Source organism: Betta splendens, chromosome 6, assembly GCF_900634795.4.
Source record: "Betta splendens chromosome 6, fBetSpl5.4, whole genome shotgun sequence".
Taxonomy (NCBI): Eukaryota; Metazoa; Chordata; class Actinopteri; order Anabantiformes; family Osphronemidae; genus Betta; species Betta splendens.
In genome coordinates, this window is record NC_040886.2 from 16,034,613 (window position 1) to 16,173,344 (window position 138,732).

Sequence of the window (138,732 nt, forward strand, 5' to 3'; positions counted from 1 at the left end):
CGGACGCCTTGGGCTCTTGAGTAATTAAGCAGCCGGCTCTTATAGGAGCTCCCACAGGAGCCGGCTCCTTCCACCCCCTCGCTCTGTCCCAGCCTTCTCTTATCCTGGGGCTACGTGGACGGTGATGCGGATGTCTCCCTTCACGCTGGACTGAACCAACTTATTGTCGTCTCTCTCCATTCGCGGCCTGTGTGTCCGGTTCATGGGAATGTGTTGTGTCTCCGGTAGCCGGAGCAGACGGTCTGAATCGTTTCCGTGATGTTTCACTCACAAACTGAACTGCACAAACTTTCAGAGAGTTTATTTATCCAGGGAGATGAAGAGATATTAGAAGACAAAATGTCTTTGTTTCAGTTAAAAGGTAGAGCTTTGTAACTGTAAAAGCATCATTGTTACACATCACGTTCACGTTGTAACAGAAAACCTCTGCAGAGGTCACCTAAAATCCACCCCTCCGCGTTATGTAAGTCTCGATGTGGGTTTGTTGTTCTTCTGTTGCTTTGAGGCCGATGGTCAAACAGCGCCTCAGTAAACAGTATGCAGGCTTATAAAGTCTGTGATGGGTACACATCAGTTATGCAACCTGGACTCTGTGAGGTGAGATCATGACCATGTCAGTGCAGCTGTTTTATATGAAGTCCTCACCGGGCTGACGCAGACGCACCGCAGTGACCCAAATACCTCTTACACCAGAAACTACCAAACAAAACTACCGGCTGGCTTCACGAAAAGCTAAGCTAATTAGCTATGCAATGCAAAATAAAAACAGCTAATTAAAACAGAGTTTCAGAAAGAATCACTATGGTCAAATGACATGGTAAAAAAACTGTACCTCCTTTTTGACGGGTGATTTCATGGTTGTGTTTCATGGCATCAGTTCATTACTGACGACGTTACAGCTGCTGTGCATGTTTTAACACTGTATTGTGCTTCTAAATCTGTGGCAATGGGCTTTTAAACCACGAGCAGTCCTTCAACAAACACCAGCGCCAAACTGAGCGACGCTTGAACAAACGCCTGTAACCAAGCATGAAAATGAGTGAACGAGTTTAGGATCATAAAACAAGGCTCAGTCAGGGTGGACACACTGCAAACGCAGCCCAACAGCTTCTAAAGTAAAAAAGTTTGAAGTGACGTCTTAATGAAGCTCCTGACCTGGATCCAGCTGCGTATCCGTTTCACTCGCCTTCAGCGAAACAGCACGGAGATAATCATGAAGTGAGGACAGCTGCAGCAGATGCCCTGTCGAGCATCAACATCTGCCGGAGGCATCGGCTGAAACTTTAGTCTCAGACATATGTTTACATCACATTGTCCAAATGCCTTTCAGCCGCTATATTTAGGGGTTCGCGAATAAAAATACCTGTGATCCCATGTGAGTTGTCAAGCAACGCTCAAATAGACACCGACTGAAACCAGGCTCAGCAACTAATGCCAGATGACTGAGGTAAAACTTAGACTTAGCTCTTAGCATGTAGCACAGTCCTGTTTGTGGCTGCAGGCGGCTTCACCCGTGTCTGTGTGAAATGATTTGTGGTCAGGCCTACGCTTTTTAATACGTTTGAGATGTCGACGTGTGGGCTGCAAGAAACAAAAAGGCCTGTCTCTGTGGAGGAGCAACATAAGACAGAAGAGTTAGCGTTCAAGTTTCACATCTGGATCGAGTCCAACCCCCTGCAGTGGGATGGAGCTTTAAAGGATGACATCTGCATCACAGGCCTTTTATATAGAACCTAGTGTGCGTGCGCCACTGGTGCAAACGTGCCTCCGACACAAACGGCTGAACGAGGAAAGTTATGTGGACGGTGACGGATGTGAGTGGAAACTCTGAAGGCATGTGGACGCGCTTCTCGGCGCACGCGGTGGCGTGTGTGCTCCCCGCAGTCGCCGTTTAGGGTTTATGGGAAAACTGGAGGCATCGACGCAATTTAGCATTCATCAGCAGAGCGGACGGCAATGTTCTCAGCGCTGCTTCTTAGAACACACGATGATCCAGTAAGTCCAGCCCCCTGGGGGGAACGAGGCCTCGCTGTGATCTCACGCGTTAATGTGGTGAGGAGGCAACGGACTGGAGGAGAACTACAGCCTGTCTACAGCCGATTTCTCCTTTATTTAGAGATCCCCCCTCTCTCTCTCTCTCTCTTTGCTGCATTTGTTTGTCTTTCAGAGTTACTGGTTACCAGTAAGCACGTTTCTCGGCCGGTCTCGATGGGAGAGGATTCGCTTCTCAAACGGTCTCGCTCCATAAGCCGATGTAATTAATGCCCTGGAACAGACTTTGGATGCAGCTTTATTAAACATCTCTGCATTTGTTTACATTCTCAGCGTCGTCATCCTGAGAAGACAGATGGCTCCCAGCCTCCCACGCAGTAATGCTACATGCTATTCACATGCACACAGGGTGTAGACTGGGTGATGGATGATCCGCAGATCGGCTTTTAATTAAGCCGTCGCGCTGAGGCTTTTATACGAGGCGTTCAAAACAAATCGAGCACCAGAAAAATGTCGCTAAGCGGCCGAGTTCGTCTTGAACGATGATCTCGAAGCCGTCTCTGAAACAGCGAGTCCAGAAGAAGCCAGTCGGCCACAGTCATTTTGGCAGAGACGGCTTCCAGGCTGAAGTCTTTACTTTGGAAAAAAAAAAAAAAAAGAAAATCACATTTTTTAAGTGAAAGTGTTTTGTTTAGTTTTACAAAGGGACATAATAATTCAGACATTAACAGTATCAGCAAACCGTCAACATCAGCAGGAGGTTTCCCTGTTGTTTCCAATAATCGCATCATGACTCTTGTGTTTATTCCTAATCGATCTCTGCTCATCTTCCACCTGTGAGCACAGAATCTCCTGTTCCCAGCTCCTCACACACAACTGTGTCCTGTAGACAAAGCAGTGCATTGTGGGATAACGAGACTCGGGCCACGCTCACATCAACAACTCTGACCTCTTGCTTGTGTGAGTTCTGTGGTAACGATGGCACGCGATTTGCTCCTCGCCGCTCCCGGGGGAGCGCTCTAATATAAAAGAGTTTATATTTGTCTGAATAGTGTCACAGCCAAGTGGGAACTGATGAAGACTCTGCTTCACACATCCGGGGTGGATTAGGCACCAGGTCGCTCCATTGCGGAGTATTCGTATTCGTATTTGCGGCAGATCAACGTGATCAGGGGAGTTGGAAAAATGTCTCTCGCCGCATTCGTTCCTGCCAGAACGCAGCTTGTAAACCAAGGCAGCCACTCGGCCCCTTGACATCGTGTGCCTGCAGATTCCCAAAAGATGATAATGAAAAGCGTACGACGTGCACGTCCTGCTGAAAGACAGGCCGTTCTGTGAGGCCGTGCACAGACTCGATGTGGTGGGATCAGTCACGAGGCACCAAGGCCGTAAAAGGAAAATCAATCTGGTCTAATGATTTTTATAAGAAGCTGCTTTTTTTCCAATATTCCTATGAAAAAACAGCTTTAGGTACAACCTGAGATTCTGCGACATTTCCTCAGCTCCTGTTAAAGCAGCATTTTATTAGGTTCTAATGAAAGCAAGATGGAACCTGAATATTTGAGATTCCGTGCAGTGGTGCACAGACTGATGCTGCCGATGCTGTGTGCGTCTGACATAACAAGGGGCTGCGAGTGGTTCAGAGCCAGTATCTGTAGAACTCAATCCTAGCAGCTCATTAAGGCGTCCTTCACGAGCACAATGAGACGGTCCATGAATCCAAGCAGACATTTAAGTAGCTCAGGCTGCTTTTTGCTACGTGTAATTATGTAAAGATGAACCGTGATGTCAATCAGTTCATTTGATTCTTCTATGCCTCATAACTATCTCACTGTTACTAAATGGAGATTTATATAAACATATATATAACTCATACTACACATTCTATACTATCATGCTGTGCTGAGAAGCATGTGACCCTCCACATGTTCATCTGTCCCTGCTGTCGACTGAAACATCTGGATCTGTGATGTCAAAAGTGTCTGCTGATAGGTTTCACTCTTTAAACAGAGCCTGAGTAGGTCTGTAGTTGATCAGAGCTCAGAGCAGGTCAGTGTGTGTGTGTGTGTGTGTGTGTGTGTGTGTGTGTGTGTGTGTGTGTGTGTGTGTGTGTGTGTGTGTGGTGTGTGTGGTGTGTGTGTGTGTGTGTGTGTGAGGGGTGCACTGTCCATTAGCACAAACCGCTGGCTGACTCAAGACGCGACTGCACCATGGTCTGTACAAAACAGCAGCTGCTTTTTATAACCTGCCATCGTCACCGACACTCGTCATCAGGAACTCAGAAGGGGAAGTGTTGCCTGACTTCAGCCGCGCTTGGCCCCGATCCCCTCCTCTGACTATCATAGCGACACAGGCAGCTCCATTCAGCAGAGATAAAATGGAGTGGCTCCGTCTCCTGTCACATGTGGCAGGTCGTGTTTTCCCAGGAGGCCACTTATCGCTGCCCTCACGCTCCAGACCCGAACAGCAGGCGGAGCAGAGGCTGAAATAAAGCAAACAATGCTTGCCTCACTGCCGTTAACATGGGCTTTTTAATCATTCCTCACTCATATTTGTTTTGTAGGACTGTAAGTATTTCATTATTGGACTCCTACCAGATTAAAATCGACTTGTGTAAAAAACACCATGTCAAATCTAATAATCTAATCTATTTTCCTAAAGCATCAACATTCATGCTTTTGTGGCTATTACCCAGAGTAGACAGACATATTATTTTGTTTCAGTGCCTGAACTACATGAATGTTGTGCACATGTCTGCAGCTGTGAGGACCGATGTGCTCCCTGGAACACAAGGGGAGGTGTTCTGTTCGTCTGAGCAGTAATGACTGGTGAAACGAACCCCATTGGCTCAGGGCAGAGATTTAAAATCTATTTCCTGGCATTTCTATTGCCTTCACACATGGTTTATTCACAAATTAATGTAATTTTAGCTTAATTAGATTTTCAATTTGCTCTTCTGGTCTTTGAAAATGTTGTTTACTTTCATTCATACAAAATCATGCACGAGTCTTGATCCATATCTGTCACTTCTAATTTACAAAAATATATGTACTGTCTAATGTCTTTGCAATAATTACTTAGAAACTGAAGGTAGAAAAGCCAGCGAGAAGACAAGTAAGAGAGGTTCACCCTCCTTCACAGCATCTTTACCTGGGGTCAGTTTCATCTGTAAACTAATTAACATAATTAATAATTAAACACTGTTATAAGAGACGCGCATTAAAAGAAGCTAGATTCAACATGTTTAGTATTTAGAGGGAAGGAGTTCATCAGCCACTAATCATTGAGCTTTACAGAAAAATCAGTCTCATAAGGATTTAACTGCTTCGGTGGGAGACTCGCTAACCTCTCTTCCTCTGCCTTCAAACCCACAGACAACTGAAGTTTTCTGCATTTCCCTTGTGAAAGAGGAACTTATGAGAGCAAATGTCAGTTGAAATAAAGAGTGTGAACCCGGCTTCACTCAGCTGAAGGGTAATTGTGGTCCTGTTTATATTCCCATAGTGACTTTTTACTGTTTGTTAGGATTTGTTTTGCTCAGGCAACAGTGTCAAGTCTGGGTCTCATATCCTGAACCTTCTTACTGCGTGTCGTAAAGGACATCAAATATTGATCCTACTGTTGTGGTTCATGGCGACGTTCACGTCTCAAACAAGTCTGAGTAAAGCTCTGATAAAGGGAAAGGTCAACAGAATGTATCAGGAAAGCATTCGTTATCGGGTGTAGATGTTTTCACAAGCTGAAATGTTTTAAGCCAGTCAGGTCGACAGATGACAGGCAACATGCAGCATTTCCTGCAAATGCCTGAAAAAGTAACAGTAACTAAAGCTTTGGACATTCAAGATTCCAGATTCAAGACTGATTTATTGTTGTACCAATCAATGTATACTGTATATAATACACAGGCTGAAATGAAATTCAGTTATGAGGCGGGGACACAGTCCGATCATCAGTCAGATATTCAGTACCTGAGTCTGAAAGGGCACAAACCATAGCATTACATCTCAGTACAAGTTACAAGTGAACAAAGTTTGAACCCGAGCGAAGCAAAACAAGCTTTCTTCAGTTTTTACATCATTGGATTGTTGAATAGAAAAAGATTTGTTTGTGCACATATTAATAATAATACTTTTTTGTGGGAAAAACTAAAAATAATATCAGCATACTATTAGTCCATTTGCTTTGTTTCCAAAATTAAATAGGTTTTTTAAAGCATTAAACAATTAGAGACTAATGTTTAACATTTTTATTAGTTTTTCTGTAACCGCTCAAAATCTGGCACAGGTGCAGTTAACAGTTTATTACAGTACATCACTTATATTGTCCTTTGCTAAGCTGTTGGGAGACGTACTGGCAGAAGCAGATCCCTCCCTTCAGGTGACCAGTGGCGCTCGGTGGGGGAAAAGGAAAGTGCCTTTTAGCAAGGCAGCAGGCGTAACCTGACGAGAAGAACAGCAGAGCTCTTTGAAACATGTCCTCAGCCACAAGCTGTTCACAAAAGGTCTCTGCAAACTCCTGTTTGCAGCCATTTAAGGAAACATAGACCAGGTGGATCTTTGAGTTGGACAAACAGCCCATTAGGACCTTCTCCTCTGAGAGGATCACGTTTGCCCGACATACAGCTTTCTGCATCGCCCTCATGATGTACTTTTTATCATCCTTGATCCAGAGACTAATGTGAACAATCAGCCCTAGTGGAACACAGGTGAAACTAAAAACGCCAAACCACTGAATAACTGTAGTTACAGAGTAATAGTTTTCATAGGAAACTGAAGTGAAAATAAAAAAACCCACCAAGAGAATGACAAATATCACCCCAGCCATGATGATCAACACTCTGAGCCAGAGGGGGCGCAGATAGACTTCATACTGAGAGACACTGTTGATTATTCTCACAGCCTCCCTGTACTTCTCTTGGTCCTGAATGACCAGACGCAGTTGGTCCGGCACCTCCATGTCACTGAACTGTCCTGAGTCCCACTTACTGAGTTCCTCATCATTGACAGCGGTCAGCGGCTGCAGGGCCTTGCCGTTGTAGATGGAAGGAGGCTGGAAGGGCACCACCGTGGATCCTTGCAGCTGCACGTTGGGGGCACAGAGCACTTTGAGAAGCTTGTTGCTGAAGTCAGGGTCGCTGGCCTCCAGGTAGGTGAGGTGGCAGAGATGGAGAGGAACTGCGACTCCAGGATGCAGCAGCACTGGGACCATGGGCTTCCGCTCCAGACAGTCTCTGAACAGAGACATGTTGGCCTCCAGGAGACACCAGCGACTCCTCACGAACTCTGGGCTGAGGACCAGCAGCACCTTCTGGCTCTGCTGGATGCAGTCAGACATGTTCTCCAACACGGAACGACCCGGAGTGAAGTCACGCTCGTGGTAGCAGACCTGCAGGCCACAGGCCTCCAGCTGGTGGATGAGGGAGTGGGTCCACTGGTAGTCTGTGCTGCTGTAGCTAATGAAGACATGGTAACACTCAGCACCTCTCAGTGTGGGAGGAACATGAGGGGAAGGAGGCATCAAAGCAGTAGGTGATTGACCGTCCACCAGCAGAGGAGTCACTGGCTCCTCCATCCATGGAAAACTAAAGCAGGAAGAGGAATAAGTTGTGTCTGAGTGTAGTAAAAAGCTTTAGTGGTCACTGCGGTGCTATTGAATAAAAACCATCAAGCTAGAGTACGGTTTGAGTAAAACTTTAGGAAGGAATTGAAGGCATGGGAGGATTCTGTTGTTGGTTCCTGAACTCAGTCTTTTGTTTAGAATGTAAATGTTACACCATGTTTAGCTTAAATGTTCATCCTCATTGGCTGCTGCATTCACGGTGAAAGTGAAACCAACTCTAAAGCAGACATCGAATGCTGATTGTAAAAATCATTCTTACTGTATACAGTATATAGTCAGATAAGATAAAGCACAAAGATACAGAGACTATCAAAGCTCCCTAACAAGGCAGGACTAATAATACGCTTTCACTGTACACCTCCAACCCTTTGTTCCTCAAAAACCCAAACACGCTTCTTGTTACGAGACCAGACTAACATCGCACTAAACGACAACAAAAGGTTTTTAGCCCTGAAAACTCCTACCTGTGTATGATTCAGCAGTGATGAGGGCTCATAGAAAGACAAGCAGGATGTTTAGGCAAACTACAAGCACTCGCTGCAGGTTGGTTAAAGTTTGTGCGGTAACATTCCCTTTAACATTAACCACCATCTCACTGAACTGGTTTTACTGGTTTTGAGAGCAAATTACAGACGGAACCCCTGTTTTGTTGTATTACACTTCAGTAAGTACACGTGTACGCGCTAATGCAAAACAACCTGCAAAACAACAATCATCCTGACCCAACAGGTTGCTCTGGTCTAAGCATGGTCACATTGTGTCCTCTAACTCTAACTTTACTTGTGGTGGATGACGGGAACTGGGAACTTTCTTACACTGATCAAAAACATGCAGTGTTGGTTCGTAGGACAGTCTAGACACACAGCGTATTAAAAAACGTTGATTCACACTCTCCAATGTCTTTAGGCCCTATAAGTCCCCTAATAAAGATCAGTAAGCAAGGTCTGTCTGTATGAACGACCTAGGGGCATTGTAATATCTCTGAGATATTGAAAACCAAAGAGAATTTCATTCATCAAAGGCACCGAGCTATTTCAGTTGACATTAAAGAACAATTTAGAGGATAGGAAAACAAACAGAGCCATCTCTCCACTGTCTTTTGTTTGGAAATCAGGTTTCCCCAAAGCATCACAGCAAGACAAACACAAAATATGAGCGTTCCTTCCTCGGGGCTCGGAGGAATATCTTATTTTCCCGTTGAAGTTCGCAGTCTGCTGACCGTGCACTTCTACCCTGTCATGGACAGAGGTGCTTCAGGGCCAGTGTCCTGACAGCGTGTTACAGCTGCGGTAGAACAGCGTCTGCTGATCCCCCACTGCACCATGAAGCCGACAGGTTGATGAAGCCTCAACACCGTTCACTCAGCTCCACTGAGGCTCCACTGGCTGCTTAATTATCTGTGGGCGAGGACACGAATTATCACTAGGGGACTTTTCATTACGTTACTCTATGTAGTAGTTGCCCTATGTTTAGTTTATTGATATTTTCACTGTAGCATAAAAAAATCTGCAGTAGCCTAAATGATCAAGTGCATTTTCCTCAGCGTAGCCTTTGTTCCACAATTTGTGCTTAAAATTAAAGCTCAGATTGTTTGAGTGTTGTGATTTTTTCTGCCTTGAGGGTGAGCTTTGATGAAAAAAGTGAATGCTCCTTAGAGGATCTCACCATGGATTCAATTCATAACTGTCTTTCCTAAATTACATCTTGTCCACAGAGAAGTGAAGAATGAAGATGAAGAAATACCAAGTGTCATCTACTTTATATTTGGACTAAACTGAACCTGGCGCAGACACAGTCAATGCGGCAAGTTTCAATCTGCAAACACATAAATCTTCACGCTGAATTGACCACTAGTCATAATGTCCTTTAATCAGTTTGGCTGCGAGAAGGTCTGTTGTGACGATTGGAGGACTGGGAGGCTGGAAGATGGACGAGGCAGTGGAATAATATCTGTGAGTCTCTGTTTACGTCCTAGTTTAAGTCATAACATATTAGAGCTGAAGGTGTTTGACTCAGCGTCATTGCTCGCTTCTGTTGCCATTCATGGCCAACGCTGCCTCCTCCCCCTGCGTCTGTGTTTGCCGGTTAATCTTATCTTCATACCTTGGCAGATATCGGTGACCTGGAGCGTTTTTATGACTGTTTGCATTGATGGCTGTTACGTGGATTTGCAAACATAGCAGCGCTCTGTTTGTATGTTTGTGATTGTTTCCAAATGGAGCAAAGTCTTTCATGCCTCTTGTGTTTTATGCTGTGTTGCATAAGTCAGTGGGTCTGTGAAGCATACACACTCCAGGTCGCGATGTCTCGACAAGAACACGATGAATTACCATCACATTTGGATCAGGACATATTGTTACCACAGACTTAACCAGATTTTATCGCTTTAGCTTCAGCTGAAGGCGACTCAGCGACCGGAGGACACTGAGAGTTTGAATGTATGTTCACATTTGTTCACAGGCGTATTTCCTGTACAAATAAAAGCAATCTGGTGATGAGGGAGAGGAGATGGCTCTATTTTAAAAATAGGTCAGACAGGTGAAGCAGGACAATCAGGTCTCCAAACACACTGTAAGACGAGCCTCTGTTTTATAGCACAGTGCTTGTTCCGTGTACTCACAAATTCAATGTAAGATTGATTCAGTGATGGAAGTGACAGCAGTGAGAAATGATTCAGGTCATTTTGAATAAACGTCACGCCACAAAAAAGCACCACGGTTTATATTTTGAAATCTGACTCAAGTTCCATCACTTCCCAGTCAGATTTCACAAACGTCTCTGTGGAACCACAAAGTAGTAAAGTGTGTAAAATCACTGTACGTTCCCAACTGAAGTATTATTAGCTGTCCTGTCTTGGCTCTTTAATATGAGAAAGTCACAAAGCACAGACACTGTTGAATTAAATGACTAAAGTGCTTCTCCCGAGGTTCCCTTCATTACTTTACTTCAAAGTATTTTAGGAGTTTTTCCTTGGGGAAAGGTCAGGAAGCCACATTGTTGTGCGCCCACCAAGCCCCCATGAGACGCTGCAAATGAAAGTTTGTATAATTAGACTTGACTGCTGCTTGAAATGAGTCCCTACAATTCTTTATGATAAAATTCATTTTCTTATTATTTATATCTATCATTCACATTATTTAGGATATTTACCCATGGCACGTTTAGATTGTGACCTGCACTTGAACCCACCAACACAATGAAATAGAGTGAAACAAGATCATGTGTAAAAATTCTGTGAATTATTAGGATTGCAGAATAGGATTGATTGAAAAACAGCGAATCTGTATAATTATGTCTGAATCGATCATTTTTTGATCTCCTGCTCGTGTGTTTCATTGCACTAAATCTTTTTTGTCTGAAGGCCTCAATTGTCTTAACTGAAGCGCAATCAAGCACTTGCTTCATATTAAAAAAACAACAGAATTTCCAGCTATGTAAATTCAAGCAGTAGGAACTCGATTTCATGAACTGCAGCATGTGTGCATTCGAATATTTTATGAGTTGAAGGGTGATTTGACACAAGAATGCGAACGATAGGAATGTAGATGCTGTGCAGGTCTCCAAGGACCTTAAAAGCTTTATGTTGGAATGCTGAAAGCAGCCGACGACGATTTGTTAGTAAAGCCTTCACAAGTGAGGGTGACGCTTTGATTATACACATTCTGTGAGACTTACATAAGCACACTTTCCTTTACTGTACATTCGCATCTCCTGTATCATAAAGTACTGCACATGGCTGCGTCACCTACTGTAACATAACGGGTGTTATGAACACAGTTCTGCATCCAACCCACATGGTCTAGATTATCTTGCAAATGTAAAATATGCCAAGCATTAGCATTGACCTCATGACTCACCACAAGCAACCCCCCCCCCCCCCCTTTGGAAGTGCCGTTGCAAAGAGTAGGAAGAGCAGGACTGGAGCAGCGCTGATGGATGAAGTACAACATCTGCATCATTAGGGAGAACTGGATTTATTTTTGCCTGAGAAACTCGCTCCCTGTGATTCAAGGAGCATGCAGCGCCAACAGGAACATTTTGTTTTTGCTCTAAAATATTCTGTAAGAGCTGGATCCACCTGGTTATATGTAAAAAAATAAACTCACTCCGTCATCATGACAGCTTGAGTTTTAGTTTTAATATTATTTACCTGTGTATAAAACAACCTGAGCTGCTTTTTATCTCGAGGATTCTAACATTAATTTTTTTGCCAAGTTTATACTGTTTAATCTGTTGAAATTCAAACAGCGTCTCTGCTGCTGTAAATTCTCAATTACACAATTCCTTCAGTCCATAGTGTGTTTTATAAAGCCACAAAAATAATAAGAGGTTTAAATAAATATAATAATGTATATTCTCAGCAGAAAAAGTTATTGAAGTCATCAAAATAAAAACATCATGTGACCTTTTTACTTGCGTTTCTGCTAAATGGTTCCTATCGCATAGTGAGCATTAGTCATCAAGGCTTAACAACACTGCAGAGAGGCTCTGACGTCCCATAAGGATGGTCAACCTTTATCAAAGTGTAATAAGGCTTAATTATGTCTTTGTTTACTGGCTGCATCTTGTGCAGCATCTGGGTAGTATCTGGTTTGTGCAGCTTTCATTCATTCGTCCCCTGCCATGTTTCTGTTCTTATTAAAAAATGTAACGCTGTGATAAAAGCTCAGAGCAACAACCCAGAGGAGGAGAAAACAAAGCCAGCGGCTCGTTTTTCCATGACTCACTGCTGCTGCCGTAATTGATCCAATCACTTTTCACAGGCCTGTGGAGGATAAAGGGATTCTGTGGTGGTTTAAAGGTGATGCCTCCACGTTTCTTGCCACATGCTTTTGTTACACAGGAAGGAAATCCACACATCAGCATGTCTGTCCATGAGCAGAGGAATAGAGGAACAGACTCAGTTAGTTGACCTTAGCTAAACCTTTGCCCTCGGGTTCATCCTACAGCTACAGCTGGAACTCATTTAGGGTTATATAACTGTCCTTATCTAAAATTCCCCTTAGTAAAACTCAGGAGCCCAGAGTCTGTTGGTCAAACAGGCACATACTGTAACTGATAACTCCAACGCCCAGGGTTTGATTGGCAGCCTGCAGGTTGTCTGTCATCTTCACACTGCCATTTATCAAAAGCATCATGTCTTCCACCCAAAAGTAAATCCTCAGAAAAGACATTACATAATCCATAACATTTACTGACCTTTTCATTGCAACAATATCAACAGGGGTCGGGTTCAGCTTGTTTTTGACTCGTACAGTTACGAGTTCTCAGTTTCTGCTGAAGCAATTATTGCACCACGAGCGAATGGCAAACAACACCATAAAAGCTTCAGTGTGTCATGGTCTGATCTTTGGAGACGGGGATGATTCATCACAGCTTCCAACTTACAAGGTTAAAAATCGTTCTAGAGCATATGTTTGAATTCATGTTGAATTTCACGCAAATAAATCGTTAGAAAATGACTTTGGGCAGTTTTGGCAAACTCCTGTCAAGATAAATGATAATTCAGGCTTCGTTTGACTGATTTACCGTGTTTTCACGGAACCTTCAGCAGATGAAACGGGAGCAGCTTGAAAACTGCAGATAGAGGAGAGGCTCCATCGAAACTCTGACGTTTCAGGGCCAGTTTTGAGTTTCAGCATCAATCTTTCCGGTTGAAAGCGCACACATGCAGTCACGCTGTCAAATTCTGAACAGAACTGATTATTTTACGACACCAGCAGAGTAAATGTGAATTTGTTTAAACGATGAGCGAGAGGTCAAGGTGTTGTAGGAGTGATCCACAGTAATAACTGAGCTGTCTCTTTAGTTTCACGCACTGTGCTGCATGTAGTAATAAATTGCAGTTATGTCGCGTTGTCTCCCACATTGTGCCTCAATACGTGACCTGCAGCCCACCTGCTGTCTGACGAAAGGCCGGGTGAGGCGGAACGACGCCTCTGATCATGAAATGGACCCCAAAGTGGCACCGTGTCCTTTTCACCCATCATCCTTCCAAGTCCCAACCTGCGCAGATTAAACATCATTCCAGATAAACTGTCTGGTTCTGTTCAGCGTAACAGGTGAGCACCGAAAGCAGTTCGTCTTTCCAGCTCATCTCATTTGAAAGACTATGACTCTCATGGCCTGGCTGGGTCCACAGCACAGTGCCCATTTAGCTTCATCTGTATGATAATGTTAATGTTGGTTTGGGCAAATGCATTAGAGGAGGTCGCATCAGAGACATTAATATGCTTCTAGTGGGATTTTAGCTCATGCCTCATGCCTCTCTTTTCCTCCTTTGCACAGCTGAGCCCCACAGCACTTGGAAAATGTATTATATCGTGAGTTTGATGAGTGAATCCTGGATCCTGGCTTGGTATTGCTCAACTTGGTTTCGAACATAAAACAGGCAGAGGATGTGCGAGCGAGGCCAAGCAGAAAGGTCAATGCAGGACACCGATCATAAATTGGTTTTGTTGGAGGTAATGACGTGTGACGCGCGACGCCAGTTAAACTGAGCCCATCGATTTTGAACACGCTGACCGGCCTTCGCCCACGGGCAGAACGATGACGGCGGAATGAAACGTGCTTCATTTGAAATCATGTTCCTGTGCTAATGTTTACGTTCTTGTGGTGGTTGACTGGTACCAAAGAACGGGAGGCTCTCATCCACAGCCGCGATGAAACAACCTCCTCGCCAAGACCGTGGTATCGTTTGCAGATCGACAGCGTTTACCAGCGTTTTGCAAGAAAGAGATTGATCACATATTGTTTTTGTGCTGCTGCCAAGCAAGAAGTGATCATTTGAAAACCCTCGTCACATATTTCATAAATATCTGCAAAGATACTGAGGTGATTGCGGAGCTGGAATGTGACAAAGTACTCTTCATTTTAACATTTTTATATTAATAATATTACTTTGTGATCATTAAAACAGTGGGAACAGGTGAAAAAGGGCAGATTAAGTCGACTATAGTTTGTATGTGCGCAGTTTATATGTACTGCAATTACTTTAGCTGGCATCAATAAATAACCTCAGTGAGTCTGGCATTCACATTTCACCAGCTGTTAGAGCAGCTGTAGGGAGATGATAAATGTCAGTATCTGAAAGCTCCACTGACATCAATAATCAGCAGCTACAGTCAAGTGCTCCGAGGTGAAATGATTATTGATTGATGCATTGATTCATTTGTTTGTGGTCACTGAACCCTCCTGAACTGTGCGTGTACCCGCTCATGTTTAGCTTGAACTGCAGGGGCTGCAGCACATGTCTGATCTGAGAATTCAATAGCCAAACAGTGAGTAAGCCTGAGTGTGTCTAACTGCACGCCTTCAACCATCAATACGCAGCTTTGGCATTTGGTGTCATTTTTACCTTTAAATTGATATTTTAACATTAGTATCTCTTGGTAAAAGGACAACCTGCTCAATATGATGTATTGACATCCTGCTCCTAAAGTGCTCATGGTTGAAATGAACATTGACCACTGTATTGACTCAACCTGCTTGTGGTCACTGGGGCTTTAGCTCTATACCTGCTTAAGTTTTACTTGGGATGTGGAGGAAGCTCTGTGTCTGACCTTTACTCCGTTTGTAGTGTCAAATCTCACTGGGAGAGGTCACATTATTTACATTTACATCCAAGAGGCAGGAGAAGAGAGGATGGGAGACGAAGGGAAAGCCCAGACAATAACAGGGGAAAAAAGATGGCAGCAGCTGTAGCAGCATGGTGGCAGTCTGGGAGTAGGAAAGATCACACACAAACACACGTACTTAAGCATTCATCAATGTCGTGTTGTTCTCAGTTCCACGTTTGTGCCAGCAACACTTTCCCAGCAGCCGAACTTCAGGCAGACGGACTCTCACCCGTCAGCTCACAGCAGGCTTCTGCTGGGACCTGCTCCACGGCTGAGTAGCACAGTTTGTGCCTTTATAAATCCTTTCTACTGACTCTAATTTCAACAAGCCCAGAGGTGAGACTGATGCCAACATGAAAGGCTTGCAATTTACTGCCCTGAAGAGGTTTAATCGTGCGTGCGACAGTTTTAAGAGACATTTTATGTTTTGTCTTGGTTTCAGCGGGACCTAAATCAGAATTAGATCATCCTGTGCACTGAAAAGAAAACATATAAAGGTGATTAACAGTAACAAACAAACAACTTTCCTGCCCTGTTTGATTAGATTTTCTTTTGAAATAAGGACATTTTTCATGTATTCAAGCTGTGATCCATACGTCCTGTAAAGTATGTACTGTATGTGACAGGTGATTTACACAAGGATTACTGTGTCTCTCGGTTGAGCTGAGCTAAGATATACCTTAGCAGCCGGGCAATTAAACAGCTATAGATGATGGCTGGATGGATGGAGTCACTGATCACAAGCTCTATCTTTTCACCGAACAATAGCACCCATCTGCTAAAACTGAACGGGAGCAAATCACTGCAGCCAGGCTGCAAAACGGCCTCCCAGAAGAACGGAGGCTAACCATTCAAATGTGTGTGGTTTTGGAAGGTGTCACACGCGGGTATAGCGTTCAAATTTCCACATGGTTTTGTGCCACGCAAGTGACGTGTGTATGTGGGACACAGGACATATCCATCAATTTTCCCCATTTAAATCCAAAGTAGGAAAATGTGTTTTCATCACCTCAAATGAGCTGAAAATCTCCTTCTGACAGTTGCCCCTTTGTGTGTGTATTTAAGCTTTTCACCGTTTCTCTGCCTCCTAGCAGTCGGCACAGCGGTAAAAAGGTGAAAGTGTGGCTGTAAAAAAAGTTTATGAACTGCCCGTAGAAAATATAAGACGTGAGCACTATTTGAAAACACAGTGTGACCACTGCGGTGGTCATGCTCCCTGTGCACCTTCAGGTAAATCACACTTGATGACAGCCCAGGCAATAATATTAATCTAGAAGAGGGAATGTGCTGGTGAGAAGCGTGCGCTTGGTCCCTCGGGAGTCTGGGGTTTATTGATTTGTTTGGATGAGTCACTACTCTCACACAGAGTTGTGAAGTTCTCTCCTAAAGACAAAGGCGAGAAAAGGGAACGCTTCTAGTATTAAATTCTGATGATTCCCTGCTGGCGCAATGCTGACCACAAAGACACCCATTACACATGATGGACTGGTGGAAATGTGCTAAGAGATGCAGTAGCTCTGAAGATAATCAGATAATCATACAGTACAGTATGTGCGACCCCAACTTTCCTAAATGCTAAACGACTGTATTTCTCTCATGACCTCATGGAATTGTATTTAGACTTGCTCTCACGGAAGGTAAAAACGCTTTACTTACTTACTTAATAACTGCACATTTGACAATACTGTGACAAAGGACAGACATTTAGTGTTTTCATTTTACAGACAGAGGTTTTTGTTCATTAGAAGCAGTTGGTCTCACAGCAGGAGGTCGTGTGATGCTCATTTCATGATGGATGGTTTTGGTTTGGACTTGTCTGGAGCAATGACCATGACCAGTGCAGGTGTTGGAAAAGTAGACCCATTTTAATAATTACAGTGTTAAAAAGCTTCCATTTCAATTGCCTCATCGAAGATAGTCTACACCAGATTTCACCATATGATTTGATTTTACAGAGCAAATTGACTCCAATGAGAGAATCTGTGGACGAACACTGACCTCGCTGAGCCAGGACTCTCGCTATGAATGACTCCCTGTGCGCTCTGTTCAACAGGAGGAAACAGTTGAACTTCATCAGATGTATTTATTTAAAGGGCACACGAAGTGAGCTTTGCTTGCCAGGAATTAATATTGCTTCTATGTTTGTTTCAAAGAGTCAATGAGTCACATGAGGATTGTTTTGAAATGTCTTGCAATGTTCAGGCGTTATTACACTCACTCACAATAACGTTTTTTATTTTTTGTTGGCATCTCAGTACAAAACAGCTGAAATGAACAACAACAACACCAAAGTAGGATTTGCAGCCACTGAGTTTTTTTCTGGGTTGTTTGTTTAATTCTCAAGGAGAAAAGCACAAATACAAGCAACAATTTAAAAAGAACACTTAACTTAAAACTAAAAACTTTGCAGTCAGTACATTGTCACTATGTGTGTATATTTGTGTATGTCCAGCAGGTCCACGTCTTTCATCCGTTATGTGAATTTCTCCAGGCCAATAGTTTAGATTGACGTCTGCTCTTTGGCTCAGTAAAATATCAGCGTCTCTGTCAGTTCATTTCTCTGTTTACTTCCTTTATCACGGGAAGAACCACCATCAAACAAGACTCCTTTGAATTAAAGCGCGTTTGCTCACCGTTATTGTTCGTACATGAGCTGTTTTCTCCCTGTTCTGGCTTTCCTCATATTCTTTTGCTTCACTACCATAAAAGCTGCCCTTCTAATTTGCGTTTGTAAAGATTCTAAGCACATACTGTACAAGGTGATTATGGGAACATATTTGCTCATTGCTTCTTATCACAAGGAGAGATTTCCAGAGTATTGTGTCGCACAATCCTACTGTTCAATAATAAACTTCTACTGTAAAAAGCTCAGCCTCCACAGTTACACATCACAGGGCTCTGTAACATATAACACATATAATGGTGCTGACAGAAATAGACTAAAGTCTGGTTCATTCTGTCCATTGTTGTCTGACTACTCAACCCTGTTGCTCTGCCTTTACTGACTTTTCTCAAGGTTGGCATTGACTCATTAAACTTCCTTGACTTCATTTAAACTTTACCACAGTTTCACTGAAAAACTCTGTCCCCACACACTCTCTCCCACCTCTTTCATCCCCAGCTGATGTGACTTGGTATTGATGTCCCTGACTTCAAGCCATGATTCCCAGCCGAACACTCGATGAGAAACAGGCAAATCCTTTCCAGATGTTCCAACCTACAGCCTTCATTTATCAGCCAAGGAAGCCAAAAGACAATCATTTCCGTTCCTTCTGTAGCAGCTTGACTGAGCCTGGTGTCCATGACTGGAGGTGAAAATATGAAGCTACACAATATTTGCTAACTCTTTAAATGAAACACTCAATGGCCAGAGAGTTGTGCACCCAGTGAAGGAATTCATCAGATCGGATTGAACCTTCTCTTTGCACAGTCCTCTCAGTCCATGGGAATACTGGGCCCTGGTTCAGTTCCCAGCTTTTAAATTATTTGTCAGAAGTCACCCAGTGCCTCTAAGGAAATGTTAGGCATGTATTTAGCAGTTACAGAAACATGTAAAAAATGTTCTTACATTTAACTCATTTAGTGAAATATCTCCCAACCTTTTTGCACACACATGCAGTTCCCAAAGTCAACACCACTGATAAGGGCCCTTCCAGTATTTGTATTCCTCTTCCACTTGTCCAAAATACTGTAAACCTGATAAAAACTGCCATACATCACTTTCATTGTGAGTAGATAAGCACAGCACAGCCTCACAAAGCCATTAGGGCTCACAAAGCCGCATTGCAAATTGCATTATAGTCAATAATAATCTAAATAATTATCACAAAGATGGGGGAGATCAGTATGTTTATGGTTGTTCATCTGTTGTCCTGTGGTGGATTTTTTAATAATAAATTAGATTTAGGCAACATGCTTTCAAATAGGCTAAACCATTGTTTGTACTCAATTACTGATCTTAAATAACTTAATATGGCATCATTATTGCAATATAAGTTGAAATAACTTCATTGTTTATTATAATTGTTGTGAATGTACAATGACATGATGGGAATGTTAATAACACAGAGGCACTAAATAGGGCATCCAGACAGCCAGGAGGCACATGTAAGTGAGCGTGGTGAACTTGGCCCCTTGGGTCTGATTATAGAGGATGAGCTCCCTTTACAAACACAGGAACACAACAGGTTCAAAGTTGTTGTTAGTCAAGAAGTTCGCTTTATATTCATGAACTTTGGAAAACATTAAAAGTGGTTGGGTGCCATGAATTTGAACCTATTTTTTTATAATACTAGTTTGGAATTTCAGTGTGAACAATAATAGTACTGTTGTGTTGTGTGTTCATCTAGCAATATGATGAAATATGCAGAATGTACAAAAGATTGAAAACAACTGTGTCTGTGCGTGCGTGCGTGCGTGCGTGCGTGCGTGCGTGCGTGCGTGCGTGCGTGCGTGCGTGCGTGTGTGTGTGTGTGTCTCTGGTCTTTATCCACCTGTCATGCAGAGACATGGCTGTGTTAATAGAATAAAGTGGTTTGATCAGCTGTGCACCAGTGTTGATGAGCTCCTACTGTATGTATCACTCTTATGCAATTTGGCAAGCCAATGGAAAGCATTATTAGACCATTTGAAGTTTTAATTTAAACATCTATTCTAACGTAGCAGCACAGCCACATTAGTACTGAACTACATATCCTTTCACAGCTGACACTGTGTTTACTGGTTTATTAGACTCAGACAAATAACTAACCTCTTACACTGTCTGCGCTACACTATTTATATGTAAATGTGAGTAATGTCTTATCAACAAATTATGCAACCACAATAAAGATCAAATTTCACATAGACCACAACTACAAACTATTAAAATGACAAGTTAATGTGTGATGAATGAAATAAACATTAATCACTGATATCACTGTTACATAAGTAGCTGAAGTAATCACAATTAAATGTAAAGGCATCATCTGTTCATAATAAATTTAAAAATATTCTATGGTGTATCCTGCAGCACATGTATAACTTCGCTTTTCTTAGATTAATATAGTCACTGGTGCTTGGCATTAACATATGTCCTGCCAAATGTAAAACTATAGCTACTATTTTCTCTGTAACAGTTGAGGAGAAGCAGACATTAAGCACAAGAGATGCTGTGGTGGGCAGAAAAACAAATTTATATGTAATTCGATCCTTTAAGTTTGACGTGGACGTGTTTTAATCAGGCCATTTTTTTAACTAAGCAGAGTGATGGTGCTAGAAAACAGACTTTTTGCACAAATTTTTTAAACAAATCCTAATCCTAAAAACTTGAACCAGCACTTTCCTGACACAGGCTTGACAACATGAGTCATTGCATTCATTTGTTGCAATCACAAAATCTGTTTATTTTGATGTTTTCCTTTCAGTTTCTGAAGTTAACTTAAACTGTGGTACTAGTGGTGTAGTAATCACCGCAAATTATTATGGACTGCTTTAATCATTCACTTTGGAAAACCTAGTGGCTTTGAAAATGTAAATATTATATTTATTATTTACTATTTTGAATAATATTTTGGTGTTAAGTTATGTTGTACAATGTTAAATTATTTTTAACCTTTACATTTTACCTCATATTCTGAAGAAACTATATATATCTAACTTTTTTGGAAACCGTGCAAACATATGATTTTAAGAAAAATGTCTCCATCATGTGGATACATTTTACTATTACACCACGAAGCATCGCTTCCCAAAAATGGAAACTTAAGGAGACCCTCTGTGTGTTGTAAACCAACCTCGCCTAAACAACGAGGCCGCCTATTGGTCAGTGGAACTCAGAACTAATTTCTGATTGGTTGATGTGAAGCCAGCACGTTTGAGCATACGCTTGTTAGGTTTAGCTTTGCTGTAGTCGCTCCGACAATCAACAGGTTAGCGTTTAGTTAACCTAGGTCAGTATACGGTCTGTAGTTAGTTTAATGCATGTATGAAATTTTGTTGCATACTTCTCTGTAATTGTTCTGTTAAAGTCACTGGCCACTTCTTACTTTGACTTACATGTTTGTGCTAACCTAGCACAGACGGGGTAGGATTAGGACCTACGCTCGTTTCGCCAAGGGGCTGTATCACTCTGGAACTGCAACGAAGCAACTATCTTTAACGGGGAAGACTTTGGCTAATTAGCTAAACACAGGCCGTTGACCGTGCAGCAACGGTCCCCGCTGCGCTCGCTCGGCTGCAAATCCTGTTTAAATGTGGCGGTTTGCATCGTTGCCGAAGTGACGACGTGGGAGGCGCAGTACGGAGCCAACTGAAGCTAGATAATGTTGCTAGGTAACAAGTAATCCTGAATATAAGCTTTTTATTTAGCAAAACCATTTTAATAATTCTAACACTAACGCCAGGTATAATGTATGCTGCATAACATCACAGACTGCACTAGCGATTCTGTACGTTACTAACTGCCTCAGGTGCTTTCGTTAGCGTACAATTTGTAACGTATGTTACCATGGTAACAAACCACACGATATGACACCAAGAGGACTGTATCTACATAAACAACGCGGACTAACGGTAGCACATCTGGACATGATGGTCATTGCGCAATAACTGAACCAAATTTGTCGTAATAATGAGAAGGTCTGACTTTGGTATTAATTAACGCCGTGGAAGACGTCTTAATGTAAGGTATGGATAATTAAATGAGAGTAATGTTACACCTAGCTTAGCATGACCAGTGACAGCTGTGTATTTACTGTCATTTAATGCTAGGTTGAAACGATGAGCTTAATTTAGCTGGTTAAGTAGCAATGCCAGTTACATTAATGTAAGTGTGCTACAATGTGTACTACAATAGTCCTCTCTTACAGCTATGTGAGCAACCTTGTTTGTAGCCGTTAGCTAGATATTTATTTAGCTAGATATTTATTTAGCTAACCCTAACGCCAGGTCTCACACTGAACACTGCACTGCTTTTAGTTTGGTTCTAATCCTCTTTGCACGCTTTATCTTTAGGAATGGGAGAGCACCCTGTTGTGATCCGCCAGTACCGATTGAGCTGCAGGCAGTGACAGCGCGAAATCAATGTTGTACTGTTGGGTACAATGAAGAAAATATTCAGCTTTGCTAAGAAGAAGAAACACCCGTCCAGTACTCCTGACAGTGGGAGCGTACTGTCTGTTGGCTATGAGTTGAAAGACAAGGATCTGGGGAAGGTTCACAAGGCTGCCTCAGGAGGGGATCTGTCAAAGCTGAAGCAGCTTGCTAAAAAAAATGACATCAATCAACTTGACAAGGAGAACAGGTAACGGCATTAAAACACTTGTTGCTGCTTTTACAGTAAAATGTATTATAGTCTGTTGGATTAATTGCTATGCAATATACCTTATGGAATAGTCATGCAGTCTGAGAGTAGTTAAATGGCTTTTTCTGATATCAGTCTTTCACTATTGTATCCATGTGTGTATGGGTTAGTGTTAGTTATATGTAAAAGAGTGTCTAGCCCAGTTAGTTTATACAGGCAGATGCAGCTGTGCAAATGAATTAGTCTTGAAAAAATTTCCAGGGACCTAATGAAAATGACACCGTTATTGCTGCTTCTGTTACACCACAGACTTTAGTTACCATTTTCAATGAATATATGTAGGAACCTGCACAAGACAGCTGTGTAAGTGGAGAAGCTAAATTTGCAGACTGCAGATAATAGAAAAGTAATGCTTAGAAAAGTAATGCAGTTTGAATTAGTTAGATGTTGATTATTAATTAAACACTTTAATAAGATAATTTCGCATTCTGAACACATTTTTGTAATAACACATTAGTTGGATCTTATATTACATATTACTATCACATCTATAATTAGAAAACACAAGGTCTGAGTAAGATATAGGTACAAACAGACTTGTCTTGGTCAGTAGAAATCTTTTGCAATTAAGGATCCTTCTTTGTACTTTTACAGAACTGCTCTTCACATTGCCTGTGCTAGTGGACATGTTGAGGTGGTCCAATTCCTGGTTGAGAGCAAAGCCAAGCTTAACCTATGTGACAATCAAAATAGATCTGCCTTAATGAAGGTAATCCCAGGCGATAAAACATTTTTGTCTCCTATTTTTCCATATATTTTTTCAAGTCTTGTTAAAGTCCTTGTTTTTGCATTAATGTAAATTTCCCATTATACCAGGCAGTGCAGGGCCAACATGAGCGCTGTGTGAGTATACTGCTGGAGAATCATGCTGATCCTAATCTTGTGGACATCAATGGCAATACAGCACTGCATTTAACAGCAAACATCCCATCCATCTCCACTGCTGTCCTTCTGTTGGAGCATGAGGCTGACATCAATGCACAAAATAAGGTGTTGTTCCTATTCAGAACTGAGTTCTCATTAATATATTGATCTACGCAATTTTATTTTCATTAAAGTCAAAATATTTTGACTTGAATATATTTGCCTTTTAAGGTTCTCAAGGTCACAAATGATGACCTTCCATGCAGGATAAGTGACCTGTCCATTCAGTGCAGTTGACTGTGATCTCATTATTAGGAGGGATTCACACCATTGACTGTGTCAGTCCGTGAGGATCATATTGAGATGGCTGAGTTTCTCCTCAAAGAGGGTGCTGATGTTAATGTATTGGACCAAGATCAGAGGTAAGTGCTAAGTATTGATGTTTGTGTTACATATTTACTAATCATAATGTTGGTGAATTTATTATGGATCATACTATTACTGATTTTACTTTTAGGTCCCCATTAATGATAGCTGCTGGCAATGGACAAATTGGTATGCTACGGTTGCTCCTGCAGTTCAATGCAGATATTACACTTAAAGATACCAAAGGATGGTCAGCTGATGACTATGCAGTAATGAATGGACATCATCCGTAAGCTAGACTTCTTTCTGTACTTATCTGCAACATATGTGTTTATGTAACAAAAACACACTTAGCCATTTACATTAAAAGTCAATTAATTTTACAGTTCTTTTTACTCCAGAAAGTGGAAGCACATTATGATTTCCCATGTTTTGAAATTTTAAGTTTCTTTTGCTCTTTTGTAGTTGCTCCCTCCTGATCATTGAACACGGTACCCAGAGAAACAATGGATCGTCACTCTCACATCAAGGCCTGAGCAAAACAATGAAATCATCATTGTTGGGCAGCCCTTCCAGAGATGTTGAAGGAGGTTTCTCTGTTGGGGGCCCAGCCATTGACAAAGACGGTTAGAGAAAAAAGATTTTATCACCTATTAGTGAATGAATGTAGTGCGAGAACATAATTATTCTTGCCTTATTTATATATTTTTTGACTTATATATTGATTATTTCATTTATTCCTCATGCAATACCTCCTGACTGGATCTAGAGCATGGAGCAAATGAAGCAGGGCGAGGTATTACCTTGCTGTTGGCAATATTTGTCAAAGGGTGGCCTGTTTTTGTTAGTAGATAACATGAATAGTTACTTATGTGGGCTTGCCACGTACACTTGTTTACTGTAAGAGTAAATTCTCATCCTACTTAAATTCTTTTTTGTTTTTCAAAAATTTGATGTCATCAGGGTCTTTTATTGGATAGATTTAATATTAAAATGTGAAATGTACATCAAAATAACTAATAAGGTTATTAGTCATGGTTTCACTTCTTTTCTTGCAGATTATAAAGACACTTCTCAGTCAGAGTCACTTAGTCGGTGAGCATGGTTTTCGTGTTATCTTTGCAGGTTACAATGTGAGTTGACTTCTGAGCTCAAACCATTTTCCTACTTCCCCAGAGTTTCAAAAAGTGGTGCAGATGAATGGCCTTCAACAGACGACGATGATGATGAATCTGGTTTAATAGAAAAGGTTTGTTCTACTTTTTCTTTTTCTCAAATGTATTTTCAAATGTATCTTTACATTTTTTTATCTGAGCTAAATTTTATTTTGCTGTTTTTTTAGACGGTACATAAGGTAAACCTCAGAAAAATGATTGCTTCAAAAAAGGGAGAAGGTAATGGGAATATTTTGGTCTTCTTCACATGTTCCTGTTCTGAGTGTGTAATTTCTCAATCCTGCCTGCCCTGTAGCTTCTCTGCAGCCTGACAGATCTTTGAGCAGTACAGAGTCTTTGCCAGAGACTGAGAATAGAGCCCAGAGAACCCCATCCCTCCCCAAGGTGTTACCATCCAACAGAGGTCTGCAGCAACCCGTAGATCCTTCTCCTCTTTCCTTAATTTCCAATGTACCCCAGATGATTTCCACACCTCTCCCAACCCATAGAAAGGTAAAATATATGTATTTAATATTTTGTCGCATTTTGTAACTTATTTCTGTACTTCTGCTTTTATCACTAAACACAAACAGACAGCACAGCTAAAAAGGGGACTAGCGGAGATTTAGAGCAGCTTTTAAGTAGCAAAGGCTCCCACGAAGAGCATGCAAAGGAAGAGGATGAGGTTGGAGAAGACAATGAAGATGAAGAAGAGGAGGATGAGGAAGAGAATAATGATGATGAAGAAGATGAGGATGAAGATGAGGACAAAGAGACTAGTGATGATGATGATGAAGAGGAGGAGGAAGAAGAAGATGAGGAGGAGGAGGAGGAGGAGGAGGAAAGTGAAGAGAGTGTTGGTGAAGAGGATGAAGAAAATGAATGTGAGGACCAGAATGATAACTCTTTGGCCTCAGTCAATGGCAGCACCACTGATTTTGAATGTATACAAAAACCTTCTGTTTCTGGTGACCCTAAGATGACCCATAATGCAGATAGTGAACATGTACCTGGTACTAACATCCCTTTCAACTTCAACTCTATTGCTAGTAATGTAGATGCCTCAGAAAACAATATTAAAGCACAGACTGAAACAGCTGATCTTGTTTGCACAGCTAGAACAGCCGGTTACTCCATTCCAGCATCATTAAATTTAGAGCAGGACTGTGTTGTATCTGCTATTAGGGTAGAGTCTAAATTTTCTGATGAAGACGACAGCCTTGGGAAGGATTACATACGGTCATCAGACCAAAACACTTCCAGTCGAGTTTCCACAGTAGCGGCATTAAACATTTGCACAGATATTCTTTCACCTAACATGCTTCAGGAGAAGGAGATTGGTGATGATGATGGCGATGACTCCTGGAGCATCAAACAGAACAGTGGTGAGACGGTGTGGAACGACAGTGATGATGAAGAGGATAATCAAATAGGGAAGTTTGGTCGCAACACAGTACTCGCTAAACGAAGTGTGCTACCTGAGGTTGATGCAGAAAAAACGGATTCCGAATCACAAAAAGCTTTTAAAGATGATAAGCACAGGTCTTCATGGGGTTCATCAGTAGAGGACAGTGACACTGACCTCCCTAAAGAGGAAGGCACATTACACCAACCAAATGAAACCCCTCCAGACCCTTCCTCTGATTCACCACTAGTGACAGCTCTAACAAAATGTGTGTCATCTGAGCAAATGGTAGATGAACCTAAACCATCTTCACCACAATGTTTACGAAGCATCAGTCCCTCCAGAAACCGAACAGATGAATCGGCATCAGATAATTCACAGTGGGATTCTTCTTCTGAAAATATTGCCAATATTTCCAAAAATGATAACAAGAATGTGGGGTCATCAGTTTCTATAGCAAATGTTGTAACAAGCCAGACCAGTGAGCACCAGTGCCCACATGGGTCCTGGGAAGAAGAAAATAATTACAGAGAGAGAGTGTCGAATGACCCCTCCCCTGCAGTGTCACCAATGCATGAAGATAGTATAAATTCAATTTTAGATAGAAATGATGTTAAATCAGTTATTCAGTCATCAGAAATAGAAGAAAATGTGGACTCAGAGCATATCAAAGGTGATGATAATAGTTGGGATGATGAAGGTGAAAATGACGATGTAGAACTGAAAACGATCGATGACAAAGTTGTAGATTGTGACGATGTCCTTGGGTCATGCCTTTCTCCTGCAAACCTGCAGTCACCAAACCTGAGGCCCAGAAGTGCATTAGACGAATCATTACAGGAAGAAATTGATGTAAATGATGAAGAGGATGCTCAACCTTGTATTGAAGGAAGTAATAATTCTCCAGGTGGCAACAAGCGAGACAAGCCCAAACTGGTCCTTGTTAAGAACGACAGTGACACCAAGGACTGTGAGACAAATGATGACTCTGACAGCAAGGACCAAACACTGCAGGATGGTTCTGTCATTGCCAAAGCACCCGATGTGGGAGATGATTCTGATAACACAGCTAAATCAACTGAATATATACCAGTAGAAAATCAAAGTACAATTGTACCTCCGGCAGGAATGTTGGATGACCTTGAGAAGGAATCACATCAAAACAAGATTTCTACAAGTACTCTCACCAAGGATAACCAAAATGCAGAGGAGACCATATTTTTGGAAGTGTTACCTAAGACTGATATTGACGATGTTGATTTAGACTCACCTGATGAGGCAGAAAGCATAGACATGACAAGTCAAGAGCAGAACAGAAACGTTGAAGGGCAACTTATTGAGGTAAAATAGTATGAGAACTAATTGTAGTGTTAGATAGTGTAGAGTCGTTTCTTTAACAGGCCTTTCTGTGCCATTTCTGTTTTTAAATGCTTCATGTTTTCCTGCTAATTTGAGATCCTTTTTGAATTATAATAATGGTCTTACACAGAAAGAAGATTCCACTGATAATGAGGACAATAACAATGATGAGGAGGGGGATGAAGAAAGAGACACCTCGAATGAAAATGATCTGCTTGAGGAGAGTGGCCACTCACTTGACACTGCTTCACCTGTTCATGAGACAGAAGACTCTAAAGACAAGAAAAGGGGTAATAAGCAGCTTATTAAAACGTTTAAAGCAACACCCAGTCACCTTTGTAATCATTTATATAATTTTAATTGTACATTTCGAAACCTAATTGCTAAGTGACGATCTAGGTGGTTCTAACATCAAACATCCAATTCATATGGATGTGTCAAGATATCATGAGGCCATCATTACTTGTTCAGCACTTTATTGTATTTAATCTACATCTCTTAAATAGATTTCTTGTCAGAGCTTGGTCTGCAGAAGGAAGACGAAGAGCAGGATTCTTGGGACTCTGAGGTACGCTGAAGACACATTGTAGAATACCACGTATGAACTGAGTTTGCTGCACACTTTCTCAAAAATGTACTTCCTCCCACAAGTCCCACCTTGATGATCCCAGTGTGCCACATGAAGAGAAGGAAGGCATGCATCCCCAGACGGTCGATGAGATTGCCACTACTGAAGACAAGATGGAAGAAAGTAGGTGTATTTAGTTTAATTTTCTGTTTTAGCAATATTCAGCAGCGGTCATTCCAGGCACCATTTCATGCTGCAGAGGCAATGCAACCTGAGGTAATCATACCAGAAAATGTGCTTTGAAGTATAATTGCAAGTATCTGAATGGTTTCAGCTTTTTTACAATTCAATAATAATTTAATTGATCAAAACAGCCTTTTCAATGATATGTTACATTTCTTTTGTAGACTTGTTTTATATTCCCTCTTTTTTAAGAGGGGAGACAGGCAGTAGGATGGCAGTTCTAGAGCCTTGGAGGAATGTAGGCAGGCCGAGAGGCAGCCAGGGAGAGGGTATGAATGTCTTGACTCATAGGCTTGAGGAACAGCATGTTAACCATATGAAAGTTCCCACTATCACCTCATGATCGCTAAGAGATGCATGCAGCGTGCACTCTCATCCATCGCCTATTTTTCAACCCTGCTTTGCAAATTGTTACTCCGTGCCACAGGTTTTACTATCTTAACTTTTTATTTGTTGTATTTTTTTTGGCCATCACAGTTTAAGCCTAACCTAAGTTAACTCAGCTTTTCTCAACATTCTTGGCTGTGCTGAACTCCTGTCGCAGTATAACCAAAATGGGGAACGTACCACTGCCATGTCATGCCTAACCATGTATCGTTACGCTAATTAACATAAGCTCATTTGCATGGGAATGCCATTTACAGTGTTGCAAACTCCACAAACTTCATCAGACACTCCATCCAAATGAATTATGTTGTCCAAAATATAACCAACATGTTTTCTTCTTGTGCAGCTGGAAACAAGGATAAGGATGATACGGAAGAGCAACTTGTTGATGAATGTGGCACTTTACAGAAAGAGGTTGGTTCAGGTATCAAATGCATAAGAAGATAAAATATATTGGGATCTGTTCAATAAAGCATTGTTTTCTGTGTACTAGACTGAAAAAGCAAAGTGGGAACCACTTAATGTTTTAAGCAAACTTGAAGGGGAGCATGACCAAAAGACAGGTACTTTAATAATCTAACTGTTTGTTAGATACGTTGCATTATGTAATTCAGGACTATTTGCCTTTAACTGTTTTTTTGGTTGTTTGATTTAATAGACCTAATGGAAGAGCTGGGGCTGGGTGATGTTGATGATCTGGAAGGTAAGGTCACATTTCTTTTCAGTACTTAGTCTGTCTCAAGTCTGTGTCACACATTCACACAATACCAGTGATAGTTGATCTCTGGCTGGACACACAATGTGACATCAGTGATATTTACCATTGTTAAGTCACTGCTGTTTAATTCTTGATACACCATAGCACCCAGTATCCACTTTATTAAAAGCTACATAAAACACTGTTCAGCTTTTGAGAATATGATTCAAGTGACCTTTTTGCACTTCTAACTTACCTATGTTTTGGTATTTTATCTGTCACCCCCCATTTTTGAAGTCCGAAAAGCAGGTTGGTGAACAAAAATGAAATTGGGACAAGTTAAATTGTATACACTTGGGCTGTAGCCTCCTCCTCTCCATAATATGTACCTATGACAGTCTTGTAGTAAACCCAATGTGAACTAGTGACTAGCCCAGACTATGTACAACAACATCATGGTCAAATGCTTTTCATTGACTTGAAGCTTCTTCTGTTATAGATGCATCAGACTGGGACTCAGCCAGCACTGCTAGCAAGAGAACTCTCCCTGGAAGAAGACTGGCTGCCTCCCCTGAAGTTCAGACGTTCCCACAAAGTTCAGCTGTAAAGGCCCCAGAAGAAGACATTAACGTAGCAGCACCTCTGACACCTCAAGGGAGCATCAACCCTGGTGAGATACCACCCAGCACACCCTCTAAAGTCACGGTACAGCCCCAGCCTCGAGCAAGGATGACGATTCGTCAGGAACCAGAGAGTGAGGAAGGTATGTGAGAAGTTCATTTTACTATTCACTCAAAGAATATGTAAATGTATGTGTACATTTTTGACTTGCTCTCATTTGCGCTCAGACTGGGAGCCAGACGATATAACGTCTAGCAATACATCCAAACTAGAAGACAAAAGTAAGCTCAAAATGCAGCAAAGTCAGCGAATGCTCTCTAACATTTTTAAGTAGATATTTTTGTTTGAACATGCCCCATGTCTGTGTTCTCCTCAGGTTCCCCTAAGATGTCATCAATAGAAAGAGACGCAGAGATTGACACGCAGCAACAAAAGGTGAGAAGTATTCAAAGGTTGCATCACAACCTTAAAGTATGTTTATGTCACACTGATTTGAGTCAGAAAAGCTCCATCACATATGTTCCCAGACACCTGAATGTTTTGAATTTGTTATCAGGTTGTGCGTGGAGCTCGATATGTACGTTTAGTTTTATATATGTATTTTGTTTCTATTTAGCTTCATCAGCTGCAGTCAAATAAATGTAAACATGTCTATTGTTTATTTTATTTTAAATCAAAACATGGTTTTTGTGTTATTGTCTGTTTTGTGTTTTTCTTTGTCCATTCATGCCATCAATGAAAGGAGGAATATGATGCAGTAGGTACATGTGAGTTAGACTGCGTTAACTCATGCCCACCTGATGGTGGAGGGAAGGATATTGGCTTACAAGATCAGTGCAGTTCTGAAGATAAAGGTCACAGAGGTGATGATGCACCATGGGAGAAAAACTATGAGAAGCTCTGGGTAGAGGTGGAGAAAAGAGAGGTGAAATCCACTTTCAAGAATGTTGCTGGTGAATTAAAAGAGAAGTTTGGCGAACTGTTCACATCAAGACGTCCTGCAGAAGACGCCACAGAAGCGAAACAGGAGACAGCTGAAAGTCCTGCCGAAGAAGATTCAAGTGATGAAGAAGGAGAAGTGATTGAGCGCCCTTCAGCCAGAGCAAGAAGTACTGTCCTTCTCACTATACCTGAGCAGAGGGAATCTGGACTGGAAGATTCTGTGACAGAGTCAACTGACAATTCCTATTGTGAGGACCAGATAGAGGTTGGTGAGCCCTCAGTTAACAGGAGCAACATTCAGCATGAAGCAGTCCCACTCAGTGGTGATGCACAGGAAGACTGCAGTTTTCCTTCACCACAAGTCACCTCAGCAGAGATAGAGATCAACAAAGAAGGTGTCATAAGTCACACACTAACCTTCTCTGATATTCACTGTAACTCAGTCCCAAAACATGAGACCAAACCTGCGCCGCTTCACAAACAGCATGTGGACCTAGTCAGGAAGGACAAAATGACTGATGTGGAGCAAGCTCATTTGAACAGCGCATGTTTAGGAGAGGGTTCTGAGGAGTCGTCCAAGTATCATCCTCCCTCAGTAAGCAGACATTTAGCCTCTGTCCTGGGTGTCTCTGATGACGAGCTGGAAGAGGACATGAACACATTTAAATTAAAGGTAGGGATGCTGTAGGGTTGTCTTTCTGGGTTTGGAGAAAGACAAGCCCCATCTCCAGAAAGAGGTAGAGGATGTCCGGCTCTTCTGTAGTCCTTTATAAAATGCCTCACTTTCTTTTTTTATCCTTTCGCTTGTTTGAAGGAGGTACTTTTTCCTTTAAAAACATGAAGCATGAAAAGAAGTGTTTTCACTTCAGCAGTTCATGCTTCCCTCAGAAGCACGTCTTATTCTGCATGGATCTTGCATGTGTCTGTATGCTGACTAATTAAGCTTAAAATTATTTAAGCTTTTGTTTAAGGTGATTTGGTTAATGAACCCCATGTAGAGGTGCTGTTGACTTTGGTGAGTTTTTGCATGCTGTGTTTAGGATAGTCTTTGGATATGCTGGTATTTCTTCACTGAAATGGTGCTGTGCTGATGTAAATAATGTACAGTATGAAAACCTAGAGCTGAATTTAAGTGAATAATACAGCAGTGTAACTGCTTAATCCCACCCTTTAATAATAGTTTAGACATTTGCTGGAGCATTTTCTCATTGTCTCTGTTGACGTGCTGAAAATTCCACAGCATGAATAGCAGTGCATGGACTCATGTGTCCTTGTAATTATCTAAAAATACCATATACCAAATAGAGTAAGCACACTAAGGTGTTAGGTCTCTGAAGGGAGGGTTGACACTAAATTATGTATAACAAGCTGACTAAACATGCAACTTACAAGCCTGGTCGAAACAGCTAACATGAATCTCTCAAGTCTAATTATCCAATATTTACCCCATTTTTTTCAGGTTGAGGAGGAGACAACAAAGACTGCAATGGAGTTACCAAAATCCAGCACCTCCTTGATTATTGGTGGATCAGCATTTGAAGTAGACCTGGAGAAACCCGAGACCAATTTAAGATGCCTCCCAAGTCAAGTTGGTTTAATTCATCCGGAAAAACGACCTGCAGCCATCAAGCGGTACGGTATTGCTATTTGTTTCTTTTTCAAATTTAGATCCTGGTGTTTAAAATGTGCTTTAGAAACATCCATATTAATTGGCTAAATTTATAATGAGGTAAGTCTTTTTCATGGATGTTTCTCAGCTAAATGTGCATATTAGGGATAAATGCCTTTTCCATTTGTAGAACCTGTTCAGTAAGGACCCTAAAGTGTAGCTGGTGCACGTCATTGACTGTAAGGTTTATTGCTCTCTATAGCACCAGCGAAGCACCAGTGGCACTCCAGCAGACCAGTAGCAACAGACAGCAGGAAACAGCTGTAGAGAGGACGTTGCAGCTGGAGCTGGTCAGAGGGGCCCAGCATGGCAGAGCCCCTCAGACCAACACCCTTACTAATGGAGATCCTCTCTCTGTGTTTGACGATAGCACTTTAAGTGAATTGTCGGACGATGAAGGAAGGTATATGTGCAGTATGCCGCTATGCATCTCAGTTACACCTCTTTGTTACTAACACGTAAAGTGTGTTCAGACTGAATACAAAGAGAATTCTTCAGGAAGCATGGCTGCATATTAGGTTAATGGAAAGAAGCAACTGGACACGAGCCTTGAAAGCTTTGTTCAAGTCATAAATTAATCCAAAATTAAAGGAACGACAAAAGAGAAACTAAAGTTGTCAGTAGATTATGTCTTGGTCTTTGGGTTCTTGTTTTTGAAGGATAGAACTCTTCTAAAACACAACAGTGGTAAAATCTGCCTCTACAACTCAAATTGGAAAATTGCTTTGCATTCAGTGTAAACATAACTTATAACACAATACTGGTGGTGGTTGATGATTAGGATGGGATCTTCATTATCTCCACAAAGTTTCTGAGGTTGCATGACTAACAACTGCTTTTTCAAAAATAAAATAGTATGCTGCATCATACTGTACCATTATATATATTATTCAAAAAGCTCTAGGATGCAGCTTTCATTAGTTGGTTTAAACATTTTGTTTCTTCCCTGTATTGCAAAATCTCAGGCTGACAACCAGTGGACACCTGAAAAACGAGGTAATGCATGAACTCTCTCAGTGACTGTTTACTGTATTCTTTATCTTAAGTAAGAAATACAGAAATACCACATTTTGTTCTCTATTCAGAAGCATGACGAGGTGGAGATGGCAGAAGACTTTGATGAAGTTACTCAGTCATCAGACACAGCCACAGATGACATGGATTCCCCTACTTCAGGCTATCGTCATGCATCTCTGCTCATTCAGAAGCTAGACTCAGCCACATTAGGTATTTATTCAAAATCTGCTGAGTATTCTCTTCAACTGGTCAGAAGTGAAATTATAAGCACTAACTTTCATGTCTTACAGACTCGAGAAGCATGGTGAAGCTGCAGAACATTTTCCACGAATATGAGCGCTCCATTCAAAAGGCAAGAAGTCGTCATGGATACCTGTCCGACAAGGTGAACCAGCTGGAAATGGAGAGGGCAGACCTGAGGACCTCACTTGAGGAAGTTAAGGATCTTAAGTCTGACTTGGACCGACATAAGCTAGAATTGCAGACTGAAGTCACAAACCTCAAGTGAGAACAAGATTTGCAGATTTTGTAGATTTCTTTCACTTTTTAATTTTATTTATTGACATGGCAATTCTCTGCACTACTTTGTATAGATTTCAGCTGAAACAGGAGCAGGAAAATCGCAGAAATGCCACCATGATGTATAACACTACCAGAGACAAGCTGAGGAGGACGGAGGAGCAGCACCAGTTGGAGATTCAGGAGAGACAGAAGGTGGAGCTCACCCTCAGGAACCTAGAGCTGGAGATGAGGACGCTGGTCAACAACATCAAACGGGTTTGCTTCTTTGGACTATTTACTTTGTTTTTGTTCAGTGTGCAGTGTTTTTTTTAATGGAGGAGTTGAGAGTATGTCACAGTTTTAGTCAACTGCCCTCTTAGGATGATATGACTTAAATTTAAATCTCTCAATGTTACAGCTGCAAGAAGAATCCTTGATGTACTCGTACATTAGAAATTTAATTGATTATATTAGCTTAATTGTTTTGCCCAGTTTAGATTTGTTTTATATAGGTTATTACTCACTTGTTTTTGACCAGCATATAGTTACAAAGGTGTTTTATATTTTACCAATCTAGCTTGAAGAAGATCACAATGAGACCCAGAGACTGCTGGCTCAGGAGCGCAGTGCGCGTGCTCTTCAGGAGAACTTGCTCAACAGTCATCTTCGTAAACAACAGGAGATAGAGGAGGAGAACAAAAGAAATATAAGCAAAAGTAGTGAGGTAATCCTCAAAACATATAGTATTTGTTTTGGGTTATAGTTTGACGCACTTCAATTAACATTGTGTGATAAACAATTCATTAAATGTTGCAAATAGAATATCATTAGTTTTCTTATATTATATATTATTATTATACATCATGCATACGTTTTTTTATTTATTTTAACTGTAAAGAAACCCAATCAATCATGAATTAGTATGTTATTTCCTGTTCACAGGCCTTGTCTCAGCTCACTGAGGCCAGTGACAGGGAGAGAGAATTGGTCCAGCAAACTGTTACTTTACAGGAACAGCTACACATTCTAAGGACAGAGCTTGAGCATTCACAGGCCAACAGCAGTCTGAAGGAGGGTCACATCCTGGAGGAGAACGAGGCCCTCAAAGAACAGCTAGAAGATGCTCGGCGAGATCTCAAACTCAACGGTGAAGCCTTGGCACAAACCGTCTATAACTGCAATAACCAGATGTCCACCCTCAAGTCTGAGCTGGCTATAATAACTACCCGTCTGGAAAATGAACGGCAAACACGGGAATCACTGGAGTCAGAGCTCGAGTCCACTCGCGTTCGTCTGGCTGGGGCCATAAAGGAGGCTGAGCAATGCCTGGGAGCTCACTCAGACTCAGAGAAAGCGCTTCTCTGGGAGAAAGAGGAACACCAGCGCCTCAAAGACAGGCTCACAGGTTAGTAGTAGTGGCAATAGCCAGACTTAAACAATGCTCAACATTGTAGCATCTCAGCAACCACCAGTAGAAGCAGCTGTAATGCCTGGATGCATTTATTTCAGGTGAAGTAGCCAGTCAACGCGAGGCCGTCAGCAGCATGTCTCAGAAACTGACCAAGGAGGAGGCACGTGCAAACAGCCTGGAGAATGAGGTCCATCGGGCCACACTGCAGCTGACAGAGAAAGGCCTGCTGCTGGAAGTCCTGCAGCGGGAGAAGGACCAAGCAGCTGCACGTGTTAAGGAACTGGATTCAGCTCTGCAGGCAGAGCGGGAGAGCGCCAGCCATGCTCGAGCTCGCCAAGACGTCACACAGGAGCGGTTAGCCCAAGCGCAGAGCGAGAGTATGCTATTACGGCAACAGCTAGAGGAGTCCCAAAACAAAGGCGCTGTGAAAGAACGCGCTGTAACAGATGCCCAAGAGCGCTTCAGTGACCAACTCTCCAAGCTGCGCTCCGACTGTGAAGACAGGGTGCAGCTAATAGAGGAGAGAAACAAGGAGCTCGCCAGTAAAGCCGCAGATTTCAGAGGTCAAATCTTAAAGTTGGAGGAAGAGAAGGGTGAAAGAGAGGTAAGATCATGTCTCTGCAGGATCAGAGGATTAACAATCCTACTCTAGACCCTTGTTTAGCCTTTCTTCTACATGCTCTCACTTTGCATCCAACCAACTGGTGGTTTCTCTGGGTTCTGAGCACAGACTAATCTGAGGCAGCTGCAGCAGGAGCTTGCTGACTCCCTCAAGAAGTTGTCTATGAGTGAAGCGTCTTTAGAGGTCAACACACGATACCGCAATGACCTGGAGGAGGAGAAGGCTCGGCTGCTCAAAGACATGGACAGGCTCAAAGGAAAGGTAACAGAATGGAGCAGCACCCTCTTGTGATGGGATACTCTCACTACGTTTTAATTACAGCTACAAGTACAATTATAGTTGTGTTGATGCTAATCAAGTAAACACCTTATACTGACTATATTAAGGTATACTGAATTTACATGTTTAAGGTAATAAAACAGTTAAGCTGCAACAAATTTCTCCCAACTTTTCATTCATTTTTATTGTTGTTATTGAGGTATATTTTTCTTCCTTTATCTTAGCTGGAAGAAAGTGAAGATCAGTATGTGCAGGCTGAGAGACGCATTAATAGTCTTAAGAACAGTCTTGATGAAAAGGAAAAGGAGCATGCCATGACTGTCCAGAAACTTCAGGAGGCACTGTCTGCTTCAGCACTCACTGAGACCGTCGTCAAACAGCTTGAGGAAGCTGTGCAAAGGTACAGTATGAACAAACAAGCAGTTCCCAACTCAGTTCTATGTAATAAAAGAAGCTTTGTGCAAAGCTTAATACTGATAATACAAAGTGTATGAATGTATGATACAACACACTTGTCACATCAGGCTGGAAATTGAAAACGCCAGGCTGGAAGCTGCAGCGAAGCAACAGTCCAACAAAATTGAAGCGCTTCAAAAAGGGGCTCAGGAAGCTGCAATGGTAGGTCCTTAACATGGAAAAATAGGAAGACTTTGTTGTATCATGTCATGAATTCTTTTGACTGAGAAAAGGTGTATATATTATGTCCATACTGAGTGAGAGACATCTCAAATGACATAAAGTGATGCTTTGACGTTGCAAAGTCCTATTATATTTTAAGGTATCTAATCTTTTTCCAGCTAACTGAAGGCTCATCTGGAGAAGGGGCTGGTATTGTACATGTAGGCTTAGTTTGTCTGTGTGGGTTAATCTGTTTTAACACACTCATTCAAGTCCTAAAATCACACTGTGCGAATTTACAAATTTTAATACACTTGGGCTTTGTGGGCTTTTTTGCATTAGCAGCTAGATCCGGTTTTTGGTAAAAAGCTTTGATTTTTAGCTAAATAATGTCAAAATGAGTTTTCTCCTTCAGGCTGAATATTGGTATATGGGCTCTTCTCCTTCTTTTCTGTGTCAAGCTGCATGATGCATGTTGTTTCTTTTAGTGTTCTACAGTTTAAATGAAAAAAAAAACATAAAACAATTGCACGCAAATCAAAATACCTTCAAACAGCTGTGCAATGTTTATTTCCTATTTCTGTAGGTCAGAAGTCATTTGGAGGACTTGGTTTCAAATCTCCAAAGCAGTAAGATGACTTTGGAAGACCAACTCAGTAGAGAGGTTGGTGGCATAATATCTTTTCCTATTATACATTATCTTAACTTCCTTGTCTGTCTCATTTACCCAAAACCAATCACAGCTGGTGTGTACTAAATCTGGGTAACACATTAAATTATTAAAGACGCCAGTTGAGGACTGTTTGGGTAAATAACACAGTATATTTCATTCATATATAAATTATAGGGTAACATAAAAATCACACTCATTTGAATTCTTAGAAATTAGGCTGTTGTCCTACTAACACAGAAAGAAAGAGACAGAGCTCACAGGTAAGAAGAACAGCAGGTGAATGTTGATTGCTGTAACAAAAACTGCAATGTCATTTTAATAATGTATTTAGTTAATAATTAGCAGTCTACAGTATGAATAACTGAGTTCTCTTTTTGTCATTTTAGGTTCAGAAACAAAGCATGCTGTCCCACACAGCCCAGGACTCTCAGGCCTTGTGGGAGGAGGAGCTGAAGAGCCGCTCTAAGTTAGGGCTGCGTTTGGCAGAGCTAGAAAAGGAGAAAGGAGAACTGAGCACTCAGGTGATCAAACTCATGCATGATCTGATGAGTTAAGCCTTCCTGTCTGATAATATATTCTGTTATAAGTCTCAAGAGTTATCAGTTTCCTGTTTGTGTTTCAGATGGAAATAGAAAAGAAAAAAGCCAAAAAAATCACGGAGCAGAAGAAGGCGGTTGACACTCGGCTGGATCAGGAAATGAAGAGAAACACTGAGCTGCAAAAAGAAATGTACAGGTGACTCTTAAACTCGTCCTTGCCCTCCTTACCCGTGGCAGTACCTTCTACCTTTAGAGACTGCTAGGATCCATTAGGCTGCAATCTTTCCTGGCTTGTGTGACTGTGGTGAACCAACGTGCGTATTTGATTTTAAAATCATTAAATTTACTGCAGTTATTTTTTAATTTTTGTTTATGTTTTCTTAATCAGTTTACCTGATTTAATGAATTCATATTCATACATTTGTGTAAAGGCTACGGACTTTATTGAAGACTGCAAAGAAGAAGCTGCGGGATCAGGACACTGGTGGAGCTGAGTTTGGCTCTCCAATGAGCAGTCTGCGGATGGATATGGGCAGGCACGGCCAGCCAGAGGTGGCCATTGGACGAATGAAAGACAAGGTTTGATTCATTATAATTATGATGATAATATTTCAGATAATATTTCAGTAAAACCTAAATAGAAACGTCTTTCGTAAGTCACTTATCATCTAATGTGGCTTTGGTCTCAGTACCTTTTCTATATATATTTTTTTTTTGGTGTGTGTAACCAGGTAGAGGATTTGCAGGTAGAGCTGGAGAAAGAAGCATCTCGTCGCAGCCAGTTAGAGAAAGTGAACGGGGAGCTAAAGGATCAACTAACTTCACTCAGGAGCTTGGGTCGCAGTAATGACCTGTTGGAGAGAAGTAAGAGACAGTTGGAAGAGGAGGTACTGGACTTAAGACGTAAGATGGAGACTGCTCAGATGGAGCAGAGCCACGTGGAGCAGTACCGGCGTGATGCAGAGGAGAGGGCACGTCAGGAGTTACAGCAGAAACTGGAGCAGGTCAACCTTTTCCTGCAGGTAAAAACCCTAAAAGGCAGTTTATTTGAGTGTGTAATATAAAAGTTTGTTGATTCAATTCCCTGTGTCTGTCTACAGTCCCAGGCAGCATCTCAAGAGGCACTGGATCAGATCAAGGCAACCAATGAGGCCAGCCTGCGCTCTCAGATGGAGCAGAAGATCCGTGAGTTGGAGAGTCAACTGGGCCGGGCCCGCACCACCCAGCAGGACAGCTTCAACCAAAGAGACTCCACCCGCACAGAGCTGGACAGATATCGGCAACTTTATACCGATGAGCTGCGTCTGCGCAAGTCCTTGGCTGCCAAACTGGACAGGTCAGATTCGTATTAGAATCAGCAAGTATTAATTACATGCCAGTTGATTTATGTGACTAGTCAGGTCGTGGTTATTCATCTCTTTTAATCCACAGGGCAAACAACCGACTGGCAGAAGCCAACTCTAAGCTTCTCAGTGAGCGTAGTAAGCCTCTTATGACCAGCAGCATCACAAACGGCGGCCTCGGGGGGCCCTCACTTGAACTGGGCGCTTTGGGCTCACCTGCTAACTATGTGTCCACACTGGGGCCCCTGAGCAGAAGTCTTGGCCTGGGACTTTCCTTCCTCAGCCCTGTCACTGATGCACAGAACAGCAGAGTGGAGGACTATCTGGCCAAGGTCTGTAGATCATTACATTACTCATTATGTTCCCTGTAGCAAAGGCCATTTATTTTGAGTCATGCTCATTTCCATAGCATCATGGTTGTCAGAATTTGTTATTGTGTAACTGGTGGTAATCTGTTCAGTGATGTTGCTTTTTATACATAGGTTGGTGTTTGTTACATTCTTGTAAATGCAGAGCTGTATTATTATATTATCCTATTAAATCTCAGAAAACCTACTTAAAAGATAATTGATGAGCTTAATGTGAAGTCTCAAAAGTCTAACTCCTACGTTCTCTTCAGAACTCTTTCCTTTTCCTCCTACTCTTTGTTTCTTTTTCACTTTGCCTCTAGTCTTATTGTAGTGAGGCTTCTAACCTGTCTTCTTTCTTGCTCTTTTAGCTTCTAGCTCAAAAGTCTGTTTCTCATCTCTCTTCTCTTCAGCCAGACTCATAACCAGGTGTGTAGACGTGTTTAGCGAAGTGTCTGGCTGCTATTCTCTCACACGTGCAAACAAGAATGATAAATTTCTTTATAAAGAAGTTCCTGACGTCCCAACTCCTGTAAAACAAAGAACTAAAAAAAGTACAGCGTTTACAGCTAATGACAGAGACGCTGTCAGAGCAGTGGAAAAAAACAGAAACAAGCTATCAACTCCACATAGAACTGACTATTTGTATCAGTCATTGAACAGTTGACCTTAGTCACATGAAGATCAACATCCAAAAGCCATCAGAAGCTCAACACTAAAGCAGAGCCTGCAATGCTTTTCCATTGTTGAAGTATTGCCATTATATGTCACCATTTACTGTAGTAATCTGTTTGGTGTCAAAATGTCACCCCTTCATTTTCATAAACTATGTTTTTTTTTCTAAAGCATCAGTGCTCTGATCTCACCACAGTCTCTTTGTTTTTCAGATGCAGAGTGAGTTGGATAGAAACATTTCCAAGGAACTGAACAACGGTCAGTTGACCTGCTTGAAATGTGGCACGTATCGAACCCGCTGGCATCCGTTTGTGACCAGTGTTTCATGCTGTCGTCCCTCTTCTGTCCTCAGCCACAGCTGAGCTGAATGTCGCTGCAGACCGTTTGTCCCCGGTGGGCTCTGCCTCGAGGGTGGAGCTGGACCCCGTGAGCAGGGCCACGCAGCAGTACCTGGAAGTACTGAAGAGGAACAACATGATCTGACGTCACCTCACCTCACGACGGCTCCACGTAAAGTTTCGTTTAATAAAAAGAATCGTAAATGAAGATACTGCCTCCAATAACTCTAAGGCCAAAGCATCACATAACCGCAGAAATCCACTGCGATAGATAATTACTGCTATTTTTTTTTTAAGAAAAAAGCACATTGCACTTAACCACTCAGGACATAAATACATGTATATGTACATGATGGGTACAATAGGAGACAAGTATTTTTGTGTATTCTGTCTAATTCTGTTAAATCTGTACCTCTTATGTCAGTGTAGAAATTAATTTGCCAGCATTGGTGTTGCTAATTTAAATAGACTTAGACATGGTCTATTTGAATATTTGATGTTTCCAACTTTTGGAGGCAGCCGCAGGATATTGCATTTGGTACATGCCATCAAATGGTGCAATATCTGTTTTGGTCTTTTTCAATTAGATTTGCAGTAATGTGTTTGTGAATGTGTTATTTATTCTTTTATTGGGAACATGATATGCTTGAATTTGACCAGCTGGAATCGTCTCCGGCGACTGGAGCAGGGTGACGACATTTCCTGCCATTTTAATCCTTTGCATGACTTGCTTTTAGGGCATTGAAAGCGCAACATACTTTATCATTTTTATTATTCGTAAATACTGTAACAAAATGCTTATAGAGGATGTTTATGACACCTGTACATTACAGAAGACTCTAATGTTGTAAATTAAAGAGGAGAATATCCTGAGCCTTGGTCAGCTGTTGATGTGTGGATGCTGAGCTGAGTTGTACCAACTACATTTAAATCCACATTTGCCTTTTCCGCACAAAACTAAACTATGTCTGTAGGTGCAGGTGCAGTATGTGCCTCAGAATCACCTTTCAGCCACTGGATGTTAATATTAGATGCTACAGACCCCGTAACATCCAGCTGGTAGTTTATATTTAGTGAACGCTGCCACTTACTAAACACAAAATAAACACGTGGGTAAGTTTAGATGAACAGATGGTGTAACTGACCTGAGATCACATTTGGTTGTGTATAAAATTATGTTGTGTAGACTCAATTACTGTAGGTTGCTGCACACTACCTAACATTCTACAGCACATGCATGTATTACAATAAGCACATTCACAGAAGGCACCAGTTTTAGAGGCAGCTGATATGTTTCGATAAATTGACCTCTGTTCCACCAGAATTGCTCCTTCATCTGCACGAGTTCAGAGACGTGAACTTTCTGCAGATTTCAGGCGTCTCATGCTGCATTAACAATAAAAAAAAAATCCTTTCCATCAATATTTCATGCACACCCATTTTTAACTCAACCCTCATTAGCTATGTTTTGATATACTTCACTTCACCCTCCCCTCGTCTCACGCTCCCAAACACACGAAGCGTGATGGTATGCGCTGGATTAGAAACCATTCCCCTCACTTATTAAAATGAGACAATGTATTTATGATTGCCCCCGCCTGGTGTGTCTCTCGTCCCTTTGATCCATCCTCTCTGCGTCAGTCTCAAATGTTAGATATTCAAATCTAGTTACATTTATTTTTGTTTCCTTTACAGTAGATAGGCACATCTGACAGACTGACTATTAGGTGTTATTATTTCCCTTTTTCAACAGACGCCACTTCATACACTCCGCATAAACCTTGTTTTGATTGAGGAGGTTACAACCATTGTCACGAAGCGTTGGAGGCGGGTGAGAATACAAACAGACAGATTCTGAATATGAAAGCGTTGGAAGGAGTGTTTTGGTGCTTTAAAACAAACGACTCCTCGCGGGGTCGTCCTCTCTGTGATGCCCAGCGTTCTCATCTCAGGCTGCCAGTCCAACAGCCGTAAAGAAAAACAAGGTGTCAGTTTGGAACCTCAAGCCTCCGACGCCTGACGAGGTTGTCAACCGATCAGGCCACGTTTTATTTATAAATCCTGCTACAAGGACATGGAAACATGCGAGTGTGTTGTCCCAATGAAAGCATGTCACACATTATTAATTAAGTAATGCTTTTGAGCTGACGTTGTCAGAAAGGTGATTTTTCCGCTGTTTTTTTTTTTGGCTGGTGGAACATTATTATTCTAAATATAATAAAATCTTAACATTTGTATATGTTTAATTTAAGTCACTTCAATCATATTTCTATTATTATTATTGTACTACAGTGGCCATGAGATATTTAAAACATACAAATGGAAAAAATATAAGTCAATACAGCTTCATAACGCAAGTTAGAAAATATGGTTATGTTTTCTACTGCGGTGAATTTTTTAATGCAGGGCACTGTGTACTTATCTTTTGTGGCTGGTTCTGTGTTTATTTGTACGTGTTTTGTGAATTTCTAGGGCCAAAAATAGTCTAGAATAGAATAGAATCTTGTAAAACAGCACATTATTTAATTCTTTGTCAATCACGCTTTATCATTTGTGACGTCAAATGGCAAAGTAGAGACACGCAACATTCCATAATGAGACAATGATGAACAGGTTATCGTCATTCTAGATGGACCGGTGATGCTTTATTACAACTTTTATTTTAAATAATATCCAAAGGCACATACACTATACAAACCTGTATGACTGTGTGATACATCCACAGCGTCATGACTAACAGCAGTTGTTAGTGGGAGCTCACATCAGCGGTGGGTAAAGGCTAGAACAAATTGAGGGGGACAAGTGGAACAAACCTGAGTGTTTGTCGGTTGCCGAACGCTCGCCATGCTCTAAATTAAACGTCGCCGCTGCTTCTTGTCACAAGCGGAATCCAAATGTGTTGTGGGCAAAAGAGATGCTTAAATTCGATTTACTGGCTGTAACGTGATTTAAATGAGCCTCTTGGCTCGCCGCGGACAGATTGACAGCGTTGTCTTTATCGGCGCTTTGTTTTATTTTTGGCTGTTTACTCTGCCTCCACGCTGTCATCTCGCAGGATGACTTTAAAAAGGAGCCGCCTTCGATCTCCCAAGATCTGGAGAGGATGAGCGTCCTTTTATGTTCCAAGCACTTTATGTGACAAATATGAAAAGGGGATTCAAGAGGGAGCTGACAAGTTTTGTGTCGCCCTGTTTCTCAGCTGCAAAGGTAGAAGTCAAACCAGCAATCTTATAACATGAGACGCTATACAAAACCGAACAAAGAGGCAGAACCCTCTCGTTCAGGGTCTCGCCAGGTCAAAGTCATTAAATGCAACTTCATGTACAAACACAGTTTTTTTTCTTTTTTCCAATGCGCTGTTGCTGCTACTAGCTGCAGTAGGTCTTTCTGTGATACTTATTCAACCCCAGACTATTAATAAATTCCACCATGGATGAAATCCTGATTTTCGTGGCTGTCTAAAGTAGAGATGTCTCAAAAGACCGTTGGATGAGCTTCAGGCAGGTTTGAGTTGGACCAGTGGCCCTGCTTCTAGTCTCAGTGGTTCCAGTAGCTCATACTTGGTGCTTTTCTGGTCCTTTAGGTCCTGCTGGTGTCCTCTCACAGTCCATAAATGTGCAATTGGTTTAACTGCAGACTCTAAATTGCAGATGGTTTCTGTCCCTGGACATGGGCCTGTCTCACCCAATGACTCCAGAACGCCCTCGACCTTCACAAGGTCAAGCGGCTGCGGTCTGATCCGGCATCACCAACGCTCCCACCGCCATCTAGCTGCGGTGGCACATCTGGCAGCACTCCAGGCAGAACTCCAGACACTCGGTGGGCTCGCAGCACGACTGGAACAGGACGGCGTGGCAGTGGGCGTGGCAGTGGAGCTCCTCCACGGGCGCCTCGCGGACGGCGGCGCAGCAGCGGGCGCAGCAGCGGGCGCAGGCGGCGCAGCAGGAGGCGCAGAGCGCGTGCAGGCAGGAGGAGCAGGCCTCCAGCAGAGCCAGGAGCAGCGCCGAGCACTGGCACCACAGGCAGGCCAGCAGCAGCCGGAAGCAGGAGTCTGCGGCGGATAGGCCGTTTAACAACAAATACACTTAAGGTCGCGAGGGCGCTGTTGTGCGTTCTAAAAGCCTGTCAGACAAAAGCCTATCGAAAAGCAGGATTAGCGGCTCGATTAACCCGAAATTAATCTCTGGCGTGTTTGTTTGTTGGAAGTGGGAGTTGAAAGAGGAGCCGCTCCGCCGCAGTGATCAAGTGTGATTGTGTTTACTTAATCACACGGCTTCGTTCAGTCCCCGAGGGAAAATAAAAAGGCCACAGAGGCTGCAAGTGATGAACAACAAGCACGGAAGGAGCTGTCAAAACATAATTGCTCTCCTCCCCAAATTAGGTGCAGATGAAATTGCATACATTAACCCCAGCGGCGTGTCGCGGTGCATCTTCCCTGATCCCAACCATTGTCTTATTACTCAGCGGCTGTTTTCATCCTCGCAAGGACCAAATATTGCGTGAGCTCATGCAAATGGAGCTTTTTTATCCTGTTTACTCAAGGAAGTAAATGAAAAGGAGACGGCAGAATTCCCTGGGGAGTGGGGTCCGGCGTTTTCCTGCTCAGCCGCTCAAATTATACCCCCCCCACATAACGTATGCTAATACCTGCGTGCGGATGAAAACGGAGCATTATGTGTGGCCACCAAATTGATTTAATGCATAACTTCATAGGCAACAACACGAACACAATGATAAACAAGCGGCGGCCCAGCTCACACTTTGATACGACTGGAAGGAAGTGCAGCAGTTTGAGGGAAACTTTTTGAGAAAAACAACTGGAACAGAAACGCCTCGTTTGCATCAGACACTGTCCATCTGTCTCTGACATAAACTTTCCCTGTGAGGTCGAAGCAGCAACTGACGACTAATGGTTCTGTGCAGGAGACCTACGGTTATACAAACCTCCACAATCGTGTCAAGAACAAGAAACAACCCACTGGCAGATATTTAAAAAAGAAAAGTTTGATTTTTCCCATAAGGTTTGTTAAACTAAGAAAGCGAAGTACAAAGAGTCGCTATTTATTGGAAGCGTGGACGTTTGCTTCACAAACTGTGTTTAAAATCTGTCCTATAGGATCGGTTTGTCTTGAAACTACAGTACTAAACATTCCTTGTGTCTTGTGGGGATGAGCGTGCTGCTCAGATTTGACATCTTCAGTGCTTTCAAGGCGTTAGTTTGCGCTTCACATCTGGTAACGTGTACTAGAGTGAATGTTCAGCTTCACAACATCACTGAAGCTACTTCGGGCTCGTTTGTGTTTGCTTCGCTCACCGCTCTGGGTCGTGGCAGGTTGATGGGGCGCCTCCCGGCTGCTCCTGGTGCTGGTTCTGCCGCTGTGCACCGGCAGCACGGAGCCCCGGCCTGGGCGGAGGCCGCGGCCTGGACAGGTGGGCTCGTCGGGGCCGCTCTGGGCCCGCCGGTGTCCGGGTGGCGCCCGCGAGGCCCCTGATGGAGGAGCTGCAGCAGATGAGGGCTGGGCTGAGGTACAGGAATGAAAAGTGTTTTGCAGTCAGAGCCTTTGTCTCACGCTTTGTTGGTTACTGCTTTTCCACTTACTGCTGATGAGCTCAGTGGGAGCGGCATTTCCTTCGCTAGCAGGGTCACGTGCAGAGAGGATTTCCTGAGCTGGTTTCACAGGAGAAACACCTTCAAATGGATCAGAAAAGGTCTCACAAGCTGAAACGCTGACAAATCAAGCAGATGTTACACTGGTTCCCACGGACTCAACTCCTAAAAATCAGACTCATTAAATCTGTCCAACCCTCATTTGGTTCAGTGAAGTGCTTCATCACACACTCATGCAGTTCAAAGTGGCGGCAGCGGTTCATGGCTGCAGTTAGTTCAGGTGCGTCAGTACTCGCCTTCAGTCGGGCTGCTCCGTTCCTCCATCCTGTCCACAGGTGACGCCTTTGGTTCTCATGACTGCTCACGATCTCACGACCGTCTGTTCGCGGGGTTCGTCCTCATTCTCCGGCTCAGGAAAAACCCCAACGACCTCCACCGTCAGCGCTCAGGCGCCTGCGAGCGAGGAGTGAGTCGCTGTTGTACTGTAACACTCCCCTTCCCATCGAGTGAGGAACAACACACACGACACAGGCCCGGTGTGGCCGCTCTGCTCCGCTGGTGTTCACTTAACACGACGGAGACACATGCCCCACGAGGGTGTGAGCTGAAAGCCAGAAGCTCAGACACTGTCATGCTGTCAATATAGAAATATTAAATGATCACATCATGTGGGTTTAATTCTGTGGGATCTAAAGTTTCATAAATTCTACAGTTTATAATTATAATGAGCAGAACTTTGAAAAATAAAATAAAATAAAATAAAATAAAATAAAATAAAATAAAATAAAATAAAATAAAATAAAATAAAATAAAATAAAATAAAATAAAATAAAAAATAAAAAAAGGTATTTGATAAAAATGCTTTTTAAGACAAGAGTCATACATATAATTAAGATTAGGTTAACTTTAGTTTAACAAATAAAATAAACCATAAACATAATTTCTTCCATGACTCCTTGTTTGTAGTTCAGCTCATGAGAATCCATCTGTACCTCTGATTATTTTTATTCCAACCTCCCAAAGAAGCCACTGACATTAAAATCTCTCGTTCTCCCTCAGATGAGGCCTTCTGGAGGCGGCTGAACCCATCGACGACGGCATCGCTGCCGCGAGCTGATGGAGACGAGCGGAGCCCCGTCCTTGTGCGGAGGCTGTCGTCAACGGCGCTGTGTTGGAAGACATGTCGCCTCGCTGTGAGCGCGTGGCACATCAAAGCAACGCCAGCGCAGCCGCTCAGGTTGTCTAGCACCATGCTAACGTTCAATCAGAGGAAAATGTCACCTAATGGGCTGACGACAAATCAAAGGGAGCCCTGAGAGGCAACAGCAAACTTAAAGCTAACGCGATATCACCAAAGACAATTACTGACATTAGTCAAAACACGCCGCAGAGAAACCTGAGGCCTTTGTTCTGTGTTTAGTTGTGAAGCGCGCAGTAACGACTGCGCTCCAGTGATGAGTGGATGAGACGATGTCACGCAGCTGCGACGCCTGTTCTTTGCTTTTCTATTTTAAACACACGTGCAGCAAATTACACAGGTGGACGACGCTGAAACTGTTAATTACACGATCAGGAGGCAACTGTTTAAAACGTGGAGCATCTTATTCCCCTTCAGTGTCTCTGGTTCCATAAAGGTGCATCACATAGTAATGAGTGAGAAGTTGGCAGGTTGACACGTTACGTTTATTATGTTGTAATAACACGTTACCAATACAACATCAGACAAACATGTTAAAGGACAGATTGTTGCATCTACATAGAATCCAGTTATCATGTAAAACAGTCACAGAACGATTACGCTTTAAAAATTAAAAATTAAACTGTATAAAATCCACTTTAGCAAATTTAACTTTATTACCAACCTAATGTCCACCTATACATTTATTTGGGGGGTGTTAGCTGTTCATTCTATTAAACAATCACAACAAACACAATGGGCATTTTTCAATTTTGGCCTTTGTAATATTCTGTATTTACCTAAAGGGCATTAATTCAGCTTCTGCGTGCTCTCATGCTGTACATTATTTGTTTGTCGCTTTCATACTCATCGCGTTGTTACAAAGGAGATATTTGACATTTCTAGTGAGAATTTCCTGCTGCTGAGACACACGTACGGCATGAAGCTGCACACTCCGTGGCCTACGTCCCTGAATGTTGAATGGAGGCTTGTTTTACAGCTGATTATTTTTAGCCGGAGACCTTCTCACCGCCGAGGGTCAGTCAAGGTCAAACATGTGCTCGCTGTCATTTTTAGTCACGTCAGCTGGTGTCACGGTCGGCGTCGGCGGCTCCTCGTTCAGATGTCGAGCTTCGTCTTTGAGGGAGCTGAACAGAATGTTGTATTAGACACCGCTGCACTGCGGTCGCTCACACTTTGGACCCGACTGTCAGCACAACTCACTGCTGGACGTGCACAGAGACGCCCTGGTTTCCCTGCGTTTCGCCTCTGGAGCCTCCACTCGCCGCCTCCCTGCTGAGTCCTGGCAGCGCGGCTTCAGCCAGTGCTGCCTGCGAACGGAGCGGAGCGGAGCGTGAGCGCGAGCGTGACCTGTGGCCAGAAAGCTGCTCTGGCTCATGGGCTCACCTCTAGACTGGCATTCAGAACCGTCCCGAAGGCCAGACTGGACGACACGCTTTTCATCAGCGATGGGCTCCTGCACATTCACACATGAATGCTTTAGTTTTCATTTCATCTCAACACGTTTGCACTGATGCAAAATCTCCTAACACGCGTGTGTGTGCATTTAGAAATACACTAAAAATACATTTTTATGTTTTTCTGTCTAAATGTGGAAGCGGCGACAGGAAACCCCTTGAGTTTCTCCGTCTGAGCTCTTTTATCGTGAATTTGAAGGCAGTTGTAAGTGGAGGCAGGAGAAAACACGCTCTCATACCCCGTGATCTTCTGGGACCTCCTCCTCTGGAACTCGGCCTCGTCCACCGTCCACACGGCGCCCTTCACGTTCTCCACGCGCACGAAACACTTGTGCAGGCTCAGGTTGTGGCGCACGGCGTTCTGGTCCAGAGCCAATCACAGTGAAGGAGACGTTACTGAAAACAGGCCGCGTGGACCCGGCGCCACCGCCCACCACACACGCAGCCCACACGTCATGATGCGCCGGCGCCGTACCTTCCAGGTGGCAGCGTTGCGTCTGAAGTAGGCGAAGGTGCGCGTGAACCAGTTGTAGATCTCGTTGAGCGTCAGCTGCATGTCGGACGCCTCCATGATGGCCTGGACACGGAGAGGACACGTTAAGAGAGGAAGGCTGCTTTTAGTCATCCATCCCACGCGGCCTGTACCTGTCTTATCAGCGTTGCATACGTGAACGGTGGTCGGATGTCTGTGTTCTTGTAGAGTTCATATTCGTTCTCTGCGAGAGAAGAAGAGGACGTCAGTAGAAGTCAGCGTCGTTACTTCCTGTGTGAGCAACGGCTTTGGCCTCACCTGCAGACAGCGGGTACAGCAGCGGGTGGTGGCGATGCCTCGCGGCCCCGGCGCCGGACGAGGCCCGGCCCGGCGGCTCCTCGGCGGCGGCGGCGCCCGGACCCGGAGGCCGAGGGGCGTCGGACAAGACGAGCGAGGGCAGCGTAGCGGCGCCGGCGCCCGGACTGACCTGAGAGCAGCACAGCGGGCGGGGGCGGGGGGAGGGGGGGAGAAGGGACAAAGGAACAACACAGAGGGAGACGTTCAACAGAGTGTAACAGAGCGATTCGACTCGGCTCCGCACAGACCATCCCTCTAAAGAATGGAAGGAGGAAGCCAATTATGGCTAATTATAGGGTGAAATTGTTTGGGGAGTGTTGTGATAATGGTGCAATATTTGAGAGATTATCAGCTGATTAGTTTCCGCATTATGTGCTGTCTGAAAACACGACTGCCGAGGAGGCGCCCGTCCTCCCGTGTTCGGAGAATGTCTGCGAGCGGGTTCAAGCGTGGCTGACATTCATCTCTTCTGCCGAGCGTCTAAGCTGCATTTTGCCGTGACCTCCGGGTCGACGGGCGCCTGGCGGCATCTTCATCAGGGCCCCGGAGGGAAGATGAGGTCGCCGCCGCTAGCGGATCCCGCTTCATGGCTCATTTCCCGCGTCCCTGTTGTTCAAACAGCCATTAGAGGCGTGTGCCGCGTACCTGTGCGCCGTGCGGGTCAGCGGCCGGGTCGGCCGGCGCCGGGCCGGCGGGCGCCGCCGGGCGCGGCAGACGCAGGTGAGCCATCATGGCTCGCAGGCGTTCCCGCTCTCTGCTGAGCTGATGGGAGGGAAGCGCACGATTAGAGCTCAGCGCCGTGAACCGGAACGAGAGCGGCTCAGAGCCACTGGACCGGACCCACCTGAAGCTCCAGCTGCCGGACCACCTGCATCTGGACCCTGCACTGGGCCGCGCTTCTGTCGTCCAGCGTGTGTTCGCTGCCCATGTGCCTGAAAGACACGCGGTATAAGTGGAAGAACCTTGAATCACAAACTGCACAGGTTCTGGGAGGTTCCGTCTTGTTTTGGTCCAACCTACTCCAAGAACTGGCTCAGGCTTTCACAGGCCGACTCGCATCCGGGCCAATTACACACGCCGTGACCGTAGAGAGCGGCTCTGCAGCGGGAAGAACAGAGGGACGGGAGGAAGCGCCGTCTGATTAAAAAGCCACAGCACAAAAACGCACAACACAAGCGCAGCCAGAGCAAACACAACAGACATCAGAGCGTTTTGTTTTCCTTTCAGACACAGCACAATGTGACAGAGGCAGCTGCAGGGGAGCATTGGAAATAATTGAAAAACTATTTACTTTTGATTTGGGACATGTAGTGAAGTAAACTTTTTCTTTGCTGAGCCACTTCAGGCACAAAGCGGGCGAACAGAAACACAACAGCGCGTGCGTCTCAGGGGGAATTAAAAGTGACGCCTCGCCGGCTGCAGCGGCACACGCGTCCCCGCGCACCTTAAAGCGAGGCGCGCGTCTGCGGATGACGAGGCTTTGATGCGGCGCTGTTTGCGCTCCGTTTGATCTCACCGTTGGGCCCCGTGAGCACACGCCTGGCGGTCGCCGGCCCGGCGGCCCGGTCCCTCCGGCGCCGGCCCGGCAGCGAGCGCTGGGCGGACGGCCTGCGTTGGAGCCTGGTCCTCTGTGACCTCCCCCCACATCTGCTGCATCTCAGCTGGGCTGAAGCCGGCTGCGGTGCAGGGACACAGTAAATGTCTAAGTGTGAGCTTCTATGTTGATTTCGTGATGATATTTTACAGTGGAAGGAGGATCTAAAAGCCCGGTAATGACCTGGAGAGACGGCGGGAGGAGACGCGAGCGGTGCCTGGACTCGCTGGAGCTGCAGCTGCTGCTGGAGCTGCAGGAGCTGCTGGAAGAGGAGCTGCTGCGCCGGCAGCTGGAGGACGAGGAGAGCGAGACGGCAAATCACGCTTCACTTTCACTCCTACCTTCACATCCTTCAATGGTGCGTTTGGGCTCCAGCAGCAGGTTCATCAGCGCTCGTCATCAGTGCTCATACATGCATCCTGCACATTCTTACCTCCTGGGTTTTCCTGCTGGGCTGCTTTTGGAGCATTTGCAGATGAATCTGCTGCTGTTGCTTCTTGTAAATCTCTTTTAGATGCTGCTAGAAAAACAATGCAATGCAACAATGTTACATTTTATATAACCTCGAACGGTGAAAAAGTGAGCTACAAATCCTCTTCAGTTTCATTTTGACAGCAGTGGACGTTTGTGAATGAAAGCAAAGTACACAAATATAAAAATGACAGTCGTTCAATAGGCACAATTGTGCGAACCTCGTGGACCTGCTCATTGGAAACCTGGGACGAATGTCCAAACTTCGTTCTGCACAGGCACGGTGCTGCGTCTCGGCATAAATACCTGCTGGAGCAGCAGCGCTTGCTTCTGGTGGATGAGCGCCTGCAGCTGGCTGGTGGAGAGGAGCTGCTGGATCTGCTGAGGAGCCATCATCGCCAGGAACACCTCCAAAAAGAACACGGAGCGGAGGCGAGTGTCAGCTGTTAAACAGTAATAACCGTCGAATGGGATTCCTCCCAATCCAATTACCAAACAGTGCAGTCAACCTCTGTGAACAACATCACGCTGGATTGTGTCATTGACCCTAAATGAGATGGGAGATAGGCTGACCAGCTAATTAGCAACACAATTACATGCTTGTTGTGGCTCCTAATAGGAGTGTATGGGTATTAATAAAGGCAAACACTCACGGAATAATAACCGCTGTGCAGCGTGACGGATTGAGTGACAAATAACAAGACCATCTCCTTTTGTAGTCAAATAGAGACGGTGGCAATTGCCATGACTGCAGCAGCAAACAACAAAAGGGACTGTAAATTTAACACACTGTATTACAAACAATACAAAGGTGAACGCTGGAGCGAGCGGATGATTGTTCACCTCACGTCTGTGCGTCTAGTGTTAAAAACCTCAACACGTGCAGGGACTTTGGCCTGAAATGCATCAGTGAAGACTGACACTTCTAGAAAAATGAATTCAAACCTCAAGTTGTGTTTTTTGTTTTTGATCACAGACCCCTTGTTTTTTTTTAGCTGCGCTGAGGTCACAATGATGAAGTCACAATCAGGGTGGGTGGAAGAATTCACTGAAATATTAACAGAAGGTACCAGAGAGACATTTGTCTAAATGTTTAATTCACTAAGAAAATGTATTGTAATTGTAATTGTAATTGTATTGTAATGTAATGACACTCAACAAGCTTTACTTCCAGCAAACATTCATCCCCTGGATGAGGATTTCCAGCGATGGAACTGCAACCGACAACCCTAAAATGATCCTTGGCCCTTGCTTTTTTGCCTCTGCATCCGCTCAGACTGGGTCTGCGAACAATTACTCCCCCTGACTCTGAGTCGCGCTAATAATGAAGGACAAACAGAGTTCTGCGCGTCAGCCCCCGGCTCAGGTGGGATCTCGCATGAACCCCCTGCTGCTGTCACCGGAGCTGCCGGTTCTGGGCTCGCTGTCCTGTCAGGGGATTTCTCCTGGCATCTGTTTGCCTCAGATTGTTCTATTTCCCACTTATGAAGAGCAGGAGGACGAGGAGTGGGAGGAGGACGGAGGTACCTGTTTATGTTGGAGACTCTGCCAGTTTTCTGCGCTCACTCCGCTGCAGGAGTCCCCATTAGCCGCGCTCTCCCCGGCGCCGTTGTGTGTGTGAGTGAGGAGGCTGCTGGCTGGGGTTTGACGGGCTGCCGTGGGGCTGAGGGGAGACTCAGGCATCCCAGCTCCGGTCCTGGGAGAGAACAGCCACCGCCGAGCAAGCCGTGAGTCGGGAACAAGGCAAAACTTTCAGCAGCTCTGCTAAAATGCACTCGTGTAGCTTGGCACTAAACACATGGCAGGAGAGGAATGCTCACTGAGGTGCTGCTAATGGGATGAAATAGGGCAACAGAACAACTACCCTTCACACAAAAAATCCTGGTTTTGTAATTTACAGAAAGTTAAGTAAATGCTGAAATCTGTGTGAAACAGCAGGTGAAGATAATAAAAGTATTTATATTCATTTAAGTGAATTTCTCTGCAGCTATTGTGCATATTAAAAACAGCGATATTATTATTATAAACTAAGACAGAGTTAATAATAAGTTAGTATTAAGTGCACATAGGAAATGTAATCTATTAAAATAGTAATAATTAAATAGAAATAATGAGTTAAACATAACAAGCAGGCTGTAAAATACATCGTATTTCCTCTAAAGCTGCACATGTAGAAATGAGCTCGTAGCATTAATAAAGACTGAATGAAAGCTTTTACCTGCAACAGTGACAGCCAGACTCAGAGCGGCCGGCGCAGCTGATGCCTCCAAGTCGTGCAGTTTGCAGTGAGGATGGGAGAGAAGTGATGGGTCTGCGTCTACCTGAGGGGGAGGAGTTGCAGCGGCAGATAGTAAGTTGGACCACGAGGACGAGCAGGTGAAACGGATCCATACAAATCACTTTTATTCGTTTGTTTCTTTCAGGCTTTTGCAGCTTTGACGTCTCAGTGTTTGTGTCTCCGCGTTCCATGTTCTAGGTTTTCTAGGTTGACTTCATATATTGTAATTACGCAAAAAGAAAATGTTATTTAACATGATTAACAAAGACGTTATTTCCACTTTGTTTGTTTGGCAGTTTATAAAAAAGCGTTATTATAGTTCGCTGCTGAGACAAAGGATCCTGGTGACTTTATTTAGATGTGCAGAGTTCTGAACAGCAGTTGTGCAGCTGTCAAACTGTTATCAAAGAGCTGTTTACAGGACTTTTATTCCAATGGCATCAGTGCCTCTATTAAAAACAAGGGCTTTTATTGGGCTGTGCTTGAATGCACAGTGAAAACACAGCTACACTGACTAAGCACCACAACCACGTGTGAACACAACAATTCATCTTAATAAAGATGAGACATAGTGAACAGAGCAGCAGATCCCACTAAAAGCCTTAAAGCAGGTGACGTTTGAGTTGTTGTTACCAAGGCAACTTTCTGCCACCTACTGGATTAGTATTTATTTGTCCCCCAGAATGAAAAACAAGATGTAACAAGCACCATGTAGTAAACAGGGGATGAGTTACAGCTCTTTTTAATTTGACGCTTGGGGAAATACGGAGCCGTACGAGCTCCGGCTCCTCCGTAGACGGATGAGGCTGAGCTGATACGTTGGGGAATGAGGAGAATAAAGGAGAGCGAGGGTTTGGATGAGGTCTCGCCTCCCGTTCTCTGTGTGGCTGGTGAGGAGGTCAAACAACGTGCAAAGGCCTTTTGTTCGGTTCCAGGCCTCATGTGACTCAACACCAACGGTTGCCGTGGTAAATCCATTGCTTGTTGTGCACATGGCAACTCTGCAGGGCCTCAAACATCCACACCGCTTCTGTTCGGCTCCGCTTGATGAAGACAATCACATAAGTGACTTCCGTACGACCAGAGCAGCAGATAGTTTCTCCTCCCAGGCGGAGACTTCTGCACATAGTTTAGGTCCCTTCTGGCCTATTTATAGTGTTGGCCCTTGCAACAATGTCATCTGTAACTCGACTCCATCTGTTAAGTCAGAGCATGTTGAATGTCAGTTGCCAGAAACAGAAGCGCTGCACTTCAGTTGCCGCTGACTCTCTCACAGAGCGAGAGCCCCATGGAGTCGGTGGGACGAGCGTCTCCGCGGGGGGCCCGCGGCCTCCTGGCGGTGCCGGGCCCCGGACCCCCGGATGCCGACGACGAGGACGGCGAGCTGGTCGTCGGTGGCATCCGGCCCAAATCCTCGCCCCTCCCGCGGAGACGCAGCTCCGCGTCCGACGACGACTCCGAGCCCGAGGCGCCGGCGAGCGGCTCCCGGAGGGTGTCCTTCGCCGACGCCAAAGGCCTGAGCCTGGTGCACGTGAAGGAGTTTGAAATGTGGGAGGTGCCGAACCTGCCGCGGCACGAGCTCTGCGAGGGCGAGGGTCGAGACGCAGACCAATACAGCCTCTCCTTCCTCAACTTCTCCCTCCCGTCGGACGGGGAGCTGCTTATCAAAGTCCAGGACCACAAGGTTGTACTGGAGAGCCTGGAGCTTCTCCCCGCAACTACGATCCTGAGAGGAGTGGTCCGGGTCCTGAACGTCTCCTTCAGCAAAGCGGTGTTCGTCCGGACCTCGCTGGACGCCTGGTGCAGCCACTTTGACCTGCTGGCAGAGTACACGCCCGGCTCCAGTGATGGACACATGGACCGCTTCTCCTTTAGGCTCACCTTGGTGCCGCCGTGCGGGGAGCAGGGGACCCGAGTGGACCTCTGTCTGCGGTACGAGACTCCTGCGGGAACTTTCTGGGCCAACAACGACGGCGGGAACTACGTGCTCCTCTGCCATCGGGAAATGAGGGAGAAGAGAAGAGAGAATGTGAACAAGAGAAGCTGCCTTAAGCCTGTCAGGTGACCACGGAACCGTGATTTAAACAATAAAACACCACATCATCACTGCTGCCATAAGAATAAACATTAATGGGATTAGTGCCGTTTGGGACAAATGTTTTGTTTTTTATGAACTACGCTGCTCTTATTCTTGTAATTACTGTATTATCATTGCCATAATTTATAACAATCGAAATTACAGACGTTTGAATTAAATCTAATGGATCGTGGTTTCATTAATTCACAGTCAGAACCTCACTGAGGAAAACTGTTCAGCAGCAGAAGCTTCGTCGCAGGGAAACGTTTCACCAGGTGAATCATTTTTGCTGCTTTAGAATTCAAATAAAACCGCTGACTTTGCAGTGGCGTCATCGTTCTCACGGCCAAACGTCTCTTTCCTCCAGCTGCGTCAATGCCGTTAGAGGAGTCGAGCCCCGTGAGAGACACGCGGGCATCAGACGGCCGCGCGGCCGCGTCGCAGGAGGACGCGCGCAGGTTACGCGTGAGTAGAAGCTCGCCGCCGTGTTTTCACCCGATGCGAATCCGAGTCCTCAGACGCTGCAGACGTTGGACCGAGAGGTTGGACGCGTTATTAAGTGTGACGGGCGGCAGCGTTTCTGGAAGGTGCAGCAACGTTAACGTGACTCCCGCTGCACTTTGTGAAAGAATGTCACGTGACTGGAGAATGAGCGACACTGAGCTGCTGCCGTTTACAGCCCACTGTGTCCAGCCTGGTTAAACCCACTCACCCAATCATTATAAACCTATACATACTCATGTCTAAGTGCTGTCATTGACACGGTGTGATCACATTGTGTGATCACACCGTGTGATCACATTGTGTGATCACATTGTGTGATCCACATTGTGTCATCACATTGTGTGATCCACACAACTCCCTTGTCTTAAAGCAGCGGAGCTTCTGTGTGAACCAGCTGACGTGATTCTATCCCTGCTGTTGATGGACAGGCCGACAACAGACGGGACGGTGGTCCAAGAGGTCAGCGGACGGCTGCTCTTCACTTTGGGGGTCACGTTGCCCAGAGCGACGGGGGAGCGGGTGACGCGGCGAGCGGCGGCCCGGCGGACGAGCGTTTGGAAACGCAGCCGTTCGTGGACAACAGTTTGGCTGCAGCAGGAGGAGGTGAGAGTGCCGCACGTGCCCCCGACGAGCCAGAGGATTCGAACCAGCAGCCTTCTGCAGACCTCCACAATGTCAACCAGCCTGCGGTAGCTGAGGGAGACGATCATATGGTCCATGAACGTCTGAGCAAAGTAGAACATGAAGCAGAACGCCGGAACAGCGTCACATCTGGAGCTGCAGATGTGAAGGCGCCGCCGTGTCATCAGGCGGTTGCTCGGGTGGAGAGTGAGGGTCAAAGAGCTGCTCTGGCAAACGAAGACATGGCTCCAACAACGGAGAGTTGCTCCATTGCTGCTCACGAAAATGAATGCGTGGCTGTCACTCTGAACGACTCTCCTACTGAAGGAGAAGATGAGCGTTTGAGTGTCTGGAGTGACCCTGCAGACGCGCTGCAGCATCCAGTTGAAGTGATTCACTCCCATCATCGATGCACAGCTTCAGATGACGTTCCAGGTCCTGTTTACAGAGACGCTGCAACGCATCCACACACTGGAAACGTGTTAAATATGGAGTCTGTGAACGTTCAAGCACCAGAAGAGAGTCTGTGTCCCCAAGGGGAGGCACAGGAAGACAGCGTGACCTTTGACCTCCACTGGCAGGCTATAGCAGCAGCACGGGCTGAACTGACAGAGCCATGTGCACAAATTCAAACAGATCTAAATGCATCAACTGCACAAACTGAAAGACAGAAAGTCATGACCTCTGTGGGTGTAGATGAAATTGGAGTTAAAAACAATTTCACAACACGTGCAACATCACTGGAAGCTCAGGCAGAAACCCATGATGCGGCAGAACGAGGTAATTTAGAGAGCTGCGTGTTTGAAGATGAAATAATTCACCCAGCTGATAGTGAGGCTGGTGCTGAGGTCGCAGGGTCGATGACAAAAGCAGATCACACACGTGGTGACACGTTTGTGCAGTTCAAAGATAAACCTATTATTGTTACCGAACACACCCAGCATTGGGAAATGAAAGCAGCTGTTGCAGCCGTGGAGGAGTCGAGCCCTGCACAACCTGCTGACTGGGAAACGACTGGGCTGGTTGAAGAGAAAGAGCAAAATGTATCAACAGACGAAGAGAAAACTGAGACGACCGGTTCAAAGTCAGAAGATGCTGAAGCAGTGGGACGTCTGGAGGACACAGCTGTAGAAAAGGAGGTAGAAAAGGCACAAACTGGTGAAAAAGCTGAAGAGAGAGAGGCTGAGGATGCAGATGCTTTAGAGGACCAACAAAACGCTGAAGGGGGAGAAAACAGGAAAATGATGGCTAGGACAGATGGAAATGCTGAAGCCACACAGATAAAAACAATAATAGGAGAGAATGAACCCACTGAAGGATGCGTGACAGAGAAAAGAGGGGACAAAAGGACAAACGTGCAAAATGAAGAGGAAACAGAGCCTGAAAAACAAACGGAAATAGAGTTGAGAGGTGAAGCTCAGGCAGGCGCGCGGCGGGAAGATGGGGTAAAGCCGGAGGACCACACCGAACACAATCATCTGGATTACGTGGGAGAAGTGCTGGTTGCAGAGGGAAGAGGTGCGGAGGCAGACCCACGGGGCGTGACCTCAGCCGCCGCAGAAGATGGAGCGGGCCGGCGCCGGGGGAGACGGGCCATTACGCAGAATGAGGTCGCGGCGGGTTCGTCGGCTCTGCTGAGCAACACGCCGGGCGAAGACCAAGGGGATGCGGGAGGAGACGCGTCGGCCGAGTCCGACTCCGACGACGAGGTGGAGCTGTACATGCGCTGCCTGAGGGCGGTGCACGCCGGGCCGGCGCCGGGCCGCGGGGACGGGGGCCGGGGGCCCAGCGCGGGCCGGAGCAGGAGCCGGTCCACACACATGCCTCCCATCAGCGAGGCCCTGGACGAGGAGCAACCCCTCAGCTGCCCGCTGTGTGAGGACGCTGAGAGGCCGCGCGTCCATAAACGCGTCTCCTGCTGGAAAGAAGCTTGTTCCTGCAGCAGCATCTCAAAGGCTCTGCTGTACGCCTCCTCGCTGGTGGTGTTCTTAGTTGTGGCATACCATTATGACTTTCTGGCCTGCTTTGCCCTCTACTTGGCGTCAGTGGTTTGGCTCTGTTGTCAAGGAGACACAAGAACAACAAGAGGTTAAAATAAACAGCATTACATGAATACAGAAGTTATTGGAATTCTGATTTGATCCCCTGCTAGATTTAGAAGCTATGATGTAATTTAGCCCTTGATATTTGTATAATTAACATAATTGCAACAAATAAAAATGACTAATAATGGGCATTGACTTCAAGCACATATATCACACATATCATTAAATGCTGTATATTCCCTATGTGAGGATGTGAACTCTTATTATTCTATTTATTATTCATTCTTCTTCAAGCTTTACTGTACATAAAACAAATGATTTGGCCAACAGGCTGCGGACCACCCCACACTGCTCACTTCTGCTCATGTAAATGGCCTGCTGTGTGCATGGATGCCAGCTAAATGTTTTGTGGGTGACTCGTTATAAGTGGATTGAATAAATTTTACAAGAAACATGTATGTAGTGTTTTTTATTGCTTAAATTAACAAATTAACAACAAAACAATGTTTTTAATCTTATGAAATCTTGCGTCTCGTTATGACCAGTTGTCAGTAAAATATATTTAATACCAAGATAAAGACCACAATTGAAATGCTTTTATCCATGCATGGTTTCCAGCAAAGCTTGATAATTAGTATTTAACCGATGAGACAAACCTTGAAACCCATACAAAAATTTTGATTGCAGAAACTCAAATCTGGTACAAGCAGTTGTGATTGTGGGAAAACAAACTAATGTCTTGGAAACGACATTCCTGCTTGTTTGAGTGCCGGAGTGGAGCTGTGTTTTGAACTGAAGACAGCTGCACATATTGTACTTGCCAGGGGGATTCCAGACCAGTCCGCTGTGAGGATTACCACTGTTCTTTGCCAGATGAATATATTTAGCCACCCACACACAACAACAGAATATGCCTGAAAAGCCAAAGACACAAAATGATGAATCTACTGTTAAACCAAATCAAGAGACTTCAATAATAAGCACCAGCATCAATAACTACCCAGAAACTGAGAGTTCAGAGATTAAATACTGTATTCAGTTATTTTATCATCTCAAAGACTAATGATTAAATGTATGTACGGGGTATCTTCATGTTTTTATTAGTTTTCCACTTTTTTGTAGAATAAATTGTACAAACATGAAGTTTAACTGCCTCAGCTCACTAGAACAATGAAACCATTAGGTGGCACTATCTACACAAATACAATAAATTAAGATACAGGCATAAGAATGAAATATAACATTTTATCCATAAACAGCTTAGTATGAAAATTTATAAAGGTGATCCTCAATATAGGCATCCATGTTTTTTTTTGATGCACAAAAATAAATTTAGTCAGGTTGAAATGTAGTGTAAAAAGTGTCAATATAGTCCAGTAGTTCTAGCAGTTTTGTCTGAAAGTGCATTTTATGTTTACTCTGCTCAAATAATCCGTCCTAACATCATAATAGTCTTAAGCACAATCAAAGTCTTATCTAATCACAATCATCAGGGCAAAACACCATGTTGATGTTTCGGTCCAGTCACACTGCCTTGGACCTATTGTGGAGACTACATCCCATTTCTAGACCTAATCAGATAATCTCACTCGCTGAGCCAGTTAGTGTGTCTCTGCCAAAACACTGCAACTTGTACTGTGAACCTGGATGTGCATGTTTCTGGACTAAGCTGACTAAAATTCTGTATATGAGGCTATAAAAGAACTCTGATGACTTAACACATTGTAAGATCCTATATGTTGAAAAGTATTGTATGCTATTTCATTTAGCTCTTTTGTAAATTGTTTATGCATTTGTTCTATCGATAGCAATAGCAAATGCCTGAAAGAGACAGAAATTGGCCAAATACTGCAACAAATGATGTTGTTTTTTGTCACATCTATCATATTGATGCAACATAAAGGATAACAGTTGCATCCGTGTTGTTTTTAGTTGTTGGGAGAAGTTCAGGAGTAACCAAATTTACAGGATGCACCTTAACGTTTCACAAATCGGACCCCGTCCCGTGTCCCCTTCACGAGTTCTGATTGGACAAAGGGCTGTCAGTTTAGAGGCGTGTGTGTCAAGGCCAGCCAATCAGCGCGCGTGTTGTTGGCCCGTGCACCGGTTCGCCGGTCGGGTTGCAGCCTGGAGAAGGGGAAGCAACTGGCGGAGGCTGCGTCGGCGGAACGGTGCTATGGACCCCAGGGACTATGTCGCGACAGGGGACACAGAAACCCACCCGGAGGGGTTCTACGTGCCGATCCCGGGCGAGCCGCCGGAGAAGAAGGAGCAGGAGAAGCTGTCAGGGGTCGTGAAGAACGTCCACAGAAAACTGCGCAGGAAATACAGAGAGGGTGAGCAGCTCCAATGGGCCCCTCAGCTTGTCCGGACCGTTACCGAGCGACTAACACGGAGCCGCAGCGCGCAAAAACGCAGTACATCTCTCCCTTGTGAGGTTTTCTCGGTGAACAGAACTTAATGGATCTGATGGACCGCGCTGTTTTGATGCTAGCTAGCGGCGGTGCAGGCAGACAGGAGCGGGGCTTTATCCAGCCAGCAGGGCCCGTAAAGCTGCTTAACATCAACATTACTGACACAGCGAATAAGCTCCGTGTCAGTAACGTGCGTCCTCACAGTGGACGTGAGTTTTCTGTCTTCAAATGCCGGCGCACTGACCGTCGAGCCCTGAATGTGCAGATAATGAGCGGACAGAGGCGGTGCATGTGAGCACAGGAGCTGATTGTATGTCAGACAGTGGGGAAGGCTGGGTTGACACTTAAAAGGAATCTTCTATCAACCTTATGTTAAATAATAGTACAGGTGATTGTGTCTAAAATCATCCAGTTAGAATAAAGGAAGCATCATAACGTCTCTTATTACACTTTGTGATGTTACTGTCACTGGTGCGTTATGGCAATGACAGGTTACAGGAAGTTATCCACCACCTGTGACAGATGAGAAAGTGTCACAAAAGAACATGAGGCTGGAGAAAAACTCTTAGGATATGATGTTCATGTAGATTTTCTGCTATTGTGTTTGCTGTTCCTCAGAACAAAACCCTTATTTTGACATGAAATGGGAAATTTGGAAAAAGTCATTCACAGCACATCTGCACTGACATCAAGACGTCCGACAACATGATGTCAGAGGGTCAGAATATTGAATGTCTTTGTTGGTCAGTCAGTCTATTAGTTTGCAAATGAATAGTTTAAGGTACAGTAAACTTCAGTCAAGCTGAAGTGTCCTGGTTTTCAAAACCGTCCTACAGCATCTACCCACACACGACAGTGAGCTGTTGTTGACGTTGCAGCCTATCTAATTCTCTGTGAAGAAATGCAGAGTCCTAGTTGAGACTGTGTGGGAGGGAAACACAAAAAGGCAGCAGGTGCAGAATAGATTCTAGAGTAAAACCTTAGCAGAACAACAGCAACACTTTGAGATTTAACTTCGGTACAGAATGAATGTCTGGCTGTTTCATTTTTACTATTTCATTCTTCTACCAAATACTAAAATAGTACTTGAAGGAATGTTTAATCTGAAAATATCCAGTGAGAATATCTGAGTCTAGTTAGTTGTTTTAAAGCAGCACAAAGCAGCTGTCCTGCTACCCGACCTCATGATTGGTTAATAAGTAAAGCATGATCCGCTACGCTCTGCCTTGAATCACACTGGTCATACTTTCAGAGTGCTGCTGTTTACCACCATTCCTCTTGTTGTCCTTTCATTTCTGCAAATCTGATAGCAAATTTTCCTCGTGGTCATGAGTTTCTGTCATATCAGTGTGCTACTTTTGAGCAGCAGTGAAGATGGGCTGAAGGCAATTTTAGCAGCATTATTGTAGCTGAGGAAAAGCTATTTGAGGTTTATGGTCTTTACTTTGGAACAATTTGGCTTTTGTGCTGGCAGAGGCAAGTAAACACGGCAAAAAAGGAGTAAATTAGCAAATGTGGCCTGAGCGTTTTAATCAGGCTTTAAACGAGAGGTGCAGTCATGTTTTCTTTTTGAATCGGGCGACTGAAGTTGACGAGTAAGTAGGAATCGTTGGGCTTGTGAAATAACTATCACAATGATAGTTTGGTGTTTTTGTTTTAGTTCTTAGCTTTTACACTTGTCTTTGCCAGTGGGCGACTTTGACAAGATCTGGCGCGAGCACTGTGAGGATGAGCAGACGCTGAGTGAGTATGCGTTTGCCATGAAGAATCTTGCAGACAACCACTGGAACAAGAAGTGTGAAGGAGAGGGACGCATCGAGTGGTGTCGGAGGTACGGCTGACTTTAAATGTCTGCAGACGTGCAGTCTCTGGGCTGCACGTACTGCCCCCCGCCTCATGGCGGTGACTCATGCAGGTTCAGGTGCCATGGTCTTTGTCATGTTTGCAATAAAAGGTTTGATCCCGCTTCCACAGTGTCTGTCAAGAATATTTTCTGGATGGTGGGATGAAACGGATGGTGGAAAAGGATCAGAAAAGTGCTGCGCTCGCCATGGGTCTGAATGCAGCGTCTGTAAGTGTCCAACCGTACAGCACCATCCCCAGGTAAGTTATAGCCGGACATGTAACACAGGACTTAAATATTCTCGCATTGTTGGAAAATAGTGGACTGAGCTTTTACTACATTTTTAAGGATTTTTTGTTTTACCTCAAAAATTTGTCCTGCTGTTTTAGGAGTAAAAGAAAAATGTCTTCTATGTTGACTAATTTTAAAAAGCCCAAAGTTCCTGTTTTAGTGTTGAGAACCCAGACCATTTCTGCGTAAAGGAACATTTCGTGAGCTGTAAACCAAACAAAATGAACCACGTGGAACCTGGCAAACTTGTTGCATTTGGTGAAACCTGTGTCACCGTGGGTTCTTCTGGGGTCATTTTTATGTTTGTGAACATGCCAGGACCAAACAGATTCATTTTCTTTCTTGTTTCAGTTCCTACAAATGTACTTCTTCTTTCCTAAACACATTTAGCACATCACATAGTAAATCTGGACAGACATAAATACTCAGCCTCAGACTTTTCACACATATATTACAAGGCATTGTTCAAAATACATTTGTTACCAGAAGATATCACTTTTTAAAATGAATGCTAATGAAATGAAGTTGTTAAAATAGTCTTTATCAGAAGTACAATTGAAAGCATACATTAAACCATTCATTCGTTAACATATTGTAGACAAAATGTCACATTGTCATGCATCTAATAATCATAAAATATCAAAAATTTCATTTATTTGGAACCAATGGTCAATTTTTTGATGATGTCTACATTTGTGTTACAGTTCAATCCCTCAGATGGGGAAAATGCGCCTTCTTGATGTAGGAAGCTGCTTCAACCCATTCTTGAAGTTTGATGAATTCCTTACAGTTGGCATTGACATAGTGCCTGCGGTTGAGGTATGACTGCGTAATGATTCACTAAATTTTTTTGTCAACATCACCTTTTAAATCCTCTTTCACACAATTACAATGCACGAGGTTTTCCTGTTTGCTGCAAAGTGCTGGCATAAAGCAAAGGCAACATCAGAAATGAGTCACTCAGGGGCCGTCAGTGCTGTGGTTAGACACTCAGCAGAAAGCAGAACCAAAACAGCTGCACTTTTTGCAGCTGCAAGTAATGAAACGCACCAAGATGAGTTGATATTTGAGAAGGATTTCTGGAGAATTTCCACCTTTTCTCTCCTTCAGAGTGTGTACAAGTGTGACTTCCTCAACCTTCAGCTCCAGCAGCCTCTTCAGCTAGCAGGTGACGCGGTAGAGGCGTTCCTCCGCCAGCTCCACAACCCCATCGACGCGCTGCCTGCTCAGCTCTTCCACGTAGCCGTCTTCTCCTTGCTCCTGTCTTATTTCCCCTCACCATACCAGCGCTGGATCTGCTGCAAGAAGGCCCACGAGCTGCTGGAGCTGCACGGCCTGCTGCTCATCATCACGCCCGACTCCTCCCATCAGAACCGGCACGCTCTCATGATGCGCAGCTGGCGCGTCGCCGTGGAGTCGCTGGGCTTCAAGCGTTACAAATACGTCAAGTATTCTCACATGCATCTCATCGCCTTCCGAAAGGTGTCTGTAGCCACCACCAGCGACCTGGTGTCGCGCAACTACCCTGAGATGCTCTACATCCCTCAGGACTTCCACTCCAACGAGGAGGAAGATTGTGACGACGTGCCCGTGCAGGTGCGTTCTGAGTTCGAGGACGAGCAGATGGCTTGGGGGTTCACCGAGCTCCCAGACACGCCCTACGATTCAGATTCTGGGGAGAGCCAGGGCAGCTCAGTGCCTGGCTTTCAAGAGCTAGAGGACCCCATTCTGCTCCAGAGTTAGGCTGAACCAGCAACCTCACCCCTCCAAAACAAATCACCCCCTCACTCCTTTTTCTGTACGTAACTGCTGCGCTGCCAAATTTAATCTGCTGCATTCTTCTCCAATTTCTGCTCCCTCCCTCAAAACAATGCAGTTTGCACAGTGTGAAAGAGAGAAGTTTACAGATTATTTTGTCATACCTACACTTCTGAGAGTACACACACACACATACACAGACACATGCACACACTAAGATGGATATATTTTGATAAATAGCTAGGTTTTTTAGTGGTTGGAAAGCGAATGCCCTTAAGACGACTTAACTCCCTTCTCCGCGATTTCCATCCCATCCCAGCTCTTGTTAACAAAACTCGGCTTGTCTGCATCCTGTACTCAGTCTCTGTTTGAATAAGCTAATGTGGCAGGCTGCTTAGTACAAAAAGCCAAATACAGCAACCTGAGCAGCCTGACAGGAGTTTGATTGCACTTGAGAGACTGAGATGGAGTGACTGGACCTGGTACGCTTGCTTTTGTCACAGTCATGCAGCTAGACTTTCTGAAAATTCTTGATGTGCATTTAGTTTTCCAAGTCAAAAATCAAAGCATTGGTGTTGTCCAGTGTGAGGCGAAGGCCATTTTACTTGGCATCTTCTGAATGACTTGCGTATCTTTTACAAGGAAGTGGTATTTGTAGCATTTTAACCATTTTCAGAACCGTACAGTAGGAGTATTACTAGGTATACTAATGTGAAACTGTAACTGTGTTTACCCATTGTGTAACAAGGTACGAGTGTTTTTAAAGTAGGTATTACACTTTTTTTTCCTCTTTGTGGTCATCAAATATTAATACTGAATTATCTGCTGTTAGATTTCCGATACTTCTTTTCTTAGTGCAACACTGTAAGTACAGTGACCTGTATCCGATGGACTTTACAGCACCAGTAAGTATCCTTTTAAAGCAATTTTTAAAAAGTGATGTGAAAATACGGGAAGTACTCAAACAGATTCAGATCTGCGCTCCTCAGTTAGAAAATTCACCTAGACAGACACGATTTGCACTAATTTACTGTTTTGTCATATAGAACCTCTGGAATAGGTGAAAAAATGATTTTAGCAATAGCAAGCAAGACCAGATCTGAAAGTACTGTATCCTAAGACGTGAGATTTAGGCTAAAGACACTACCTGGTGAAATGTTAGTGTGTTACTGCCTGAACTGGCTGAATGAGTGGATGTGCTTTGGTTTGTCAGTGTACATGAAGGAGTAAATTAGCAATTGGTGTGTTTGGGTTTTGTTTTTTTTTTGGTCTGTGGCACTTTACCATTGAATTCAAAAGGTGTCACAAAAAAAATCGACTGACGAAGGGCCCATAAAATAGTACCAGTAAATCTTAAGGTGCCTTCTTTGTTCACATGTAATGAACATGTTGCAGGTATGTTTGGCCAAACCGATCAGTGCTACATTATCATATAAATGGTCAACAAGATACATTTTGTGTTGATGTAATACAGTGTGATGCTGCCATATCTTTATCATTTTCCAATTAATACACATCTGCTTTCTCATGTTTCTTTATTTTAGCAGGAAAAAAACACATCCATTCATACATTGAAGCCTGGTTTGTTAATAATCTGTGCATTTGTCTTCCAGTGTTTGTTTATGCCCATAAGCACGAAAAGGTTCATCTTCAATATCAACATTCAACAGTGCAGAACAATGTGAGCTTGTAAATTGGTTGTATTCCTCTTTTATAAATGAATATAAAACTAATGTGTCTGTGTGGGTTTTGTGCACACACACCGTTCTAGTTCATGCGACGTTGTGACTTCAATGGCAGAGTGTCATGATTGACAAAATTTAAAATATATTCTAAAATGTATTCTAATCTGTAAAGCATGAAACCCATTTTTTATTGAACAGCATAAAATATCTTCAGTAGCGAACAGAAAACGCGCATGGGACATTACCGGCGACCAGACCATTTGGTCTTTACGGGTTGCCGTAGTCAAAGCCACAATCATGGCCGCTGTCATCTGACGCGAAACTTTTTGACGTGACAAACTTTTTTGAACTGATGTCTTAACCGGCGTTGTGCTCCGACATACGCACTTTACCACAGCAGGCAAGTCTAGCTAAAACGAAATTAAACTTCACTTTTAAATATGTAGAAACCTTATGCGTTTCACGATGATAGCTTAGAGTAGCTAAAGCTAGCTGCTTCCCACAGGTTAGCTAGCTATGTAGCTAGGCGATTCTGGTATTTAAATGACGTAGGGGCTAGGGCACCCGGCTGTAGCTCACCCGAAGTGCCTGTTTTTGGATTTGGCTCGTTTATTTTCCACATTAAAATGTTGCGCTTTTCGCGCTACTGCGTGAGCCACTGCCTTCACGCGGCGATGACCCGGCTGGATGAGGTCAACGGAGAGGTCAGCGTGTGGTCGTCTGTCCGGTGGCTGGGCTACCTGTCCGGTCTCAACCTGCTGGTCGCCCTGTTCCTGGGGCTCTACACCAGGTGGGAGAGATCATCGGAGTCCATCCTGCTGGTCATCTTCATTTTGGCTCTGTTGGTGCTCGGGGTGGCAAGTGTGCTGCACTATTATTACAACCTGGAGAGGGTCAGTCGGGGAGTCCTTCACGTGTGTTACGGCTTCTTGTTGGGTCTGCTCTGCTTCGTCAGCAGTCGCGCCGTGGAGAGCGACGTAAAGGAGCAGGCGGTCAACTACATGCTGCTGGTCTCCATAGTCCTCAGAACTCTGTGGGCGCTGCTGGAGAGGATGCTGGGATGCGCCAAGTACCGAGCCGCCTTCCTGACCTCGGCAGAACGGCTGGAGCTGAGCGGGTTCGCCGCCGCCAGTTTTGTGCTGACCATCGATAAGGCCGTGAGCGTGCTGGTGCTGGTGGTGGCCCTCGCCACCGTCATGGTGGCGCTCCGCATGAAGGCGGTCCTGGCTATCCTGAACCTGATCATTTTCGCTGTCATCGCCGCCATGCTGTTCGAGTCTCTGGACATACCCATCAACCGGTTCGCCCTCGCTTGCTTCTTCAGCCAGCTCATCTGCGACCCTCTGATGGATGTCTACTTCAGTGGACTCTCGGTAACGGAGCGTTGGCAGCCGTTCCTGGTGTGGCGTGTTCTGTGGCGCCGCCTGTCCCTCCTGCCGCTGCTGGTGCTGGAGCTCACCTTCCTCGTCGTGTCGGCTCTGAAGATCACCGACCTGCACCAGTGGTACTTCAGGATCCCGGGCTTCGTGTTGCTTGCGCTGCTCTGGTCCACATGTCACGTGGTGTTTCTAATCACGGTGTGGGGCTTTCACACCAAGCTCAGCGAGTGCCAGAGGCTGTGCTTATACCGGGGGTCAGAGGTCAACAGACTGGACAAGGTCATGGCCTCGAAGGGCATGAGGCACTTCTGCCTTATCTCCAGACAACTGGTGACGTTCACGCTGTGGTCAACTGCTGCTGTTGCTGCGCTTTGTTGGCAGGTGGGGGCAACATGAACTTTAGAAAGGTATCACTGTAGGATGCTTATGACATGCATGTGTAAATGATACTATGAGCACACAAATGGAATACAAATTCACCAATGTTCAAACCTTAAAGTGATTGCATTGTAAAAATATTTTTCACATAATTTTTGATTTTTAACTCAAACCTGATCCTTCATGCCACTCACTTATTTAAATATGCTCAGTCCTCTTCCAGCATCTTTGTGAGCATGTTTCTGCTTGTCCTGCCTCTGGAGTGTCTGTTCCATGGGCTTTTTTTCGAACTTGGGAACAGCCTGGGAGGAACCTGTGTGGGCTACGCACTGGTCATCCCCACCAACTACTGCAGGTACCATTGTCAGAGTGTCAAGTGGTATTTTATGTGATTATATGTATATGATTAAAATCCCACACACGTGTGTTTGTAGCCCGGATGGTCAGACCATGCTGCTGCCTCCTGACGAGGTGCAGGAGGTGAACCGACGCTCTACAGGGCTATTGAGCAATGTGCAACGCTTCTTCGCCCAGCACCTGATTGAGCCCTTCGGGTGTGACTATTCCACCAGTGGGGTCACTCTGGATGCTCTGCAGACAAAGATCAAATCGTTCTTTGAGCTTCGCACCGCGGACGGGCCTCGTCATGACACCTACATTATCTTTTACAGCGGTCACACTCATGGGACTGGAGATTGGGCCCTGACAGGTACCAGTTTCAACTCAAGCGGCAGTAGGATCCATTCAGAGTTGTTTGTTTTTACCCCTTAAACGATGTTTTCATATTTAGGTCAGTTTTCTCGTAGTCGTTACTACAGCATTGTGGCATATAATGCAACTGAATGTTAACGAAAGAACGACAGCTAGTTCTAATTATGCAGCACTCAATCACAGTAAATAGTCCATATTGTATTCATCGGCAGGAGAATGTGATGCACTACTTCTTTTGAATAACAGCTCCTGTCATCAGAGCTTTAGATGCTACGGTTCAGCTGTGGACAAAGAGCAGGTTCTTTTTATAGGAAGTCCAAAAGTTCACCACCTAAACATACAAAGTTGGCAAAAACAATATAAAAGCATTTTTCATATTTATTGTCCTACATCATTATATGTGGCATCATCTTACAGTGTTTTTGGTGTCCCTGTTCATCAGGAGGAGACACGCTTTCTTTGGATCAGATCGTGGATTGGTGGAGAGAGAAGAACGGCGCCTTCTGCTCACGCCTCATTCTGGTCCTGGACTGTGAGAACTCACTACAGTGGGTGAAGCACATTAGGAAGGTGGAGGGTCTGTATGTGGCCGTGCAGGGAGCAGCGCTCGCTAGAGCAGCAGATGTGGAGCTGCAGGATCTACCGCAGCTTGGAGACTTCACCTCCCAGTGGGTGGAGTACAGCGTCAACAGCACCATCCAGTGGTCGGCGAGGGGCAGAACAGTGTCTGCTGACTACGGCATCTCCAGAAACTGGAGCGACTACACGCTGCACCTGCCGACAGGATGTGATGTCACCAATCACTGGAGTATGTACTACCCCTCGTTCATTTACCCGGTGGTCCGTTTAGCGTTACGGTCAGAGCCGCAATCTAACGGCACAAGTCTGCTAAAATGGTTCAAGAGAATCAAACTCAACTGGTTTCCACCAGCGATACTGGACACTGGCCAGGGCTTCAAACTGGTCAGATCTTAGAAATATGGACAGGGCCATTTTTTTCTACCATCCATATGTTTTGTAAGTCACCGAGTTTCGGCTCCTGAAATCGGCAGCTAGTAGATTGTAAACTCCCTGCTAGCCAGCGTCTTGTTACTGAAAAAGTAGTCACACAGTTACTGATTGGGTTTTTTTATTCCTGTTTTATATTGTTTGCTAAATCTGTTTTAATGTAGAAATACCTGGAAATGACGCTGAGCATTTACACTATTTTGCACAGTATTGCATTGTATGTAATGTAAACTTCGATTCCTTCATCCTACAGCCATTCACTCAGTGCCTTGTACTGTAGAATCCCCAAAGATCGTGAAGACTGCTAAGCCAATTGTTTTAACCGTAAACCAAAGGGACCGTGGTAGATTCTTCAGAAAAACATCTCAGGAGTGAATTGTGATGTTTCTACAAAAAAAGTTTTTATAGTAAAATGATTCCTGATACACTTTTATGCTTCACTATGCATCTTACCTGCACAGCATGAAATATATTGCACTCCTTTGGTTCTATATTAAGTGCTAGGGATGATTTTTAAATTCCTTTCAGCTGCTTCAGGGAGTCCATTTGGTTTTAAATTTAATGGAGACATGAAGTGCTGGCAGAATCTTGCTTATTTTAAACCCCAGAAATTATATGCATCGCAAGATAATGTCCATTGTTCCTGGACTTTTTTTGCAGTTAACTGCTATGCAACATCAATCTAATCAGTTTGTGTTTAAAAAAGAAATCAGGAGGAGAAAACACGCGAAAGATCAATGAAACTATGCAAAAGCGGTAAAAGGGTTTTATTATGAAACAATATGAAGTTAATGGACTGCCAGGCTATTTTTATAAAAATAAATGGTCTGCATCTGGGCAACACTTTAAGGCTGTTATTCCTGAAACCTTTGTATAAAGAACCTTTTATTACAGGGTTGAATGTTTGTAACTAAATGTGTTTCCCCTCCAATAGTCCTGTGTAATAACCACAAATACAGCCTTAGATGACTATTTTTAGGCTCCCCGGCCACTTTAAGGTACACCCGTACAGACTGAACACCATGGTCACCGTGCCTTATGCTAAACTGCTGTATCAGGTTTAGCTTTACTTTTGTGTATATTAAGCTATATCTATCTAGACAAATGTTAGTTTTTGCATATTTAAATAAATGCCAAATTCAATAATAACTTGCGCATAAACAACCCCGGCGATTAAGAGCAATGAAAAGCATGAATGGTGAAAGCATGAAGAAGCTGTAAAGATGGACGGCTCAAAAATAAAGGATTTAGCCAAAGTAGTGAGTAGTGAGTTTGATTTTTATCTAGATGTGATAAGTTGGCAAGAGATCAAGCTTGTGAGCAGTGGTTCAACGACATGTCACCATACTTTACCACCTGTTAATGTAAAAGTCACATGGTCAAAAAAGAAATACTTCAGACCAGCTGCTAAATTGAACCCGATGGAAAATGAAGCGTATACTTGCTGCTATGTGATGCGCTGCAAAGAGGCCGTTCAGTTCAGGTTTTCATTTGATTTTATTGGAAACATTACAAAACTCTGGTGCAGCAGCATATTTCAGTTGTATGATCTTTAACACGTTCACATTTATGCAACCAATGTTGAGAATGGCTTTGTGACTATTGTCAAACAGTCGATAATTGTCAAGGAGACAAAAACACATGACTGGGACAGTAACAGTATCTAGCGCCTCCATGTGGCTGTAAGTGAAACTACACTAAACCTTCACACTACAGGTTAGAGGTCACATGTATTTTTGGCCAATTCCTGTTCAACAGCTAAGTTGAGTTTGGCTGCTAAATTCACTATTGTGATTTCGGAGCTGATGTACGACTTGGTTGATGCATTATTTTAAACAAAAGCACTTCAGCAAACCCAAAGCACAAGCCCAGAGAATCATTAAAAAACAAAAAATGCTTTATGTCTGATAAAAGCTGGCTGTCTGAACTCCTGCCGAGTTCGAGTGACTCAGTTAACACAGAAACAACAGGAGGACAAGTACAAACTCTGACAGATTTTCTAAACATTGTGCAGTTCTAAAACTGCACAGAAATGTCTGTTAAAAAAAGTGAAATATAGAAATGATTGCAGCCTGAATAAGAAAAAGCTGTGCAGAAATTACTTCAGATTAGTGTCTGATAAATAATGACCTTATTTAAACAGCATACAATTCACAGGAAAATGACTGTAGCATATCCAAACATCAGCTGATTTTGCAACTAGAGCTTCAGAGCTAGATTCACAGACAATGCCTATTTTGCCACTGTCTACTGTCTAAAACTAATATCCAGTTGATTTTCTGAAAGCCACTTAGTGTTGTATCAAAATATCTGGAACCTCTGACTAAGGCTGCACATAATGTTTATGTTCATTAAAGATCTCCATGTTTTTTTTTGTAAAATAAGAAGCAACGTGACCTTTGTCAATAAGAGTCATAAGTTTCCATCACTCGACCACCCAGTAGTTGAAACTCCAAATATTTTCAGCTGAATATATTCATACAGAATAAATAAATAGCAGTCAGTTCCCATTTTGCAAAATTAAATGTTTAGTTTAAGCTCTACATTCAAAAATTATTCAAGACACCTTGACATATTTAGACTTGGAGGCATTGGGTGCTACATAAATGAACGAGACAAGCCCCGATATTGAACAAGTACAACCGGTTCCCAACAGTTTGACCTTCGAGTGTTTGTTTTCCTTTACAATGTGTAACTATACCTGCTTTCATTTAAATCAATCTGAATAAGGGTCAGCAGCGGTTTGAGCAGCTCAGGTGAGTCTGGGAGGCATTTATGGCTTTAGCATAAACAAGATCTAAACGAAGAGCAGGGAAAGTTGGTTCTCTTCCCAAACCACAACTTTGATTCTCCCTCTCCAAATTCAGACACCAACAATAGACTGTAATAAAATTCAATAAAAAAAAATGCTGGTAAAATGCGACTAAACTTGCGAACTCCTGAGCTGAGCCTCAAATGAAGTTAAAGTCAAGAAGCTTCCACGTGTGTAGTTCACATGTGGTGGACAAAGGTTTCCGTCATTGTGATTGTCATGGATGTGATCAATAGTACTGCAGGTTTCGAAGTACTTCGTTTCACTAAAGGAAAACGCAGCACGGTCTATTGTTCATAATCAATTAAACAGTGATAACAAAACAACTACACAATATCTACAACTATGGTCCATGTCAACAGTCACATACCTAGAATATGGTACACGTCAATTTATTTTTTACAAACTCATTCTTTTCAAGAACAAAACCAGAGAGGAAAAAAAGTGGCACCGACTACGTTTTCTTCTGTGAAAAATGAACCCCAGCAGTTATGAGCATATGTGGAAGCTCTGAGCTATCAAGAGAATCCTGATGCGCAAATGAAAAAGCGACAGTGTCTCCCACAAGTGGAAACTGAATTGAACGCAAGAAACAAACAAAACCATTTTGACGGTGACTAAACGAGATACATAAACTAGAGCTTCCGTTAAACTGCTGCTTGGCCAAAACCTCAGGTTGAAACTGAAGGTTGCATGGCAGTAGACAGTAACCCACATCCATTGTTACGCCTCCATATACTCAACTCAGTAACTGCACATCACAGAACAAAGCCTATTTACAGAGTCGCACACGTTCCTGACACCCAGCATCTGAATAAACTCAAACTACGGTCGTATGTATACGAACTTCTATTCTACACATCTGAGATTCAGTTTATTTTGTTTTATCCCCTCTTTTTAACCACTCACCAAAGTAATGTATAAAAACAAACTGTATTTTGCCCTGGACATAAATCCTCAACTGTTCTTAAAAATAGAATGAGGTAAATCGCTGTAATGACAAGAACAAGAATGCACTGAATGAACACATCACTTTCCACCCCACACCTCTGTTCAACGTAGGCACAGTCTGCAGCACGTCCATGTCCACCTGTTTCCCTCTACACAGTTTTTGTGCCATTACTCTCCCTCGTCCTTTTCGTTTTGCCCGTCAAACCTGGTTTCTCCTTTCGCTGCTGCTGACGGACCGGCTCCGGCCTCAGACCTTTCTGTGCCGCAGCGCATCGGAGCTGCCGTTCAGCTTGCTCCGCCCAGATGGGGCGGTGCTGCCATTGCCCTGAGAGCAGTCCCGGTCAGCGGCGGGGGCCTCCTGCTTGCGTCGGCGGGTCTCTTTGTAGCGTAATGTGATGTCACTGTGAGAGGACGCATTAAATATACAGTTTACTTGCAATCCAGAGTTACTTTAGTTACTATGCGAACAGGCCACACGCCCTGCTCAGAGCCTTTCTTACCGGATGAAGAACCGCCACAGTGTCCAGATAAATATGAGGAAGATTCCTAGTAACCAGCACTGTGTGATGAAGAAAGGGATGGGCAGCATGATAGTGTTGGGGTCATATTTGACCACAATGAGGAATTCAGTAACCGTGATCGTCGACACCAACCACGCCTGCTGGCCAAGCTTCTTGTGAAACTTCCTGATGAGAAAAAAAAAAATCACAAATGTAAAGCTGGTGATGTGGGCAGCACACAGTCACAATAGAGCAAGGTCAGAAAGTCTCATCCACTACATGAAAATCTTTCCAAACACATGGAGCGTGTGTGTATGTGTGTAAAAGAATTACTTGCTCGTATTGTATTGTGTTTAATGATATTAAGATAAATCTCAGAAACAGTGCTTGGATTTAATTCCTACACTGCAAAAAGCTTTAATTGTTTAATATAACAGTGTGCAGCTACTTCAGAGGAGTAAATGCTATTTACAGGTGGCTGAGATAAGGAGCTTATACTATCAGTGAGGTAAACACACTAAGCGGCTCTGAGGGTTGTCCACAACAGCCTCACATGCAGTGAACATGGTGAACGCAAGGATTGCGCTACAGTTTTACTGGACTCCACAAACCGGCCTGCTTATCATCATAACAATGTAGGACAACATGCAGGTATTAGTTGGCCTCAGGGTCAGATATTCCCTTCCTTTTTGTCGTCTTTGACATTTAAAGAAGCCAGTGAATTTGATCTTGTGGACCTGTAAACATTGGGCTTGTGCCACTCACGGGTGATCCATGAAGTCGTAGATCTCCCTCATGGCGACGCCGCCGACGTTGACGAAAAAGACCAGCCGGAGCAGCACGAGGTAGTGTTCTGGAGGCATCCACAGTACAAACTTCAGGTAGAAGGTGTTCAGCTCTGCAAGGAGGAACTGGGAAGGAAGAATATACAATAACACTTTTACATTTGGGCCATGAGCTTCCAAAAAAGATTATTTATTGCCCTTAACATTTTCCCAGCTCAGTTAAAGGCAGGATTCTTTCCTACCATGAAGATGATGCCTAACACAGCAAGCCAGCGACGCAGGTTTGAAGCGGGTTTCCACTCAAATTTCACCCAGCTGTACGGTGTGAACTGGAATGCTATACGCTTTATCTTCCCCCTGGAAGCCACACAGCAGAGAAGAAGTTAGACATGAGGCTTATTTTAGCTATTTTACCATCAAATCAACAGCACAGGAAATACGCCATAGAAGCTGTTTCTGTGTTTACAAAGAGGAAGAATGTGTTGGGTCATACTTGTATGTAGGAATGTTCCACAAGCCCTGCCACTGGTAGGGCTTCATTGAGAGCCATGCTAGCGTCTTCATGCCACAGTAGATCCCCAGTGAGTTACACACCAACACATCCATGATCCACTGGAGAGACAAAGAGAGAGAAGACTGATTTACACAACCTGGCTTCGCCTACTCAGGTTTCTTAAGAAGATAAGATAAGAAAACCTTTAATAGTCCCGCAGTGGGGAAATTACCTCTCACAACAGCAGTACAGATGAGCAAGAATACAGGTACAGAACAGTTTGTGTTGGCACAGTACAAAGCAGTACTGTACAGTTAGAGTGAGTATGAGGTCATTGCAGGGTTATTGCACAGTAATGGGTATAAGATTTGTACCGGTAACAATATACATGATTGTTCACAGATTTACACAAATATTGTGCAGAGCAGGTTGCTATATAAACCACTGATGCAGTGGGTGAGTGACTGTGGTGGGATGTGGTCAACAGTTCTGATTGTACAGTCTGACAGCAGCAGGTAGGAAGGATCTTCGCCTACTCAGGTTTCTTACTTCCACTGTGCCTTAACTAATCAATCAAGTAGTAGAAATCAAGTAGGTTTACTGTGGCTCCAGACAGATGTAGGTACTATGATACAGCTCACAGTGGTTCTACACTTATCTTCACCTCACCATGACAAGAGCTTGCTGTTAAACTATCTGAGAGGTAGCTAAGAGTTTAGTTCTGCATCTCACAGCTCAGTCCTTTCAAATAAACATTAGGGACTCAACTCTTTATCCTTTGAAGCTTAGTACTGGATTTTTTTATATATTTTTCTCACACCAGATAGAAAAAAACAGCCAAACAAATGAGTTGAGCAAATGTATTTATACGTACGTGGTCCCACCAGCACTCTGAGAAGTTGGGTAACTGGTGCTCCAGGCTGTATTCCAGAAACTCAAACATGACACTGATTATCATACACATCCACCAATCCCGTATCATAAGAGTCTGTAAAAAGAGAGCGACATGATATGATGAGTAGGAGGAGAAGTGGGAGAAGGTCAGCAAGATACAGATACTGCAGATGCATTAGAGCAGAATGCTATTCTGCTTCTAAAGAAAAGCACCTAAAAGCACAACCAATACTATTCAGCTACTACTTAATTAGTCAAAGCAAATTATTTCAATTAGACAATTAAATGCCAATCTAGTGAGCAATAACTATAAAATGTAAAGACGGGTTGTGTTCATTTACTCTGTCATAACTTACTTTGATGTACCATCCCAGGAAATGAGCTGGAACAAAGCCGTCCATCTTGTCCTACAGTGACAAACCAGTGTGGAGATTTCAGATTACGTTGTGCTCAAAGAATGTTATCACAAAAATGTATTAAAGCTCTCCTTCATTTATTTAGTAGGAATCCAAAATCTCAGACAACTTCTGAAACAGAAAAAAAAATCCACACATCTGGTCCTTATTCTGAGAAAGAGTGTCATTCAGTGGGGTTAGTGGGTTTGACCCACTTTAAAGGCCTGAAATGAGGCTAACAGTAGATATGTGGTCTGGGTGGTGCTGGTGGCAGCAGACTCCTTCCCTCCCCAGGGGTTAGAAGGCCTAGTTTTAACTGATGGGCTATAATCTGCATCAGGCACTATCCTCGGGAGACAGTCAGCAGCCACAGCAAGTGTGTGCAAAAATAACATATAATATGAGTAAAGAACAACTAATGCTAAACATAATGGAAGGAAAAGTCCAGTTTGAAATGAATTGTCTCACCCAAATGTTGTGGAAAGGGTCCGTAGAGTTGCCTGGGTCATAGATAAGGCAGTTTCCTCCATAGTCGCGCTCAGGGAGGGGGACGCCCAATTTGGGGTCGATGTATTTCATGAACTGTCGCCCATCATGCACCGTCTGCAAAAAGAGTTGGGGGAAAAGCCCAAAGACTGAATACAGGACACACGCTTAAGAAACACAATGAAACAGTTCATATGCTACAGATAAATTTTTTTTCTTACACAATGTAAATAAACATGGGGGAACACAAACTCCTAAAAATTTACTGTGTCTCAGTTTTTTTTCAAACAGCAGACCCACCTGGAAAAGGATGAAGATGAGGAAGAGTTCATAGACCACAGTGACACATAGCCAGAAGCGCCAGTAGGCTACAGAGAGATAGAACAATGCAATATGAATTTAGTTTTAGTTTCTCTGTAGTTACTAAGTTAGAAAGTCCCAAACTGTGGCTAAATGTAGTGTGTCCATTAGGTACATTTATAAAATATCTATTTTATTTTAAATTCTATTGCAAAATCTTCTGAATTTGTGTGTTTATTTGGAGAACACATTTACATGGTAACACCAAATGAACCTACTTAGCTGGTTCAACAGGTGAAGGTGGAAGTTTACAAAAACAACATACCCCCCCGGGCTGCCCTTCATCTAGCACAGCTTAAGATGAGACAAGCAGGCACATGTAACGCAAAAGCAGCAGCAGCAGGAGCAGCTTTGTTTCTTGTTCTGCCACTTCTTCACGTCTTCATCTGGCCACCACACCCTGTTATATTCCTTCTTTACATTTTCCTGCTCATATGTGCTGTCTAAGCATGACCTGCTTAAAATCCAACTATAAAAATGTACAAGAGAAGCATCCCTTGAGGTATATAGCAAATTTAAGTAAGAGACTTTTACATCTCAGTTAAAAAGCATTTAGATGAGCTGCAGCTGAAAGCTGAGAAAGGTTTTTTATCATGACGGAATGAGTAGTGACATTAGCAAGGACCTCATCACAAAGACAAGCACAATTGTTTTTTCTTACAAATAGCGCCAGGATCAGAATTACTTCCAACAAATGCCAGAATCATTGGGCTTCAATAAAGGCATTTTTACCTGGATGGGGTCTAGTGAAAGGTCCATCTTTGGCTTGTGTCACTCCAAAACAGAGAAAAACTAAAATGCTGGCTACGATCCCCCTAAAACAGAACAATAAGAATCATGCAAAATGAAGATGAAGTTCATGTTAAGCTATATTTACACAAACAAACAATCTATGTGGATTGAGATAGATTCATCTCTTAGCAGGAAAGAGTGGTTAATTGCATCTTATTACCACTTACTTTGTTTACCAACATGCACATGCTTAAACACTGCAGTGTCACAATCAGAAACCCAGGAGATCAACGTCGACACAAACAGGCAAAGCTTGGACATTCAATGGGATTAGAGTTGTGCCTGTCCAAGGATGGAGGCGCGCGTGTGTGTGTGTGTGTGTGTGTGTGTGTGTGTGTGTGTGTGTGTGTGTGTGTGTGTGTGTGTGTCTTATAAATGTGTGTGGGTGGAACGTACGCTATTCAGAGACGACAACTGTAAGTGTGGTTAAACCAGTGAGTGTGTTAAATTAGCTGAATGTTTCAGAGTGGGGGGGGGGCGAGTGTGGGAGAAAGAGTACACGAAAGACGTCTGAACTGTGTTCAGAGACTCTGCCGCTGCCAGGAATGAGCATTAGTCCTTATCCTGACGAGTCGGACTGAGACGACGGAATCAAATCCTGTTAAAGAGTCGTCCCACAATCCTTCACAAAAACAACCTGATTACTGTCAGTATTAAAACCACACACATGCACTGATCACGTGCACAGTTTGGCTGTTCATGCACTCGTCCAATTAAGCCACAACTGCTTAATCACAAGGACTTTTTACTTTTCTACTTTTAAATAAGGATAAAAACTCATTGTTTGGGATGTTTTCCACTATTCCAAGTTTATGGTAGCGAGTTAATGACAAGTCATTTGACAACAAGGAGTTTGCCTTGTGCCTTAACTATAAACGAGTCAGTGTAGTCCACAACTCACCAGCATCAATAACTGGGAGTAAACTGGATCACATGGTGCCTTAACCTCCATGACCCAGTACATGCTGATGTTCCACATTCTTCAGAATTTTAGATTTCCACAGAATGCTACATGGTACAGAGGGTCCAACTGGGATCATGTTGGAAAGTGGAGGAGGAGGAAGCGAGTGAGTTTACAATGAATGCTGCACCGTGACCATGTTGTTGTGGCCATCTGGGTTTTTATGCCAGCGTGAGTTGCGATAACCAGGTCTGTGCTCATTGGCTCGTTCTGTTATTCGGCCTGACCCGCAAACAAAGTCAACGCTTGTGCAATATACTAGAATTTATCTTACCAATATACACAGTTTGTATTCAGGGTCCCCCTTAGACAACATTATCTGATGACACGCTGCCTGTTAATGCTTTTTGGAAACACAAACTCAAATCAATTTCTGAAAGTGCCCTGGTTTCACAGGCAAAAGCCAATTACTGATAATACTGCTGTCAAACATACCCATTAAACATTAAATGTATTTAGCCCATCACAGGGTTCCGTGAATGGAGCTCAGGCATATGGCCTGCCTGCTCGCTACTGCAGGGATGTGGAGGAAATGACGAACGCTGGCGACTGACCTCTTGGTGTTGTAGGCCGTGTCCTGGGGGGTCTCCTCCAACAGTGTGACGTAGACCAGCGCACAGGTCAGAATGAACAGCACAGTCACAGTATGGGCTCGCCTGGAAAGAGAGGGGAGGAGAGAGAATTAGACGCGGCCAAGTCCAGAGAAAACCAGTGATGCTGCAGACCAGGATTTTTTCAGAAGCCAAGGGAAAAAGGATTGTCAGATGTTGTCAGTCTGCAGCCAAGATCGAGTTTCAGGGACTTAACGGAGCTTGATGTTAAATTAAATTAAATGAAGTTCAGCCGTGCTTCTAAACACAAAGGTGCCATGTCAGGTGTCATTAGCGTTTCCGCTCTGCTCTGCCTCCTTATCCAACCTGTTTAGCAGGAGACACAGGGGAGGGCCTGGTTCCTCTCTTGCCTGACAACCACACACCGCCAGGAAGCAAAAGACACGCCAGAAATACCAGCCCGCTGTAACGCAGAGGCAGACTAAGCTTAGAACAAACCTCCCCACTAACCCAAGATTGAGGCTGAGCATCTAGATAAAATAAGCTACTGCTTGAAGATAGTCCAACAAGCAGAGGATAAGCAGAAATAGCCTAATGCCGTCCCGAGCTCAGCTTTGTAGCAGAAATAGATTTGACACGTAGAGTTTGACTGCAGTGAACTAGAAAATGTGCCTCTATTTAATAAAACCTGCTTGACTGTCACAATTGCACATTTCCATGAACTAATTCTGTTAGAAGTTATACATTCACTGCACCTCTATCATTTAAATAATACTAGATTCTCAATGACTCCTTCCGTTAAGCACCCAACTCTCTCATACCTGAGGTGTCAATTATAGAAAATAGCTATTTATGGAAAAAACGTGGTGTGGCAGAATATAATTTCATTTTCACTATCTGAGTTCAACACAAGGTTTAACAAAGATTTGCCTATTGACGGGCACGAAACGCTCCCTCAGCTCCCATCTGTCTGACAAAGCAGGTTTCACGCCACAGCTGTACCCTCCTTAACAACCAGGGGAAGCTGTGGTCAACAAACAGCTCTGGGTTAGAAGTCTGTACATGAGAGAACACTCGTTCCCATGATCACAAGTCAGTTCTTACGAATGCTGATCGCGGTTAAATCTCAGGACAACCTAATAATGGCTCCTGCCAGAACCAGCCAGCTTTAATGAGACCAGACTCCTAAACTATACATGAATGTGAATTAACACATTACCTCCACTGTGACTGAAACCTGAAAGTCACAGCTGTTAACAAACCATTGCAAAACTCTCATAAGGTTCATCTCTGAGCACCAGACAGTCATCGGCTCCTAACTGTTGAACAGCTCAGCAGATTCTTACTGTGTCTCGCTCCACACGCAAAGCACTAAGATGCTCAGACGCTTAAAGACGCGGGGCCTGTGTGTCAGTTCACCTTGAATCCCCAACAGCCTCCCGTCTGCAAACACACGCATCCTCCCGCAGCGACGCGTGTCGCCACTTCTGACCGCCGATTTGGCGGATTTTTCCTGCCAAGCACCGACTAAGCCCGAGCACTTGACACGATGCACTGCGTGACACTCAGAACCGCTGACGGCGCATGGGGCGAGGACGCACTCACCAGAAGAACGTGTTGGTGCCGTCGTCGTAGACTTCGCACTCCGTGTTCCTGCGGTGCAGGCTCTCCCTGGAGGTCTGCTTCATCACCCTGGCTCTAACAGGCGGGCTCGGCTCCGGGCAGCCGGGCTCCACCGCGCCGTTGACCTGCTCGTTGGCGGACGCTGCCGCCGCGGAGCCGCACCTGCCGGGGGCGTCGATCGCGGCCGCGCTGCCTTTCTTGGACTCGGGTTTAGTCATGGCTTCGGCGAAGCGGCCGCCGTCTGGGCTTGGAGCGGTGCCTCGCGCGCTCTGCTCTTATCCCCGGGTTCCGCGCCCTCGCGCCGTCGCCCGCGTCAGCCCCACCCAAGTGGCTGTCCGCATGCTGGGGGTGGTCGGAGGGGGTGAGCGTTAACGAGGCGAGGCGGGAGGGAATAAACCTGAAAATCACGTCCTCGGCGACTCCCGAACACCGCCCCGCTCCAGCCTCACCGCTGATCGGGTGACATAAGTGACCAGCGCTTATTCTGACACCGCCTAGTTGTGCGAGCGCATTCCACAATGAGCTAACTGAAACAATCACGTGTCAACGTGACAACACGCACGAAAAAAAAACACTGTTGGGCATTTAAGCGATAAAAGAAATCGAGCGGTTTAAATGTCATTATGAGCAATGAAGCGCTACGGCGCGCGCAGCTTCGCTAGCCGCGTTAGCTAACTGTAGCTGTGTAATTTTGTGCCCTTGCTAACAATGCTAAGCTACCTGGGAGATTGTTAACAATTAACCAACGTAACCCCACGGTTATAATAGTCGGTGGGTTTATCCTTTACGTCTCTGAAACTCTACAGCTTATCGGGATGGCGCTGCCGTTTACATTAAGCTATCGTAACTTACCAGCGGAATTTAAAGGAGGAACGCCCTCAGTCGGAGTGAATCCAGGAGCCACTGAAGCTACATCTGCACGAAAGCTTGTTAATTGTTCTTGCAAGAGAAAAGAAAGTCCGTTTACCGGTTGACCGTGTCGCGTTTAGTCCGTAGCAACACAACGTAAAGCGTTCGCTCTACACAGACGCACTCGTCACATGGATGGCGTATCCCGGGCGTCAAGTGAACAACAGCACCAACAAAGCTTCCGGTACTTGATCTTCATAATAAAAAAAAACTCTTTACTCGAGCATTCAACTTTCTCTTATGTTGAAATCACAACCTTCAACTCGGAAGTCTAACTCCGACTACTTTTCCCAATTTCGCTAGCTTGACAAGGTAGCCCCTCTGGCGGGCTCAATTGTGAAAAAATACTTTTGTGAGTCTTGTTTGTAAAAGTTATCAATTTTTTTCACAAATTTTAGATTCCATGTCAAAAATACATTAAATCAAATGCAGTTAATGTTGCAGCTGTCGATTATAAAACTACATTATAAAACTCGCCGCTAGTACTGTAACATGTTTTGACTATTCTTGTGTCGTCACTTCCTTTAACCTTCAACCATAAAATACATGTTTGTGTATTGTGTACATTATTTCAAAAATTGTTTGTAATAATATCAGCCTCTCTTTTAAAAATAGGATGGTGAATAATATATTACATTTTGAGTTTGACGCTGAGCAACTTTGGATTTGTCTGCAGGTTTAAAGAGGTAAAGAAAAAAGCATCAGCCGACAAACCATGGCAAAACTTATTTTTTCCTGTAACCAGATATGCAGAATAAGATCACTCACCAAAAATACAGCTCAACGCATCAGATCTCCCTTTACTGACACATATCACATCTGTATCACCTTAATATGAAAGCACTACTTGGTGAAACAAAAAAAGAAAAAATGTGATCATGAACTTTGGTTGTGTGTATTAAAATCAGAACCACAGCCAAATACAACATTCTGTGCAGTGTAGATGATGCACACCAAGGTCTGTGAATCATGACATGCTGGAGCATTATAAACTGTGAGGACAGAGGTTTTACTATTTTAAAGGTAAATAAATATTAGGAGTGAAAACAGTGAATCAGTTTTTATACTGACTCAGATTGCTCAATTCAAAAATGAAAAAGCTCCCAACAACAATACAATTCCCTTTACCAAATGTAAAATGTGACTTGAATTCATGGGCAGACATTAACTCTGGTTGAAGGGGCAGCTTTACAAAAGCACATACAAGCTATAAAGTCTATGAATGTGTTTGAAGGAGCAGCATAAGTTGGGTGCAGGCATGCGTGACGGCTTGTGTTTTTAACTTTTGCTTTAACTAAGGTCACAGCTTCTAAGTATTGTGAAAACATTCCAAGATCTAATTTTAGACAACTGATTAAGTAGCTGTAGACATTTTTTCAAGCAGGAGGCTGCAGGCTACACTGGTTTGTGTAATTTGCGAACATTTGACTGTCCTGTCGTGAAGGATATGCAAACCATCCAGTGAAAAGGGTGCGTGTTTGTTGTTATGCACACAGTTTAATAAAACTGCACCTCACTGAAACAAGACAATAGCAAACATGCTGTAACTGCAGACGCTGTGTCTGATGAGCTGGAACGTGTGCACACACAAAGTGTCTGAGCTCTTTGATTAGGAAAGGGCAGCTCATCTGGGAAGTCACTCATTCGGGCGTATCCAACGATGGACCTATACGAGCTAAACATCAACATGCCGGGAAAACTGTGCCGCAGAGGACTGTGGGGTGAAGTGGCCCTGCAGGGAGGCCTCTAGCCTCTGACATCAAAGGAACAGGCTTGTTCAGGTGAGTGTGGGCCGCGTGGGGGTGGGAGTGGATATCAACGCCCTGGAAATGGCTCTGTCACATGATGCCTTTACAACAACCCCAAACCACAACAGCCACACAAAGCACTTCAGGAACATCTGATTAGGAATTAAAATTAGCACAATCCAATAAAAACAAAAGGCCCCCCATAGATTTACACAAGAGTCCAGAGAGGTTTATTAGGACACATTCGGGCCTCTGGCTGTTTATTGTGTTTGTCGATGGGAGTTCATTTGTATGTGTGCCAATAGCCTCTAAAACATCAGCTAACATCTGACACGCCTGAGGGGAAAGTCTTTCTTCTGCTACTTACAGCAAATCTGTAGTCTGTCTGAAAAAAGTAAAAGGCTGATGTTTATCTGAATGAGCAACACGGCTTCAATGACGGCTGAATTGAAGTTTCTAATGTGCAGCATGAGTTGTTTAAAGTTATAAACATTATGTGTATGTGTACTATATGGTTTACGATGGCGCCATTAAGATTTACATCTATGAATTTGTTGACGCTTAAATACTTTCGAATTTGACTAAGCGCAATTTGCCACTAGATGGAGCTAAATTCTAATACATATAGATTCCTGCTTGTGTGGATTCAAAACAACAAAATCAACAAAGTCTAAATGTTGTTATTTTCATTGTCACGAAAGCAACACTCGGGAAAACAGGTTTTCACTTAGTTGGAAGTACAGTGTTTCCTAAGTAAATGCTTTTTCCCCTCAATTAATAGCAATTTGTTATTCAACAACAAAATAAATAGTATTTTGTTCCAAATAACCCGCTCATCAACTAACCGTAGTTCTTTGGGGAACAGACCCTCACATGATGAGGACACACAAAAAACCTTTGCATTAGCACATGACGTCCTGGTTTTTAGTAACTCACCTTTACTTTATGAAGAACTCGTAATTCATCACTGTGTCAATCTGAGACATTAAATGATAAAATATTGCAGTTGAGAATCGGAAATCGCTTCGATTGCGCAAAATAACGGTGGCACTCACAAAGTGACGAGCTGCAGCTTCGTTTGAGTTTTAACAGACTTCTCCTGTGAGGTTTCACCGCGGGAGGGCGCTGTTCACCCACTCCACACCGTGAAGGCGTTGTCCGCGTCTCTCGACTGTAAAGATCGAGGATCGTCAGAGACTCTGACACTTTACTGTCAAAAGGTCCTTGTGGATAAAGGAACCATTTAAACGATGACTTTTTATTCTAGCCGGCACACAAAGCCTGCACGTGTCTGGTTTAAAGTCTACCTTTATCCATACGTTAGTCCTCCATAACTAAACACTTGTTAATCAGGTACCTTTCCTCCGTGAAGATGAAGACTGGTCCGTCTCACTGTCAGCGGTTGACGCGTATGGAGATAATCCACGTCTTAACTGGATTATCTCCTTAAACCGTTTGAAAACACATTAGTTGTTTCTTTTACGCAATCACAGTGACAAGTGCTTTTCTTTGTGCCTGAGCCCAAACTGCTCACTTGTGCTTCTAACAAACGATTGCTCTGCGTCCTCGTCACGTTCCTGGTGTTTACTTTGTGTCTGTGCGTGAAACCTACATGTGTCCAAAATCCCCGCATGCCGAGAGAAAACACTGCAAGATCCGCGGAGCGTGGAGTTGTTACGGCTGCTACAATGTGCGGCTCAAACGTCGAACGAGACGTTCGCAAAATCAAAACTTTCTTTTATTTTGCATGTTTTAACATCACGTCCGATTATGGATGAGCACGCTATACACACGTCCAAAACCACCTTACATTTCATGACGACGTGGGGAAAATCCACTCGGTGGTTTATCAGAAAGTTACATCAGAGAGGAATCACAACGCCTCCGCGTGCAACCAAATGGGCACAGAGGGATCGCCGACGGGAAATCTGGAAGGAGTGTGTGTGTGTGTGTGTGTGTGTGTGCGTGTGTGTGCGTGCGTGCGTGCGCGCGCGTGTGTGTGCGCGTGCGTGTGTGTGTGTGTGTCGGGAGGGTTGGACCTCAGGCGACCAATGAGAGCGTCTTCTGAGGTGCCTGGCGTGACAGGCGACTTGTTGTGAGCTTATATACTCCGCGTATCTCCACAAAGGTGGATTTAAAGCGAACTGTGTGGAGGAGAGCGCGAGACGGGAGTGAGAGACAGACACGCGCACGCACAACAACATTTAAAGTTCTCCCGTCGCGGATCAATCACTGACACGCGGGCGTCTCTTTTTTTGTGCTTTTGAGTGATTCTCGGAAAACGAGCCCGTGGAGATGTCCAACGTCCAGTTATCGTGCAGCGCGCTGGAGAGGCTCGTGGCCAGGAGGACCTTTCCACTCCACAGACGCACCGGCGTCTGTCGCAACCTCTTCGGACCCGTGGATCACGACGAGCTGAACCAGGAGATGAAAAGCAAGATGCGGGAGATATCCGAGCGAGACCAGCAGAGGTGGAACTTTAATTTCGAGACCAACACCCCGCTGAATGGAGATTATGAGTGGGAAGAGGTTCCCGTGGATAAGACCCCAGTGTTTTATCGGGACTCTGTACAGAACGGCAGGACCCGGGTGCCTGCGACTCCCACGAAGCAGAAGCCAGACACGGAGTCGGTTTTGCCGGATACCCCTCGCATGGATGTACTGGAGCGCTTGGCTGCGCCCGAGAGCAGCGGCAGCGGCACCGGCACCGGCACCGGCAGCCCGTCTCCGGCGGAGGTCAACCAGGAGAACCGCACAGACAAGCTCAACTCAGGGAGACGGACCCAGCGACAGGTCCCGTGCGCTCGACAGAAGAGGACGACGTCCACTGACAACAACACGCACATCACAGGTAAGAACCCGCGTTCAGGCCTCACGTCCGCTGTCTGACTTCACACCATTCCCTGCGCTCGCAACCGGATTTCTGTGAATTAACCGTATTTCTCGTTTCCCTCAGACTTCTTCGTGAAACGAAAGAGGCCTGCCGACAGAAAGCCTAATGACGTGGGAGCCTGCCACCTCTCCAAGTCCCCAATCCCCGTGGAACAAACCCCACGCAAGAGAATCCGTTGAAGGTAAACAGCTTTATTCTAGTTTATAAACATTATAATACTTAGGATTTAATAACATGGCAAAAACAGTCGTCCCGTTTTGAAAACTGGTTTAACATTTAAATATTTAGCATCTATTTACTGCATCTGTGTGTTTTCCTCTTACGTTGGTTTTGTGCGTTCGTAGTCGGCGCAGTCAGGCTCATGTGAGACGCGGTGGGGAGTTTGTGGTGGCGCAATCGTGGTAGTAGTAATAGTAGTAGCTGTAGTAACGCTGCTGGTTGGGGGAGGGGGATGTGCGTCACCGTGTGGCGGGAAAGCGCTCGGTGACGCCCGCCGCAGAGGTTACGTCTCCTGTTTCCTCAGAAAGCTGACTCGCGTCCTTCTTCCAAAACGTCCGTTCCTCTTTAACTCACCGCGTCTCTTTTTTTTCCCCTCCGCAGATTCTTTTTTTTTTTTTTTGCACTATTTAATTACTGCGCATTTTCGGGGGATCACGGGAGCAAACGTTGGCTCTCCCCGTCCCCTGCGCCGGAGCGGGAGACGCACCGGGAGCGGAGGAGGGAGCCCCACCGAGCGGCCGCCTTGCGTCGGTGCGCCGCGGCGGAGCGCAGCCTGGACGCCGCCGCGGACTCTCAGGTTCAGGCCTGGTTCTTAGGGAGCGGCCGAGGGAATGACTTCTATCCAGTACAATGTAGCATCCATTGTTGCTTTGCATACAGCCACTCGACAGTGTTAAATGTTTTAACATCTGTGCAATCCTAAATTACTTAAAGAATTGTCTACACTGGCCAAAAGTGTACAGCTTTATATAGACAATAGCCTATAAATGTTTATTTCTGTTCATTTCTTATTTGTTTCTGTAAATGTATATTTTAAGACTATTCTAACTTATAATTTATTTATGTTTTTTATTTGTTGAATGCCTTGTTGGTTTAGCAAAAGGCCTTTTTTATTTTATTATTTACATTTTTATTGTGATGTTTTGCAATCATGTAGCTTCTCCTTCTTAGTCCACACTTGAAAATAGTGTTTGCGTCTGTGTGTTTTTTTTTTCCTGAGCCGTTTTTCTTTGTGGTTTCATAAGTGCCCTGATTGTGTCTTGCAAAAAGATTAGAATAAAATATTTTTCACTTCAACCGTATGAAATTATGTTGGCGTGTTTTTTTCGTTTAGGGCGTTTTGAAACGGTTCTAACTTTGGCTTGAAAGTAAAACTGGGAAATGAGACTTTGTGTTTGTATCATAATGTCGATACACACAACAAAAGGTTTACACGTTTCGGTGAACGTGAAGAGGCGTTAGTTTCCAAATGCGTGTTTTTATCATTATTGCTGTGAACACTAAAAACACATCACACCGCGTTCAGCCCAATTCCAGACGTCTCCAGCGGTGTCACAGGTACCGAGCTGCGCCTGTATCTGTTTCCTCCGTGCGTGCATTTACCTTGCGGGGGGAAAACGCATTCAAACGTGCAGCGTGGCAGCTGCGGGATATAGGCTGGGATTTAAAGGCCCTTTCGCCTCTCTAAAAGAAGCAGCAGCTGCCTTTGGATCCCCGCTTTGTCCGCCACGAAGACACCCCCACATCCACCCGCACTCAACAAGCCCTCTAAAGACCCACTCACATACACTGTTTACCCCTTCGTGGATACACCGGGCGTGGAGGCCACCTGCCAGAGCTGGAAAAAGAAAACTACTAGTCTTTGTGATTGTCCTCGTCTATTGAAACAAACCATTCAACAGGTCATACTTGCAAGTTTACCCTTAATTGAAAGAAGCCAAATGCAGTGCGCAGTGTGTGAATGCGCCCTGGGCCTCGGCTTCAGCCTGACAGCGCCGAAAACGCACTCATAATTCAATATTCGATCATTTTCCACAGGCTTCTGCCTCTGTTTAAACAGCCTCGACAGTAATGTTTTGATGGAAATTAAGACTTTTGATGGCCAGAGTGACTTTGTCAGCTCCGCGCAGCCATAAGCTCTGACGGGCCTGTTCTGATTTCCAACACAAAGCGCTCTCCGGCTCCATTCTTTCCTTTTTGTTGCCATATGGCAAATCCATGTAGACATAGCCAAGACCCATTCAGTCAGCCACAGAATGTCCTGCATCAGAGAACAAAAGACACTTTGTCTGGCTGCTCTATTGATACGAATGGGCGAAAAAATATTATAATTAATCTATGGCTATATCCAGCTAATTAACGCCCATATGCCCACGGGGAGCTGCGAGGCCATTCAGTGCACTTTTAAATTCTCAATAGTTTACATGTTAAAGACAACAGCTGTTCGCGTGTTACTTTAATGAAGTCCCGTCTATGTTGGATACTGGACACATTCAGGGGCTCGGAGTTAAAGGGGTCATCTTCCTTTATTTGTCTCTACAGCTGTGTAACTATAAAAAATTTGTCCCAATAAATAGAACTTAAATTCGAGTTCGTTTTCTCAATGAAAGGTATTGAATTCGAGCCATTATGAGAAAGGTCATAGGTTAAGGCCTGAAATAAAGCTCTAAGCTTCACCTCAAACACACAAACGACGGCGTTTAGCTGTAGTTTAACAGTAAATTAATTTAATCAGACTTTGCGCACAGTATGGAAACCATGAATTTCTAATAGGATTCAAATCCACGGCCTTTACATTGACTTCACAGAATGTCCCGTATGACAATTATGACTTAATTTGGCCCAGCTGTACGTGCAGTGGACATAAAGGAAAGAAATGACAGCTAACATACAGACCTCGTTAACAAGCCTGCTACAACGGAATATAATTAAACAACCAGCTGCTGACAGACAGAATCCGCCTCAAGAGCCCCGTGGAGTCCGCCAGCTGACTCACATCGACAGTTTTATCTGAGTCACAGCAGCACCTTCGTCTGGTTTAATTATGTTTACCACGACGCAATTGAAAGTGCCGAAACCAAGAATCTGATCGTTCAGTCTGACATCAAGAAGAACAAACGACTCAGTGCGTAAAAACAGAACACGTCCTTCAAAAGTGAAGCGAAATCATCTTAAAAATGAAAAATAATCCTCGTTTATTTAAAGTAATATGCTTTTGTTTCGGATACACTAACTGTTAAATAAAAAAGCGTAAAAGTTAAATGACAATAATCAGAGACTCGTCAATTTCACCCTTTGCGTAAAAATCCAGAACGAAAAGCGTAACAGAACGTGACAAGCCACGTTTATCGATTGTAAAGTGGACCCGCAGGAACCGAGCTTCCTCCGCGTCCCTCCATTTGTCTGCGCGGATCCGACGGGACAAATAATGGTGACGTTCACGTTGGCCTTTGAGTTCCAAGGCCCTAAATGTCGCAACAAAAATATAATTTCAGAAACACACTCCTAAATCACATTTTCCACTCAAAACACACAATTACCGGGGTACCCTGCAAAGACCGCAATTAAATATAGAAAGAAGGGAAATCAGCCAAAGGGAATTAGCATTTTCCATGACCATCTGGCATCGGCGCAGGCGACGGGGAACAAAGGAGGGTTGGATGGAGAGGAGAGGCGAGTGTGCCATCGCATTGACCTGCAAATGAGGCTTTGTCACCGAGTTAAAGCTCCCTAACCCCCTTCACCCTCCTCCCACCAAAAGATTCCTTTTTTTAACCTATAGCGTGACGAATGCGCGTCTGAATTCAGGTCTGTTTATGTTTTGAAGCCCAAAGCGTCCAGCAACAGTGTAAACAATATTTCTGCAGCAGCAGGTCGTCGAAATAAGACAAAAACTTGGATTTCCGCTAAACCCTCGAGACATTTAATTTCACGTAGCGAGAATAATTTAATATCGCATTGTACTTCTTATGTATTTCTGAAACCCAACCGGACAGAATCGAAGCGTTCATTCTGGCCTCAGCTCTGGATGTTTTTAAGGCGAAACAAACAATCGAAATATACACATGGTTCCAAAATGTCAACGACCCCAAAGTCCACCGAAACTGAAGCTACGAGTTTATTACACGACGGTGTTTAAAACGTGTATTTCTGCTTGTTTCCGTCCTGATGCTGGCGCCCGGCGCTCAAGTGCGGCCAATGACACGAGGGTGTGCGTGTGTTTGCGCAGAGGGCTTTCTGTGGGCCGGGTGGGGGTGGATGGTTGTTGGTGGACACCTGTGCCAGTCTCCCCTCCCCCCGACCCCCCACACACTTCAGGCGTGGAGTGCGCAGACAGAGACCCACGTGTTTGCATAAAGGTGATTGTATCCGGAGGAGGGATCTGTTATTTGCTTGTGCTTCTGTCTCCTCCTTGCTCTGCGCGCGCGCAGAGTTTATGTGTGTGTGTTGGTCAGAAAATATAAAGACGTAAAACACTATTGTTAAGTGAGGATGTCTAGCTTTTGTAAAATGTGATAATCAAATAATGTTTTAATAACCGGCTGATAATGCGGTTAAATACCGCGTGTTCATTTATTACTAATTCCAGTCTGTGGCATTTTAAATGTAAAAGTGGATCAGGGACCGAGAGCACAGTAAAGGAATTAAAACTCTCGGGACCTTTAAAAGATGTTGAAGAAATATCGCAGGTCATCTCGGGTGTGTTTCGTCCTTTAATGCAGACGCAGCCCGTTGCCCCCCCCCCCCCTTCTCCTGGGCCTTTTCTCTTTACATCCACTCAGTATTCATGCCTGCGGATAACAAAGAGCGAGGCTCAATCCACGCAGGAGGCGGTGTGACAGGGAACTCGTGGCAGCTTTTCAAAGATCTTCTCTCTGTCTCCCTCTTTTCTTTGCATCTCGACTTTGGTCTCGGTTGGAAAGCGGCGGAGGAGGACGACGTGGCGGAGGGGGGGGTCAATCAGCCTCCGCACCTCAATCTCTAATTCACTTTGCTCTCCCCACGCATCAAGGGGATCGGCTGCTCAGGAGAAACACAGATCATTTACAATGTTGCACAAGCGAGCGGCTGATTTCAGGCCACTGCGCCAAAAAGCTGCTGGAAGACTTCGGGAGAAATCCTTGCCCATAAATTCGGTGCAAATTAACAACAAGGCATCTGGCCAGTACTCACTCATACGTTTAGTGATATTTAGTTTAAATCATATGGTGAAAATGAAAATAATATTTGTTTAATTAATTGGCATCAGGTCAGTTATATTTGGAGTAATTTATACAACATTTTCACAACTGTTTTTCAATATCTGTAGGGTTGCCAGTTTTACTACCTGATAAGGTGAAAGGTCATCCCTATTGAATTCCTCCATTCACTCATTCCTCCAGAGAAGGACAGAAGGAGTCTGAAATATATTACAATGCAAAGGGTGTTAGTTTGAAGCTCAAACACAAGTGTGAAACAACATTTAATAAATGTCTTCAAAGACATTTTACATGATTATTCTTGTCAGCAGGGAAATACACAGGTCCGTGTTCCGATTGACCCGGTAGCTGACCCTGAGCTGCAGAGGGTGGCCCATCATGAACATATGGTGTGTGTGGGTTTTATGGGAGTTGTCGTCACACACATGACACACAACAGCTTGGCCTGTGATGCTATGCGGCGCCCGAACGCCCCCTCAGCACACACGTCAGTGGAGGCAGCGTCATGATGTAATCCACATGCAGCCTGCGACGAGCTGGTCTGCGTTCAGAGAGTCACGCCGGGACAAGGAGTCACAGCAGCAGCCACGCACGCAGGCCCGTTGAGCCTCACACATACTGTACGGATCCAAACCCGCAGCTTCGCCGGTGAGCGATGGCTTTCCAAGCGCACAGACATATGCAGCTCTGCAGGACGGGGTGTTGCTGCATTGTGGCAGTAATTGGACCGAGAGGAGAGGAGGAGGAGACAAAGATAGCGCGATTACACTTGAGAAATGAGATCTAACTCCATCCCAGCGCCAGTCCTGACAGCCAGAGTCCTCCACCTCCATTCTTCCGCGCTCGCCCTTTGTTCGGGTCCCTTTCAGCCACTCGGAGCCAAACCTGTTCCCCTTCACGTCCCGTCTTGCACAGGATGCGAGTCCTCTGTTGCGCGGCCGCTGCGGTGTTTTATCCGTCCGTCCATCCATCTCTCCATCGCGCCCCTCTCCTCCCGGCCCTTTCTATTGGCAGAGCAGTTTTCTTCGCCTTCAATCATCTTGGCTCATAAAATTTGGGGAGGAGGGCTGGAAGGCCGTGTTTTCAGGGCTGGCTACACTGCTATGGGTGCACTGACTCGGACTAATGCTATTCACGCCACGCATTTGCTCACCAGGTCCTATGAAAAGGGACGGCCACGGCGGCTTTTATGAAACACACAACAAAGGGCCATCATTCATCAGGCAGCGGAGGACCGGGGAGTGGCAGCGCCCGGGCGCATCCTCCTGGTCCTCAGCTGCGAGCGTCACGGCTGAGTTTGCAATAAGCCTGACAAGCTTCTTCTGCACTGACGGTGACGACGCAAAGACGCATATTAAATTCCAAAAAAGTCTCATTTTGGTTGTCAGATGTCGGCAGCCGTACAGATTTAGAGCCGCGCTCCCAGGTCAGCGAGCAACTATTAATCTTCACCTTCCCTTGGCCGTTCCTTCAAGCTTTAGAGCCCTATTGGCAGCTCACAACAATACCCAGAATGCCACAGGCCCTTGTCAGCCTGCTCTAATTTGTGGCTGTGGTCCTGGGGTTGAATTCAGCTGCTGCTGCCTGCTTGACCTGCTGTATTCTGTTGGCAGATTAGCAACATCTTTTAGTCTCCACGCAGGCCAACACCAACGGGCTGATACCCAGCCAGCAATTACACAGCAGGACAGGCCGACACACACACACACAGCAGACACTCACACGCACGCACGCACACAGCAGGCACGCACGCACGCACGCACGCACGCACGCACGCACGCACGCACACACACACACACACACACACACACACACACACACACACACACACACACACACACACACACACAGACGCATAGATGGGAGGATGAATCGTTGGCTGAGGAGAGAGAGAGGCAGGTGATGGAGCTGATTAAAGACAGAGCGGCTGGTGGAGAGGAAACTGTCTCAGTGTGTGTTTATGGGTTTTGTACTAACACAGCGGGTTTCAGTCTACATTGTGTACATGGAAACGTATCCTCACTCTGCACCACAACAGAGCATCACAGCAGACGATCACGCTCTTCATGACACTTGAATTAGTTTCCTGCCCTTAGAATAATTCATTAAAGTTAAAACACTTATACTTTTTAATGATACGGCCTCGACTTTCTGTGGATGCGCAGCAGTTATTGCTTCGTTGCAACAATAACACACACGCACAACAATTGCAGTGTCTCCATAAGTACGCACACAGACGGGTCCGCGCCATTGTTGTGTCGGCGTGAAACAGAAGCCCTAAACCTGGATGACAACAGGCCGCTACGCCCAGTGGAAGCGCGGATCAGCGCTGGCAGCATGTCACAATGCACACAAAGCCCCCAGCGATGGGAATGGGGAAGTTGGCAGACGCAGCGCGCTCCCCTGCCACCGTCCCGTCGCCCCCTCCCCTCTGTGCCGCCACAGATGCCGCCCGCGTTCCACCACGACACCGTCAGCTGCAGGAGAGGAGTCCAAGAAGTGGCCACAATGACAAAACTAACAAAACAACAACAACTTAAAGTCAGCCAGTGAGTTAACAATGACGACACGGCACCGGGGAGGAGGGGCCTCCTCCAGGAGTGGGACCCGTTACTATGGAAACGCCCCTCCCTACTATTATTACTATAGTATACACATACACGCACGCACTTGTCAGCTGCAGGCCAGGCACGGTCTGAGCCCAGATGGCGGTGAACTGCATAACTCACTTATCTGTCTCTGGCCTCTAAAGGAATGCTTAAAGGCCTCTCCAATTCCCAGTGGACATCACCGAGGGGGAGAGGCACCATCTGCTTCCAAACACCGTCGGCACCCCGCTCCCCTGTCCCCCCCCCAGTTTTACCTTCACATCCTGATCTGAGATGTTCCAGTGAGGCTGCAGCAACAATCAGCAGGACTCCTGCTCCTTGTTAATCAGCTGTTTGTTACCTCAATCACCAAAATGTAGAAAACTGATATTTACGAGCGGCCAAAATGGAAATCAGTAGAATAAAGCATTTTTGTGGCTTGTGATTAAACTTTAACTGGCTCCAAGGTTTGACTTGTGTGTTTTCCCTCCCCACTTTCTTTTAACGTCCACTTTTTCTTAATAAACAACTTTTTTTATTGTTCCAAAAATAAGAGCAGCAGACCAGCATATGACGGAGGGGCCTCACAAGCCCCACGAGGGGACGGTACAAACCAAAGGTCACGGGGTTCAGACTATACAATCGCTTGTGCAGGAATCCTCTCGGAGCTCGGAAAAGTTTCAGGGCTGGGACTTTCCAGAAACAGAGCGCTTTCCCTCATCCACAGCGACCAATTGTGAGTCAATGTTGCTATTGCCATATAATATAAAGAAAGAAACCTTATCAAGCGGTTTGAAGTACGGCCTCATTTGATGCACCACCAGCACGTTTTTCCAACCTTTCTGCTTCAGGCCGCTGATTAAACGGCAGCTCGGTGAAAGTGGCTGCGCTGGTTTAAAGGAGGTCCGACCTGGAGACCCTCTCGCCTCCCGCGGCCTGGAGAGGCTCAGGTGCGTGCGTGCGTGCGTGCGTGCGTGCGTGCGTGCGTGCGTGCGTGCGTGCGTGCTCGCCACGTGTGCGTGTGGTCCACGCGAGTGGCGTCGGAGCAGAGTTCTGCACATGCTCGCGTAATGGGACGCAGCGAGAACACAACTGTGTACGAGCAGAACAGACGAGAGCGGAGCGGGTGTGGGTGCAGATCCGAAGATAAAACAGTAGAGCTGCGTCTGCACAGGAACCAGAAACCACAACCAAAACCACCCTGTATTAGTACCGGCAACAAGAGCAACCTGTGTTTTAAAGGCCGACATCCTGTTCCACCTCCCTGGGCCGGACACACACAGACAACGCGGCTAACATTGCACGTGCTAATGCTTTTGTTCTGAATTAGCCCGAGGGCCACTCTGAGCTGAACATGACTTTAATTTTGCTTTCATTCCTCGCATCAGTTCTTGGAAATCACGCTGCGCAGGTGTGATTCAGGTGAGAGCGTTTCAGTGAATGGTGACAGGTCGGCACGGTGATGGAACTCCCAGCGATGTCACCGCAGTTACAGTCCATTCAACCAGCGCCTCACCGACAGATGAACGCTCCCTGAAGCCTCAGTTCAGGCCGTAACTCTTGGCCCAGTCGGAACGAGCCACGCGGCCTCAGAGCCACCAGCTCCCAGCAGCTTTTCCCTCAGCGGCGCACAAAACGCGTGGAACAAATGGAAGCAGCTAAATGGAGACGCAATAAGGCGAGGGGCCCTGTGTGTGTGTGTGTGTGTGTGTGTGTGTGTGCGTGCGTGCGTGCGTGCGTGCGTGCGTGCGTGCGTGCGTGCGTGCGTGCGTGCGTGCGTGCATGCGTGCGTGTGTGTGTGTGTGTGCGTGCGTGTGGGTGCATGTGTGTGTGTGTGTGCGTGTGTGTATTTGTGCGTGTGTCTGAGCGCGCGTGTGCTGATGAAGTGTACCCGAGCAGACAGGACGCGGTGCGTGTGGACTTTGCAGAGTGAATGGGGATTGTGTGCTCTCAATAGCGAGGGGGGAGTGTGTCTCCCTGTGTCGGAGCCCTGCGAGTGTGTCACAACAGGCCAGAGAGAGTGAGAAAGAGCAGTCCGCTGGTTGAAGTATGCCCCCATGTGATGACTGTGAGAAGTAGAGGCTCGTGGCGGGAGGATGCCACCAGCCTCCAGCGACGGGAGCACGAGCAGGTCACAAGGAAGAACAAATCAGTGAGAGTGTGAGTCTGTGCAGCCACGGCAGCGCTTTGTGCGACCTAAAGCTTCGATAGGTGCTGGACGACGCTCACTATCAACAAACACCACAGTCTCACTGGGAGGAACTACAGGAGGTCTGCGTGTAAACAAGAGGCCTGAGATGAACTGAGGGACTTAAGCTCTGCACAAACAGTGGGACTGTCCACATCGAAGCCCAACAGACATGCATTAAGAACACAAAGGTCCAGGAAGGACACGTTCGGCTTCAAGAGATAGACTAGAGCAGAGGTACTGTTTATCCTTTGATATAAATGCACAGACAGCTGCTGTTTAATCGGATGGCCTTCGCGGTCCGCCGGCATCTTATCACAGGCACAGCAGAGAACTTCCACTACAGACATGTGGATCCCTGGGGGGCGGGCTCTTATCTGCCCGTCGCCGGGAGTGCGATGCCGTTTCGTGACTGAGGATATTTAATCTCTCCAACCGAACCGTCCGCTAAGGAATCGAGCCTCCACTCGCTGCTCGTCTTTGATCTTCCCACAGCAACTGTCACATCTGGGCCCGGGTCTGACATCAGAGCAGAGGCCTGTGTCAGATGTGGCTCCCAATTAGCTACTGTGGTCAGCCCACCGCCCCTTCAAGCGCACATGAAAAGGCCACGGGCGCTGCCTGAGTAACGGCTGCTCTGTACGAGGTTGGAAACGCTCAGACTCTCTGCTCCGACGTGCGACAGAGGCGAGGACGCTGCTGAGTCTTAATGTCTCCTCCTCAAACTGGCTTTCGTTGCTTATCGCGCTCTTGTGGATCCGTCTTGTTGACATTTAATCTCCCTGTTTCCTTCCTTCTCGTCCTCCTCTGGCTTCAACCCCCGTGTACAGACAACGTGAGTCAACAAACCTTGTTGACTTGTTGCTGTTGACTTGTTTCCTACTTTCTCTTTCTGCTCATCTGCATTTTATTATATTCATATGTTTTGGTTTGTCCGTCTCCTCCTTTTCTCCCTCTCGTCTCCATTTTTTTATTGCCAGTTGAAAAAACGCTAAAACAGTCATTTGGCGCCGCACCAGAGCAAACACTGATATTCACCCCCCCCCCCACGCGCTCTCTCCCTCCACTGGCAGATGTCCATAACTAAACACACAATGTAACAGTACACACACATACAGAGTGTGCGCTGACACTGGCCAGAGGCCGCGCTGGAGCCGCCGCACGCTCCGCTGTAATTGCTAAACGCTGCGCTGCGCGGCGCGGCCTGCAGCTGTGGAACGCTGTAAAGCTCAGGCTGCAGCCGAGCAGAAACAGCAACAAACTCTGGACTGGGAGGAAACAAACACGCGCTGCTAAGCTTTTAATCTCGGCCCGTTTTCTGCCGGGATTGTGCGCTCTTGTGCAGAGGAACGGAGGACTGGGAGGAGCAAGTCACACAACAGATCATCATAGATTTAATAGTGATGATGACGGGTTTGTCAAGTCAGTCATCAGAGACCTCAGTGACTGGTGTAGTTCTTGCTTGTCTCAGCTTCACCCCTCATTTCAACGTAACGGAGGCTGGAGTTAATTATTTCACTCCTCAGTCACTTTTCTAAGTCCTTCATGTATTTTAAACAGTGTCCTGGCTGCACCTCCACTGGCAGCGCAGACCTAAAAGTAAAATTATAAAAATCTTTTACAATAAACATATGCACAATGTTATAATATGCACATCAGAATTACCCTAAATGTTACAGTAGCTTGCGTGCGACTGACATTAGTGACAGAATCAAACCATCCCAACGCAGTGAAGCACATGTGTCTCTGAGGTAAACCAATTGTTTCCACACACATGCTGACAGCTCGTTAATGACAGGTAATAAAGGTTGTGTAAACACATCTGTTGGCACCGAGTTACCAGACAGTAAAAGGCCTTCTCTCGTGGCTGTAAAGCTGCAGGCCATCAGCTCCAGAACAGAGCGGCCATTATCAGCGCACGTCCTCGCTCCGAGCACCGGCCCTCAATGGCCGCCCTGTTGCTTGGCTTTTTATCCTTTTGTTCTACCTCGGCATCAAAATGCAAATCAAGCTTGATGGAAATCTTCAGACGATCGCTACGTTTAATCTGCGGCTTCATTCGATCTGTCGGAAACACGGCAGCGACGCCTCGCGTCATCTGTGGCCACGTCTGCTGGGAATACACTTGGCAGATGGCACCGCATTAGCAGTGCAGAAGTGATGACCGAATTACATGAAAACCAATAGCAAAGATTAAATCCAATCAATGACGGCGATTAAATGGGATCTGACACGAGGTGGTTGGAAGCGAAGGGTTAAACGCCTCCCAAAGCACCTGTTGCAATCTGTGCACATAGAATCCCTGGCTACAGTTTAAAGGAAGGAGACGCTCGACCCGCACAGCGCCACAAACGTGTTCCTGATGCAAATGGAGCCGTTTGCATCCACTTTAATCTCTGCAAGTCAAAAAAGCCGAATCTGCTTTGGCCCTAGAGCGAAAAGCTGCAGGACGAGGAGCAGCTGAGCCGTCTCATCCAGGAAATGAAGGGGACAATGATGATAATTAGTGGACCATGAATGTAATCAATACAGTTTTACAGTTCTGCATTTAGTTAAAAAGTGGAGGTTTACATTTTGTAAGGCAGCCGTGAGTCTGAGGCAGCGCTGCGTTTATTTGGACTGCAAACAAAATATTTATGAGTCCATGATTTGCAAGTGAATAATTGTAGCACAGATTTGTGCATGAGCATTATTTACAACAACACGACTGTCAAACAGAAAAACTGTGGGGATTTACACTTTACCAAACCACAACTATGCTCCACAGACGCTTTCGTTTTCTTTTTTAATCCGTCCACATGATGCCTCAGTAGAAGTCAGATCTGGGATGTGAAACTGAGCCAACAAGGAAAAGTGAGAGCTCAGCGATGTGTCCTGGCATGTTTTAAATCAGCATAAGGGAGGATTTATAAGGTGTGTGTGTGTGTGTGTGTGTGTGTGTGTGTGTGTGTGTGTGTGTGTGTGTACATTATACTGAGGCACAGCTGCTGGACAGCCACCCTGACATCAGCCTCCAGGAAACTTCATAAACGTAAAAATTAATTTTCCCAAGCCGTCCAGGTCCAGGTTTCCTTCTGATTATGACACAGTGTGTGGGCAGAGAGTACACACAGTGTTTGGTCTTGGCCTCTCACTTCCACAGACTCTTCCCCCATAGAGACGTCCAGGATTCTAAATGCTGGTGGCTCAGGTCCAATCAGCGCCGCTGACTTGTTTCCAGGTTTCGCAGGCCAACATTCCACCTCTCTCTCTCTCTCTCTCTCTCTCTCTCTCTCTCTCTCTCTCTCTCTCTCTCTCTCTCTCTACTGAACATAATCCCTCACTTTCTCCCTTTCTGGGCTTCTTCAGGAAGTTTTTTTTTTATAGCAGGAAACCAGATGGGCCTGTGGCACGCCAGGCATTTCACCTGGTTCGGGCCGGGCCCGCTGCAGGTCCCCCCGGTGAGGACCCGGGCACGAACCGCCCCCTGCCGAGGCACGCGACGCCCCTCACATTGTTTTCGGCTTTGGCTGCTCCTCGCGACTTCACCGCAGGGCATTGTTCCTGCCAGTGGGGGAGAGAGAGAGGCATGTTCACACAAACAGGGGCAAACCCGCACGCGTGCACGTTTGCTGGGAGTCATTCAGAACGCAGGAGTCCGACCCGGCTCCTTTCACAGTAAACGGACACTTTGCTGATGTCCTGGTGTATGTTGTCATTGTTTATTGCAGGAGGCTTCGGGCTTTTTCAGCCTGTTATTCCTCACTCGCTTTACTTTCTAATAATAATGCAGTGCGACGTGTTTCTTTAACAGAGCATTGCATTACATGCCTCAGGCGGCTGTTATACAAGAGGAGCGGTATTTTTTTTCTGGGTCAGGGCCTTTGTGGTAAATCTTATGTACTAAGAAATAGCTAAACCTGGATTGACTGGTGTCAAGTAAAGCAAAAAGAGTTTGTTAATATACGAGTCACAAACATGCAACTAGGCCTGAATTAGAAGCAATACAGCTCTAAGGCGAGATAGACGTGCTCAAAGTCATGTCCAACACTCACAGACTTTGTGGATGTGAACAACAATGAACCGGCAACAATCCCAAGCATTTAAACTAGTTTCAGCAAAAGTACCTTGGAGTAAAACAACTGGAAAAACATCATTTTAGACAGAAACTTTTGAAAGGTCAAATATTTCAGTACTGCTGTTGAGAGCCTGCAGATCAAAACACGGTCTGTTTACTGGTCTTATTTAAAAACAGAAAAATAATCCAGTGAAACCACGAGAGTAACAGGTTCAGACAACAGCTTGTCGTTTTAAGACATAGCCGTAGTAAAGGTCGTCCCAGCTGTCGCAGGGCGAGAGGCAGAGGTCACCTGACCATCACCTGAACCACTCACACCTACTTTAACGTTGCCAGTGAACGTAGCTCACATTCTCTGGACCGTGGCATACGTCAAAGACACGGAGAACACACACAACTCTATGACTCCAGACACAGTCAACAACAAACAACAATAAGATGGGTACAAGAACTCATAGCGTGGAACTTATGTCTGATATCATGATATCTGCTTATTTAGCTGTATTTGGTTCTGTTCTAAGCATCTGGTCTCCGGCCAGTTCCAATTTTCATCCTCATTAAAATGTAGCCGTGCCTAATTACGTGGGAAGAAAATTCGTGACTTCTGCAGTTTTGAGCACAAAAAAACCCCAACAAAAAAAGCGCACAGTTGCAAAACCTCATGGACAAAATTTATTCCCAAAATGTGCAAGGCGCAAACACGCTAGCACACACACATATTTACACATTCTGGGGTCCAACACATGGCGAGGACCACCCAAGAAGGAGCAGCCTCTTTGAAAATAATGAAAATTCCACGGCGGCCTGGTGCTGCAGCAGCCGAGGCTGCACAGGACGTCTGAGGAGGCCGAGGTCCCACCTGGCTGCAGGCGGAGAGCCACAGCGAAGAACGCCGGCTTACGTCTGCAAAGTGAAACGACCTCTGACCTCTGACTGCAGGCCACGCACCGATAGCGCTGTTTGTTCCTTTGATGAGCCACGTTTTTACCATTTAAATCAATAACTGTGAGCAGCTACTTCACTAATCAATAGAATGATTTGATCTCCATTTCCTGCCTCTTGAAAATGAAACGCTGTCTCAGCTGTTTCAGCAATGCTGAGTCTGATGGATTTATTGATTTGGCCTGAATGACACTCGCACACCTGCACCAAACCAGTGCTCTCCCAGTGGGACCAGTACCAGAGGAAAGATGAAGTGGTGAAAGTCAGGGCTTTGTGGCAGGTTGAGACAGTGCGTAGGAACCTCATGGAGGCCGGAGACCCTCAGACTTCCTGTGAGCAAAAGGCATTCAGAGCAAAGAATGTGCCAAACCTACTTGTGCTATTTAAGCTGAAAGGTTGAGGAGGATGTGTATCAGTAATCATTGTACTACTTCAACCCTTCAAAATAAAGTAGAAGGCGACTTTTAAAACGCCTGGCCCGTCTCACGTTTAGCTGGAGCAGGTACGAGCGTTGGGTTTGTGCTGTAAAAAGGTCGGGCTGCTCTGGGACGGGACCGGCCGGTGTTTGTTATTAGGCTGAAGCTGGTGCTGTGGGTCTTTGGAGACAGGTTATGGAGGAGTGAAAGCCCAGAGACCTGGTCCAGCGCCAGCTCCCATGACCCAGAACATTTTGTACCACAGTGAAGTCAAACAGGCCGCAGCTATTGTCTTGTGACCTCTTACAATGAAGGTTGCCGTGCGAGAACTACAGATGTTCGTGTCTTCTGATAAATGGCCATTGTGAAATAACTGAAAGGAAGAAGAAGCTCATCTAGTCTTGGCAACAGTGCGGTTTGATAGGTGCAGGCCTCCCTTGTCAGTTTTGAATCTCACACTCCTTCTCCACACTCTGCATCTTATCTTTCTCCTGCATTTAATAACCTTCAGCCCGTCACGCTCTTGACTCCATTTTCCCTTAAATTTAACTTCAGGTGCTTGAACGCTGAAGACTTGGCCGACATCAGATAAACGTCATTGTTTTAGGCCTGGGAGCTAATAATTAAATTTACAGCCAACAGGTCAAATAAACTGCATGTAAGTGATTTAGGTTAATGTCTAACTCAGAGTCTATATATTTGATCACCAAAGGAAATGAATGAAGATCAGTAAAGGCCTTTGATGCTACACTCGTGTCTTTGGAGGCAGAAGGAGACGCTTTGAACGCTGTGGACCCTTTTTTTAAAATGCTCCATTCATCATGTGCTGCTTTTTGTTTCCTTTAGAGTTTATCAGCGTCTCTCAGCCCAATATTCACTCTGCGTTTCCCCAGTGGGCTGTAAATATCCACCCACGTGCAAACATACGGTGCATTCCATACGTCTGCCTCTTCTTCGACACAGTTTTGCTTTAAGCTGACAACTTTTCACATGTAGTGTTTTCCACAGGTCTGGGTGCACAGATAGCTCAGTTTGGCTGTGATTAGCTCTACCTCCTGGAGAATCAGTAGGTGGGGCTGGACACAAGCAGCCCCTTGTTTCTGTCCGGCCGACCCCACGCCTCACTCACACACAGGCTGTGATACACTAAGTATGAAGCTAACCACACGCTGAGCTGGAGGTTTGTGTCCGAGGCTCCAGTTGCCATGCTGCCCCCCCCCTTTAGAAGTGTCTGTCACACATAAACACACAATCACACTGGGGCCGGGCTATTTTTGGGAAGCCCAGTAAAGCATGCGCTAGCCGGCCTGAATACACACAGGAGGCTATATGCAGCAGACACACGCAGTGCAAATACAGAACCCGGGAGGTAGACAGTGGGCGCACACAGAACAACACAGTACACACGAACGCATATTTACACTTGATAAACACGTGGTAGCCGAGAATAACCGTCTCAACAGCCTCCTTTCTACGGGAGGTCAATGCTGCTCTTGGACCTTAAAATACTGGGGCAGAACCGCGAGAGGCTCTCCTGGGAGCCGTAGAGCTTTATTTTGATAGGCCGAACAACCTGGCGTGAGCAAACAGCCACCAATGAGGCCGACAACCAGCTCTATCAAATATGACGGCTCAACATTTAATGTGTTAAAGACATTAGAGACAAGAGGAGGTTAATGAGAGAAGTACTGCAGAGGTTCAGGGACTCACAGCTGCTGGTTTCCTGCACAGGATGTGGAGCACAGACTCTTTGGTCCACAGTTGGATCTGAGCCGTGGATGCTGCACTTAAATACGAAACTATTTCAACTTAAACATACAAATTTTTGCCTGGTCAAAAAAATGCTTAGAGGCCGTCACCAAACAAAAGACAACTGCTCCACATTTCATTATTTTAGTTTGAGCCGCAGCTAAAGATCATATTTGTCGTGTTATTGGAAAAAGAAGCATCTTTCAGTAGAAACAACTAAAGCATATGTAAGTCAATAGAAAAGACAACTGAGACGACGGTCAATTTAACCAGCATTTACTTTCTAACCTCTCAAACTAATGCATTAATGTTACGGGAGACTGGGATTAAGCAGTGGGTGATTTTTTTCTTCATTGCAGCTCATGCCATAAACAGAGGAACCTTTTTCTTTTTCAAACACAGCAAATCCACAATGCAGCCCTCGTCACTTAAAGGCCTGCAAGCATCATTAATAATGTCTTGACCCCAGACGACAGTGAAAACAAATGAGACACTGTGCTCCAGAGCAGCTGTAGATCACAAGTATACAACTCCACTGAGGACTGTAACTCAGCTAAATGAGTGGACTATCAAATAATTACAGGCTCCTTTTCTGCCGTATTTAAAAAAAACAACAGTCGGGCTCTGCAATCTGAAACCTTCTCTGTAAAATGCGACCTCTCCAACAAGGACCTCAATTATCTGGCATCACCACCAAGCTCCGGGCCAACCCCACACCCAGGGTAATAACCTCCCAGAGCAGACAGGAGACCCCTAAATAGCAGCACTTAGACAACCACGGGTGGGCAAGCGTCTACCCACGGGGCAGCCACTGTTCACTAGTCTGCAGATTCATATGCACACGTATACTGACCCCCAACTGAGCGCAAACCCAGCCAAGCGCATAGAACTGGGCTAATGAGTAGCCTTCACTAAACCGATATCTGCTGTCGGCCTCTGAGTGCCCCAAACCGCGGCATCCCATGCTCCCACCCATCAAATATCGAGGCCGCTATCAAAGTCAAGGTAAAACGTTTAAGATGCATTGCACAGTAGCTCAACGGAGAATCACCCCTGGAATAAAAACTATACTTTGTCATCAGGAGGTTCGGAGACGCCTGTAATCCATCAATACCAGGACAGTGTCGGCACGCTTCTCTGAAGGAAAGGTCAAAGGTCACAATAAAAGTGAACACTCTGACGCTCAGGACTTGGGCTCTCACACAAAGGGATGATAACCAGACATCAGTGCAACAGTGCAGTTATTATTCTTTTCAGGGGAGAAACCATTTAGCCTGAAGCTACGCTAGTGTTTCACTGATGCCAGTTTTAAGTCGCGGACAGTTCATGAAAGCAGCTGATCACTGCGTCCAGAATTTAGAGAATATACCGTTTCCATCATGTCTTCTTATGGTTTGCTACCCTCCCTCTTTTATATACGAATATACATAAATATATAATATACATATATAATACAGACACAAGTACAGACATGAACACCTGATTTTAGAAAACAAACAAATGTTAGAAAATGAGTAACTATTGGCTGTTTTCAGTTCATGCAACTGTTTAGAGATAAATCCTTTTGTGTGGTGAACGAAATAGTACAGGAAGCTCAAGAAAAAATAAAACAACTTATTTTAAGGAATTAACTTACCGGAGGGTGGTGCGGTAGGATGTGAGGAGGAGGCAGAGAGGAAACGATGGCAAAACAAAACCAAAACATGGAGCCTTACTTTATGGAAGGCAGAAAGAAAATATTCACATGCACAGTCAGGTGTGGAGTCTAAGATGGCCGACAGATGAGGCTTCTTCTTCTACTCTTTGATTGTGTGTGAGTCCCAAGGGTGCTGGTTTGGGAGTGAGGATGATGGGCCGGGAGGTGGAGGTGGTAAACATGTGCCCTAGCTGCTCTCATGTGCAGCGACGTCAGTGAGAAATGACACAGGACAGTAAAAAGTGACAGAACACAAACCAGGTTCAGTTAAAAGTCTTGAATGGAGAAACAGGAACTACCTCCCTCTATCTGCAGTGCTATTCAGTTTACGTATGTGGTCCCTCAGCCCAAACAGGCACCTCATTTTCTACCAATCAGCTCCCTGGCACAGGAACTCTGGACTCTGAGTGATGTTTTCTCTGTGGCACATGTCAGCCTGAATAAAGTCTTCAAATGAAACGTCTGGCGAAGCCAGACGACAATCGGCTCAGTGTTTCCCACCGCTCCGCTCTGTGAGTGAATCACACTCCATCCAGGCACCCAGACGTTCCTCGGCGGGTCTGCACCACCCAGGCCCCGAGGCCAAAGGTCAGCTGCTGATGACGGGGTGGGACGGGACGGGAGAGGGTGGGTCTGTGTCTGTGGGGGTCTGCAGGTGTGGTAGTGGGAGCGTTCCGGCGCCGCTAGCTGCCACGAAACGAGCAAATCAGCTAAACTGGCTCCTTGTGCGCTGACATTAGTGAAGGTTTACTGTTGCTTTTTCAAGAGCTATTTGCATATTTATTTGTAGAACAATGAATAATTCCCTCACGCGTGATACCTGCAGACTGCCAGCCTGCCCAGGCCTGCAATAAAACAATGTGTGTGTGAGCTGTTACTGCTGGAGGCTGCCAAGTGCGGTCTGTACCTCTGCAAACGCCTCCAGGCCATCGTGCCAAACAATTCAATGAATGCACTGTGTGGTTTTAAATATATTTATAACATCAGCAGTGGACCTCAAATGTCTCACTGTTGGCAAATTAACACATTTGCTTTGATATCGCTCCCACGTGACACCGGGTGGAACTATTGTTCCCTGTGGCACAACGAGCCAAACGAGCTGTAGCTGTGCGTTCGTATCCAAGACTGGATCCAGCAGCTTTTGAGTGATCCCAACCTTTATATGACATCCAGTCGCTCCCAGCAAAAACCGAGAAGACAGTTCACCCTGCCCACACACACGCACGCACACACACACAGATACACACAAAAAGCTGGAGTCACACTCACTCAGGTCTGTTCTGGTTCCAGGGCATCGAGCCAACCACACCTGCTGCTGCAGATCTACTGAAGAGGCAAAACTGCTTTTAATCGTCCAATTGATCATTGTATGTGTGTGTGTGTGTGTGTGTGTGTGTGTGTGTGTGTGTGTGTGTGTGTGTGTGTGTGTGTGTGTTTGTGTGTGTGTGTGTGTGTGTGTGTGTGTGTGTGTGTGTGTGTGTGTGTGTGTTTGTGTGTGTGTGTGTGTGTCTGTGTGTGTGTGTGTGTCTGTGTGTGTGTGTGTGTGTGTGTGTGTGCCTGCATGTGCGTGTGCCTGTGTGTTTGATGCATCGATCCTGCGTCTCCTTCCTGTACCTACCCTCTGATGTCAGGCTGATTACGCTGCGGCCACACTTCCGCTTCCCCCACTTTGACCTGTCAAACACTCTAATTATAGCTGTGACAGCGTTGCCTTGTGGTCAGCCGCTGCCCTCCCACTCATTGTATTATGTGACATACTATCACATTCGTCGTCTGACTAGTGGGCTCCAGAGAGCGGATACTTACTAATAGACAGATGACATGACATAAGACTGTGATGAAAGCATCAGAAGCAGTGAATTATCCATGTGGGGGAAAGACAGCAGACGCCGTAATGACAGCAGGGCCTTGCTTCGTTACTGACCTCAGTCGACCTCATTCACCGCTACATTGAAAGGAAAGCGCCTCTGATCCTGCGTTGCTCGCCACATCTGTGTGAAGATTCCCCAACGGGCTGCAGACCGCTGGAGCCGGAGTGGAGCCCCCTCCCCCAGACAGAGCTGCCCCAGGGCCAAAGTCCTTCATGTTGAACCCAAAGCGCTGCTACTTGGCAGACTGACACCAGCGCCGAGTGATTAAAGGACACGTTCATTTGATTTGGATGTAATGTTTCTACTGAACATCTGTTTACGTTGGGATAAACCTATGAGCACATTTGACTGTATTTGATGAGCTTCTCTACAGGCAGAGTCAAAACATTTGTTTCGCATCAGCCGGCCACTAACACAGTAGTTTTAAACTGCTTGCTCCACTCAGACTCACTCCCTCCCTCATTAAAATCATTTGCTGAATTCGGTCTATAAAAGCAAATGCAGCAATTGCTGGCATGAGGGTCCCATTAGAGTTTTAAGCAGAGGTAGGGGGTCTATGGGGGATTTTCCAGGTCCGTGGCTGCGTGTTGGGCAAACACTCAAAGAGAATGCGTTGTACTATGTCTGCCACGATTTAAAATGTCCTCAGAGCACCTGGGAAGACGAATTATGCATATTGATAAGAAAGGCTGTAAATGAAATAAGCTGATTTTCTCCTTTCTCACCTGCACCTGTCCTCATGTCTTGGGGCTGTTTAGGGCCTAAATCCGTAATAATGTAAATGCATTCTGTGCATAAATGCAGTAATAAAAAATAGAATTTGGCAAAATTAATGCATTTAAGTATTATTCTCCTTGACTGCACATTATTCTGATGGCTGACTCCCAAATTTAGCCTCTGGATTGAATGGTGATTCATTAGCAGTGTGTCCTCAGCTTGAACTCTGGACGGAAGCGCCATGGTTTTCCTTCTTTCTTTATATTATTGTTGCATACATAAATATATTGACCACGCTATTAAGTCAAGGTGGGTGGGGAACATGCTTCTGCAAAAGCAGATTCATTAATAATGAATGGAAAGATTGCTGGCTCAGCGATTTCGCCTTGGTTTATTACTTCCTGCATACATGATCAATTCTGGTTCTGGGGAATAGATCAATCTGTGTGTCACCAAACTAATAATTTGACTTTCCTATCAAATGTCAGATTGAAAGTCATCGGCCAGAATTAACCAGAATTTCTCTATATATTTCAAAAATTGTAAATTCTTTTGAATTTCTTTTTCAATTTTAAGAAAAACAGTAGCACAAAGGAGTGAAACACACTGAAGTGTCCTTATAAAAGCCTTTAAGCTACAAGCCCAGACAGTCACAGCAGCAACAGTCATCAGTTATATCAGGTTTCTGATATGACACATTATACAGTTGAAACCTGTATTAAGAGCAGCTGTATCACCTGAGGTTCTACAAGAAGAAACAAAGTCTGACTCCAAGAACCACTTCCAACGTGCACAGGAAGATGACGAAAGGTGACAAAACAACTAGAACCCCCTCCTCAATCAAACACCGATGGTTGTGGACCTGCTGTGCACGTGTTCAAGCATCTTCAACACTCAACAGTGCAGCAGCTGGAATCAGATCATAGTCGACTGGAGCATCGGGACACATGTGAATGGACCCAGCGTTAAACAATGCAGAAGCACGACAACCAATGACTTTCATGATGCAGGTTCCTGCTGGAGTTCCCGGCAGAGACGGTGAGTGAATCATCAGCTTCCTTCATTGTTCAAGGATGAAGAAGTTTGTTTTGCTGCGAATGAAACAATGGTGATTCACACGCACTGATGAAGCGGCGGAAAATCTTAAAATCGGTGGGACTCTTCGAGCATCGTTGACCTAACGCGATCTGAGACGACACTCAAACAGACCTCACATCAGCCCAAAGCTTCTTGTCTTGTAGGTCAGTGTGGGTTAAAGTCAGTGAAACCCGTTCTGCTTTGGTGAATTCCTCCCAGGTGAACTTGCCTGGACAAGCCTGCAGCCAGCGCCGCTGGACCAGACACACAATCACTAGAGCAGTGGCGAAGTCACGAAAGCAGGAGGCGGCGCGTACAGATCGTCCTGTCGGCAAAACGTGCATCGCTTCATCCGTTGTGTGGCTCACGTCGCGTCAGGGAGCTCCACCATCGGCTGTGGGCTGAGCAGGGACTGAACCATCTGAAGCCTCCGTCTCCATAGCAACACACCACTTAACTGAGCTGTGATGAATTGAGCCTCGCTCTCATCATCAGATAAGACATCTTTATCTGTGCAGGAGTGTCTGCAGAGGCGATTCCCTTCACAGCTAAGACAAAGGTGAACTGATTGCTCTATTAGTTTGGCATGAAAGTGATGGGAGTTGAGGCAACGTGACCCAGGCGGCACCTCCCCCCTTAAACATGCAAATGAACCGTTTGGGCCCCTGAGTATCAACTTTGGCACCTCAGGTTAGGAGCGAATGGCCACCTGAAAAGACTTGAATGGGGCCGGAATGGCCCATTTAGACCCCACCCAACTCTGGGATCTGCCCCCGCTTTCTAAGTCTCAGTCGGCCTGTTGATGACTGGGAGGTGAGGCATCCACACAAACCGGGTGAAGTCGGGTTCAAGTGGATTCATCATGGGTCGGGATGACATCATCCCCACCTGGCTGCGTGGAGTGAGGCTGCTTCACGGCCGTTATGCCTCAGTGCTGCACGTGTTGTAAGCTGTGAGCTGTGAACCGCTCAACTCCTACAAGCTGCTACAATGCTTTGTACTTTAACAAAACCACAGCTACCAGTATTTGTCGCAATGTGACAGGTTGGTTTTGGAAAAATGCAAATAAATGCATAGAGGAAAAACCAGTTGTACCAAGTTAAAGGAACCTACAAATTATTGAGCCTTTTCAGTTTGTGAAGTGAAGCTCATCTGATGATGTCACACTTTTTTCTCACCTCTCTGCCTTTTCTTTCTGCGACGCATTAAAACAAGGCGCTGCCTACTTCTTTGGCCGAATATGAAGGCTCTGTGGTGAACAGCACTCAGTGCAGAGGGTTCTATTGTACGTGCACTTACAGAGGGAGGTGAGTCAGTGTCCTGCTATCTTGGGTTTCCTTCAGGGAACCCCTGCTGTCTTTCCGTTTGGCCAGCGTGTTGTGTGACTTCCTGTCTGTGGCAGGAGAAGCTCTCTGGGGACGAGGCGACGATTTTCCTTTTCTTTAGTTTCCTGTTGTTTTCGCCTCGTCTTGTTTGGCTGTGTATTAATTTACAGGTGTGTGTGTGTGTGTAGGTGTGTGTCTGCAAAATGTGTTGGCCAAATAAGATATCAGGAAAATTGAGGCATTTAAATCAACACACCACTTTACACCTATGGCTGCTACATAGACGACAGATGGACCCATTTGTGGCCGACTCCAATTCATGCATTTGTGCATCACGGCCTTCGAATCCCTCCACCTCCCTTTAGACGCATGTCAAAGTTCTTTTTGTCCGGCTCGTTTTTGTTTAGCAAAGGTTGTCATGTTTACCTCAACCCGAGGAAGGCGAGCGCATCCTCCCGGGACCCGTGTAAAAGGTGAAACCCAAGAGCCTCCGTAGTTAGTGTAGCGTAGGTTAAAGCATCCTCCTTTCAGAGTCGGGAGACAAATAGGTTCCCAGCAGCAGAGAGAGGTCAGCTCTCCTGGGAGCCCAGCGTGCTAGAATAGAATGTTTGTTACACGGGCTGGAGTGAAGAAAAGGCTCCCACCCAAAACCTCCCATCCGCACAGCACCGCACACCCAGCACCGCACGGCCACACAAACACACACCGCATTAACCTGCTAATGGACTGACCCCCTCGGCCCCCGCTTTGTTTCCGGGCACAGATGGTTTTTCTGCAGCGGTCGCGCACCCAGCGCCTCCACGAATGGGACCCTTCGTGTGCCGCAGGTGGAGCCGTGCAGAGGCAGGAACTGTGGGCTTCTCTCCGCAGCTTCCTTCACTTCCTGCGAGGAGCCACTTGAAAAGGTCCCCGACGCGAGGCCAATGCATGTGATGATGACGTGCTGCTGATCTGCTGATCTGCATCCCTCCGTCTGCAGACCGGCGCCGTGTTGGTGCGCGTGTCGGACGAACCCCGATCTGGGCGAAGGGTTCGGTGACAAACAGCCACCGGCCCAGTCTGAACAACGCATCAAAGGCTTCGCATTCATGCATCATGTCTGGACTTGGTCGTCTGGGCTTAAATAGGGTTGGGTGTGTGGGTCCCTGACTGATCATGTGCACATATATCACATGTGCTCTTTGCCTCCTCTATTTGTATATTTCTGTGAATTCTGTGTAAAGTCCCGCTGGTTAGTTTAACACGAAGCGTCTCAGACTGGAGACAAGCCTGTGCAGGAGAGATCATCAACGTCAGCTGTGGTGAGAACCAGCAGCTTCGCAGGTGTTTGCGAAGGATCTGGTGGCGGCATCGCTGATGTTTTGGGTCTGTGTCACTGATGGCGGTTCTACTGGGAACAATGGGAATGTTTCCTGTTATTGCATCAGCTTGGGTCCACGTTTGTGTTAAAATAGTAGAACCTGTGGCTGTGTTAGTTGGAGCAAAAATAAATGTCACCTGTCTATTTATAACAGAGGCACCAGTGGTGTGTGTGTGTGTGTGTGTGTGTGTGTGTGTGTGTGTGTGTGTGTGTGTGTGTGTGTGTGTGTGTGTGTGTGTGGAGGGAGGGGGTCTGAAATGTGATACCCAGACCCCCCCCCCTCCTCCACGGGCCGTTTGAACCTCTTCCCTCATACTCGCCTCTCACCTCCAACCATCCCTCTCTCTAACTTTGGGCACCTGCCAGGTCCCACAGTCATTATCCTAATGGGCTCTGACAGCCTAAAGTCAGTTTGGCTACAACGCCAGCACAAACACGCATAATGTGTCTTCTGCGCATAATGTGTGGTTTTGTAAATCCAATTTAATGATATTTATCATCGTGCAGGTGGGATTCATCACCTGATTCATAACACAGAGTGTAAATCTGGGTTCATTCATTGTGTAAATACTGTATTGACTCGTTCTCTAAGAGGAAAGAAATGTAGAGCTGAACCTTACAGGAGTCTGTACTTCAGGCCATAATCACAGGGTTTACTCTGTTGTAGAAAGGTTGAGAGGTCAATAAGTCATTTATAAGTAGAGATGGAGTCACTTATTTTTTTCTTTAGAAATCACTTTGAGGAAATGTGGTTCTGTTTAATGTCATCAAAAAGAAAAGCAGATGGATGATAATCAGAGGAAACCAGCAAAGACAAACTCATATTAAGTCATGTCTGCTCACATGGGAAACTTCATAAGCAAGACACCTGCTGCGTCTGAGGAGAAGCAGCGTGACCTGAGGAGACGGCGCACTTCCTGCTGCGTCTGGCAGGAACACACACAGGAAGCAGGTTAGTGTGTGTGTGTGTGTGTGTGTGTGTGTGTGTGTGTGTGTGTGTGTGTGTGTGTGTGTGTGTGTGTGTGTGTGTGTGTGTGTGTGTGTGCGTGTGTGTGCCTGCATGTGTGTGCGCGCGCGTGTGTGTGTGTGTGCATGTGGTCACACTACACAACCTCAGGAGCGTGCCACCACGGCAACTGTCACCGTGGGAACAATAACACCTGTCGCTCAGGGCTACCAGACAATGGAGTCCAGATGGAGAGCAAAGGGTGTGGAATCGAAAGGAGGGACATCAAATCGAGTTGTTGAGGTATTTCTGCAACAGGAGCCCACGGGTCCATTGTTAGTTGTATACACACAGCTAATACAGTGCATGGCTGAATGCCTTTCTCTTATTTAATCTCTTATTGTCTTATTCTTTAGCTCAGCATCTTTCATGAGCAACAGGCAAACATAAATGTGACAGTGAAATTATTATTGTTTTGTTACTTTTACATTCAAGCAAATATTGGCCTTCAACTTGAGAATCCATCTGAGAAAGACGAGCTCAGTCACGACTCACGCCTTCAAAATAAAGTTCAAAAGCTAATGAATGAAGCTAATGCTAAGTGTAGAAAGCTTCTACAACAAACACGTCTTTCTTTTATGATTAACCTATGAAAAGCACAGCGCAGGCGTTCTTCTTTTATTTGCTGCCTTTAGCTCCAAGCTATCTGCGTCTCATGTCGTATAGGAGCGAAGGTTGAAAACGACAAGACAATGTGGAAACTAGAGGTTTTCTGCTCCGTCAGGGTCGCCATCTGCTCCTTATCCACGCTGGCACCAAGCCCCGGTCCAACCCCTGGCACCTCACACACACACACACACACACACACACACACACACACACACGCACACACACAGACACGCGCGCGCGCACACACACGGACGCGCGCGCGCGCACACATGCACACACACACACACACAGACACACACACAAATGCACTGCAATATATATAACATAACTACGACTTTGCTGGGAAAAGCGAGAACAACCATGTGCAAAGCCTTTCACGCAAGCAAATAATGAGGCAAACAATAGTTTTCAGACTGGGAGGACGCGAGTGGAGGAGACGTTTGCATATTTTGAGTTTCCAGCAGAGTCTCTGGCTCCGGCTGAAATGAGTCAGTCAATGGAGGGAACAAGAAGGAGTAAGTGTTTATTTGTGGATGTTTGTGGGGGAGGGTTCCTGGAGTTTGTATGTGAGCGCGAGAGAGCGTCTGTACGCAGGAAACACAACGAAATGCCGCAGCGTTTGAGTGGCGACGAGAGGGTCGTAAGTGTCGCTGTGTGTGTGTGTGTGTGTGTGTGTGTGTGTGTGTGTGTGTGTGCTTCAGCGCCAGCGCAAACTCAGCTCAGACGGGGATTCTGTTTCTTCGAAGGACTGGGAGGAGAAGGTGAGCGACAAGCATGTGGTCTCCCCTTTTGGGCGACTTGACTCAGTGTGTGTGTGTGTGTGTGTGTGTGTGTGTGTGTGTGTGTGTGTGTGTGTGTGTGTGTATGTGTGTGTACAGATGGTGATGATGTTGGTTCCCAAAACAAAAAGTAGCTGCAGCTGCTTTTACATCACCACACACAGACACAGACATAGTCAGCTGTTCATCTTAGTTCCCCTTTGCTACGCTACATTTTTTAATAAACAAACGTGAATAGACGTTTTTCTCAAATCGGTTGAAGCGAGGGAGAACGTACACTGATGGAGTCTTTTACCCGGTCTCGCAATAATTTGCTGTGTCTCATGTTGAACCTGAGCATCACTGCACAGAGATCAAATATTATTCAGTCACTTCCTCCAACGTGACACGAGTTGGCGCCGCAACCAGTAGGTTCACGTGCTTCCGTGTCAGGTTATTTACCTAAAAGCAGAAAAATAAGCTTATTAATTGTTAATGCTTGACAAGATCAGTTCTGAAGACACTCAGCTCCCATAAGTGTGTGTGTGTGTGTGTGTGTGTGTGTGTGTGTGTGTGTGTGTGTGTGTGTAGGAATCAAACCATGAAGACAGGCCTGTCACTAACTCTTGTAGCTCTTTAAAGACCACCCAGTTTTTTAGGTTTTTTAGTTTTCTGTGTGTGTGTGTGTGTGTGTGTGTGTGTGTGTGTGTGTGTGTGTGGCCTGCTTACTGGTGTTATCTATCCTCTCCAGCTTTCCATTTATTCTGCTCCCGAGCGTGTCGTTGTATCACCACACCGGTAATTAATCACACCAGGACAAAGAGTTAGTGAGTGATTCCATCTGGGACCTCATGTGACACATGCATAGAGGAAGAAGCAAAACCACTTGTGTCTTCATTTGTTAAGTGGTGTGATTGTCATTACTCTGATGCCATGCAGTCGTACAGTGGCTGCTCACACATGATGTTTGCCTTTTTATGGGAGGACCTTTGAACACTGCATGACTGGAATACTCGAATCCTCTTAGCGAAGGATTATCTCAGCTCAGTTTAGTGGGAAGCAGATCAGTCTGCTCACAATTGGTTTGTCTCGTTTGGGTGTTAATTACAGCTTGAAACTCAGGGTTTAAAGCCAGCTGCTCGAGAGGAGGTCCTTATGTGAGGAAGACCCTTCAGAACAAACTCCAGATACAGACCAGTGCAGGAGGAGCTGGTTGGAACCTTCGCTTTCCTTTTCTCTGGCCAATATTAACATTCAATGACAAACGGAGAATATTTGTGCATTTCAATGGAGCGTCACAACCTCCCTTTGAAGACACAAAGAGCACTGTACGACGGCGACGTCTCCTCAAACGCTCTGCTCCTTTTGATGCACGTATTAAAACATGGAGTTTCAAAGGGCAACGTTGGCCACAAGTCACAGACACCTGTGCAAACTCTCTCCCAGTCTCTCACACACACACACACACACACACACACACACACACACACACACACACACACACACACACACACACACACACACACACACACACACACACACACACACTTCCCTTGGGCTCACACACTGGCCGGTCTGTTCTCCAGGGCGTTGGCTGCTGGCTACTTGGTCAGTGTGAACCCAAGTGTAAGACCTCAGCGCTCTGGGCCTGTCAACACACACATGCACGCGCATAAACATGCACAACCACCCCATCCACGTTGTGAGCTGTGTGTAAGCTGTGTGTGAGCCGCGATCAAAGCTCTATTCTACCGCATAAGCGCTTTGTTTCACGCGGTGGAGCCGTGTTACTGCGTCCTGCTGGATCCAGCGTTGTATCCACACAGCTGTGCAATAAAGGGACAAGCTGGGTGACCTTTAACACACACACACACACACACACACACACACACACACACACACACACACACACACACACACACACACACGTTTACACTTTCCCTGAGCAAACGTCTGTAGAACGACACAAACGTGAAGAAGTGAAAACGTCACACACAAACACAACATCCAAAGGCGCCGCAGGTGAAACTCAACCCTTGATGTAGTAAATAAAACAAGTGTTATTTTTTTGTGTTTCAATGCGTTCTGACATTTCACTGGAGCCAATGCATCACATTGGGTTTCGAAGTCGACGCTCCAACAAATGCACGGCTGTTCGCTGTCATTACACTGAGATGAGCATCCGCTGACGTGTGCAGCGTGTTTGGCTCTACGTTATCGCCTCGTCATGAATTCCAAGGTGTACGTGTACCATCAGGAACCCAGGGTCCAACTCTCCCATCATTCCTGTGTCATCTTTATTTCTCTGACAAGAAAGAGTTTTTAATTTATTTTATATATATATATATATATATGATTTGCAGGTTATTTACTTTAATTTGGCTTCTGTGTTCATATCTTGTCATGTCTGTACTGTTTCTGTTTTAGACTGAAGGGGGAAATTAATTATACAAATTTGAAGCCACATTACAAATGTAATAAATGTATATATGGAGCCCTAAAGTGGAGTCAGTTTAACTAGACACAATCCTCCACATCCACCTCATGGTGTTTGCCCGCCCTTTACTTCCTATGGACCGGCACCATCTCCCACTCTGACCCGGCCTCTGACCTTTTGCCTCGGTATCACCTGCCATAAACGCTGGGCGTTTAAACAAGGCATTCTTGGTCGGGGTGCGGCGGCCGTCTGCATCGGAGGCAACAACACCGGACCCCAGGGAGAGCCGGGTGCCGACCCCCCCCCCAGCTTTATGGCTCTCATTCAAGACGGTGGAGAGAGTAATGTGTGTACATACGCATGTGTGTAGGTGCTGATTTAGGGCTGCAGCCAATGAGCTCAGGTCGAGCTAACCATCAACCCATAATGAGCTCCAGAAGGAGAGAGGCCGATGGATGGAGCCTGACAGGTACACGGCAACAGATTGGACAGGATGACTAAGCAGGACCTCATCTAACGCCCTGCTGTGAAGAAAATGCTGGACTTATTTATGTCCAACACAATCTAAAATGACTTGGCCTGAACGTTGGCACCTTCTTTAATTTTCTTGAGTCAGTTTCCTGTGTTGAAATTTGCTCTCAGCAAATGGACGCATGACAAAGGGTGATAAGGTTGAGGCTTCCGTAACTTGAAACACACAATACAACTTCTGTATTTGCATTCTGCACTTTCAGTGTGATGTGTTGTAAAGCGAATTCTTCTTTTAAGCCAACTCTGTAATAAGAAAAAAGCAGTATTCTACACACCTTACGGCCCCTGTATAAGAAAAAGCACTGTGACGAACGAAGGCCAGAGAGAAACCAAGCAGGAAAGAGGACGTCATGATTGTAGAGACTGAGAGAGAGCTCAGATGGGAGCAACTTCCCTCAGAAGACTGTTGGTGCAAGGCTTTAGCTGTTGGCTCTCTGAGGCCAAAACAAGTGATGTAAGCTACGTATTATGCTAAAATGCTATAAATGAAAAGGAAATATTTGAAGCTAAAAGCACTAATATTTATTAATAAGTATTTAATTTTACAGGTTGGTTTCATGGTGGAAAATAAGCCTCACAGAGAATTTGGGGGTTTGTTTATATATAATATCATTAAATGGTTCTGAGGCGGCGCCGCCTTAAAAACAGACACGCTTCTGTAATAAATATCGCTGCATGGGCTCAGGAACACCTCAGCAAACGCGGGCCGCGGCCTCGTCCACAGGCGCTTGTATAAACGCTACCATGCAAAGAAACGTACGTATAAACAGCATCCGGAGCCGCGGCACATGTGCCCTCCAGACACGCGGCGTTCGGGGAAGTTCTCGCTCCTCGCGGCATTCTGCACGTGGTGCCGCAGCGCGGATGTGCAGTAAAACAGAGCGGGTGCCGGCCCGCGGCCCAGAACCGTCGCCCGCGGAGGGCGACAGCACAGAAAGAGGTGGAGCGGTGAAAAAGAGGGCAAAAACGAAGACGCAAGCCTTTCTGAAAGGTGTTGCTGGCATCAAAATGACATGAAATTAGCTTCAGCGCTTTTCAGCGCTTTTTCAATCAATCATTGTACATTTCAGCCAGTTTCTCCTGAATCCTACAGCAGTTTTATCATTAATAAACAAAATAACACTGCAGCTGTATTAAGTAGGAAAATATATTCGACTCCGATATGTTGTTGCAACATTATGTCTCATGTTGAGAGACAGTTGAGATTTGTTTTGTTAACCTTTGTGGTCTCGTCTTACCTTCAGCAGAAATCGGATCTGTGCTCAGGTTTGGTTTACATTGAGGAGCAGATGGTATGCACGGGTTTGGAAAGATGCCTATGAAGCCTAACCACAAGACCACGTGGATACTGTTTCAAAATATCTGTCGAATGGGTCCAAGCTTGAAATATCACCGGGCATCTGCTTCGAAGGGCCGGCCGTTGTTTTCCTCGCTGGTTTCCCCTTTTATCGCGCATTCACGCCAATTTTCCATTGTGTTTGAGAACACCTTTATGTTTTCTGTGCGTTAGTCTGTCGGAACAACCTTGGAATCTCTTCATCACTGCGCACGATAAATAAATACAATGAGACAAAGCTGCAGTGGTCCTACATGTAAACAGACGCTCTGAAAGACACTATACGGTGTAATACTATCACACTCCAAATTAATACTGAGCTCAGTATTCATCTGAATGAACCAAACAAGTATTTCTTATTTACAGAACTGTTTTAACTTCACTTGAACTTGATTTTCATTGATAATAGGCATCAATCAAGTGTAACATATTATTATAAACCAACTGGCAAAACACTGACGGTGATTTTAGAGGCAGTTAAGTCAACATTTTAGTCAATGATTTACTTGTACGTTGAGTAACTAGTTCTGCTGTAATTTTCCTACCACTGATGCTTGAACAGAAACATTTTGTATTTCATGTTACAGCGCTATAAAATATGTTGCTAGTGATTTATAGCAGTGTGCGCTACAAATCCACTCACAGATGCAGACGGTAACAGGTCTGGGCATCTCACATCTGCACAGACAGTAGTGCCTGCAATATTTTTTTCCTCTCACAGGGCTCCCAACCCCCACCGACTTCCTTCTTTGTGTGTGTGTGTGTGTGTGTGTGTGTGTGTGTGTGTGTGTGTGTGTGTGTGTGTGTGTGTGTGTGTGTGTGCGTGTGTGTGTGTGTTTAAAGTGTGTGTATTCCCCCTCCACAGCACAAAGCTGCCATTGGCTGGCCAGACTTGTTGGAGGGAAAAAGCCAGCGAGTAGCAGGGAGATAGTGCTGACTCAGGCACTTGGCCCCATTGTTCTTGTCAACTGGAAACCCTACACCTCCCTGCCTCCATCCAGACAGCCCATTGGCCAGCCGCAAGTGCTGGAGCCAGGGGGACTGCGGTGTTAAACAGCACCGAAAATCTTATCTCGTCCTCCATTAGGGCCACAATGAGAGAATTCAGCAGCCAAAATCACAATGGACACAGGGCCATTCAGGTTGAACGTATCTGCTGCATCTTGATGAGTTAGGGAGACGTCTTGAGCTGATAGTCCGGGTATTTTATGTAGAGGATTTAACTGTTTGTTGTGAACAGCTTTGCCACGAAGCCTGCGGTTCCCGTGACAATGAACTTTTGTAGTCTAGACCGGAGTTTCTCAACCTTTTTGGCCGTGACTTAAAGCAAACTGCTGTGTGACTATACCTTTTATCACCAGCTGATTATATGACGATAGGCCACCAGCTAAGTGTTGATTATCGCTTTTCCTCTCGCAAACCAGCCGTTGTATTTGCTTATCAACTCTCCTCACCTCTGTGTGATTCGAACCCGTATCTCTCTTCTGCACGGAGCCGACACGTTTTTAAACTGTAAATGCAAACGCTGATGATTTGGCAGCAGAAATGACAGAGGGGGGGTGTTTGCCTGGGGAAGAGTGTTTACCGAGTAATAAATCGAGGCCCAACGGGGGCCGAGTAACAGGATCCTCTGTTAACTGGGTCATTTAGATCCTCGAGGTGGTAAATAAGTGTGCAAAGTCGTGAGCAAAGACTTGTCAGAAAGACAGAAGTTGCCTGTAAAAATATTTCATTAGCATCATCTTTCATCTGGGGGCTTGTGTATGATGATCACTGTGGTACATGATCTCTTCACACTAGGCGCGTTCCCTTGGGCTCAACGCGATGTTGGTTCCACCGACCTGCTTTACAATAGAGCTCTGTGAGTATGTGGCAGCGGCCGCACATTTCACCCCAGGCCCTCAGTGACATCCTACCTAAACAACTACACCTCATAATACAGTCAATATGACACCACGGCCAGAGAGTCCATACAGAATCACACATTACATAACCTCTATGTAGGTCAGTTGAGCAACACTTAATATATGGAACCTTTAAAATCTGAAGAAATAATACGTTTCCTTCCACGTTCGCACGGAACCGCCCGCGCTCTGCGGCGTTCTTCGCGTTCTTAGCCGTGAACACATCGCATACAGCACGGCGTCTGCCCATTTCCATGCTCTCATAGCTGGAGCATTGTTTGGCCGTGACGCCGGACAATTAGCTGCCTTTCCCATGTGAGACAACTGATTTCCCTAAGCCTACGTTTATTAGATTCCACCCTGGGCGCATGAATATGGAGGAGGGCGGGCGCGGGGGGCACAATGCCCGGCTCCTGTCTGAGACTGCACATGGAGCCTGGTCACGGATCGAAACCTCTGCCCACGGCCACGACACGAGACAACAAGGTCCTTTCAGCCGGGGGCAGAGCGGACCCGGTGTATTTGTTAGTACTAAGTGTCATTTTCCAAATGTAAGGAATATGAGGAGTTTACTCAGACAACTAGCTCCAGAGTCTCGTTGGTGCCGAGTGCTATTTATTTTAGCCTCTTCTTTCATGTTCAGCCATGAATCACCAGTCCAGAGAGTAATGTTAGCTCACTTTGAAGATATTTACCCAGTCCAACTCAAAGAACGTGACCACGCCTGGTGATGTCTGATCTTTGCATAACTAGGACTCGGGATTAGCTGAATCAGGTTTGTTCTGGATGAAGCCGATCTTAAATATAATCAGTCTTCTACACATATGGACAGAGTGTTCTGTGCTTTTATTTTGCCCAACATCCTCCCTTTGCTTCCTTTTGCCTCCTCCTTTTCCTTCCCTCTCCTCTTGGTTCAGGATGTACAATCAGCTGTCTGGCTCCTTTCTTCATCCCCATGTTCCTTCAAAGAGTCAAAGCAGGGCCTCTCTGAGGTATTAAATATCTTTATTAAACTTCTTCTTTGGGCCCCCCCGACCCCCCGCCATCGCCTTTTCTCCTCCGTACATCACAGCTATCCTCACAAGCCCGGCCCCTGCCGGCTCCTCTTCAAAGGCTCCGGCCATGAGGCTTCTGCCAGCTACCTGCTGTGCTGCAAGATCATTCACAATGGGCTTCGCCAGTCCCCGCTGCTTTAAACCAGGCAAGCTTCACCACACATCTCATGGAGGGGGGGCACTTTGCCCAGGCAGAGTCCACAGGATCAACAAGTTGAGTGAGATGGGGGGGTCATAGGCCAGCTGTGCCATGGTTAAGTGATTGCTATAAAAAGACAAGGTCTCCAGTCACGTTTACCAGCACATTTGCACCTTGTGCTGATTTCACCCATCGCAGGTTCACAATGCACAATGACGTGCCACCTATTTATAGTCCAAACTGTATGACCTTTTGGGAGGCAGCATTTAGCATGTAGGCAATTAGAACTATACCATAACACAGAAGGTTGGCTGATTAAACCCCTGCCTATTTTAACTATGCTCTATATTCACTCAGGTTAAACAGCCTGAGTGTGGGTTAAAGCCTCCGAGGCGCAGACAGCTCATATCACTTTACACTTTTCATTTCTTAATTCTGATAAACTAACCCACAGTCTCACTTTTTGCCCCCGACTGTGTTTCAGGAGCAGGACTCGGTCGACACGTCCGCGTTTCACAGTGTGAAGCTAATCTCTGTAACTCTCTGCAGTTGTTTTTCCGCTGCTGACCGACTTCTTCTTCCAGCGCTTGTAAAGCTACACCTTCGCAGCAGCCTCCCCCACACTCCCAGTCGCAGCGCACTTTTTTTGTCCATCACAATGTGAGCTGCCGAACAAAGGCGCCATTGCAGGCCCTGAGGTTTTCTGGTCGCCGTTTGTCACTCAAATCCATTGTCGGCGTGTGCAGGGCTCAGAGGACAATGGTACTTTGTGCGAGGGCCACACCCTCCTCCTCCTACTACCACTACCTCCTCCTATCCGTTTGTCAGATTCCTCTTAACTGAATTTTGATCCAATTTGCTCTAAGTCCTCCTCTGTGACGTTATAGAGCAGGTTTAAATGATTGTGTACTCTTGAAAACCATAGTATGAAATGTAAAAGGATCCCAAGTGCAGGGTTTCAGGCCTGCCTGTGCCGGTGAGGTAAGTGGGCAGGTTGTTGCGGCCCATGGCCAGATGGTTACCGCTCCGGCTTCCTCGGGTCTGCGTTTGGCTCCTGTTGCATGTGTCTTTGTGCCCATGCCTCCCGACTTCCCCTCCAATGTCAAACTATCAAATTCAAGTTAAAATGACCCCCCCCCCCTCGAAAAAAGGTGGTAAGGTGATCTAGGGGCCGGTTGCGTGGCTATATGGTTATGAACTGATGCGTCTAGCTGATGGATGTGAGCTAACGGCTACATGCCAGTAAACAGAAAGTGTGTTGGACTTCCAGGCTTACTTTATTGTACACTTTTAATTACACGGTGCCAAACCACAAAAGAATTTCCCTTGACCGGAAGGAAGAAAAATGACGAGCAATTCCTTTCACGCTCGTAGCAGCTCCAACCCTACGACTCGTTTTATAGGCGTGATTGTGCTACGATGCCCATGTAGCGAGACAAGTGTCTCTCTGAACGCCGTTTGGCATCAGGCACCACAATGGCAGCCGGTGTGGGACAGATTATTCCCTAACAAAGCCTAAACTGTGCAAATAGCACTATTTGGTGGGGATTAGCGTGTTTGTAGCAGACACAAGCATGTCTGAGTCATTAGAGTCATTCAAGTATTGAACTTAGCTGCTGCACTAACTTCATGTGATGCTTTGCATGATGTTCGTGATCAGTCACTTTCATCCCGTGACTGCAACCGGCAGCTGGAGGAGTGACAGAAAGCTCATTAGTTGGAGTTCAGCTACTTGACAGCCCAGCAGAAAATGATCCATTCTGTGCTTCTGGCTTTAGCGTCTTTGTTTCTCTACAGTCCTGTAACGGGACCAGCAGGTCAGGGTGAATGAAGCTGGGGATTGTTCATAGGCCATCGGCAGTCTGGATGTGTAGGCATCACAATCCTGCCCTCTGACCCTGATGACATCATATGACTGGCTCTCATGCGTCTTTGCTGAACCGAGAGGGTCAAGATTATTCAGTGGATTTTCAAACAAGCAAAGAGTAAATGTCGAGGAGCGAGCGAGGCTTTGTGTCATTTGTGTGTGTGTACGTGCACCTAATATTATCAATGTTTTAACTGACAGTTATTGGAGAAACTTAGTTTATTCGTCTATTAACAAAATAAAATTTACAATTTACAAAACATTTACAAAACATTTACAATAAGCCCAGATTCACAGCTGAACCTAAAACGCAGCTCCTCCAAAGAGAAGACAGAAAAAAACTGAACAAACCTGTTGAGGAAAGAACTCAAGACAAAAAATCCTGATGCACTGATTGGCCTTTGTGCCAGATTTGCAAAGGCAACGGGCCTGTGGCTTTGACACCATCCCCCACCCACCTTCAATCCACCTGTGGTTCTCTGTATCCACCTCAAATTCACCTGCCCAGATCCATCAGCAGCCTTCTAGCCTGCAGGACACTCCCCCTGCAGATCAGCTACTGACCCAAAGGTCGGCGCCGCCAGGTTCTCCTACAGGTGACGACCGTGAGGAGCTGTGACGCTGTGACATCCTGCTTCACGCCGTTTCACACTCTGTTTCCAGTGAGGAAGGATCAAAAGAGGTTTGCAGATACATTTTTTGTACTTTAACATGTGCTAATTCTTGGCTTGACCCAAGAGAACTGGACATCGTTTAACATGCCTGCCCCACAAATTCTCCCTTATCGCCTTACGTCACCTCTGCATTCATACACGGACGGCGTTTCCAGCTTTACTTTTGGCCACAGGCACGAGGAGCTCTCAGCAAGCTAATCCTGGGCTCTTGAGTCAACAGGGGCAGGAGGTCAAAGGTCAGGACTGATAGAATGAAGCCGAAGAAGGAAAGGGGGGCTGTGGAAGGTAGAGCAGGACACCAGTGGGGGTGGAGGAGGAAGGAGCTGGAGGAACTTTGGCGGGAATATTGAGACAGACCTGCAAAGTCACGCGGCTCCTGCAGACAGACGATGAGTCACAGTCCGGATGAAACACACTCACGCTCACAGACGAGCACTGACATACGCACCAACACACCTGAGCAGCCGCCACTCACACTCACTCCAGACAACAGCCGCACCCCTTCCAGCCGCCCCCCGTTGCTACACAAGAGTTACTTAACAACGTGAGTGCGCGTTCGGCGGGTTGATTCATGAGGTCAAGGTCCGCATTTCAAGCCTGATGTCACCTATTACTCACTAATCCGCTCTGCATCATCTGAGCAAAAATAAAGGCCACAAGGCGGGAAGGCGGAGAAACGGGAGGGTAATTCTCTGTGTCGCTATGGGAGTTTGTGTGTGCGCGCGAGTGCGTCTGCGAGGCACAGAACGAAGCCTTTGTACCTTTTGCCATTCACGCATTTGCTACACATGCACATTACATCACTCAATAAGCCTTTAATTAGACACGCACCCCGTACTTACTGTGCAAACTCAACGGAACGCAAGCGCCTCTCCTCTCAATCCGCTTCGCTCAGAAACACACACGCCACTAGTCACAACGTTCCAAACCGGTTTTTAAAAGTCTGCAGACTCCTGTAATCGTACGTGTATTAGCTCTCACGGCGCTTCCTCCAAACGGGCGGTGAATAAACACGTCGCCGTCACCTCCACTTGAGGCGAATCCAGCGCCAAATGAAACATCCCCCAGAACCCGGCCTGGGAAGTGAACTCACAGGGCGAGGGCCTGAGGCCGCGTGGCACCGGGCCTGAGCGGAGCTGGATGCCAACGCAGGTGCACACGCGGCGACAGCAGCTCGGCAGAAGGAAAACAGGCCGCCGACCTCACACTCGCACACGGCGCCTGCATCCGTGTGCCGGTTTGCACAAAATGAATGGCTTCTACTGTAAAGAGGAACGACTTTCTATCCGTCTATCTGAATAATCAGAGTCACTTCATGTAGTCGTATTCCCTTGAGTTGGAGACTCCTGCTTCATGAAGCCTAATTACGGCGTCTGTCGGACGCCTTCCGTTGCAGCAGGACGCCCTCCGTCACTCCCAGGTTGGTGTAATTACGAATCCTATTTGGTCGAGGGGCGGCCTCGGGGTCTCCCAGGAAGAGCTGGAGCAAATGCCGTCGCCGCAACCCGGCCCCAGGAAGAGTTTAACGGAGCGATTCCTTCCAAAGTCTGGCTCCTCGGCTGTGAGGGTGAGTTAATGCCCGAAGAACAGAAGAATAAAGACACGAGATTCCATTGTACGTGAGAGAGAAGGTGCAGAATAACAGAAGTTAATACTGTGATTTGCTCCTGCTTGACCTGGAATCCTTAACACAAACTGTTACAATAACAGGTGTCACTTGAGCTTGAGGTCAAAGGTCACAGCACATAGACGTGCGTGTCCCCCACTGAATGCTTTTACCAGCCTGATCTTACTTTATCTGGTGCAGTGGCATGTTTCAAATGCTTGTTCAGAAGCACTTTTTCCATCCAGCCCGTTGCCACAGGTTATCCTCACAGGTCACGTCCGTCACTGGAGGCCACGCCTCCTCAGCCCTGACATGTTCCCGTCAGTAAGTCTGCCTCAAGGCCACTTTTACTCTCAACTCTTACTCACCCTTTGCTGATTTTAACCCTTTGTATTTCTACACTCACTCATGTTTATTGCTCGCTCTACTTTGTCAACTTTTTAACCTTTAGCTCCGTCGGCGACCACGGTTCTGGGAAGCAGCAGCTCCTGCAGGAATTTGCATCTGATGAACACACGCATGCACACGCACACAGTTTATTGTGTATAACTGGCTAGAATAATAGCACCAGTCCATGTACTGAGATTAGGAAGTGTTTGTTTACTTCTCGCAAGTGACCCAATTATTTGCTCGAATAAGAACTCTCCTGCTTTCGCCAAGGTTTTTAGGCCTCAACGTGAGTTATATGATTGCATGATTCAGTGTGTGTGTGTGTGTGTGTGTGTGTGTGTGTGTGTGTGTGTGTGTGTGTGTGTGTGTGAGAGAGAGAGACAGAGAGTTAGTACAATTGTTTTATGTAAGAACAGGAAGGAAATGGGCTGCTACTGCCCTCCTGTGGTGCATGAACTGCAGATGAAGAAAGTTTAAAGAAATTAAAAACATACTGACATTGGTCTAAAGAGAGAAGAGATATTAAACTTTTTAATTACAGATTATCTGATTTGTTTTGTGGAGCTGTACAAAACTAAGTGACGCAGCAGAAACTTAACATAATTCAACCCACGTACCTGCGTCACGTGCCCACAAATTTAACCCTAGTGCTAAAATCCCACTGAAGTCTCTACAGAGACACACACAGTCTGTGCAAGTAAAAACAAACCTGCGCCCATGAGGCAACACTCTGTGCTCACTGCTGACTGTACAATGGTGCTTTTGCTCTTTGTAATCTAACTAACACAAACACACACAGCCATGTTTCACACATAGATACCTTACGCCCTGCAGGAAATGAACCCCAATTACCTCCCCATCGGGTACGAAAAGTGCTACCAAAGTGGCACAGTCACCACTTCGCACAGAGTGGTCTTTCAGCGATACCGCCCGTCCACACACACACACACACACACACACACACACACACACACACACACACACACACACACACACACACACACACACACACACACACACACACGCATCCATACAAAGAGGCAGTTCTCTCCCACTGGGTGTGTCTGGATGGAGGTGAGCAGTCGGGCTGAGCTCGGACGCGCTTCCTGCTACACATTCAGCTCATGTTACAATAAATAAATAACAATGTCCGATGCATCACTAAAGATGAGATTGTGGCCTAAGCAGGCAAACCTGGTCAAAAAGAGGGCGACAGGTTTGTCCAAGCTTCAGCTCCCTAAATGTCTCATATACAGTCAGATACTCAAAATACATGACAGCAAATTATTACCATTACGTTTACTGCCAGGTGTCTGACCCAGATGTAAATTACATTTATAATACAGTGAACTGGTCGTTGGGCTCAAAATACTAGATGTGGGGGAGTCACCCTGACGTGAACATCGCCCCCTGCTGGTGGGAGTGGAAATATGCTAATTTGATGATTCAGATGGCAAGTAAAGATAACAGCTGATCAAAATTAAGTTAATAAAAACAAACCTCTACGAGAGTAGGTCTAAAATTAAAAAAAAAGGTCTTCAGGGGACGTGTCAGTTAAATGTTGGGGAGTAACGTTTGCTGTATTACACACAAACAGTCCTGACAGAATCTGTCTTTACTCGAACGCTGATAAGTATTAGCTCCGCCCTAAAAATGAAAGTTCACCACCTCAGTTCAGCTCATTTTATCTCGGTGCTGCCTGGAGAAAAGACACAACCCCACACGGTTGTGATAACGAAGCAAGTGCCTCTGACGTCACTGAACGCTGAGATTAGGCTGCGGTTGAATCTGGGAGGAGAGCGAGTAGGAGAGGATTGAGTCAGTGACAAGATAGGAAAACAGGAAACTTTTTAACCCTCCAGTTTGTATTTCGAAATGTAGGTTCTGAAGATAATACAATTTTCATCCTTTCATTCATGTTTAAAATGTAAATGAATCTCATCTGTTCTGGTTAATAATATTAAAACTCACAGCCACTCGGTCTTTGTTCTTTGACAAGGGTGACCTCACAATGATAACAATAAAGCGTACAATATGTTTCAATGGTAATCCAGAATAAATGACAGCAATATGGCCGGTTCATCTTCAGAGTCCATCAACACAATATGCTCATTAAAATCTGCAGTGCAAACATCAGCACAGCTTTCCAAAGCCACTCAGAACTCTGCCGGTCATCTGTCATCCATTGTTGTGCTCCTAATCCCACCGTGGACAGCCATGTCCGCTTGCACCGCCGGGGACCCCGGATTAATCAGCGGACTCAAATTAGCCCAGGGCCATTAAAGCACCCGGCAAACGGGTAATTAATCAACCCTGGTGGTCATTTAACAATTCACTGGGTCGATGAGGAACCAGTGGTGACCAGCGATGGTTCATGCTCGGAGCAGATGGGCGGTGGTTACTTGGTGAAACCGCAGATGAACGACAGTGGAGATGAACTGATGGAGCTTTATTTCCCAGACAGATGGATGTGTACGGCCTCAACCCCCCCCCTCATTCCTCTCCTCAGCTCTCCCCACGGAGCACAGCACTTCTCTTTAACCCCCGAGGATAAAAGTGAAGTTAAACCTGAAGGTCCGCACTCAGTAGCGTCTTCTAACTCGTCACAAGTTGAACTGGGAGTGAAACGTGACTCATAAAGGGCGCCGGCTGCTTTGTTTTAGTCTGTTCACATTCAGAGGTGGTTTCTTTAATAAACGGCTCCCAGCACGGCTTTACCTCGCCCTCCGTCGCTCCTGACCCCTGCATCGCCAGACATTTTAAGGACAAAGACCCTCTGCTTTCTAGTACAGCCACCTCCCTGCTCCCCCACCGACCTCGACTTATGCTCATTTAAACTCCCCAGACTCCCCCATCCCCCAAACCCTCACCACAACACAGCCCCCACCCCCACCCATCCCTCTCAGGACCGGCTGAACGATAAGGCTGCAGAAATCATTGCCTCAACTCTCTCAAATAGGATCAGAAACTGCATTTGTTGTGCAGCACCTTGTGCTACTGAGAAACACACAAACACTCACTGGCCACTTTAATAGGAACACCTGATTAGTGTAATTCAACCCAACAAAGCAGGTTTGCTATTCATTCTCCTTTTACAAGGTTCTAATTGGTCAGAACAGTGATAATTCTTCTCTATGTATGTCACTGAAGCACCATGTGTGTGTATGTGCTTAATTGCATCATTTCTGCAGTGACGTCATTGCTGCCCGGTCGACCCCCACTTCTTCGCGCAACACACACACCAACACAAACGCATCCTCTCCTCTCCCTGGCAACAGCGGCCAGCTGTCTCTCCTGCTGTTCTCAGCTGACGGAGTGGGGTGGGGGGCACTCGAAGCAAGGGGGGCGGGGGCGAGGGGGCCGACAGCTGAGCAGATGCAGCGGCCCCTCCTGGGTCGGCCGGGGACGGGCCCTTTCCCAGCCACCCCGCAGCCGTGCAGCTGCCCAGGCACCAGCTGTCCTGGCGCTCGGACCAAACGGACCCGGGACTTCCTGTGGGTGCTGCTCGGCCGACGGAGGTGTGGAGGTGGTGGAGCGCCGTGTAGTCCTACTGTAAAGACCAGCTGACACAAGAACCCCAGCCCCCAAACTGTCAACTCCAGACCAGAACCATGCCAGACACAACATGCCTGTGTTGCTACACCCTGGATGGCTGCAGAGAGCTCCAGAAGCAGGGACAGCAGACGGTTCTGGAGAAGGAGAGCAGCCGCACCGCTCGGCCCGAAAGATACTGTGACACAAAGCACTCACAAAAACACAGACCTCGCGTCCTCACATTAACAATGCAAAACTCCTCCAAACTAGGGACAGAGATGAGTCGACCGCAAGGCATTCTGGGAGCAAACTATTCTAAATACATGGTCCATAAACACGAGTCTCTCCACACTATTGATATCTCTTCCACGTTAATCAGGCAAGTTAAAAGAGGTTCTCAAAAACGAGGTTCAGGTCCCAAAACAGGATTCATGAAAAACACGAATCAATCACAAGGTCAGACACAAAACATGCATTTAGATGAATTTCAAAAAGGAAAGAAGTGTTCTCAATATTCAAAAGAATGAAGAAGAACTCGTGTCACTAGGCTTGGATGCGGCTTAAACAGCAGACAACCTGACAAACAAACAAACCGGAACAAACAAACACGCTGACGCAGGTGAACACGGTGAGACAAAGGAGCCAGGTAATGGGTGTGGTCACAGACGAGGGGCGTGGCCTGAGCCAGTGAGGCCAGAGCACAGAGCAACTCACCTAAAGGAAGTAACATGCCTCTGTTTGTTTATCACCTTTACTCCTTCTAACACTTTCTTTCCCGACTGTTTCTATGTAAAAATGAATATTCAGTCAGTTTCACTTCAATTCTTATGAACAGACTCGTAATAGAGTCCTAATATCTAATAGTTTATTGACATTGCTCTAAAGTACTTTTCAGTAAATGCAGAATGTAGTAAAGGAGGGTCCGGGGTCCTCAGGGTCATGTTGTGACCCCACCCCGTCCTCATTAGATCACTTTCCACCAATCGGGACCACCTCAGCTGTACCCATCCATCATTGAGGCCCTGGGCTCTGACCTGGGGGCCACTGAACGAGCAGTGAGTGACCAGAAACAGAGAAAGAGGAGCTGTCTGTCCCGTCCCTGCCTCCATCACCTGTCACCTGTTATTGTTGTCACACATCAGCAACTCTCTCACTGGAGCGGCGGCAGGTGGAGCGGGGCATCCTCTGTGTTGGAGGATGCCTCTGGGAGAGACTTTGGGTTTGGTTTCCTGCCTGGATCCAGGTACTGGGCCTGTCCACTGCGGCTGACAGCCCCTGTAGCCCAGAGGGATGACGAGAAGCAACTCACAATGTCACAAGCGGCACCTTTTTATCTGAGGAGAAAAGAGGCTGGCGGACCTCAAAGCCAAAAGGGAAGCAGTTGTCATTTGGCTGGAAAGGGGTGGAAATGAGGCCCTTTGTGTGGTCAGTGATCCAAAGCTGCTTCTGCTGCTTTGAAGTTGCTTCTATTGGTCTCCCTGCATTAGTGTTTGTGCAGGTTCATTTTTCTTAATAAAGAATTAAGTGAAGAAAGCAAACATCTAAACTGAGCGATATGAAATATCAAATAGTGAGGTTTGTGTAACCTTTGTCTCCTTCACAATAAAAAGCCTGACATAACAGAGGACAGAAAAAAGTAGAAATACTTCAAAGCCATCAGCCAAATAACAGCACCATAAAGCAGTCACACAGATTTCTACTTTAAAGATCTTTTTTTCATTTTATGATTAATTAAATGATTGATTCATGATTGATTTAAGGTTCGGACCCGTAGCTGGTAGCAAATCTCCTCTCCGTTCTCTCATGACAGGGCTGCTGACAGGTTTGCTGGGCAATAATTGCCACCAAAGGAGTCTGATTATTAGCTCCTGTCGGCCGGCGTCACAGCCGTCGCCTCATAGCAGGACGTGGCGGGAGCTCGTCAACGGACCTGGGGAAGCTCAGTGTGCAGCGTGAAGTCACAGCTCCGTGCTTTAGATGTGTCCAAGTGGCCGTGGGACGCGGCCGCCAAGCGCCGGCAAGTGAGAAAACCTTCACCGCTCACAGGAGCCGACAGGAGGCGTCGGGCACGAGAGGAGTCAATGTGTGTTACAGGAGGAAGCGTGAGAGACCACCTAGAATGAAACACCAGCAGATCCTGACACAACTCCTTCCCATGAGACTCAGACACGGAAGTCACAATTTAAAGATATACATACACACATATACACATATACCTATATATGCACATACATATAAATACAATCATATACATATATAAAATCACAATAAACAGCTATACCAGTGTTTCCGAAAGGGCAAATGATATCGTACCGCACTGAAGCATGGTCCTGAAAGCAGCTTCATAACGTGATTTTTGCAATTGTCAACCCGATTGCCAAGTTTAAACATTAGCTTACTCAACAGGGCTTGAAAAGAGCTCACATCTGCATTACAAATCTGCATTACATCTATCTATCATCCAGAATTAAGCGTCTCTGATACCCGAAGGTGTGCAAGCCACACAGGAGGAATTAAAATCCACTCGCTATCACAGAGTAAATCACATAACGGAGGGGTGACAATCTCAAAATCTGACCAAAGCAGCAAAGCATGAAGCTCCCGCCTCATGTGAGCGAAAGATGCTCCTCAGCAGAACAAGTAGCTTCCACTTGTTCACACTATTATCTGAAAGCCAGATGCTGGTATCATGGTGAACATCTGGGGCTGTTAAGTTAAGAATATTAGTTAGAGCCGTATTCAGGAAGCACTGGGTGAGAGTGCAGAGGTACAAACTGCCATGTGAGAATGAGCCAGGCTCCTAATGGACGTCCATCTGCCTCCATCAGCCGGAGCGACGGGACGTGACGGTAGCGAGAGTCTCCTCCTCTCTAAATGTGCAGCAAAATGCATAATTTGTTGTGGGTGTAGCAGAACAGATTTTTTTTTTCTTGGCGGGCATCGTTTATTTTAAGCAGCGCCGACATTCATCACAGTTCAAATCACTAACAGGGGGCGGCAACAGATGGAGAGACGCTTGCATTCCCGAGCAGTTGGAGGGAACAAGGCACCAGGTGCTTCGCTTTTATTCCGACATGTTCACTTGGTCATTTGGAGGCACGGCATCCCGAGGAGGACAAAGGGCCAAGGCCAAATATCTTGGCATTGTGGGGACAACAGCTGGGAGGAACAAACCAGGAAGTCGCTCCACTTCATTAAAGGCCCAGCAGGGGAGCAGCAGAGCTCTCCTCGCCTCCTCCTCCGCTCCTCCCTCCTGTCTGGTCACACACTTACACACACCTTCCCTCAGCAGCAGCAGCAGAAGACGGGAGCTCTAAAAGGGAATTATTACAGCTCCTGTGTGTGTGTGTGTGTGTGTTGTTGATATTAGCTCGCTGACTGCTAAGCTTTTCTGATCTGCCGCTCCGACGGTGTGAAAGTGCTCCAGCAGCTTCACTAATCCTCTCCACCTCCATCCCTGCTGAGCGGCTGCTTCGGGCCCAACACTTGATCAGCTGCGTCGGGACGTCAGCGTCTCAGAGTGCGTTTGTCCGCGTAATCTCACAGTTTGCCGCCGGCGTAGCTCGTTCTCCTCCTTCTCCTTCTCTCGCCCGCTCCTCTGACTCATTTCCTGTGACCCGGCTTCAAAGTCAAACACGCACACGCCCTGCCCTTTTGCCATCAGCACCTCATCAATAGTAGATGGCCACTTCATGATTTGCTCTTTCAGCCAGTGATGGACAGATCTCCCCTCAGCATCACAATACACAGCACCTGTTAGAATGTGCCTAATCCCAGCCCGCGGCCCTGCTTTCGGGGGCCCAGCTTAATCCTCGTGAGGGCACCAGGCCAAGGCCAGGGCGGATTTGACCCCAGCCGTGCATCCGTGCACACACACACCTCTGAAGCTGGGCCTTAATCCTAGGATTCTGCAAAGCACCCAGCACACACCCACCTTTCCCCCGAGCGAGAACCCATCCTACGCGCATCCTCCCGCATCCACCCACTGATCGGACCCAGGCCAGCCCGGTCCAGCCTCGCTGCACCCCCCCTCCTCTCCTCCACCGCCTCCTTTCCCTTCCTTAGTGGAGCTGAAAGCTCATTGATTTGTTGATTTCTCCTTCTTTGTCTGCAGCTGACCGAGTGTTAACGAGACACCCAGGGTCCGGGGCCCAGTGCCAGGACTTTTGGCATGGGAGATTAAGGTCCTGATCTGGGCATCTGTCACTGCCCAGTCCACCTTCTCGTTGGAAAAGACCTTCCCTTGATTTCCTCTGTTGTTTCCACAAATGAGCTGTTGAAGCTGTGAACTTATATTTGATTAAAACTGCTAACAATCACTATATAATATTAATCTAGGTAAACTGTGCATGTCACCTAATTAGCACTAAATGATACAATTCTATTTGAATAATAATTAACTGGAATAATAATAGCAGTAGATGTTTCATTGCAGACATTATTTCTATTCAGTGGAGACAGACATTTGCCGAGACTGACTAATGAGATTTGAGCTTTAAGGATGATTAGGTTTTTTTTGCCCAACATAAATATGTTTTAGCTGTAAACTTCTGAAATTGAATGTTAAGAAAATGACAATAATACCAGCTGATGGGGACTAATTTAATCACAAAATTAAAAATATTTATAAGGTTGTCTTATAAATATTTTTCGTAATGCCAGGGTTTTAGATAAGCTTTATAATACTGACAGAGTTACAGTACCGGTAAAATACTGAAAGACATATACTGCCCTCCAGTGGATAACCTGAAGAATGCATTTGTGGATAAAGCTCAAGCATTCGAAAGCAGACATTTTAATGTATATTGCTTTATTAAATAAAGTGCATTAGATTAAAATGTTTTTTTAAAGTCGCAAAATGGTTGCATTCAGATAAAATCTTTATTTAAAAACTATTTGCAAAGCAGCTATTGTATAATGATGAATTCTGCATTAACAGGGAATCAGTGAAGCTCATATCAACCAATTTCACAGACTTCGACTTCAAACAGTGTAAACTAAAACCTCAGGCAGAGGATGTATGCAAGTCGTACAGTCAAGAAGTTCATATTAAACCATTATTTTCCATAAATGTCATAAAAACAGGCTGACAAACTTAAAATTCCTACATTATTGTATGTGTGTAAACCGTTGAACTCCACATTTTTATCCAGTTCAGATTTAATTGGAGATGAGCCTGTCACAAGGCAGCAGGGTGCTCACGCCAACCTTCTGGGCACATTGGTTCTGTAGAAACAGTGAACTTCATCATTCTTCAAATGTAATAAATAAACATTTGCTTTCTTTTTGTGAATAGACTGACAACAAGACTGTACATTTGAAGCAACAACTAACGAGTTAATGCTAAATTAATCAGAGTTGGAGGTGTTACAACTGTTGGCTGTATTTTGCTAATTAGGGGCATGTTGAGTTACAAAAGCAACTGTTACTGACTATGAGAACATGCTAGAACCCTTTAATCTTCATTTAGACCGGTCTAAATAAAAGCATTGAGTCCGAGTACGTGACTGTGTTTACCATGTAGTTAACCACATTCATGTGATACGGGATCCCACCCATCTCCTCACACATCTTCATGTGCATCCTCTCTGGATCTCCAGCCACCAGGACCGGAATGTCCGGATTAGCCTAAGGAGCCAAAACACAGTTCTATGAGAAACATCTAAAGGTCATTCATTCCTCAGGCCTCAGGTTCACACCAGCATCACACGCCCCCTGAGGCTTTAGCTCATTTACAACAAGCAGCAGCACAACAGTCCTGCATCAGGCGGAGTCGACTCACGGGATTCAGGCCCCTCTGGATGCGCAGCAGGTCGGACAGTCTCTCGCTGAACCCGGGGGCAAAGTTCTCTGGGTTAATTGCCACAAAACACTGACCCTGAAAACCCCAGACAGACAATGACAACAGTGCAGAGTGACCCGGCACAAACGGCAGGGAGAGCGATGATGCAACGAGGACCACGTCAGACCCGTGACTGCTTATCGCTCAGATAAGGCTCAACAATGACACCTGGTGCCAAGTGCACATGTGGCCAAACAGTAGTTAGTTAATATTTAAGCTTAATGCTGAGCTGTTTTTGACCAAACAGCTAATTATTACCGAAAAGATACGGGCAGTCATAAACATTTACAGGCAGCGCTTCAGAGCGTCTGATGAACGCACCAGGTCGGCGACGCGGCTGGTTTCCTTCCATGTGCGGATGTTTTTACTGTACTGGGCCCCGGCCAAGATGCCACAGAACACCTCCACCATCATCCCCAGCCCGAAGCCTTTGTAGCCTCCTGCAGCACACAGAGGCAGCGCGTGAAGCAGCCTGTGTTTAAGGACCTGCGGCGCTGACGTCCCGCTCACCGACCCGTGGCCTCGCTGCCGCCCAGGGGGACGAGGCCGCCGCCGCCCAGCACGCGCCCGGGCTCCGTGGTCAGCTGCCCCCGAGCATCGCAGCCCCAGCCCTCGGGGATGGGGTCCCCGCGCCGCTCGTACAGCTCCACCTGCACGCAGAGCCCGCGTCTGGCACTTCACGGCGCGTTTGGAAAACGGAACCTGCGCGGATCGTACCTTTCCGATGGCTACGGCCGACGTGGCCATGTCCAGAACGAGGCTGTCTCCGTCTGCGGCGGGAGCGGCCACGCTGATGGGGTTGGTGCCCAGAGTGCACTGCATGCAGACATACAGGTGAGTCACCGATAGGATTCTAGATCACCTGAACTATGGAGGAACGTCGGATTCACCTCTTTACCGCGTGTGGGAACAACCAGCGGGGAAGTGTTGGTAAACGACATGCCCTGAAGGGTCACAGTTGCCTCCATTAATAAATGTAATGCAGACGCATCTGTTCTCATTTGATGAGTGACGAAGAGTTTCGCTCACAATCATGTTTTCCTTCAGAGCTTGCATTGCGTAATATCCAGCAATACCGTAATGGTTGGACCCTGGAAGAGGCAGGTGATTGGAGAGTCAAGGTACCGCCTCAGCGAGGCTTAAACCCCCCAGTGAGAACATCAGAGCGCCTCACCGTGCGCCACCACCCAGCCGACGCCCACGTCTCGGGCCTTCTTCACAGCCAGCTCCATGCAGAAGTTCCCCACCACGGGACCCAGGAGGTTCCTCCCATCCACCAGAGCCGTGGCGGCGCTCTCCTTCTCCACCGCCGGCTCGCCGTGCTTCTCACAGATTCCCGTCTGGATGT

General features: G+C 45.5%; 11 protein-coding genes and 1 long non-coding RNA gene across 23 annotated transcripts in view; 7 read left to right on the plus strand and 5 right to left on the minus strand.

The window, feature by feature from the left end:
• Window positions 1-6,223: 6,223 nt before the first annotated feature.
• Window positions 6,224-8,165, minus strand: LOC114857813 (uncharacterized). The gene is made up of 2 exons (XM_029154665.3): window positions 8,076-8,165; window positions 6,224-7,573 (listed from the first exon to the last, which is right to left on the minus strand). The coding sequence occupies exon 2, from the start codon at window positions 7,561-7,563 to the stop codon at window positions 6,304-6,306; it is 1,260 nt and encodes a 419-aa protein (XP_029010498.1). The 5' UTR covers window positions 7,564-7,573; window positions 8,076-8,165; the 3' UTR covers window positions 6,224-6,303.
• Window positions 8,166-21,185: 13,020 nt separating this feature from the next.
• si:ch211-272n13.3 (ankyrin repeat domain-containing protein 26) lies at window positions 21,186-41,502 on the plus strand. Of its 3 annotated transcripts, none has more exons than XM_029153397.3 (45): window positions 21,186-21,542; window positions 22,224-22,512; window positions 23,167-23,281; window positions 23,389-23,562; window positions 23,752-23,858; window positions 23,954-24,091; window positions 24,268-24,428; window positions 24,572-24,598; window positions 24,861-24,897; window positions 24,979-25,051; window positions 25,145-25,196; window positions 25,273-25,469; window positions 27,851-28,010; window positions 28,227-28,288; window positions 28,372-28,471; window positions 28,696-28,800; window positions 29,265-29,332; window positions 29,412-29,481; window positions 29,577-29,621; window positions 30,115-30,378; window positions 30,464-30,517; window positions 30,613-30,671; window positions 30,979-31,851; window positions 32,638-32,810; window positions 33,050-33,250; window positions 33,813-33,843; window positions 33,933-34,074; window positions 34,155-34,368; window positions 34,458-34,641; window positions 34,943-35,089; window positions 35,308-35,770; window positions 35,875-36,380; window positions 36,507-36,659; window positions 36,902-37,077; window positions 37,202-37,295; window positions 37,475-37,516; window positions 37,882-37,959; window positions 38,355-38,489; window positions 38,591-38,703; window positions 38,939-39,086; window positions 39,239-39,529; window positions 39,608-39,843; window positions 39,939-40,182; window positions 41,085-41,130; window positions 41,225-41,502. In XM_029153397.3, the coding sequence occupies exons 2-45, from the start codon at window positions 22,313-22,315 to the stop codon at window positions 41,353-41,355; spliced, it is 7,089 nt and encodes a 2,362-aa protein (XP_029009230.1). In that variant the 5' UTR covers window positions 21,186-21,542; window positions 22,224-22,312; the 3' UTR covers window positions 41,356-41,502. The 3 variants fall into 3 exon arrangements, with proteins under 3 accessions (XP_029009230.1, XP_029009233.1, XP_029009231.1); XM_029153398.3 differs by lacking the exon at window positions 21,186-21,542 and adding an exon at window positions 21,707-21,896; XM_029153400.2 differs by lacking the exon at window positions 24,572-24,598.
• Window positions 41,503-41,665: 163 nt separating this feature from the next.
• On the plus strand, window positions 41,666-43,353 carry LOC129604225 (uncharacterized). Its single transcript, XR_008694925.1, has 2 exons — window positions 41,666-43,041; window positions 43,149-43,353. It is a non-coding gene; the product is annotated as an uncharacterized LOC129604225 (long non-coding RNA).
• Window positions 43,354-43,833: 480 nt separating this feature from the next.
• LOC114857350 (myoD family inhibitor-like) lies at window positions 43,834-47,564 on the minus strand. Its single transcript, XM_041071180.2, has 4 exons — window positions 47,115-47,564; window positions 46,770-46,899; window positions 46,525-46,658; window positions 43,834-45,261 (listed from the first exon to the last, which is right to left on the minus strand). The coding sequence occupies exons 1-4, from the start codon at window positions 47,140-47,142 to the stop codon at window positions 44,978-44,980; spliced, it is 576 nt and encodes a 191-aa protein (XP_040927114.1). The 5' UTR covers window positions 47,143-47,564; the 3' UTR covers window positions 43,834-44,977.
• A 1,068-nt stretch (window positions 47,565-48,632) lies between these two features.
• Window positions 48,633-54,923, minus strand: LOC114857351 (forkhead box protein P2-like). Of its 2 annotated transcripts, none has more exons than XM_055509466.1 (16): window positions 54,586-54,923; window positions 53,895-54,063; window positions 52,674-52,775; window positions 52,330-52,413; window positions 52,080-52,185; window positions 51,819-51,978; window positions 51,323-51,400; window positions 51,147-51,234; window positions 50,948-51,064; window positions 50,264-50,432; window positions 50,119-50,189; window positions 49,949-50,050; window positions 49,713-49,834; window positions 49,403-49,472; window positions 49,220-49,326; window positions 48,633-49,143 (listed from the first exon to the last, which is right to left on the minus strand). In XM_055509466.1, the coding sequence occupies exons 1-16, from the start codon at window positions 54,834-54,836 to the stop codon at window positions 49,035-49,037; spliced, it is 1,905 nt and encodes a 634-aa protein (XP_055365441.1). In that variant the 5' UTR covers window positions 54,837-54,923; the 3' UTR covers window positions 48,633-49,034. The 2 variants fall into 2 exon arrangements, with proteins under 2 accessions (XP_055365441.1, XP_055365440.1); XM_055509465.1 differs by having other exon boundaries at window positions 52,330-52,416.
• LOC121202323 (protein phosphatase 1 regulatory subunit 3A-like) lies at window positions 53,955-57,060 on the plus strand. 2 transcript variants are annotated; one of them, XM_055509469.1, is made up of 3 exons: window positions 53,955-54,094; window positions 55,922-56,706; window positions 56,933-57,060. In XM_055509469.1, exons 2-3 carry the CDS (start codon window positions 55,934-55,936, stop codon window positions 57,018-57,020), a joined length of 861 nt encoding a protein of 286 aa, XP_055365444.1. In that variant the 5' UTR covers window positions 53,955-54,094; window positions 55,922-55,933; the 3' UTR covers window positions 57,021-57,060. The 2 variants fall into 2 exon arrangements, with proteins under 2 accessions (XP_055365444.1, XP_040927265.1); XM_041071331.2 differs by lacking the exon at window positions 53,955-54,094 and having other exon boundaries at window positions 55,698-56,706.
• LOC114857874 (uncharacterized) lies at window positions 57,037-60,348 on the plus strand. Its single transcript, XM_029154778.3, has 2 exons — window positions 57,037-57,187; window positions 57,655-60,348. Exons 1-2 carry the CDS (start codon window positions 57,098-57,100, stop codon window positions 59,938-59,940), a joined length of 2,376 nt encoding a protein of 791 aa, XP_029010611.1. The 5' UTR covers window positions 57,037-57,097; the 3' UTR covers window positions 59,941-60,348.
• Window positions 60,349-61,970: 1,622 nt separating this feature from the next.
• Window positions 61,971-67,931, plus strand: bmt2 (base methyltransferase of 25S rRNA 2 homolog). 2 transcript variants are annotated; one of them, XM_029153104.3, is made up of 5 exons: window positions 61,971-62,228; window positions 63,996-64,137; window positions 64,281-64,409; window positions 65,145-65,259; window positions 65,551-67,931. In XM_029153104.3, the coding sequence occupies exons 1-5, from the start codon at window positions 62,069-62,071 to the stop codon at window positions 66,181-66,183; spliced, it is 1,179 nt and encodes a 392-aa protein (XP_029008937.1). In that variant the 5' UTR covers window positions 61,971-62,068; the 3' UTR covers window positions 66,184-67,931. The 2 variants fall into 2 exon arrangements, with proteins under 2 accessions (XP_029008937.1, XP_029008938.1); XM_029153105.3 differs by lacking the exon at window positions 61,971-62,228 and adding an exon at window positions 62,259-63,901.
• A 151-nt stretch (window positions 67,932-68,082) lies between these two features.
• Window positions 68,083-72,618, plus strand: tmem168b (transmembrane protein 168b). Its single transcript, XM_029153101.3, has 4 exons — window positions 68,083-69,643; window positions 69,853-69,995; window positions 70,075-70,349; window positions 70,794-72,618. The coding sequence occupies exons 1-4, from the start codon at window positions 68,510-68,512 to the stop codon at window positions 71,324-71,326; spliced, it is 2,085 nt and encodes a 694-aa protein (XP_029008934.1). The 5' UTR covers window positions 68,083-68,509; the 3' UTR covers window positions 71,327-72,618.
• A 219-nt stretch (window positions 72,619-72,837) lies between these two features.
• On the minus strand, window positions 72,838-84,073 carry ptdss2 (phosphatidylserine synthase 2). Of its 4 annotated transcripts, XM_055509468.1 has the most exons (14): window positions 83,815-84,059; window positions 82,945-83,304; window positions 81,343-81,444; window positions 79,768-79,850; window positions 78,976-79,043; window positions 78,658-78,792; window positions 78,151-78,201; window positions 77,775-77,888; window positions 76,901-77,019; window positions 76,650-76,764; window positions 76,388-76,533; window positions 75,776-75,808; window positions 75,623-75,681; window positions 75,384-75,523 (listed from the first exon to the last, which is right to left on the minus strand). In XM_055509468.1, exons 2-13 carry the CDS (start codon window positions 83,178-83,180, stop codon window positions 75,669-75,671), a joined length of 1,215 nt encoding a protein of 404 aa, XP_055365443.1. In that variant the 5' UTR covers window positions 83,181-83,304; window positions 83,815-84,059; the 3' UTR covers window positions 75,384-75,523; window positions 75,623-75,668. The 4 variants fall into 4 exon arrangements, with proteins under 4 accessions (XP_040927060.1, XP_029008935.1, XP_055365442.1 ...); XM_041071126.2 differs by having other exon boundaries at window positions 72,838-75,523; window positions 75,623-75,808; window positions 83,930-84,073; XM_029153102.3 differs by having other exon boundaries at window positions 72,838-75,523; window positions 75,623-75,808; window positions 83,815-84,047.
• A 3,554-nt stretch (window positions 84,074-87,627) lies between these two features.
• Window positions 87,628-89,818, plus strand: cdkn1cb (cyclin-dependent kinase inhibitor 1Cb). Of its 2 annotated transcripts, XM_029154826.3 has the most exons (3): window positions 87,631-88,470; window positions 88,576-88,693; window positions 89,113-89,818. In XM_029154826.3, exons 1-2 carry the CDS (start codon window positions 87,915-87,917, stop codon window positions 88,689-88,691), a joined length of 672 nt encoding a protein of 223 aa, XP_029010659.1. In that variant the 5' UTR covers window positions 87,631-87,914; the 3' UTR covers window positions 88,692-88,693; window positions 89,113-89,818. The 2 variants fall into 2 exon arrangements, with proteins under 2 accessions (XP_040927255.1, XP_029010659.1); XM_041071321.2 differs by having other exon boundaries at window positions 87,628-88,470; window positions 88,576-89,818.
• A 46,517-nt stretch (window positions 89,819-136,335) lies between these two features.
• The window catches only part of LOC114857983 (uncharacterized oxidoreductase YjmC-like), a 3,933-nt gene continuing 1,536 nt past the window's right edge, over window positions 136,336-138,732 (minus strand). For all 3 annotated transcript variants that reach the window (XM_029154959.2, XM_029154957.2, XM_029154958.2), the window contains 9 exons: window positions 138,559-138,732; window positions 138,414-138,475; window positions 138,275-138,328; window positions 138,102-138,200; window positions 137,899-138,034; window positions 137,706-137,824; window positions 137,325-137,420; window positions 137,060-137,170; window positions 136,336-136,768 (listed from right to left, as the gene is read on the minus strand). The exon at window positions 138,559-138,732 is cut by the window's right edge and continues 15 nt beyond it. In XM_029154959.2, the coding sequence (XP_029010792.1) occupies window positions 136,703-136,768; window positions 137,060-137,170; window positions 137,325-137,420; window positions 137,706-137,824; window positions 137,899-138,034; window positions 138,102-138,200; window positions 138,275-138,328; window positions 138,414-138,475; window positions 138,559-138,732 (917 nt within the window). In that variant the 3' untranslated portion in view covers window positions 136,336-136,702. The remainder of the gene's footprint in view (window positions 136,769-137,059; window positions 137,171-137,324; window positions 137,421-137,705; window positions 137,825-137,898; window positions 138,035-138,101; window positions 138,201-138,274; window positions 138,329-138,413; window positions 138,476-138,558) is intronic.

What these genes read in the sequence shown, in the direction of transcription:
- tmem168b (XM_029153101.3), top strand. Translation starts at nt 68,510, where the DNA reads ATGTTGCGCTTTTCGCGCTACTGCGTGAGCCACTGCCTTCACGCGGCG. An exon ending in TTGCTGCGCTTTGTTGGCAG is followed by an intron (nt 69,644 to 69,852) that starts GTGGGGGCAACA and finishes AAATATGCTCAG; the next exon opens with TCCTCTTCCAGCATCTTTGT. An exon ending in ATCCCCACCAACTACTGCAG is followed by an intron (nt 69,996 to 70,074) that starts GTACCATTGTCA and finishes GTGTGTTTGTAG; the next exon opens with CCCGGATGGTCAGACCATGC.
- bmt2 (XM_029153104.3), top strand. Translation starts at nt 62,069, where the DNA reads ATGGACCCCAGGGACTATGTCGCGACAGGGGACACAGAAACCCACCCG. An exon ending in GCGCAGGAAATACAGAGAGG is followed by an intron (nt 62,229 to 63,995) that starts GTGAGCAGCTCC and finishes TGTCTTTGCCAG; the next exon opens with TGGGCGACTTTGACAAGATC. An exon ending in CCGTACAGCACCATCCCCAG is followed by an intron (nt 64,410 to 65,144) that starts GTAAGTTATAGC and finishes TTTGTGTTACAG; the next exon opens with TTCAATCCCTCAGATGGGGA.
- cdkn1cb (XM_041071321.2), top strand. Translation starts at nt 87,915, where the DNA reads ATGTCCAACGTCCAGTTATCGTGCAGCGCGCTGGAGAGGCTCGTGGCC. An exon ending in CAACAACACGCACATCACAG is followed by an intron (nt 88,471 to 88,575) that starts GTAAGAACCCGC and finishes CGTTTCCCTCAG; the next exon opens with ACTTCTTCGTGAAACGAAAG.
- LOC114857813 (XM_029154665.3), bottom strand. Translation starts at nt 7,563, where the DNA reads ATGGAGGAGCCAGTGACTCCTCTGCTGGTGGACGGTCAATCACCTACT.
- ptdss2 (XM_041071126.2), bottom strand. Translation starts at nt 83,180, where the DNA reads ATGACTAAACCCGAGTCCAAGAAAGGCAGCGCGGCCGCGATCGACGCC. An exon ending in TGGAACATTCCTACATACAA is followed by an intron (nt 76,765 to 76,900) that starts GTATGACCCAAC and finishes TGTGGCTTCCAG; the next exon opens with GGGGAAGATAAAGCGTATAG. An exon ending in TGTTAGGCATCATCTTCATG is followed by an intron (nt 76,534 to 76,649) that starts GTAGGAAAGAAT and finishes CTTCCTTCCCAG; the next exon opens with TTCCTCCTTGCAGAGCTGAA.
- si:ch211-272n13.3 (XM_029153397.3), top strand. Translation starts at nt 22,313, where the DNA reads ATGAAGAAAATATTCAGCTTTGCTAAGAAGAAGAAACACCCGTCCAGT. An exon ending in TGAAGACAAGATGGAAGAAA is followed by an intron (nt 28,472 to 28,695) that starts GTAGGTGTATTT and finishes TTTCTTTTGTAG; the next exon opens with ACTTGTTTTATATTCCCTCT. An exon ending in GGAACCAGAGAGTGAGGAAG is followed by an intron (nt 30,379 to 30,463) that starts GTATGTGAGAAG and finishes ATTTGCGCTCAG; the next exon opens with ACTGGGAGCCAGACGATATA.
- LOC114857874 (XM_029154778.3), top strand. Translation starts at nt 57,098, where the DNA reads ATGCCGTTAGAGGAGTCGAGCCCCGTGAGAGACACGCGGGCATCAGAC. An exon ending in AGGACGCGCGCAGGTTACGC is followed by an intron (nt 57,188 to 57,654) that starts GTGAGTAGAAGC and finishes GTTGATGGACAG; the next exon opens with GCCGACAACAGACGGGACGG.
- LOC114857350 (XM_041071180.2), bottom strand. Translation starts at nt 47,142, where the DNA reads ATGGAGGAACGGAGCAGCCCGACTGAAG. An exon ending in CAACAAAGCGTGAGACAAAG is followed by an intron (nt 46,659 to 46,769) that starts GCTCTGACTGCA and finishes GCGGGCCCAGAG; the next exon opens with CGGCCCCGACGAGCCCACCT. An exon ending in ACCTGCCACGACCCAGAGCG is followed by an intron (nt 45,262 to 46,524) that starts GTGAGCGAAGCA and finishes TATCCGCCGCAG; the next exon opens with ACTCCTGCTTCCGGCTGCTG.
- LOC114857351 (XM_055509465.1), bottom strand. Translation starts at nt 54,836, where the DNA reads ATGGAACGCGGAGACACAAACACTGAGACGTCAAAGCTGCAAAAGCCT. An exon ending in TCCGGCAGCTGGAGCTTCAG is followed by an intron (nt 51,065 to 51,146) that starts GTGGGTCCGGTC and finishes CCCTCCCATCAG; the next exon opens with CTCAGCAGAGAGCGGGAACG. An exon ending in AGGTCCCAGAAGATCACGGG is followed by an intron (nt 49,473 to 49,712) that starts GTATGAGAGCGT and finishes GTGAATGTGCAG; the next exon opens with GAGCCCATCGCTGATGAAAA.
- LOC121202323 (XM_041071331.2), top strand. Translation starts at nt 55,865, where the DNA reads ATGTCAGTTGCCAGAAACAGAAGCGCTGCACTTCAGTTGCCGCTGACT. An exon ending in AGCTGCCTTAAGCCTGTCAG is followed by an intron (nt 56,707 to 56,932) that starts GTGACCACGGAA and finishes ATTAATTCACAG; the next exon opens with TCAGAACCTCACTGAGGAAA.